Below are 143,677 nucleotides of genomic sequence, written 5' to 3'. Positions count from 1 at the left end.
TGCAGATGGAAATGAGCAAATCTTGCTAAATCTGGTATATTTACACTGCATTTTCAATGTAATGTTCATCAATATACACTGTCCCGACCAAATAAACGAATAAAGTAAAGTAAGAAGATACATTTCACATCACTTGAATACACATCGATAACCAGACACAGATGTGTTTGTATACTTACCATTAGAACGCCTTCTCTTAAACAGCAGTGCCAGCAGGAGTCCTACAATCAACAAGCCAATGAGAACCAGAACAGGAACAACTATTTTGGATACAGCATCACCCATTACTGGATCACCCATTACTGGATCACCTGAAAGTATAAATTACGTGATATTAGCCATCGACACATTGGGCAAAAATGTTCAAAACTGATTTGTACAAAGAAATCTGTAATGATTATATTCTTCTTCTTTTTTATTTACTTTTTATTGAATTTTAATCAAACATGCATGAAAACAAAAAGACTAAGACAATACAAAAAAACAAACAATGATGATCATTATACATAAGTACCTCGAACAAGTGCAACAAGTCCACTTCTACAGGTTAAACAGATTAAAAGTCTTATGGTAGTCTAGAGACATGAGTAATCCATCTAAACCAGTTGTCTGTGAAGACTTCAACTTGACCTCTAAAGCTGAATGTAATTCTCTCCATAGTAAATATACTATAGATTAAATCAATCCATTAATTTATAGTTGATATGACATTTGTAATCCACTTTTTTGTTAGGACTTTTTTGGATGCCACCAGAGTAATGACTGTATTCTAACAAACATGCTCTCTAGTCTGAGGAGACAACAACATTCATCATCAAAAGGTGTTCAAGAAGAAAAAACACATTCTCTTGCCACCTGGTACTGTATAGGCATTAGGGGTTTATCTAAGAAGGTTAAACTGGCAAACTGATGGGTTGGAACAGCTATTTCAGTTGAATTATCTTTGTCTCTAAAACAAAGGTCATAGTTTTAGTCTACAAAATTAACATTGGTCCTGGGATATAGACGAATTCAGAAACGGGTCTCATGGTCGCAGCTAAGCATTTAAAGTATGAGGTATAAAGTACAGCAGCCTTGTGTTCATAAAACTGAAAGATTGGGTATTTGGTAAGACTGTCGTTATGTATCTTTCAGGACCTTTCACTGCTTAGTCTCAACCGTTACTCAATGGCTCTGGTCTCAGACACCGCGGTGGATATTTTGACATTCAGTTTTTTTTTTTTTTTAATGTTGCCACTACTGTTGGAGCAGCCATAAACTAAACAGGTTCATCTCGATGTTCTGGGCATCTTTGTAATGTTAGTGTTAGTAAAAAGCAGGTAAAAGATTAACGTTTGAGGCAGACTAACATCAGTCACTCTACCGTTCACTGTAGTAGAAGAGGTGCGCCTGGTGAGGGTTTAAACCCTGCAGCTATGTCGAGTCCGCCTAAAGGAAATACGTAAGCTGCGACCATGAGACCCGTTTCTGAATTCGTCTATACTGTAACTGTACTGTATAAAGATGGTTGAAAAACATACTTGTGTCTTTGAAGGGAAGATCAAATTGCATCTGCCAATCCTCGCCTCTACTGGCGTTCTCCACTGAACATACATAGTGGGGGGAAACAGAGCTCTTCAACAAACTCAGTTTACTGGTGAGGTTAAAGCGCCCATCATCCATCGTTGTAACATTCAGTTTAGAGCTGCTGGTCCATTCATTTTTCTCCTGATCGAACCAGCGAATTCTACCCGTTGGGTAACCACCCTCAGAGTTACAAACAAGGGTCACATCTGTATTGTATGGAATATCCCTCTCGGGGATGGAGCTTACGATTGGTTTACTGTATTTGGCTGCAAATAGAAAGACATGGTGATGTTAACAAGAAGAAAACCAGAGTCAAGGATGTGCAGTAAACATGGTCATAAAGTATAGCGTAGTTGGACCTTAATCCAACTATGGTTGGTCATACATACTGCTTCACATGAGTTCAAAGTCTGAGTATTCAGACCCAAATATAAATTATAACACATTTTCAGATTGTCAGGCAAAGTTGAATGAAGGAGAAGCATTCCATCGTGAAACAGAAAGTTAACACTGCTAGCTAGCTACTACAGATGGCAGAGGCAGGCTACTCCTAAGAAAGGGGAGTTCTTGCATTCTATGCCTGTCCGACCAGAAGATATTTTCTAATCCCCAGGACCCCAGACTATGGTCTATTGTCCTATGGAGGAGTGCAGCTGCAGTTTACAATTTAGACATGTAGCAGATGATCGGGAGAAATTCCCTCCCACCAGTACAGCAAAATGAATGAAAGAATATATGGTCAATAGAGAACTCTCACCTGTGACAGTGAGGTTGATTTTGATGGTGTCTTTTGAACCACTGTCTGTCTTCACCGTGCATTCATACTCTCCACTGTCATTAATCTGAGTGTTGCTGAACAACAGGGACACATCGCTGCTTGTGCCAGTCAAGTTTCCCGCAGAAAACCGAAAACGTGATTCATTTGTGGGTGGACGATCTTTGCCAAAAACAACTAATGTTTTTTTATTCCCTGTTTTCGTCCATTTCACATATGTGATCATTGCATCTGATGCTTCTTCTGTAGGATTGATGTCACATTTAAGGACAGAATCCTGGCCATATTGACCAAGGTTTTCAGATGTACAGTCTACCTTTACAAAGGCTGTAGAGTGAGATATAAAAAAAAGAAAGAAAGAAGAAAATTACAGTAAAGTAACAGCAGCATGCAAACCAAAACAAACATTAAAATGTCAGATCTGAATTCTGGAGGTCGACAGGACAAGTCTTACTTCCTGCACTGATATGGATGATGATGGCCAGAAACAGCATGCATGTTCCAACAGAGGCCATGATCTGATCTGAGACCTGTAGTAAAATAAAGAGAGATATTTAGAACACACACTTCCCTTGACATCACAGGTAGTCTATTGGCATTGGTGCTCACTCAATTTTGAAGCTCATATTTAGCCGAACGAGTGCCCACCCACTATCTATACATACTGTATTCTCTCAGGTCTCCATGCACTCTTCAGTCCTCCTCAGTCAGTGAACGTATATTGTGTGTTTTAACCAAGAATTGTGTCGTCATTCCGTGTTCAGGAAAAGATCTAATGGTCATTGCTGTGTATACTGTGTCTACTAAAAGGTGGTTTTCTCTGGTTAAAATAAGTGTTAAAAAGCTTTTTTTGGTGATAATAATCATTGCTAGTAGGCTATATAGATAGAGTGTTTGTTCAATAGCAGGAGTCTCTCCAGTTTTTTATTAAACAGAAAATGCATTTTCAGGTCGGGATACCAATTTTATCCAATCAGGTTAAAGACACAGTCAGGATACAGAAGGTCGCAATTTTTCAAAATTGCAAAGTGTGTTTGCCACAGTCGCTTACATAGGCCCCTCCCACTAATATTGCCAGCCAATTACAATGTCACGTCACCCCTGTGATCATGTGTATCTCACAAAAATCACCCAGGTTTTATGGTTTTTCAATCCCCACACGTGTGCGTGCGTGTATGTATTTTAAGTGTTGCAACAAAAATGTAGAATATGAAATGTTAATGGTAATATCGTATATACGTACACGCGTGTGGGTATATGGATAGGTTGGCCTGGCTGGGTGTATGACTTGACTACCGCAGCCTGAATTATTCAGCCCTGCAGCCCTGGTGTGAGATATGATCGGATAGGTCCGGAGAATATGTGAGCCGATTTTTGTGAGATTTGGACAAAATCTGTAGGAGGAGGCCAAAAGTGTGTTTAGGAGAAAATTCAAATTTGCAGGAATTGTTTTCCCAATGAAAATGGGCGTGGCCTATACAGTATGTGGATGCATCGTGACCCAAGGAATCCATGGAAAAAGAAAAGTTGATTTTACGACTTACGGTTCAAGAGTTATAGGGAAAAACTAGGGATAAATCTGAAGATCGGATAAAGCCAGGTTCAAAATTATCATTTCATTTTGTTGACACATTTTTTTGGTATAAAATGTGATGTAAATCAGGCTGTGAATGATATATCAACAAATCCATGTGTAAATGTCTGCGGAATATAGTTATGAATAAAACTGGAACGTTTGGTGTATGTGAGTTCAACTGAAGTGGAGATTCTTCGTCCCAAGTATGAGCAAAACTCATTTTGAGAAAACGGCCTTTAAAGATTTGTATTGTAAAATTCCAAAACGTTTTATTTGAAGCCACTATTTTGAGACAAAATATCTCATCCAAACCTTGGCAACAACATATAATGGCATATATCATTGGAAAGGCCTGGACCTCGAGCTGACTGTGGTCTGATCCAAATATGGTCACTTCCTTTTTACCAACAACCAATCATGAAAATAGAGATGGTGGCTTTTCACCCAGAAAAACGAGCTGTCATTGGCTAAAATAAACTATCCAACTAAACATCTAAATCTGTATTTTTAACGTGTATTTTGCTTTAGTTTGAAAGAAAACATGTTTAGGAAGCAAAATAGCAAAAAAAAAAAAAAAATCATGATTTCACCTGGGGTGTCTCACCTTAAACTATACAACGGATCTCTTAGCAAAATACAAGCACACGATTCCCAATGAAGCCGGTCAATTTTACATATGGCTCGAGTGTGGGAGGAGTAGTGCGGCAAAGTATCCTCATTTACAATAACAATAGTCTGGTTGCCCTGTTATTAGGGCAACCACACTAACAAGTGAAATTGGAAGTGATGGACAGAAAATGGGCAGTAAATAAAGAAATGGGCAGATAAAATTGGAACTGGAATACTATAAAAATTAAGCTGATAAATGGCTACTCTCTCCTGATTGGCTGAAATTGTGTCACCTTACTCACCTACCTGAAAAATGCATTTTCTGTTTATTAATGAGCTGGAGAGACAAACCCTTGTTACTGAACAAACACTCTATATAGTAGGTCATGATTTACTCAAATTGATAACCAAAACATCACTTACCCGTATACCTTTAAACTTTCACTTCTGCGTCTTAAACTTTCACTTCAGCTTTGAAGAAAACCATTACCCAAACATTATGGGGAGCTGAAACAACAACAAACAGAAATTTCAGTTTTCTCAATTTCACACTTATGGTTTATAACTAGCGCTTTGTCCAGTGCGTTAGAGAAATCTCAAATTAAAGGACAACTTCACCACTTTTCAACCTATCTGCATATAATTGGTCCTCATTAATGTTCATGATAAAATATCACAATTTTTGAGTGGTAGGCCTACTCCCTTATGGCGCTATGTGTGTGGGTGCCTGGGTGGGTGATTCTGAGCATGAAAACAGCATGGTTGTTTTTTCTACTCAGTCTGCCCTCCCATGAGACACAGACAGAGTAGAAAACAATTGTAGTATTTTATTATTATCATAGTGAGGACCAATTGAGATAGGTTGAAAAGTCTGATAGAAGTAATCCGTTACAAGTAAAAGTCCGGAATTAAAAATGTACTTAAGTAAAAATACAAAAGTATTGATATAAAAATGTACTTAACTTAAAGTATGATCTATAAACTCAATCCTGTTACACATTGTGATCACCGATTGGCTATTTTCAAATGGCCGAAGTGGCTGAAGTGGTTAATGCATATTTTTAAATAATAATACAAAAGTAACTAGTAACTAAAGGTTTCACTTTCAAATAATATAGTGGGGTAAAAGTAGGCTACAATAGCTTGCCTAGTGAAATGTAGTGAGAGCAGATTTAGAAGTAAAGTATTGGAAATTAATTGGAAATACTCAAGTAGCCTAAAGAACGAATACCTCAAAATGGTACTACAGTACAGTAAATGTACACTACTTAGTTACTTTACACACTGTATATTAGTAGGTTACTGAAAAAAATATCGGAGCCTGGGGGTCACTGTCTGCATGAACTTGCGTGAAGTCAACTATATTGCGCTGCGCGTGCACAAAACATGAGAAAACATGCAGCTCATGCTTCTGAGGGTATCCGACGCAGCGACGGCTCCAGACATTTGTGCATGGAGGAGCTATGGGGGGGCTGGGTTTTTTTTAGCAGGGGCTACTGGATTTTGTCAAAAAATATGAATATATATACTACGACAAATGACATTCCAATTATTCAGTGGTCCTTGTTTATAGGCCACATAACGTAAATACACATAATAAGTGTGACACAACAATGCAAATCATTATTGTGACACCGTCACCGGCTAATTTCCAAATAGAATGATTCAGGTCGAGACAGAAAAGAAGGTTGAGTTCAACTTTATTCCCTATTAATGTTACAGGCTGACGGAGGCAAAAAGGTGTGCACTTTAATTGTCCTTAAATAAACAATTAAGCAGCCATAGTTTCTCTTCTCTTCCGAGAACTCTAAACTATTCTGCAACACCTTCATCCAATTAATCAATTATAATGAACTTTGCCTAATTTTACATTTACTTTCGATATATTTGGAAAAGTATTGATATTTCGATAGTCGATACCACTCAACCACGGCGATTTCTGAGGGTTTAACATTGTAAGCTGTCGTTGTTTTTAAAATGTTTATTATTTTTATTATTATGCCTATAATTATTATTATTATTTTAGGTTTATAATCCATAGTTACTATGTATAATAATATTATTATGCCTATAATTATTTTAATAACTATTATTATTATAGGTTTATAATCCATAGTTACTATGTATAATATTATTATTATTATACATAGTAACTATGGACGATGTCAACCACATTATCTTGGTTTCTATTCCTTATTTATAACTCTAGTTAATGTTCTATTCAGATATTCAATGCATCATGGCCAGCATACTCAAACTACTATTATTATTTAAAAATCCGGAATCCCCCCGCGCATGCACGCACGCACGCACGCACACACACACACACACACACACACACACACCGCAACGATCCTGTTGCAACGTTAGCTTGCTAGCCTAGCAAGGTTGTGTTTACTGTTGAAGTGTTGATAGCTTTAGCAGCTATCGCTAACATGAGGAACAGCAACAACAAGTCCTCTTTGGCTCTCCGTGTTCATCGGATTATTTATCTTACATAAAGAAATACGAGCGACCTGTTAAAGAAGTTAAGAACACAGCGTGGGGACAGAAGTCACAGTGACAGACTTGTACTGAGCGTGCCGTATGTGACTGTGAGCATTGCGGGCTGAGAGGACTCCCCCCTCCGCTTCCAAGGCTCAGGAGGGAGGGGGCTGTTTGACTGTACTGTGCGCTGGGCAGGAGCATGTCTTAACGTTAGAACGGAGCGGCACTAAAAGTCAGCATTCCAAAAATAAAAAGTATGATTTTATAGTAATGATTTATATAAAAGTAAGTCAATTCTGTCTTTCATATATTTTATTTATTCCATGAATATTTTTCTTCACAGTTAGGTTTGTGGGCAGGGGGGGCTTAGGGGGGGCTGAGCCTCCAGCAAGGGGTGCTAAAGCCCCCCCTGGCGCCGTCGCTGATCCGACGGTGTGCACGGTTGCACAGTGTTCAATAACTACTTGAGTCCTATAATAAAAGAGGCAATGGCACAAATCGTGCATGACTTACGATCAAGCGGCAGCCAATCCACTGCGATCCGTCCCGGGTCTCAGGGTCTGTCTTCTCCTCTCCTCTGGTCTTCTGAGCTGAAACTGTCTGAGATCCCTGTCTGTTTTACATGGATTATTTACCGTCCGCAGCTGAATACTTTCGCTTTCATTTTCGAGTAGTCCCGTAGGCATACGCGTTCCCCCCAGAGCACTAAATACCATGTGCACACTGCACAGACATACACACGCATGCACATGGACACAAATGCCTGGTTTGGCTGGTTAAATCAGTAACTGGGGTCATCGTTAGGGGTTGAGAGCCAAGGCGGTGGTCAGATCGTGATAGGTCGAGAGCCAAATGCCAGACAAAGAAAGATCTGGGCCGGTTTTCCCCCCACTCTCTACCATGTAACTGGGTCATTCTCCGGAACATCATCTCGTCGTCTGTCTGCCGTGCACATTTACTCTCCTGTATGGTATTTTAATATACAACAGAGGTCTGGATTCTGGAATCTAGAGAGACCATGTTTGTTTTGTTTGGCGCTTTGGGCTTTGGCGCAGCTCTTGCGCGCACACGCACACGCACTAACCTGCATTTGTAACTTGAGAAGTATATAGGGCCTATATACTTCTCAAGTTACAAATGCAGGTCGTTTTTACTCTGCTAGGCCAGAGTAAAAACGACCGAAAAAAATACCATCAATAATGAATAGTAGCCTATGTACAAAGCCTGCCCTGCCCGTCAGGGTCAGGGATGTGTGACAGTATAACAATCTTGACATAGGCCTAGCCTAGCCTACTGCAGTGGTGGTAGATTCTGTACTGTAAGTGTAGGTAGGGCAGGCTATGAATGTAGGTTAAGTGTAGCAATTTCGTTCCCACGCCAACAGGAGGCCAATAGAGCGCCCAAAACGGGCTATGATTACGAAATGAGTGTGCAAAATTGTTTATAGGGCCAATAAATCAATTAATGTATGATTGATATACAGTATAACCATTCCACAGGAGTACCTTTTCATATTTATCACACATTTTTTTATTTTCAACTACATGATAGGTGAATAGGATGAAACATTTTAAGAAATATATATAGTTATCACCAAACTTCCCCATGCAGTTGATTACTTATAGCCCAAATGAAGACAATGATTTATTGTATTACAATTTTTCTGAAATTGTACATTTATATATGCAAATGAGGCATTAATATAGGAAGATATGCCCAGATTTGCATAACTTCCAGAATCAAAATCAGAAAATTGGATAAAGCCAAGTATAAAGTATAAAGTCAACCTTATTTCAATTTGTTTGCATGTTAAGAGTCAAATATTTTATAAGGGGATATTCAATATCCATGTATCACTCCATCTCCACTCCGTCTGCCTTCTGGGTCACCACTTCCCATATGCATTTCCACATAACAAACTCATCTTACTTAATAAACTGATCATTTGGTCCTTTTTTGTCATATGAAACAAACTCATTAGGTATAATCTTCAATAAATGTAAGCCAATTCTATAGACAGCAAGCCTCTTTCAGTTGATGTGGGAGGGGGACTGGAAAGGTATTCTGCATAAAAAGATGGTCATCTGAATGTTTTACCCAAACCAAAGCAAGAAAAAGGAACTATATTGTTATATACAAATCGTTATTTTAATGTCAACACAGTAAGAACTGTATCGTGAGTTATACTTTTTATAGCATTTTCATGGAATACAATATAATGTACCGTGTTACCTATAAAAACAGTAAACAAAAACAGTATGAATTGCATTATAAATTTAAATGTAATTCACAGTACAAAATACTAAGACAAAAGAAACAGATTCTAAAAAGACAATAACATATACACTTGAGCACTGTCTTCATTAAAAGGTTAATCATTTATTTTTTTCACCTCTTATCAGATTGATCATAAACCTTTGCTCAGTGTTGATATAAAATATTTACCAAAACTCACTCTCTATTATTACACTGGCTCTGTGAAGGCGTTGGATGTTTACAGTCATACTTCTTCATGACGATAAGGAAGTGAGAAGGCCTCAACAGGTTTCTATTGGCTATACTATACTACAATAATACAATACAAGTATATACAGATACATTCATACACAGATAGCTTGCTCATCCTCTCCCACCCACCCCAACAACCTGCATGAGCAATTGAGCATAGGCCTTAAGGCGTATATATATAGATTTATCATTTGGTGCCAAAAATGATTAACAGTGTTACACAATGGCTGATGAAATGTATCCGTTAGTGCCTAGGCTACTTAACTTCCACATTTCCAAATAATCACATCCACATTTCCTAGTAAGTGAAATGACCGTGACGTATAGTGTAGCCTGTAGTGGTGCTATAATTGAACTTGTGCAATGGTATACCCAGAAAATGTTGCAAATAAAGTAAAATATTTCAAACCCAGAACACGTTAAAAATAAAGTAAAATATTTCAAAAGATGTGAAATGTGAAATAAAGAAATAGTGGTGCTACTTCTGTGGTCTATTGGTAGAATGGGGGTGACCCTAGAATAGGCTGTGTTATTACATTTTAATATATTACTGTACATATACACATGCTATAGATCACACCCATGCCCTCCTGAGTCAGGGAGTCGTCGCAGCAGCAGTTGTAGCACAGGGTACGTACAGTATCAACAGCCTCAGTGATAGTGTAATGCTTCTAGCCAGCTAGAAGCAAGATTGCACAATATCTACTATCTAAAAAGCTTGACAGACCTTTACACAGTCTTGCTTCTAGCCAGCTAGAAGCAAGAGTGTGTAAAGGTGTGTAAGGCATTATCTCTTACAGCTAGAGACTCTTATGTACGTACCTGTGTATTTCTCTTCCGTGTCTGTCGCTTTGATTTTTGCTGATTTATGACGCTGTTACATAGTCCTAAATCAATAGCAGATGTAAAAGCTTGTGGATCAGCTAATTTCATCATTTCATCCAGAGGACCGTTAAAACAGCAGCTAAAATCATCGGCAGCACAGAATTACCCAGTCTCCATAACATCTACACCACTCGTTGTATGAAAAAAGCCCACATCGTGGAAGACACCAGCCATCCCGCAAATACCCTGTTCAAACCACTCCCTTCCAAAAAACACTACCAGAGTATCAAATCTCGCACCACCCGTCTCAGTAACAGTTTCTACCCCCAGGCAGTCAGGCTCAAGCTGCTGAACTGACCTTGAACTGTATTGCACTGTTTTGTCACTTCACTTGCACTTCTTTTCTGTTTTTTTTTTTGTCTTTTCTTGCACTATAGATGTTTGTTTATGATTTTGTTCATTCATAACGTTTGTATACGTTTCTCTTTAGAGTCTCAAGCTCAAAAGGTTCAGTAACACTTACAGTAAGGTTCAAACCGGTTTCCCAGTGATTTCTCCGGTAAATCAATGTAAGTGTTTTGGTTGCACACATCTTGGTGAGAGGTGGTGTGAGAAACTCTACCCATATTGATCAACATACGTATGGGTTAATGTCATACCATGTGTTCATTTGTTGGAGCTGCCGAAAAGGGAATCATCGCTTGATGTTGTTCTTTCTCCTGTGTGTTCGTTTCTTCACTACGTTCACATTTCTTGCCTATAGAGAAAGATGTATCACATACAATTATATAGAATTGAAAACAAAGGTGAAAATTGACATTTGTTCTTGTAACTGTAAGCTACTCATGGCTGACACAGTTCCCATGTCTATATTATAGACATGGGAACTGTGTCAGCCATGAGCATTGATAAATATGCCTGGCCTGTTATATCATGCATCTGCTCGGCTGAAACTATAGACTAAAGAAACTTTATCAATGATAAAGCTGAGGAAAACAAAAACAATCCTCGGGAGCTCTGGAAGCTACTAAACAACCAACTAGGCTGTGGTCAGAAACTAAAAACCAGGTTAACAAACATAAACATCAAATCGAATGACACCCTCATCACTGACAAGCTTGATGTAGCCAACCACTTAAACATCTTCTTTACAAACATTGCAACAATGCTGGTTAACAAACTGCCCTCCCACTCTGGGTGTTTTGGTGTAGAGCACATCAAAGCCTTCTACTTCTAGGTGTTTGTATCCTTTATGATGAATTCCTGTTCTGTTCTTTAACTATATAGAAGTGTCTATTTGTACGTCTCTAAATGTTTTGATGATTTGAACATGGTGGACCCTGTTGTAAACAAGTGTAATGCTTAATTGGGTCGTCCACTCACAGTTAACAGTCTTTGAATTGAGTTTGTGCTTGAAATGTACTGTAATTCTGCAAACTGTTAATACATATTTCAATCAATCAAAACCCCTGCTACTAGCAAAATGCTAAGGGTCCATATAAGAGTTATCCCATAATAACATTTATGGACCTGTGAGTTAAACAAACACTGATGAATTTACGGTTTATATGAGGACTCAACTGTACTTCTTTACTACACCTGATCACCAGTGTGATATCTTTTACATAGCAGTTGAATATGTTACTCAATACTGTATGGTCAGTATACAGTACCACAAATATCAGTCTCATGCAAAGGTTAAAATGACCTGGCCTCCTACGGTTTGTATAGTAATATAGGCCTACAGATTATTACTTTTTGTATTATACTGTTTAGACTGATGATAGGTTTATCTATGATCGTATTATTACTGAGCCACTAAAATGTATACTGTCTCTTTGCATTGGATGGATGTATTTCAAGTAAGTCTTGCAAGTCTTGTAAGTATGGTAATTGTAAATTGCTCTGGATTAAGAGCGTCTACTAAATGCCTTTGTGAATAGTACAGTAACAGTATAGTACAGAAACAGTTTTAATAGTGAATTTCAAATCGTCTGCCAATATATTTGAATGGTGTATACCACTGCAAGTCAATGCTGTACACTGAAAAGTACAGTATATACTATATATTATATTAGTAGTAACAAACTGAGGCTGCGTCATAAATTACATGGAGGGGCATTGAAGATACGTTTGAATGAACTCACGAGAAAAGGCATAATTATGGTAATATAGCGCTGGGCGGGAGGCGAATCCGAGACCTATAAATCCATTGGCGTGTAAGTTACTATGGTGTTTGTCACTTCCCGATAGTCTGTTGAGAGCATGCAAAGTGCATGCACCAAAAAACAGTTCAACTGGTTTGGCCAACAATCACCTGATACTAGGTAATAGGTTTCAAGATATTGTATGCATCTTCTAATGTAACCTACTTATTATGCCTCAGCGTAAACTCAGGGACTTTATAGAAAACATGCGCATGTACAGTAAGCTGCAAATCCCCTGCCACAGGTGCACATTCAAAATAGAGATATACTGTAAATTGCTCTTTGGTTGACATGTTAATGTTATGTGCATTTCTCTAACCTAAATGACACACTGGATAAAATCTATTGTAGATTACCACCAGATTCACTACAGATTATTCACCCTAACCCTAACCCATACAAAGTTTGTATGGTCCTGTTAATATTAACCTTCCAGCTAAATTTTAAAAAGCATGCATCATTATCAGTCCTCATGAGAGGATTATTAAGGCTAGGCAATTTTCAATCTGATGGCGTTTATTTGCTGAATACATTATTTTCCCTCTATAGGCATAAATTCCTGTTGGACAAGCTGGTTTGCTTCAGCTTTCCCAACTCAGGGCTAACATATCACCGCGAGGCGAAGGTGAGGGTTGATTCTGGGCTCCTTTGTGCCCACAATCCCAGAAAACCTGCCTCCTCAGGCGTGAAGAGATTAACATTACTATCAATGAGAAACTTCCCACTGGTGAACAGCAACATGTTGCCATCCAAGTCTGCCATCCAAGTCTGTCAAGGACCCTCAAAATTATATGTTTTAGGCTACGGACCCCCATCTCAAAACATTTTGTTCCAGGGACCCCCAGAAGAAAATATTTGATTTAGAAATGTTCGCTTTAAAAATATAAAGATTCAAAGATTTGCACGAAGTAGCGCCCTATGAGCTTGTATATCTGCCATTTTTGAATAGCCAAAGTAAATAAAGTAAAAATAATGGTTAAACTGGTTTCACAGATTATTTCCCGGTTATAATGGGTAAATATAATCTTGCTGATCGATCCTGATTTTGATTGATCCAAAGCTGAAGCTAGAAGTATCTCACTGTTTAAATTTTGACCACCTTTTTTTTCTCACTGATTTATTGTTATTCTGTCAAGTTGAACCCAGTGCTAAGATATACTAAAAGCAGTTAAGACAAGTTCAAGTTAAGAAACATTTACCATTACGCTTAAATGTAGTATTTTATGTACTTCCGTAAGCTTGATATTTTCTTTAAGGACACATACTGTATCACATCACTTCAGCACACATACCACCAATAACCAGACAGAGATGTGTTTGTGTGCTTACCATTAGACTGCCTTTTCCTCCACAGCAATACTATCAGGAGTCCTACAATCAATGAACCAATGACCACGACAGGAGCTACTATATTGGACGCAGTAACCTTTCCATCCTGGACCATCTCGTGGACTCCCTCATGACCTGAAAATGTTTAAAAGCCGTTTTAGGTTTTTAACGAAAAGGTGCAACTCCCCTCTCTCTCTCTCTCTCTCTCTCGTTCTCTCTCATTAGCAGGCAACAGTGCAGCACTGTCTCTCACTCCGTTTCTGGCACAACAGCGCCCCTACTGGTACTCATACTGGTGCTCATTAACGTCACATACACATAGGTGAACCAACACATAAGGTGAACACGGACATTGCTGTTCCTTGGAGTGGTTGCGCCACTCAAAAAGATAAACCTGAGTAGGATACAGGCATTTACATTCCAATGGGTGATTGAGGGTTGCGCTCTACCGCAACCGCAGGTCTTCGAGGACAGGCAGAAGCCCTCTGGCAGGGATTATACTTTGTTTTTCTGTTTTGTTTTGTAGAAGACAGACATCTCTCTCTCTCTCTGAGGAGTGAGGACACAGCAATGTCCAATTGTCCATTTGAAATGCATACAAGCACTGGTGGATAGTAACTTGTGACCATTTCAAATTTCCAATACTTAGTATTCAGTACTTCTACTCCACAACACCTCAGAGGATTTTTTTTTACTTTTTACTCCACTACAAGTATTTGAAAACTTATTTAGTTGATTTTGATTATTATTACAAAACATGAATTAACCACTTCAGCCCTATAAATGTAGGGCTTATCTGAAAATAGGCTCGCAACATGAATGCAACGTGTTGTGAGCTGGTAGATCTGCTATGTTCTAAAGGTTTTTTTTAAATCTTGTGAAATGGGACATTCTGCATATAGAGTACCTTAAGTATTTTGATGCCAATACTTTTGTATGTTACTCAATCTTGAACACTGGACTTCCACTTTCACTATTTCTACATTTCAGTATTGGTACTTCTTTTTTTTAAGTACTTGTGGTGAATTTGTAAGACACAGACCTAATGACGCCTGGACATCACTAAATACCATGTGCACATACACACGCATGCACATGGACACAAAGGCCGGGTTAATCAGTAACTGGGGTCATTGTGAGGGTTTGAGAGCCAAGGCGGTGGTCAGATCGTGGGACATCCTGATAAGCCGAGAGCCATATGAACACATGAACACACGATAGATATAATGCCAGACAAAGAAAGATCTGGGCCGGTTTTTCCCCCACTCTCTACCATGTAACTGGTCATTCTCCCCGACGGCATAAGGCCGTCGGACCTATGCTGAAGTGAAGTGCCATCACACCTATTTCAGTTGAATTATATTAAATTTAACCTTTGTGTCCAAAATAAATGAATCTACCTCCTGTCCTATGCCACTGTACTATTGCATAAAGACAGTGTCAAGCTATCAAACCCAGAAAAATCCAATAAAAACATACTTTTGGAGGATAGATTAAATGTAGTCTCCCCTTCTTTGTCTCCATTGGCGTTGTACACTTGACATGTGTACTGGGAGGAAGCTGAGTTCTTCAAAGTCAGTTTACTGGTGAGGTTAAAGGGCTTATCATCCTGTTGAGAGATGCTGGTGTGGTTTTTCCCCTCCCGATCGAACCATTGAATTGTACCATTTGGGTAACCACCCTCAGAGTTACAAATCAGAGAAGTGTCTGTGTCCTGATTGATTACTGGTGCACTATATTTGGCTGCAAAGAGAAAGGCATGAGGATATTAAAGACAACAGTGACAATTTATAACCAACCCTCCAGCCCCACTGTGTGAATATGGACAATATGGGGCTCTCACCTGTGACACTGAGGTTGATTGTGATGGTGTCTTTTCCACTGTCTGTCACCACTGTGCATTCATACTCGCCACGGTCATTAATCTGAGTGTCGCTGATCAACAGGGACACATCCCTGGTTGTGCCAGTCATGTTTTCCACAGAAAACCGAAAACGTGGTTCATTCGGATGATCATTGCCAAAAACAACTAATGGTTTTTTATTCCCTGTTTTCGTCCATTTCACATATGTGATCATTGCATCTGATGCTTCTTCTGTAGGATTGATGTCACATTTAAGGACAGAATCCTGGCCATATTGACCAAGGTTTTTAGATGTACAGACTACCTTTACAAAGGCTGTAGAGTGAGATATAACAAAGAAAGAAAGGAAAAAAATATCGTCAAGTAAACTAACAGCAACATGTCAAACAGTAAAATGTCACATTGGAATTCTGGAGTTCAGGATAAAAAGCAATCATTACCTGCACTGACAGGTACGATGGCCAAAAGCAGCACACATGTTCCAACCACGGAGGCCATGATCTGTAGTGAAAGAAAGATAAACTTGTTTATGTACACTGAAATAAGAGATGCATGTTGTAAATACCTCTGCCAGACTGTTGCCCCACAAGAATGGTTGTCAGTGTCGCCAGATTTTGCAAGAGAAATAAGCATTTTCAAATCATTTTGAAAAAAAGCAAAACATTTTGTATATATTTTTTAACGTTTTAACAACATAAATCTGGTATGGGTGTGCTGGGCACAAAATAAAAAATTTGATAGGGGGTCTGTGGTCTAATACAATAAGTTGGGGGTCCTTGAACATTTACATGAAAATGAGAGTTTGAGAACCACTGTTTTAAACAACATTAAGACAAAAGCCTAAATAAGCAACAATTAAGCGACCCACAACTACCCAAATAGCCTACCAACCACCTACCAAATTATTTTCGCTCCTATGCCACCAAAATGTGGAACGCCCTACCAACAGTCATTAAGACATGCGAATCCCTTGACTCCTTCAAAACCACTCTCAAAGGGCACCTATGGGCGGCTGCAATTCGAAACTGGCCCCCGTAAAACCTGAATCCCCCATTCACCCTTTTTTCACCTCATTGTATATGTTTGTTTTTTTCCCTTTTATTATATTTGTACGTCTCAGAACAAAAATACATCGCATGGATGCAACTGGGACGTATCCTCAGTGATGTATCCCAAGGTCATCGGGGTTTTGGGTCTTGCGAACATCATACCCCTCACTCTGGTGACCCAGCCGGGGTGATCAAGTCCCGACTTACCTCCCAGTAGCTATACCCTCGATCAGACCCTCAGGGCTGTATTTTGCGTGTATTCGTCTTAAGTACCAGGTCTTATTACTTAACTTAAGACCTGGAGGCGTGGTCAATGCTCTTTGGCCACTCAGAATAGCCAAATGAGTAAATTACATTGATCACGCCTCCAGGCATCCAAGTTAAGTAATAAGACCTGGTACTTAAGACATGCAAAATACAGCCCTCAGTCTCTAATGTTATGATGAATTGAACATGGTGGGCCCTATTGTAAACAAGTGTAATACTTTAGGTGTCGTCCACAGTTAACAGTTTTGTATTGAGTAGTGCTTGAAATGTAGCCTATACTGTAATTCTCCAATTTGTTAATAAATTCGTCAATCAATCAATCAAACCAATATTTACAAGAAACTTTACAGAAAAACAAGCCCAAAAGTCGCTTATTATAAGCAGACATGGCAACTGGTAGTTGTGTGGTTACCAGAACCCGCCTCGTTTCTCATAAATGCAGTTATGCAGCATTTCACTTCAGCGTCTACTTTCACTTAAATGTGTTTTATGACAAACAATATGCAAACAATCCATGAGGGTCCTGATCAGGACGTAATGCGGGAACCGAATCATATGCTTCAAGAATAAACTAAACGTCACTAACATTCATAATTTTCACAACAATATAATATGTTATAGGCTATAGCCGGTGAACATGTATGTTAGCGCAACCTATAGGCTTAAATCGTTCATTTTGTAGCATACATTCTGGCTTGCCAGGCAGTTTATAATACGTACGCTGATACTTCATTTTGCTGTCATGACTCATGAGTGACATATGTTTACTTAGGCTGCTATAGGCTATACACTACATATATGTGATTGTGATACTGTACAGTAGGCCTACAAACATATTTAAAAATAAAAGTAAATAGGCAGGTCCAGTGAGGACAAGCCATCTTGTGTCAAAAAAGCAGACCTTGTATTGAACTGTAATTTCCTTTACTTTTTTCTGCAAATAATAATACTAATAATAAAGTATTCAACCAAAATCTGACAGCTCAATAAATGCATAGATACCTTGCAAAGAAGTGAACGTCAAGATTAAATAATTAAAGCAGCTCATGGGCGTCCAGTCTAGCCAGGCATGCAGGGTCACGTCTTTGTCTTTTCCAATCCACACGAATTCTAGCCTCGGTCCCAGGCTAAGGCTTTATCTGCACGGATTCAGGCTAACTTGTGAGACAATAGAAGACTGCGTGGTCGTTCACCATGCAACATGTGTTGCTGCCTGAACTTTCACTTTCGATTATAGCTCACTGTGCGTAGTGCGTTATAATAAGGGCTGTTAGCTAACTAGTAGGGCAGACTGGGCAGTTCTAACCTCCTGACGCTGCCAGATCCAAAAAGCTTGCTACACAAATTTGTTTCACAGCTGTTAAACAAATTTGTGTTGCAAGCTTTTTGGATCTGGCAGCGTCAGGTTAGGGCAGTTCTAGTTATTATTATAATTTTTATGTATGCATTTTTGAGGCTACAGCTTGTCCTCACACGTCTCAATATTTGCCATTGACAATGAAATCAATCAATCAAAAAATTTCGACCTGGCCTGAATGTGCTGATATATGATGGAAAGATGACTTTGCTATGCTTGTAACCTGATGTAAACTACTGGTCCTGATTCCTGATGGCTGGCACCCCACTTACGCAATGGGCTACAGGAAAATCCACCGGTTAGACGTTGTAGCCCTCTTGTGGTAGGATTAGCAACTTCTTTAGCAACTATCAATAGGCTCCAACTCTATGATTAGCTCTAGTCCAGTGTTTCCCAAACCTTTTAGCACTGTAAGCACATGACCCAAAAGAGAAATAGACATTTGCTCAGGACCCAAATTAGTGAAAATAGCACATCTACAATCACAACGCATTGCTTCGCGCCACATTGTGAGCTTGCAAATCGTCCATTTTCAGTATTTCGTAATGAAAAAAACCCCCCAAAAACATTGAATTTGTTTTTAATTCGTTTTTGGGAATGTTTTTTGGAGAAAAAAAATATTTAGCACCTGTTGGTATACCCTAAACATATGGACGTACAATACATACATAGGGATGGATGGACATATAAGGATGGACATAGGGAGGGACGGACATTGCTATTCCTTGGAGTGGCTGCACCACTCAAAAATAGCCAACCTAGTACAGGCTCACAACGTGTTGAAGTAGATTGGCAATTTTAACTATTCAAAAAGGTTTTTCAAAATATTAAAAACAAAAAAAAGGCAAAGTAGTTTAGGGATGGGGTGTAGACGAAAATAGAGCCCTAAGTCTCTACTGGGTGAGGAGGTAAAGGGGGGTCCGGTCTAGAGTTTAGTGGGCCTATAGGGCCCAGGTGGGTAGAGGTGGGGGTTTGGAGCACAGAAGAGCAAAGTTCCAAGATGACCCTCAGGCTATTCTCCTCTTTGTCCGAGGTGGCTCATACAGTACATGTCCCAATAAAGTTATGGGGCACCACTGGGACGAGTGCTCATGACATGTGCAGTTAAAGAGATTGGGGCTTGTCGGTCCCTGTGGTGGTAGTTCTAAGACGTCTATGTTGTGCATCGTAATAGCCACATTCCAATATTCAAGTATCCATCCTCACGTCCTCCACTTCAGCCTTAGCCCTGGCGTCTAGCGAGGAGTGGGGAATAGACCTGCATGGTTGCTTTAAGAAATCAGAAAGACAGTTCTGCAAAGGATACGTGAAAGATCTTTATCAGATCTCACTCCAAGTGGCTTAGACTTAGAGAGCCTCATGCACTCTCCTCGTTCTCAGCTTCTCCAAAAGCAAATTAGCATTTGGGATGCAAACAATTTCTAAGTCACAGCACGCTGGAGAACGAAGTGCAAGGAGGCAGAAATTAAGGTATTGGAGTTTAGCTTATGCGTTAGGCTGGGTGGAGTGTTCCTATGTCGCCTGTCTCACTAGTCCCACTGGTCCCATGTGGACCATGTGTGCTCTTACTCCCGAGATAGGACCTCTTGAGTTAGCATAGGTATAGTGAGGACAGTCCCAACTGATGGTGGTTGTAAGACCTCCACATGTTGCAAGACTGAGTCAGGCAGACCCAGTCCCAAATGGACCTCCTGCTGGCTCCTATATGCCTGAGATGAGATGGGTGGGCATATAGTGAGGAGGATCATTCCCCCTATAGTGGCGGTTGTAAGACCTCCACGTGGTGCATGATTGTTTGTCAGGCAGACAGGGGTGTCCCTATCTCGGACTGGCTCACAGGAGAGTCGGTGTCTAGTTGGTGGCTGCATGACCATTAATATTGCTGGGGCCCCATTGTTCATTATGGCGCAGAATGTCCTCTCCCCTCTCCAGAATAGCTACAAAAGTGTGAGGGGCGGCCACTGTATTTATATCGTATGTTGCATTTAGTACCCTAAACAACCATTAAAGTCCATAGACTTGGCTGGCAAACGATATATGTAAGTGCTCTAACATTAAAAAAGTCCATAGATTTGGCTGCCACAGTGCCACATGACGTAATCTTCAAAAGCCATGCATTGGAGGAGGGCCTAGTGCCCTTCAAAGATGTAGTCTGACTATACCGCTCCTATCCAGCAGAATAACAAACGCTCCAACTGATATCTCAAGGTTGTTTATTTCCCCAAGACAACATGAAAAACTGCAACACAAAACATAACAATATCCTTTTAAACACAATGAATGTCCTTGTTGTCAGTCAATCATGATGTCCATAAACAAACACAATGAGATGTACACAAACAATTAAACGATCGACAGAATTACAACACTGTTTACAAACAAAGAAAACACCAACATGTAACATACCGTGTGCACCTTCTGCAGATTATTTTAGGAGAGCTACGTTATCTTCTCTTACACTCTTTTTAGACGTGGGAAGAGCTGAGTTCAGCTCACACAGGTGCAATCAATGCTGCCTCACTCTAATCACAGGGCTCTGCTTCTGCTCCTGCATGCCCTTCTAGGTCATAATGAACAGCAACAAGTACCCAAATAAACATACATACAATGTTCACATATTATCCATTTTCAGAAAGGTAAGCAATAAAATAGAATATTACAAAATACCCATTGCTGGGACAGCTACACTGACCATTAGGTCTATGCCGAAAGCATTGTTTGTTGGATAGCAGCAGGGACACAGCATGGAGGGAGGTTACATTGGGATTCTATGGGGAGACCGAGACTGGAGCCCAGGCAGCAGTACCAAACACAAAGTAGGCTAAATGTGAAAATAATTTGCACTAAAACCACACACAACAACTACAGTCTCGGGAACAAAATGTCTGTGACAAGCAAATCTGAACCCTATCCTAGCCCTGCAAGTCAGAACCCAATGGTACTGAAGTTTCTGACATTTTTGAGACCCAGACCATGGGGTCCTATTCCACCTCTACCCTGCCACCGGGTACGCACACAGGAGAATTCGCAGCGGTATTTATAGGTACTTAAGTTATAGTTCACACATTCAGAATAACTCAAACGAAAAGAAGCCCTCAAACGGCGCAGACACGACGTATCCGACGATATTTATGTCCGCGTTCTATCATTTCAATACGAAAACACAGTAACGCACAGGGACCCCACGGGTAGCCCGGTTCGGCACGAATCGATTGGGATGACCCAGGGGGTCTCAGAGGGGCTAACCCTATCCGTGCCACACTCCACCATCTATATACAGTATCAACTATGTTGTGATAGCTCTATATACTGACTTGCACACCATCTCTAGGACCATTTCTCTCCACTGTATCCCCACTGGAGAGTCCATCTCTCCCATAGACCGTCAAGTGGCTGTTCCTACTGAGTGTGTTTGGTGCAAAGACACTCAGCGTTGTGAGCTTGTAGATCACCTATTTTCCAAACTACTGCCAACCACTGCCATCTTGTTTTTTTCATACCTCCAGTTCTAAGAAACACAGAATGGGGGGGACTTTTTTATTATTTCAGCTCAAAGGTATATTAATGACATGAAAATGAGTGGTTTTCCCCTTTAATATATCATTGCACGTGTATTTGCTTGACTATAATTTATATATGCTAATTTGATTCCTAGATAACCAAAACAAAAAAGTAATGGTAACTGGCGGTGGCCATCTTCAAAATAACACCTTTCGGGTGGTCAAACTTTGGTAAACTTTTAGTACCGGTATGTTATATAAGGACACCTAAAAATCAGTTGAAAAACCTTTTGTTTAAAAAATTTAGGGTCAATTTTCACCCATTGAGTTGTGCTTTCATGTGAGATGTAACCATTCTGCAAACTGTTAATAAATACTTCAATCAATCAATCAATCAATCAGGCCTAGCTTAATTGGCTTCACAAAGAGCACCGTCCATCCAAAGGCTGAAAACATTGTGTAGGCATGCAAATTATGTATTACTATTCAAGTATGCTGCGCTATAATTTGATGTGATTTAATTGTATTTTGTTAAACAGTCAGTAGCAGTGGGGATTTGACTATCGAATTTAAATGTGCCCACAACCACAAGGGGGCGCCAGTCTGTATCAGATTAAAAAAGCAACCTGTGTGACATTAGCAAAATTAACAGTAGACTTCAACACTGTTTACCCATCTCTGATAAACACAATAAAGACCCTTCCCATATTATTTCGAGTTTTTGTAGGTTACCTGGGACTGTTTAACTAGCATATGTGCTGAATTAGATAGATTCCCATGATTTCCAATAGAAAAGCACAAGAACTTGCTCTGTTTCTGTACTTGACTTATTATAGCCTACACTTCCAGACAGATTCAGGTTATGTCAATATTGGCTTGGCAGTAACATCTGATCACACATGGATATAATTGGAGGACCCACACACCTCGATACATGTCTAATGTCCTACATAAACTATACAAGTGGGGAGAGTAGTCTGCTTTAACATGTAGCTTAACATTACTGCCCTACAAAGCAAGAGCAAAAACTTTCAACTGCCAGCCAAATGAGATATCTGCATAATATGCAGATATCTCATTTGGCTGGCAGTTGAAAGTATCACTTATATATTATATAAGTGATACTTAATTGTATCTGTTCTTGAGGTAGGCTAATTGTTTATCCCCCAAATGACAATTTGACCTTTGGGATATAAGTCGATGTGTCCAAAAACTTATAGTTACTCCATTTGGCTTGGTAGGGCAGAATAAACTATGAAACTTGATGTAATGATATTGAACCGGCTCAGTGGCCTTGTGGTCAGTGTCCGCCCTAAATGATACAGAGAGACTGGGGGTTCAATCCCTGTCCGAGTCATACCGGTGACTAAAAATGGTACTCAATTCCTCCCTGCGTGACACATTGGGGATAAGCTTATTATGTCTTGATTCATTGAATACACAGGACCACAATGGAAACAAAAGTGTTTACTGTTTAGCACTGTTATGAGGTGACCCAGGGGGCCAGGGGCCAGTTCTCTCTTTCAATTGCTTTATTTTCGCAAAATGTATCAAAGTACAATGTGCATGCACACAATATGTAAATAAATAAATGTGTTACATTTTCTTGCATAAACACAAAGAGCTGTTTCCATAACTGCACAAATTATTGCACATAACACGAGTAGCTGTTATAATAACATAACATAACATGAGTAGCTCTTTGCCTGCCTGCCTGCCTGCCTGCCTGCCTGTCTGTCTGTCTGTCTGTCTGTCCATGAGTAGTTATTTGTCTGTCTGTCAATGAGTAGCTGTCTTACTGTCTGCCTGTCTATGAGTAGCTGTCTGCCTGCCTGTCTATGAGTAGCTGTCTGTCTGCCTGCCTGTCCAATTGTCCATGAGTAGCTGTCTGTCTGCCTGTCTGAGTAGCTGTCTGTCTGCCTGCCTGCCCAATTGTCTATGAGTAGCTGTCTGTCTGTCTATGAGTAGCTGTCTGCCTTCCTGCCTGTCCAATTGTCCATGAGTAGCTGTCTGTCTGTCTATGAGTAGCTGTCTGCCTTCCTGCCTGTCCAATTGTCCATGAGTATAGCTGTCTGCCTGCCTGTCCAATTCTCCATGAGTAGCTGTCTGTCTGCCTGTCTATGAGTAGCTGTCTGACTGCCTGCCTGTCCAATTCTCCATGAGTAGCTGTCTGTCTGTCTGCCTGTCTATGAGTAGCTGTCTGCCTGCCTGCCAGCCAGCAAGTTGGTTAACAGAAAATAAATTGTTATGGCTGAGTAAAATAAAATACAATAAACACAATTTGCCTGAAAATAGATTACCCAGCTATGACCTTTTTCATGAAAAAAAATGAGTAGTGATATGGCTGACTGAGTAAAATAAAACAATCTACCTGAAAATAGATAGCTATAAGTGAAGAGCAATTTCCGCAATTACCATTTCCGCAATTTCCATTTCCACCATTTCCGCAATTACCATTTCCGCAATTTCCATTTCCGCATTTCCGCAATTTCCGCAATTTCCATTTCCACCATTTCCGCAATTACAATTTCCGCAATTTCCATTTCCGCAATTTCCGCAATTTCCGCAATTTCCATTTCCAACTATTAATGGCAGCTGGGTTTCATCATTCAAATAAAATAGAATTCTGTCCGTTTAGCTATAAAATTATGTCAGGGAATAGGGATACACAGTATATGTCTTTCATTTGCATTGCATCTCTCCCCCCCCCCCCCCCCCCCCCCCCCAAGCTTTTATTTTCGTTCGAGTAATAGTACAACTCTAATAGTATTACTTATAATAATGTAATTAAAGATAACTTCATTCAGATTTATTTATTTTTATTTCATTTTCCAGATTTGTTTTTCTTCTTTTTTTTAGATTTTCATTGGTGGGCCAGTCATAATGGTCCCGCGGGCCTGATGTGGCCCGCGGGCCTGAGGTTGAGTATCACTGCCATATCAGATACTTAAGCATGCAGAAAAGTATCAACCTTTTAGCCGGACTTTACTTGTGTATAGCTACTTGCTCAATGAACATCTAGATGCTTTTATGAAAATTTTGCTTTCAATATAAAGATTCAGACACCTAAGCATAGAAAAGCTTCAAAACTATATTTCATATTTTGAACACATTTGGATTAAAAATACATTAAACTACATACAAGTCCATTTATTCAGGAAATGCTCTTATCCAGAGTGACTGCTGATAATTTAATGCTGATGCGCTTGTGAGCATGTACAGTACATTGGCTATTTTTGGCACGACTAAGTAGTAAGTATACTATCAGGCTTGAGTGGTTGAGTAAATAGTGTTATGAAAACATTTAGCATGTATTTCCAAGCTAGCATCCGACAGCAACAGTTAAAATAATAACGCAGGACCACCTGTATTTGAGTTTTTTTCTCTTTTCAGTGTATCATTTTAATGTACTCTCACAAGTAGGTGAACAGATACAATTTTTGTTGCTCACGGTACTAAAACACACATCCATTGATAGTATAAATAGCCAACCTAATAATAATACACATTTTCAAATACATAAATCATCAAGTATCCAAGTATTAAGTTACGGACATCAAATAAAAAGGCATACAAAATATCGCAGACGTTGGAAGTCCAGTTTGAAGCAAAAAAAACTAAAGAAAAAATAAACATCACATTTTGGACATGGCAGTTAATTAGTAAACAAAGGTTTGATAAGAGAAAGGAAATTAAATTACAAGTTCCCAGACTTTCAATTAACATATTGCAACAATTAAGCTTTTCATATTAAAAAATAGTCACTGAAAGGGCATAAGTGTGTAAAGACTTCCTGCACAAGACAAAGGCAACCATTTTTTGTTTTGTTTCAAGTAGAAAAATGAAACCTTTTCCAAATGCTAGTGGAGGTTTAATCCACCCCAACTGCCTTGTTCCATCTCGATTGTAAGGCATTTATGGATGAACCAATTGATTTGAAGGAAGGCATACCTCTTTCTATAGTCTGTCTTGAACGTGGTCTTAAATTTTTACGGCGATACATAATTGTTCAAGTTACAAAGAAAAAGAAGAAAACTTGTTCTTTTCTCCCCCCCACACATTCTCAGGCAATGTAAAGCCTAATTTATACTGGCAGTACGGCCGTGTTGCTCGACAACAACAAACCATCTTGCCCCCGAGTGACACAGCCGAGCAATGGAGGATAAATTAAGCTTAACCACTTTGAACCTGGCGTCCATATTTTCGTGTCTTTGGGGTGCGATCACAACGGGATAAACCAACATCTTGACACAATAATACACAACTCACTAACGCTGCTCTTACCCCCAACTCTACGGGGCACATCGAGAGAACACACTTGGATTGTGATCTAAACCTTTTTTTGACACTTGAATTTGAAGCTCAGAAAGGGGAGGTAAAACATGATTTACCAAGCAAATGGATCTCCAATGTAAATACTTTCAACACAATGACTAAGAAAAACAAGCCTGCCAGGTAATAAGCTTACAAGATTAAATAGAACTTTTTTTTCTGTTGTAACGGCTGGGTTGGCATGGAGCTGAGGTTGGCTCTACTGGATGCAGCAGTTATTGCGATGGCCATTCGAATCTTTGAAGCGCAAACGCATCTTTGGACGATATTTCTCCAGGTAGAAAAGCTGCTTGCTGTTGAAGGCTCCACGACGTTTCCTGTTTGACAATGGCAACAGCGGAATTTATTCGCGTTCAACAGATATATAATGTTCAACACATAACTAACGTAAGCATCAATACATCTCGGTTTCAGTTCCCTAATATTTGATCTGTTAAGTCTAAAGTATTTTACTTAAAAAAATGTCTTAATAAATAACATTCAGTATGGGAATACAAAGCAACAGCATGACATTATGTTGCTGTCCCAAATCATTTGCAACACTGGTATGTAGAGTAAATATATATTATTATTATCACTAAGTGTGTGTGTGTGTGTGTGTGTGTGTGTGTGTGTGTGTGTGTGTGTGTGTGTGTGTGTGTGTGTGTGTGCGCGCGCGTGTATGTGTGTGTGTGTGTGTGTGTGTGTGTGTGTAAAAATAGCAGATATACAACCTCACAACGCCTAGCAAAGATCAGCATTTTCACAAATGTTGCCTATTTCTTATATTATTTGACAATTTGGCCTATGTTTAACCAGTTTTTATAGTATAGTTTGTTTATTACTTTTGATGCAGTCTTTTTCTTTCTTTTTTCTCATTTAAAAACAAATATTGTCACTTCAGTGTTATCTGATGACCCCCCAAAAAACATGTGGGGACCCCCATGGGGGACCCGACCAAACGGTTGAGAACCACTGATCTAAAATGCCCAAAGAGTCATGCATGACAGTGTGACTGTGTGAACTTACTGTCGAATGAACTGGACAGCATCTTCATACTTCATTCCACATTCTATCATGGCAAGAGCAACCAAAACAGGAGCTCTAGAAACAGAACACAGATACAACAAATACACTTTGTCATACGAATAGCAAAGAAATGGCCTATCTACAAGCTCACTGGTATGTTGTGAGCTTAGTAGATCTGCTATTTTGGAGAAAGAAAAAGATGCACCACAAAATATTAATTTGCATCACAACGAACGAACACATTTAGTGATAAACACGCAAGTCCTCACCTCCCCAATCCTGCTACACAGTGGACACCAACGCAGCAGCCAGGCTCCTCCCTAAACTTTAGTTTGAGCAGGTTTAACCAATCATCAACAATCTGGTTGGAGGGAGGAGCACCATCGTCAAATGGCCAATCCTGCAGAGGGAAAAAGGAGAGGAAGTGATTTAATCTGCCCCCGATTCTTGGAAACCAAAACAAAAGATGTCAGTAACCTACAGAGGCTACAGGAAAATGTGCCAGAAGGGTTGGGGTTTAGCGCCTTTATCACTGTGTTCCTTCAACGTGACACGGTTAATGCTTATGAAACACACACACACACACACACACACACACACACACACACACACACACACACACACACACACACACACACAGTAGAAAGGGGTTGCCGGTTCAAAGATTGTCTTAGTCTTTAAACGTATCAGGAATATGTGAACAATGTGCTTTGTTCTTTATTACATTAACTAATACTATGTGCTGAATCCTATAACAACTAAAGTAAAGTCCAGGACATGAACAGCATACCAGACCTGACATCTGACTAATAGCGCACTAAAGAATATCTTTCCTGATATTTACTTCTTTTTTTTTTTTTACTATTTACTTGCCTGAAATATTGATGTGATATTATTACATTATATTATTGTTGTGACAGACTGCTGTCCTGGACTTTTCTCTTCATCTCTAAACTCACCAGAACTTGGATCCCCTCTTTCCCCACCAAGGTTGCATCATAAGTGGCCTCACATACTCTCACAATGGTGGTGACGCCATACTTCTTCAGCTCCTGTAAAATGAGAGAGGCTTTTCATGAAGACAATGTTTATTTATCCCAGAAGGAAGAACTTAACCACTTAAACCTTCTCGTCTACTCTAGATATTAAAATGGACCTGAGTTGGCATGGTACTTGGACCACATTTTCTCCTCTACACCAAAAAAGCAACAAGTTGCAAGGTGTTGTGGGGCTTGTAGATCTAATGTTCCCTCCAGATGGATGCTATAGGGCTCACGTGGTTAAAGTACACTGGAATACAATACTTATCTCTAAACTCAGAGGGGTTGTTCTACTTACATTATTTTCTGCTATCCAATTAAATTGTATTCTTTTCTGTGTTTCATTACCAATTTGACTGCATTTACACATTTTCACTAAATACCTTCGGCGAAAATAGCTGCTCTACAAGCTAACAACGAAACACATTATTAGCTTGTAGATCTGTTAATTTCGCTGAATGTTCCCCCAGAATAGGGACACAAAGTGTGTGTTTAAATTAATTAGCAACCATAATGAGGCTCACCTCAATGAATTTATTCAGAGTGGCATTGGTGGGATTATGAGTGATGAGGAATCTCATATTTTTGTAGGTGATTTCCACTGGAGCTGGTCTGTTCATACGAGCCATTGTGACAACGAGGGGGAGGGAGAAAAAAACCCACAGAATATCCTCCACACAAATATGAACGTAAACACTTAGTTGAACACCGAAGTTGATTCAAACCAAAATGTCAAGTGAGAGTGTCCCCCAAGAAACAAAATCCTCCGGTCTTCTTATGAGATTGGCGGTGCCAAAAAGGAAGGCTGTCAACAACAGGCAAAAAGGTAAAAGGGGGAGCAGTTGGTGAACAATCTCGAATCAAACCCCTCTCTCTCTCTCTCCTTCGGAACGAAATAAACAAAAACAAACAAGGCAGGTTCCACCTTGATTCTGGCCAGGCGGAAGCCAACAAGGGCAGTGTGCAGCAGGTGGAGTTACCCCATCCAGGCCGTGTTCTTGTGGGTTCTGGGAGGTGTTTCCCGCTCCTGCCAACGTGCGGGGGTACCCTCCTGTGGCTCAAGTGCGTTGGGGGCGATGGTGGCGAGTTCAAGTGGTTCACTCGTCTGCATAGGCGCCGGCGGCGTGCTGTGCCTGGCAGTAGTCCCCACTGCCCTTCAGAAACTCCATAAATGTGTGACCAAGAACACCACAGAACTGCTGCAGGACACAAAGGGACACACAGAGGTTTAGGCACACACACTCCACAGAAAAATCCTCAAGTGTACATTTGAGAGTGTAAACATTTACCCATAAATACAGTGGTGGAAAGTAACTGAGTAAAGGACTCAAACCTTCTATACTTCACTACATCTCAGAGACTGCAGACATATACAGGTATAGCCTACTTTGGAAATTTGAAAATAGCCAATCTACAAGTTGAAAGATGTGTATATTATACATTTTAACTTGTGAAGTGGGACCTTCTGCATAATACTTTTGCACATTTACTAGAAGTATTTTTCTACTACAGAACTTGTACTTAAGATGTAACAGACAAGAAGGTATTGCTACTGTGTACATGGGGCACATTCCAGCCAATCACTTTTGGCGTCCTCACTTTTTAAGCCCTCAGCCAATCAAATCATCACTATGGGGATTGGGGAACACATGTACTGACACACAAAGCTGGGCATAGGAGGGGCTAGCGCACCTCAAAAATGTAAGTACTTATTCCATCACTGCTCGTATACAACACGTATAAGACATTATACTTTGCTATATGTGTAAAGACATTGACACATGTAGCAAAGATAAAATAGGAGTTATATAGTCCTGCAGCTTGAACCAGTGAGGCCCATTAAGCAATTCAACAAGAAATAAATAAAGAAAGAAAGCAAGAAAGCAAGAAAGAAAGAAAGAAAGAAAGAAAGAAAGAAAGAAAGAAAGAGGTGTTGACATTGACACTAAGGGTTGCCCACATGCCCCTGCCAGCTAAATAAAACTTTCGGGCAAGTGGACGCAACCATCTATAAAGTATAAACACGACATATCTGTCTAAACACCTGAACGTGGCCAGAGCGTTCTGTCTTCTGGTCTGTGGCATGTAAAATAAGAGCACTGTTTGCCTATAATGTGCTGTATTCACTGTTGCTACACTTAAAAATATAAAATAACAATAATGTATGTAGGTATTTGTCATAAAAATTGAGGTAGGCCTATATGACCACCACATCCCCAGGCCCAGAAAGTAAACAGTGTTAAATTGAACGGTATAATTCAAATATTACCTATCATTTTTTAAATTAACAATTTACTTTTTGGAAAGTGGGCATGACATGTAGGCAAGTAACATGAGCTGCAGGTCTACTTGCCCCATGGACAAGTGCCTCTGAGACCATAATGTCAACTGTCAACCCCTGAAGAAAGAAAGAAAATAAAAATAAATTTGAAGGGGGACATTAATTTGCATCATGCAGGTTGTGCCATGGTTACCATGGTACAGTAGGAATGATGTGCCATTTCTTACATCTAGGTCACAGCTCTCTCAAGCCTGGAGTCATCATCATGAGGCCTACAGCTACAAATGCAATTTCATACATGTCCATGGATTTGCAGTTTAAGACTGGGTCGACAAAGGGCACGATTAATGTCATTTAATCGCAATTTTATCCGTTTTACCGTCATGACACGTGCAATTCCTTGCAAGATCACTAACTGACTGTAAATGGAAATGTTTCCCATCGTCTGATTTACAAATGCTGTCTATAACCTAACGGTCAAATCCTGTTTCTGAAAAATGAACACACGGGGATTTTACTGTCTAAGCTCTTGAGCTATGCATTGTTAATCTGAGATTTTCCGGATGGAAACAACAACCTTTCTTCTGAATATAACGAGCGACGACCAATGCGGGACCATCAATGAAGTGGTTAAAAACAATAATAGGCTAGGCATTATTTTTGTACCAAAACGACACAAATAAACCAAAAGCCAAACCAAAATGATGTCCCTTGTAAATCAATGTGATTAGTGTTAGCGGTTCTTTGTGTGCAGAGACACGGGCGCCATGCATCGCTGCTATAGCCTAGTAATAAAAGGCCTGCCCTGCACACACACAGACAGCCCTTAGTAATAAACTACACATTGCCGACTATACCGTTAAAGGTAACGCCTCGTTAAAGTAGACGGAAGATCGACTGGTTTCACATGCACACGGAAGCTGACAATTGCGCACGCGATATATTTCAAACAAAATTGTGTCGATTTTATCCAAGAAAAAATGTCGAATGGCAAATTACGAGGGCTGGCTGGCTGCGCATCCGCTAAAACAACTGCAATAAAACAACACTATATAAAGCCCCGCACGTCAAGCAAGACGAATCTCCCTCTAATTTAAAAAACCCTGTGCAAAACATGACAGGCTGAAGAGAAATCAATGTAAAATATAGGCGATTAAAATGTCAAAGAAGCAAAAAGGTCTAAACTGTGGCGGGGGCCGTGCTTTGGTTTCGCCGAGGAAACGACAAAAAAACGGATACAAATTACAACAAAAGAAAGAGCAGCAAAATTGCCAATAAAATGGCAACCGATGCGTGCAAATAAATACTTACTGGAATATGCTTACTCATTGAAGATTGTAGCTTAATCATACAGCCGGTCCCTAAAAAGAAAGTACAAGTATTAAATGGTTCTGCACCATACAGTCTTCTGGAGACTAGTCTGTCTGCTACGACGCAACGCAGAGAGGACGCCGACACTCCGCTGCTGAAACCCCACCCTGAAAAGAAGCGGAGTGGATGTGTTCTCGGACATCACATCACATCGCCGTTCGTGCTGCGCAAGTAGGCTGCCTGCCTACAACTTGTGGGCTGCTCCTGCGCCATGCAATGCAATAGAATCAGAACTGGAACCAGGCCCATAAGAATAGACCGTCACGAAGCGTTTTGGTCATTCTGAAGTTTTAGATTAGAAGAACCCCGCCACTGCCCCCAGTTTCTTTCAGCTGGAGTTATGTTGTTGTTGTTGTTGTTGTTGTTGTTGGCTAGCACGCTAGTTCATTACCACTATAGTAATAAGGATATTATAACTACAACGATAGGCTAATAGTAATAATATATATTAATTATTATTCTTAATATTGGTAGCTTATTATTTTATTGGTAGGCTGTTGTTGTTGTTGTTGTTGTTGTGATTAATAGTAGCCTATAATGACAATAGAGCAAATGCATAATGTATAGCCTAAGCCTATACTAGACTGATTTAAAATAGCTTAAATTTACTGTATGTTGGACAATTTAACAATGTCACTTTGGCATTAATTGGCATTAGTTCAATTAGTTCAAGAATAGTTTGTGTGTGTGTGTGTGTGTGTGTGTGTGTGTGTGTGTGTGTGTGTGTGTGTGTGTGTGTGTGTGTGTGTGTGTGTGTTTTCTCATTGTTCCAGAAGACACTGCATGGTGGTGTCTTTCTGGAATAGCATGAGAGTGGAGGCTGCAGATCCACAATCAGAACTGCTGAGGCGGGCGTTTTTCCCTTCAAACCCTGGTTTGCAGTGGAGACAAAGGCATATTGAATTGTTTGTATATTCATAGAGCCATTGGCTGAAACCAGAAGAGGTTCAGTGTCTGATCAGTGGTCATTGGGTGTACCACTTTCTAACGGGGCACCCACTCATCAGCGTGGGGCAGAGAATTTTCTACTTCGTTATACCATTGTGCTAATTGTCATATCAATTTAATGTGGTCTTCATATGTGTGGGCTATCAAATTTCAAGTCAATTGATCATTAAAGAGTGGGGGGGGAAATGCATGACTCTGAAGATTTCACCCGGAAGGTAGCAAAGGTAACAATTCCACTGCAGATTTATTTTCTTAATCATTATAATTATTTGTGTTTGTTTTGTTTGTGTTTGTTTGTTTGTTTGTGTTTGTTTGCTTGTTTGTCTGTTTGTTTGCTTGCTTTTGAACTGTATTCTATTATTCACCGGGATACAAATTCAACATACTTTTTTTTTACAATTATAATACTGTTCAAATCCAAGTTTGTTAGTATTCTATGTTGACGTGCATAATCATGTGCAATATGTTCAATGACTGTATCTTCACCAGGACAGCCATGTTAAACAAAGAGACCAAATAGATGGCACACGCATGAGCGTGGGCAAAAAGAAGGGCGTGAGGGTCACCGGTAAATACGTGGCTCCCACAGACTGGGACAGCGGAGGGCCATCCATTATTCATCCCTACGCCAGCCCTCCCAGAGCCCCATACACGCCCACCACCATCTCCATCAGCCCTCCTTCTCAGAGGCCCTACGTCTCACCGGAGAGGGACTATCCCATGGCAGAGGAACCCCCCATCAGGCAAGAAAGGACGAGACACGTGTCTGCCAAGAGCAGGGCCTCCTATGTCGACATGGACGTCTCCAAACAGACCATGGAGGAGCTCAAGACGATACTACAGGAGAGTTCCGTGCGGGGTAAAGACGAAGGGAGGCCAGGGGGTCCTTACACGTACCTGCACGGCAGCAGCACCGGTGGCCCACATGGACGACAGGAGGAAGGAAGCCAGCCGCGGACTTTCACCACTTTCAAACCCCACGCTAACAGTTCTAGAAGTGGGGGCACGCCCAGAGATGGCATGTCCATTCAGACAGCGTCCAGCATGGATGCATCCAGCTCGTTCAGGTCTGATGTGCCCACAAATAAGCAATCTAGAGTTAGGTCACCCACACACGAGAGCAGAGTGAATTGGGGACAGACTGGGACTTCTCATACAGGTTAGTGTGTACTTTTGATTCAATTAAATGATAACCGGAACAACACATTTAGTGACTGACCTACAAATATTTTTAAATGAAGTAATGAACCTATTAATTGGTTAATTGTTTGTTTTTTTTGGTTTTTGGACATTAAGCAATGCACTGGAAGATTACTCTTCATGCTTTATACATTATAAAGCATAATATTTAATAGACACTAATTGTGAAACTGTTATTTTTCTCAGACGGCGGCAAAGCGACCATTGAACTGTCTGGAGGTCAGACTTTAATTTGGGCCATGGAGCAAATCAAGCAACACATTGCCAGAGAAAGTATCAGCTTTGTCCGCTTCGAGGCCACAGATCTCCACGGGGTGTCCAGGTCTAAGACAGTGCCTGTCCGCTTTTTTCATGTAATCATCTCACATACAGTTTCCCCCAGGGGATTCATGAAAGAAGAATTATATCTGTCTATCTGTCTATCTGTCTATCTATCTATCTATCTATCTATCTATCTATCTATCTATCTATCTATCTATTACTTAGTTAGTATAAATTAGTTAGTTTCTATTACATCAATTACACATCCCACAAAGCATTAAATTAATTAAGTGTTTTGTTTGTTTTGGACACATTCCTGACCCAATATGATGTTCGACGTAAAGAGTCTTTAAGTCTCCTACCAGAGACTCTGCTGGTCATCAAATTATTGGCTTAGGAATGCGACAAAAACAAATAGATTCAAGGGGAGTGTAATTGATAACTTGATACTCCTTAAAGTGTAAAAGTAGTTTTAAAAAAAAGTTTAAAACTTCAGATCGCAAACAGCTAGTAAAGATCAGAAATAAAACACCAAGACAAACAGATGACGCAAACATCCCTCAGTCCTTATGATCACATAATGAAGAAATACTGCTAGGTAAACAAAAGAGCCCGATGAAAAAGCAAGACAAGAATCTTCAGTGGAAGTATAGTATAGAGAGGTATGGAAGCTGTAAGTGGAGGAAGTGACTTTAATGTTAAATCGATATACTGGTATGCATCCACAGGAGAAAGCAGTCTATGGCGTGCCAATGCCAAGAAGCTACTTGGAGCTGACCTTGAGCCCTAAGAGCAATGAAGTGGACAATGCCAACGCTGCCAATTTCAGCACCGACGTGCTGCTGATCCCTGACCTGTCGACCTTCAGGATCCTACCCTGGGCCGAGCAGACCGCCCGGGTCATCTGTGACCCGTGCACGGTGGGCGGGAACCCACTACGGACTTCACCCCGTCTAATCGCCAAGCAGCTCTTGGGCCAGCTTCAGAGCCTGGGCTTCTCCTTGCACTCCTCCTTCACCTACGAATGCTGTGTCCTTGGGGCGCCGGACCGCATGGGCCCCAAGACCCTCATGTTCCCCGCCACCACCCTGCTCAGCAACCACGACCAGCCTTTCTTCCAGCAGCTGGTGGATGGCATGTACTGCATGGGAGCGGATGTGGACAGTTTCTCCTCGGGCAGCGGCCCTGGTCAAATGGAGATTAACCTGAGGCCAGAGTTTGGGATTGCGGCCGCCGACAGTGCCTTCACCTTCCGCACGGGCATCAAAGAGATGGCCCGCAAACACAGCTACATCGCCAGCTTCTTCACCGATGACGGCCTGTACAACGCAGGCGTGCTGTCCCACAGCCTGTGGGACGCCAACGGGAGGCGGAGTCTGTTCCACAGTCGGGACAAGGAAGGCGAGATGTCAGACATTGGTTTTAAGTGGCTCGCTGGTCTCTTCACTCACTCTGCCGCCCTGAGCTGCCTGATGTCCCCAGGCCTCGGCTGCCGCAGTCACATGGCCAAGGCTGCCGTCAAAGACCCGAAACGCAGCATGTTGCACGCCACCTGTGGCTTCAACGAGAACAGCACCTCCTTCAACGTGAAATGTCATGGCGGGCGGGAGATGCACATCGACAACAAGCTGGGCTCGGCCATGGCAAACCCTTATGTGGTGTTGGCTGCCACCGTGGCCGCGGGCCTCGACGGTATTAAGCGTAACCTCACCGTCGAGGGTGTTTTGAACAAGGCGTCCAGTCAGCAGAGGCAGTATGCCATCCCCGCGAAGCTTGACGATGCCCTGGAGGCTCTGGGAGAGGACCACGTCATCCGCAGTGCCCTCGGAGAGCCTTTCGTGCAATACTTCATTGCGATGAAGAAATTTGAGATTGAGACACAAGAGCTGGATGATGAAAGGAACAAGTGTCTGGAGTATTTCATCTAGAAGCAGAAATGCAATCAATAGGGTGCTCCAGAAGAATGTTTTTAAAAGGGTGACAAAAGTTCCTTCTGACAAAAAATATCACTTGAAAATACAAGCTTTTACGTTTTTAATCAGCCTAGGGGATAGCTACTGATGTTACAGTAATGAGACACAAAGTAGATATGTATTCAGAGTCAATTCAAAATATACTAAATATACTAAATAAACTGACAGTGGAAAAACTGTGTGGTCTTTTGTTGATTAGTGCAGTAGCCACAGAGTGCTTGGAGGGCGAGTTTGTGGATTTCATATGGACAATTGGCAGTGGTGGACTTAAGTACAGTTGTTTAGTTTTCCTTTTCTTTGCAAATTTAAGATAATATATAAAATATTTACAAAAATTATAAAAATAAATATTGCCATGGTTTTGTTTCTACTGATGATTCTGCAAATGTTTTCTGTTTTTTATATTTTATATATATATATATATATATATATATATATATATATATATATATATATATATATATATATATATATAGCTAAGTAAGATAAGTATAAAGGGTATATAGGCACTATAAGCTACACCTTTTGTATTAGTGCTGGTAAAATATTCCATTCACACATATTCTTAAAGAGAGAGATGATGAAATATAATAATGCTATTTGGAACTTTTGCACCTCACCATAAATCAAAATCTAGGTCTGTTATATTTTTACTCCAATGTTTACAAACATACCACAGGGGAAAAAAATCATTTCTGCATTGCTAAGTTTGTATTTTATTTATTTGTTGTTGTTGTTGGGCTTTAGTATAGGCCTACAAATACAAATATACATATTATATGTATATAATATATATTATATATACATATAGGCATGTTGGCCTGCCTACAAAGACACCACCTCGTCTACTATCACATTGATCATGTTTGACCTAAATACAAAACAAATACCACTTCCATCATGTTTTAACAGTATAATGTCTTCCCTGAGGAGCTCTGAGCTGAGAATGTCAAACTCATAAAAGGACAAATTGCTGTAGCTACTGTAGCATATTACATACATGAAGGCAGTTGACTGACGTGACTTGTTTTAATGTGTGCCAGAAGTCATAGAACAAAATGTTGCTAAGGCATTTGCCCTGAACAAACTTCCATATGACTTTGAATTTCATTCACTTGCTTTTCAAGTATGTACTTTTTTCACGTACTGTAAATATTGCAAAATTGTCACCGTAAATTTGCTACGTCCCGCCCGCCAAGCGACTTTATAACGTATAGTTACTTGTTCTTGCCTATCAGATGACCAAACCGTTGCATGAATCGCCCCAGTTTGTTGTCAGCAGCTGTTTGTGTCTGATACATCGAACAGCTATTGACGGAGTCAGCAGAAAGGTCCCTTGCATGGCTGCTCACAATGGAGCTTCTGTCCCTTTCCGAGTTATACATGACTGTAGTCATTAATGGTTTGTCTGGGGGCTTCCTCTCAGTGCCGAGGAAATTCTCAAATCGACTGTACGCTTTCAGCCTTCTGGGTTCTGGGACAGATGAACCCCCTCCATCCAAAGTGACTCTTGAGCCTCGTTCCTGATCCGATACAGCATTCACCTGTCTCTTGCTTGAGCGCTGAGCAGAGGACCGGTCCATCTTCTCCATGTCTGGTAAATCACTGATTGCATTTTGTGATCTGGAGAGACTTGCCGATTTGTCTTTCGAAGGCGTTTTCTCTAAAGCAGGGGATTTTGCAACGGGAGATGCTGCTGAAATTGCCTTTTGTTTGGATCCTTTCTGTGATCTAACAGAGTTCTTCCTCTCCATTTTGTCCTCTTTCCGAGGTGATTTATTTTCATCCGATGTTGAAAGCAGTGACTGTACTTTGGACCTCAGAGAGTTCATCCTCTGGAGTGCAGGCACAGAGCTCTTGGCATCAACCCTGTGATGTGAGCTCACAGACGTGTTGGATTCTGTCAAACTGGGTTTTGAAGCAGCCATGTCCTCATTGCATGCTGCTTGCTTTCCATCATCGAGGGCAGCTGAACCTGGGCTATGAATTAAACTCCCTCGAATTAAACTGTGATCCTTTGTCCCCCCAGACACCAAATTCACAGTTGGAATAGTTCTCTCTTCTTTGGGTGTTATTTGGTTTCCCCCCTTTTGAGCATGGGGACTCAAACTGCTTATAGCTAGCTTGTTTATCGAACCGTGACTTTCTCTTAATAGGCCATCCTTCTCTTCTGGGATTTCAAATAGAGAATCCATTGCTCTTGAATGCCTCACGTTGAAGGGTTTGAGTGGAGAGTCCTTGGATTTCATATCCAGATTACCTGCTGAAGTTGTCCTGGATAAAGGCTCTTGCCAGATTTTTGCATCTGTAATGTCTTTCTGTGAAGCTGCTTTGAAAAGTGCTGGGGTGAATGGTTGCTCTCTTTCACTTCGACTCTCAATACCCTGCTTACCCTGTTGACCTATTGCTTTGACCCCTACCCTATCTCCATAGTCAGCTGGTTCCATGCTGACACCAGACTGCATTGTCTGCTCCAATTCCGCCATACTTTTACTTTGGTCCAGATCTTGTAATAATGGCTTACCCTTAGATCTTAGAGTTGCAATTGCAGAATAGAGTGACTCTTGGCTCTCCCGCGGACTGATGCACTCCTGCAGACTGAGTCTTTTCTGCCTAACGTCCTCCAACCTAGACTTGATGTCCAAAGACCGTCTAGTGATCAGCTGTAATTGATTGTCGTTCAAGCCACTTTGACTTCCGTGTGGGGAAGCCACATCGTATGGCCCGTCTGCGGGTGCATCGCTGTTAGTCATGTACGAGTTGATTTTCCACTTGTGGAGCGATGTCTCAGAGTTGAACGGAATCAGGTGCTGGTCGGACCCGTAGCGAACCAGATGCTTTTGATGGAACTGATTAACCCTGGTTGTCAACAGTGGATCCTGGCGGGGCCCACACCTCTCAGGTGCCCCGAGAGCCCTCCCTTCTCTCGTGAGCTGAGATGTGGCGTTCAGCCTCTGCAGGTCGCCGGCGTAACTGTGCCCCCTCACCATGTCAGGGTGATGAGTCATGTGCAGCCTGTCCTGCATGCTCAGGCCCCGGGTCAACGGCCCGCCATTAAACCCATTGTCTTTGGCACTCCTTAATCCATGCGTTACTCTGGATCTCATGTGGAGACGGTGGAGGGAATGCTGGCTGGAAGCAGGGCTCTGCAGGAACAGCGGCTCCCTCACGGGGTGCTCGGGTGGCCTGTTCCTTGGCAGTGGAACAGAGGAACGAGCGAACAGACGGCGAAACTCCTCGTCATAGGAGTCCACCAGCTGCCCTGTGATCACCAGCACCATGCTCATGTTGATCTTCTCAAAGGACCACATGAAGCTGGAAGGAGAAGACAGTGAAAGGAAGTTAAGCAATGCTCACAGTTTCCACTTTTACCCCATTTTGACCTTTTTCTGAAAAAATTCAAATATATATAGCAGCTGGGGTTACTTTACTAAAGGAGCATTCAGTGAAATCTAAGGTTTTTTGACCCCAGGGGTTAACTGGGGACAGGGAGGAACTCCTTACGGCGGGGCTCCACCGGGCGCGTTGCGCCTCCGTCGCGTGCGTAAAAAAACGAACCGGGGCAATTTTAAAGCAGTCACGCAACGCAACGCAACGCGGGCAGTGGAGCCACCCTTCATTGATTAAATAAGGAACATTCCCTGACGGTGACGGAGACGTGACGCTGACGCGCCCGGTGGAGCCCCGGTGTTATATGGTCAGCACACTATAGGGATTATCACAACAAAACAAAGAAATAAGTGAAATCACTGAATATACCTTTAAAGGACCATACATATACCTTGTCCATTTTTCCCCATATTGCTTTATGTTTTTGATATTACGCTTAGTTACATTATATTCTTATTCACACTCTTAAGCAATATTAGAAGCGTTTAATTCGAATAAAAAAATGCTCAAAACTTCTGGATGTCATTTTTTCAATCAGTCAATTTATGTTATGTCTTCTGGGGGCAAGCTGACGCCATACAAGAGGAGTATAAGTCTGTCTGTGTGTGTCTTTCTGCAGCTAATCTCGTAAATCACTGGACCAATAAGTACCATTGCAGCAATATTGTGGATACTATAGACTAAGGAAGTAAATCCACAAATATTAGTGAAATCATTATATCAAATCCACTGTCCTGCCAATCTTCCATATTTGGGCAAGACTAACATTATCAATATGACAGGATCGTCATGATGTCAGATCTGTAGATCAGCTATTTTCACACCAAATGTTCAGTACAGTATCTGGATAAGAACTGACTGACCTGTATGTTCCATACAGAACTGTTTTGCAGTCAACGAGCATGAACTTCTGCTCTAAAGCTCCGTGGAATTTAGCCCCAGATCGGCATTGATACTGCTGTCCTCGTACGGTTCGAACCCGGATGTTCTGGTTGAGAAACAGATGAGAATAACAGATTTAGTGATACAGTACCAAACGTCTACACACTTGCACACGCACGCTACACACTCACACACATACACACGCACAGACACACACTCTCACACACACACACACACACACACACACACACACACACACACACACACACACACACACACACACACACACACACACACACACACACACACACACACAGACACGTATCACACACCACACCCTTTGTGGTCGCAGACAAGATCTAACATGCATCCATGTGCTAGGGTAAACATGTAAGTTGGTTACAGACGATTATACACCAAAACCATTATAAGTGTAGCTAAAACTCTCCCACAACAGTTTATCTAGGTGCTGGTTTAACAGGAACATCCAGGCTTGTTGATGAATGCTTCCCAGTATAATCCTGTGCGTTATACCGTGGAGTAAATGTCAGACATAATCCATTAATGCTTCTGCCATCAGAATGAAGGTCACGCTGGTAGGCCTACAGCACAACATCCTCACATGGATCAAATCCTCAATGTTCATATAACTCTGACCCTAATGGATCTGTTAGAAAAACACTTAAACCCCAAACGTTGTTGAGCGTATCATTTCTGTTTTCGATCCACAATACATGTTTTCGCTGAAAATAGCAGATCAACCAACTCACAGTGCCACACATTGCGGCACCTTATGAGCTTGCCAATCTGCTATTTTATAGCTGCGACGGTTTCCCCAGATATGCTGGGGTAATAAAGGGATATTTAATTTCAGTTTAGGCTCATTTTAACATCTACTCTGGCTTTTGTGAGTACCGCAGACAGTTTTTGAGTATTTAGATATATGGTATTAATTTGATCAGACCTTCCTATACAAATCCACTGTAACTTCAAACTCTATTGATATCGCATTCTAATATGTGAGGGGGGTGTGTTTTTTTCAATTACTGTTTCATTTCATTTTGGAGGGAAAAATACAATAAGAAATTAAATAAAATTAACACTTCCCCTCCCTAACATGACTTACACAAGTTAATTTACTGTAGAATAGCTTCCCTCCCAATAACACAAGTTATGTTTTTTATTGTTTAATTTGCGTTAGAATAAGTTTTAAGACATACAGGGTTTCCATCGGACAGAGTGGGATAGGTGACGCGTTTTGATGACATCGCAACATTGAGTGTTTTTCATGAATGTATCATGGATGGTTAAAATGGAGTCAGATAAAAATGAATATCAAATATCTAAATACTGAACCGAGCAACTCCAAAAACTCTGAGTAGACGTTAAAATGACTGAACTTGAAAGTGAAATATCCCTTTAAGTGGGAGAATTTAACTCAATATTTATTTGTATGACTGTGTCTTTCTGCCTGATTTGATGGAATATATACACACAAATAAAATGCAAATAAATTATTCAGCTATAATAAAGGTAGATTTGATGTGGCATTACCTTCAGGTCTTGGATCCTCACACCCAGCCTCTCTGACATGTTCAAAAAGCTGTTGAATTGGAAGTAGTCCAGAAGTATGTAGACAACCACTCCTCTGAGCGCTGCCGTTACAATCTCCTTGAATATATCCACATCAGTGAAGACGTCCATGGCTACAGCAATAAGCTGTCAATGAAATGAACATTGGCTCGTTAGAAAGGCATGAGATGGGTTTACTGATTGAGATTGGCAATGCAAAATGCATTCTGGCTAAAATAAACAAGTGTACTGTGTATAATTGTTTTTGAAAAGTCAATACACAATGTGGAGAGAATTCTGTTGGAAGAACTTAATGAGATTTTTTATTACTCCCAAAATTAAATCAAGACAACTGAAAACAGATCAGCCTTGCTGGAGACAATGTGGCCACATGGAAGCGGGCCATGCTCATATTTTCTGGTCTTGTCCTAAAATTCAGAAATACTGGCAGGATATTCACTCCACCTTGGAGACCATTCTGTGTTTTGAGATACCTCTGTCTGTTTCTTTTCTACTGTTGGGAAATATCCCTGAAGAGTTTCTAACACATGATAAATATTTAATCAAGATCCTCTTAGCATCAAGTAAAAAAGCAATCACACGACACTGGTACCAACAGGACCCACCAACGAAAGATCAATGGATGGACATTATTGAGGAACTGTAGTCTATGGAAAAACTAACATTCATACTGAGACTACAAGAGGATAAATTCTATAAAAAATGGGAAAAGTGGAATCTCTTCTCTCAGCCTAGCGATATTGCAATAGGATTTCATTGAATGTTTATTGTAATATGAAAAACGCAGCCTTTTTTTCTTTTACTTTTCTTTCCCGTATTGTCTTGTTAGTTGAGTTTTTGTTTGTGTCTGTTCTTCCTTCAATAAAAATTTAGTGAAAAAAAGAAAAGTCAATACACTTTGTGGTCAATCCAAATCACGTGGACACTTTAAGTTTTAGGGCCCTATTTTGCAATATTTTGAGTGGCCAAACAGCATTGGCCAAACCTCCAGGTCTTACGTTACGGTAATCATAAGACCTGACATGCAAAATAGGGCCCTTAAACTCTTCTGGGATCATTTTACACATACCTGTATAATAATATAAGCCCATTTAACTTCCATCTCCATTTTTGCTAGATTAATTTAAAACACACGTCCCTGCTTCTTGTGACTGATATTGACCTTATAATGCGTGAGGGCGCCGGGGGGCCCCCAACAACAATTGGAAAAAACACAGCCCCCTCATACATTTGAAGGACAATATCAGTTACCAGAAGTGACTGATATTGTGAATGCTGAGAAGACCTTAATATGACCCCAGCAGTAAATAGCCCTTTAATATTAATGTGTCAGAATAAGACTAGCTATATACCTGAGATAAACATAAACAGACAGAACAGGTTTCTTTGTCAGAAGGTCAGAAGTTATATTTTGTGTTCTCTGTGTGTGTGTTCTCATGTGTTTTTTGCACTGCAGTTTTTTGTTCCTGACCCGAACACAAATGTCTCCTACAGGAAACAAAAAAAGTGAACCTTGGCAAACAAATGTCAGGTTGTAGATACAGAACGTAAATAATAATAATACTCGTCTAATTGGCAATTAAAGGTAGTGAATACGAGACAGCAAGATGACACCAATGTGGTGTCAAACGACATGTTCTGAAGGTTATTAAACACAGAGAATATTGTTGCTGTCAGGCAGAAACCTCTTATCTTCATATTGAATCTAACCTACTTGATCATACTGAATGAATGAATGAACGAATGAATGAATCAATCAATCAATCAAAAGTAGCAGATCCACAAGATCAAAACGCACAAATCGATGCGTTTCGAGCTTGTAGATCTGCCATTTGGGACATATGAGGCTTCCACCCGACAGAGACGATTATATACCATTGCATGAGACATAATTCATGACCAGCAGATGTGTGAGTCATAATAACAGATGTCAGAAAGATGGGATAGGAACAGATATTAAACCATGGTGTTCTACAAAGCAGATGACAGTTGATTTGAACAGTGACATCCTGCATATATGGCATGCAGTATCTTGATAAAGGATGGCACATAGCTCCAGAGACACATATCTATAATGAATACACAGCTTAAGAGTAATCAAGCATATTTATAGGATTATGAACAGATACTGGAGTCTGGGATGTGGGCCAAGCCAGGGCATATTACAGTAGCACTACAATGATCTACTCTTGTTGCATTCTTGTTTTATTGTGTTTATCTTATATGGTCTTGTGGAAAAATTATATATATATATACTTTTTTTTAAACCTTAATACATTTCATGGCTGAAATGTATTAAGGGTTGTATGTCTACAAATCTACAAAGTAACTAGTAACTAAAGTTTTCAAATAGTGGAGTAGACATAAAAATACTGAAAACTGGAAATACTAGTAAAGTATAGAAATACCTCAAAATTGCACTTAAGCACAGTACTTGAGTAAATGTACTTGTTTTTATGTCATTCGGTCATTCCATGCAAGCCAAAGACAATTTTCCACTTTTTTCAAATTGTGTTTAGATTTAAATTATTAGGTAAAGAGCGGGAAACGGGCATGTACAGTATGTCAGCAACAATGTGAATTATTTCCACTTGTTCAGCGGAAAAGCGAATAGCAGCAGCTGTAAACTGACATTCATACCCATTCAAGCTGAGACAAGTCAGGCATTTTACTTTTAGACTGGCATTAATCTTCTCCACGAAGGATTTACGTAGCATTCATTGTCTGTCTGTCTCGAGGGGGAAAATCTTATAACGTTGTTGGTGAAAAGTCCAGAACATTTATCATCCTTGATGTTTGTGATTTGGATATGGTATATAATGTATCATTTTGTTATAGGGCACATCATCTCTATAGGCCTATTGCACTGGCCTTTGGGTATACCACATTTTACCATGCAATAACGACAAACATTGTCCTCACCTGCTTTGCCTCCTGAATCTGCTTACGAGCAACCTCTTTGATGGTCGGCGTGTTTTGCCTCGGCGGGTGAAACAGCAGGCTGATGTTGGTGTCCACGTTGTCAAGCGTGACCTGTGGCCAGCCCAGGTCAAGGTCAGGCACCTCCTCATCCGACTCGGTTGGGAAGTATGTTGATGAGCTGCCCTTCTCGGCTGTGTGCTTTCCCTCCGACGAGTCGTCCTCTGAAACCGGTAGCTCTGCATTTTCCAAAATGAATAATATTTCCTCTTCTGCAAGAAAGGAGCCTATTTGCTCGGCTTTGACAAACTCCTCGTAGGCGTCCCTGCCTCCGCAGAGCAGGGCATAAATGGCCAGTCGATAAGCCTCCTTGTAGTGGGGCTGTACGTACAGTGGGGCCGCACTGTCCTGCTGCTGGGAGGACAAGCAGGACGGGTTCCTGGACTCCATTGTTACCCACAGGGGATCTCTGGGCCTCAAACTGGTTTGTTCTTTACCTTCAAAGGAGCAAGTCATGCAAATTTGATTGGGCAACGTTACATGTTCGAACATATGTTCATGCATTTAGGCTATGTTAAACGCTTAACAGATGAGTCACACACTGAACACGAAAGGAGAATTAAGGACAAATCAACAGTATCAACAATGAATTGGAATAGAAAAATTGAATACAAATCCTGTACCCTATGTGACTGTAGTTAAGTTGTTCACCTACTGATATGAAATAACCCCTGCTGGCTGTGAACTAGGTTACCTGTCCTGAACTGCCTGTAAAGAAAGAAAATAATATTTTCATTAAATAAGGTTACTTACTTCATGGTTGTTGAACGGCTGCTTGTCCCGGAGACAATCACACAAAACTCATGCTGATACAGGCATACAGAAACACAGCAAAGCATTCATTCTTGGCAGCTGTACTAGTGTATGCACAATGTAAAAGCTAGCAGTCAGTCAGTGATGGGTGCGGAAACAAACAGCCTGTTGTACCTGAACCAGACCGTACCTGCTGTGTGAGTTACACCCACTCACCTGAGGCAACTCTGTTTCGCTGCTAACATTTTCTGTTTGAGTAACCAAACGGACAAAGAGAGCTTTTTATCTCTGCTGACTGCTTTCAATTTGAATAGAGAATATGGACAGATCTGCCACAATTCATAGTAGGCTACATAATGCTACTCAATAATGGAGTATTCGAAGTACATTTACTTGAGTATTGTACTCATTGTACATCTTTTTAGTATCTGTACTTTACTTTAGAATTAATCTTTTTTGTAATACATACTGTGATACTTTTGCCCCATTTCAAATAGTGAAAATAGCAGATCTACATGCTCACATGCATGTAGATCTGTTATTTTCACTATCATTAATATACTTTTTTAAATGTCAAAATTGGAATACAGCAAATGCATTGATATTCAAAAGTAACTTTTGAAAAGTATTTTATTTTAAAGCAAGTTCTACAGTACTTTAACTCATGTACAAATTTGACAGAGCAACTTGTAGTTGAGTTATTGCCTAAGTGAGCAAGCCTCTGAACCCATAATTGCTCCTGATGGGCAGGTTGGTGCCTTGCATGGTTTCGTCTGCCATCTGTGTATGAATGTGTGTGAATGGGTGAATGTAATGCATAACCTATGTAAAGCACTTTGGATAAAAGCTTTATATAAATGCACCATTTATGTAAACTCCACTCACTGTATGTAGTTGACTATTTGACCAGGAGATACTTTGACTCAAGTACTGGGTTTCAGTACTTTGTCCATCACTGGGTAATGTCACGGTGAGACATGTGATGGACCAAATGCAGAACCAAGAGCAGGCAGGCAGGCAGATAAAGTAGAATGATGATTTATTCACAACTAGACAGGACATACAAGGGCAGGACACTGTGACAACAAACTATAATCTGACAAGGGAACACTGAACACTGGGAGGTATAAATAGACACAAAGACTAACTAGACACAGGTGCAACATAACTACAATCAATACCTGATTGGCTGACACTAAACAGGTTACAGGACACAGGTGAATTACAATGCAGACTGGTGAGACAAGGCAGGTATCAACAAATGGAGCAGACAAGAAACACTAGGAACACAACTACACAATAAGAGTACACCACAGACAGATATCGTGACAGGTAATGTATAGTTGCTGGCATGCGCAGTGCCAACTCAGAGATGAACACAATTTCTATTATTCCATTAGTGTGCTAATTATATTATAGGGTTTACAGTCCAATCAAGCAAGAGAGGGAAACATAAAGTTCCAAGACAACAGGAAGAGGGTGATAAGTAAGGTTTATTGTCAACACAAAGCATGGATAAATACATTCAAACTGGACAGACCTGTTATAGTAACAAGGGCAAGAACTAATAAGAGCCCCACAGTGGCCGGTACATTCTCAAATTAAACAGCCACCTTTTCACTATATGACCTGCCACTTATTGTTTTAGAACAGAACCTCCAAAATAATGGTTGACAAACGTTGCTGGTATACTCGACAAACATACGAGCCGTAACACAAAATCATTGCATTTGGCTGATGTTTGGTGCTAAATTCCGACCGTGGAGAACACTGGTCCTGTACCAGACCCTACATGGTTTCAACTCTCATTAGACATTCACAATAAAATGTATACAGGCATTCCACTATGTTAAATAGAGGAAGGTGCAGCTTTTGAAACACTGAACATCGACGGTCTAACCTGGCCATTTTGTTTATTACACGTTTTCTCACCTGCAGTGACCATCTGAATGACAAACAGTACGGTATCTGAAACTGACATCTACATACACACTGAAGTAACAGCTTTTGTTTTCACACTCATGCCACGAATCAGTAACCTCGAATGCCCTCCTGCTTACTTCCTAGGGGGGGTTGGGGACTTGAGGCGGGACGAGGGGCGAGAAGATGGTGGGGACTTGGGTGGGACAGGGGTGGAGGCCGGGGTGGAGGCCGGAGTGGGGCTCTTCATGGACGAAGCTGGGGTTGCGGACTTGGGTGGGGTAGGAGTGGGGGTCTTGGAGGGAGGAGCCGGGGACGGAGTCGGGGTCTTGGGAGGCGGTGCGGGCGTGGCCGGCTTGGCCTGGCCCAGCCGGGGCTCGGGGGCCTGCTCGCCGTGCCTGTAGACGCTCACGGTGATCTCCACGAACTCCCCGCCGTACTTGTTTCGCACGTTGATGCTGTACTTGCCGGAGTCCTCGGAGGTGACCTCCGTGATGACGAGGCTGGCGAACTTGCCGCCCTCGAATGTGATTTTGGTGTGCGGGTTAGACGACACCTCCTGCTCGTTCTTGAACCAGGTGACCTCAGGGGTCGGCTCGCCCCAAACCGTGCAGGTGAGACTCAGGGACTGAAGAGTTGAGAGGAAGATTTCAAAGTGAAGAGGTGAAATCTCTATAACGCCATAACCCATTCAAACCGGGAAAGCATCTGTGTCGTTTTAGATTTTAACCACTTCAACCATTATTTAATACTTTGGCTATTCAAAAATAGCTCATATTGTACCGCGCTATGAACTTGTAGATCTGCTATTTTTGAAAAAAATATAAAGAAATAATAAAAATGAAAGGGGTAATGGAAAAAGCACAGCCCCCTCACACATTCTAATACGTGAGGTGATTTTTCCACACATCTTTTCATTTATTTTCTTTTTTTCAAGTTTATTTTATTTGAAAGTGAAATATCCCTTAAACTCAACATTTTAGCCCACTTCTGGGGGTCCCTGGAAAAAAAATATTTGGATGGGGGTCCATGGCCAATTACATACAATAGTTTGAGAAGCACTGATATAGCATACATTTTCCAGAAAAGGAAGACATCAGGTTGCAATGCGTTTATGTGCACAAGAGATCTAGAATATCAAGAATATACATACCTACATTACAATACATAGATTAAAACAATAAGTACATTGAATACTGCCCTACAAAAGCCAAAGTGCAGTAACTATGGGGAAAAATGTGGCTGATGAACTGGTCAGCCAAATGAGATATCAGCAAATAAGTGATATTACACTAATTGTAAATATGTTCTTGAGATAATTGTTTATCCTCTAAAATCACGAAGTATAAATTGACCTTTGGGATACAGAAATAATTCTGTGTTAAAAAACTTTGGCTTTGTAGGGCAGAATAGAAAAGGATAAAAGCAGAATAATACATGTGATGTGATTTTACCTTATTCTCCATAATAGTGACCACATCAGGCAGGCCACCGACCACTCTACCACGGTCTGAGAAATTAATGGAGATAAATTATTTTCTGAAACCACTGCATGATACAGTATATAAATATAAAATAAAAAAAAGTTATTCTCCTTTAGAGTTCCAGGCTTCATTGAAAATCATAGGCCTACATTGCAAAAAGATTACGGCCAGAGTATGGCCATGAGTCAATATTTCATTTTAAATTAGGTTCAGCTGTATCAGGGTTTGGTTTTTACAGTTGTTACCTCTATGCTATGTTGCCTTGCAAGCACTGCTTAACATTATATAACACCAATATTCTATAGTATATTATATAACAATAATTACATTTTATTCGATACGTTTATAGTTACAATCTGGGGCAAATTTAGTTTAGTGAAATGTCACCATGGGTGAAAATAATTGAAACTAGAACTGCACTCTGCCGAGTGCATACTTGCTTGTTGCACACTAGTAGGCCATAAATGGCCTACTAGTGCGCAAGCAGAGCGCCCAAGTACTTTCGAGAGAGAAAGTAGTCTGCGTAGTCAGTTCTGTAGAAAAATTCTCTTCTCTGAAATGGTATGGATTTCTGTCCTTTATCCTATATGTATGACTAGCTCTCAGTGATGACGTAAGAGATATGGTCATCTGTGTAGTCTGGTCCCAGCAGACCAGGCACAGATTTACAAATTACAAATCACATTACAACTACATACAGAGTATGTAGTCATACAGAGTATGTAGTTGTAATTTGATTAGCAGTATATTGTGGTTACTTGGTTCCAAAAAGTGAAGCCAAGTTTTTTTCAACCGTAAGTCTGTGCCTGGTTTGCTGGGACCAGTTACAACATTACGTCATCGTGACCAGAGTACATGGTGTGTATATGACGTAATGTTGTAACTTGTAACTTGTAACTTGTAACATTACGTCATATACACACCATGTACTCTCTCAAGGATGACGTAATGTTGTAACTAGTCCCAGCAAACCAGGCACAGATTCACCGTTGAAGAAAACTTCACTTCACTTCGAAGAGACCAAGCGAAACGATTACTTGCGCGCTCTGCTTGCGCAAGTAACTACATACAGAGTATGTAGTTGTAATTTGATTAGCAGTATACTGTGGTTACTTGGTTCCAAAAAGTGAAGACAAGTTTTCTTCAACGGTAAATCTGTGCCTGGTTTGCTGGGACTAGTTACAACATTACGTCATCCTTGAGAGAGTACATGGTGTGTATATGACGTAATGTTGTAACTTGTAACTTGTAACATTACGTCATATACACACCATGTACTCTCTCAAGGATGACGTAATGTTGTAACTAGTCCCAGCAAACCAGGCACAGATTTACCGTTGAAGAAAACTTGGCTTCACTTCGAAGAGACCAAGCGAAACGATTACTTGCGCGCTCTGCTTGCGCAAGTAATGTGTGTGTGTGTGTGTGTGTGTGGGGGGGGGGGCATATAATATAGTAATACAGTATGCCTTCTAGCGATAATAATATACTCACTCTTCTCAGCAAATGCGGCAGCTCTGTAACATAAGATAACGAGATTGTTAATCATTACAATGTTTAAATAACTTGAATTTACACGTTATATTAAATTGTTTCAAATTACTCACTTGAGTCTAAGGTACTCTTCATAAGCATCAGTGTATGCTGAAATAGCAAACAGAGGGGAAAAGAAAGTTAGGACATTTCTAAAGCAGTATATTACACTGTAAAATCAACTGTGTTAATTTGACTCTCAGTGTACAAATGGAACCAAATGGTTCCATTCATGCACTCAGAGTGTGTTTAGAACTCAATGTTTCCATTGCCCACCTTGTCCAGAGAGGTCGAAGCTGCGGGCGTATGTCTTGACCCCGTCTGAGATCTCAATGGTGTATTGTCCCTTCTCTCTGTCTGTGGGATCACAGATCTGCATCCAGGCCATCTCCGCTGTACCACCAATCCTCATCTTCTCAGAGGAGGAAATCTTGCTGTCCCTGCAAGGATCACGTCAGATATGTTAGAGTCCAGGCTTACACATAAAGCATTGCGTGCATATTCGGGTATTTTTATTTATTATTACTGTGTATCCCAGTGATTCTCAAACTTTTCCATGGCATACAAATCTTGTATGGCATACAATATGTTTGTTGTTCAAATGTTCCAAATCTGTCACATGCTTTGAAAATAGCAGATCTACTGTACAAGCTCACAGGCTTGTGCGCTTCTACATAAGATATTTTCAAATAGCCGATGTATGTACTGTATGGTTGAACTGATTTAGATGCTATATTCATTTTAACTCATTTTTCTGGGGACCCCCTTCAAGGACCCCTGGGACCCCAAGGACTCTGAGAACCACTGAGAAAAGGAGGAGTTTGTCTGTACTTGTGCTTCCAGCTGGTCTTCATCTCCTCTGTGTAGTAGGTCATGTAGCACTGCAGTCTGATGCCTTCAGGAGTACACTGGAGAACCAGCTCTGAGGCAGACGCACCTGTGAAACACCAAACACAATCATGTTTATCGTTGCCGTCGGGCAGAAACCTCTTATCTCCATATTTTAACTTTTTGTGTTTTTTTGGTAAATTAATGCCTTATTTGTTTATACTAAGAGTGTCACACAAAATAATCTAAATAGCAGCTGGTCCACATGCTCAAAACACGCCGCGAAGTAACGCATTTTGAGACTTTTGATTGCGTGCTTGTGTCTGTATGACATACAGACAAAACAAAAACATATAATCATATTCATTCCCCAGGTTGTAGATGGCTCTTTAAGAGAGTTTGCTAGTGGTTAAAAAAAAGGATATTTCACCATATTGGAGAAGTGACAATAACACAATATTGTGGAATACACTTACAGCAAATAAAAATGCCTGGTAGTATTTGCTCAATTTGTGGTGTAAAAGGGCACAAAAAGAGGTTAAGTTCAGTAGTTCAAAACAACTTATTATAACTTAGTGTGTATACTGTGTATGCCATTAGACAAAAAACTAAGGTCTGTAAAAGGTTGCTAAGCACATCTTGTACTGTATGTAAATAAGCTAGTGGTGGCAGTAACAGGAAAGAGAGTGATAAGATGATGCAATCTGATTCCTACCAGCGATGTGGGCAAGGCCATTGATGATGTCATCAAACACTGCAAGGCAGAAAAAGATCAAATCAGACCGTAGAAGGAAGCTCAATAAGCTTTACAACAGTAATAATAAACGTCCCAGAGGTTGACCATTCACTGGTATTATTGATCTTAAGGTTGTACCTTGGCCAGAAATGTCAATCACAGATGTGTCCTTTCCTCTGTCGTCGCTGACAGTTGCTTTGTAAATGCCCTGGTCCTTTCTGGAGAACTGAGAAAATAAACACCATACTTAAGAGGAATATTTAAACAAGCAATATTGGAAACACAGAATGTACGATCGATCAATACATCGCTAGATCAATAGATTGAACCAGTGGTTCTCAACCTGTGGGCTGGGCCTCCACAGGATTTGGCTTATACAAAATACTATACTGTACTAGGCCTATAATAACTGGTCAAACTTTGGCCAATTTGTCAAATATTGTACATACATTTTGAAAATAGATCTGCTAATTTCACAATATTTATCTGTGGACTCGAGTCAAACTAAATGCAATGCCTCAACTCCTACAATTCCAAGTGCTTCTCAGGGTTATGGGGTCCCCAATTAAAACATGATTATTTGTGGGGGGGGGGGGGGGGGGTCGCAGCCTGAAAAGGTTGAGAACCACTGGGTTGAGCAATAGGGGTGCAGTGCTTAGTTTAGACAGTACTTGGTTTAGACTAGTCATTGTTTAGACCAGTCATTAGTCCTAGTACAACTACAACCTAACCTCCCACGGGGAAGCACACCTAAACCTAACCTTAACCCATGTCTAACCAATGACTAGTCTAAACTATACTGTATGTATGCACTCCGAGCAATAGATCATGGCTCAAAAGTCTTATGGTTAATCAATTCAGAAGTTCAGTGGTGCAGAGTGTGTGCCAGTGCCATGAATATTTTACCAGCGGGATGGGCAGAGCAACGGTGCCAGACAAGACATTAGGGGGAGTATCAAGAACAATCTCATCGTCATCCTTGTACCAATGGAAAGCAGACTCTTTCTTCACGTTCGCCACCTGAGACATACAGAGCACACAGAGAAAGATTTAGCGGCAAGCCTGGAAAACAATTACATCATTTATGCAGAGAAAAATGCTTGAAGGTAAAAATAATAATTAAAAAAAAAGTAAATCTGGTTTTTTTTGTCAAGGGTTTTTCTCAAGATTCACCTTGAGGAAATATTATTAATCTGTTTTAATATTATGGTAAAAAAAAAGAATGCATGCCAAAAGTTTGGTTGGCTGTATTACCTGGCAAACAAGCAGAACGGTACACTCCTGATCCACTGTGAAATTCAGATACTCTGAGAAATGTGGGCCTGGAAAAGAAATCACATTCATGATATTGCCAGTTCTATGTCAAGAGACTGCCAGCAACATGTACAGTACAGTGATACATGGTCTAATACTATTTACACATAGTCTAGGCTAGAACTATAGTTGGAATATTTAGAATGGCATTGCACTTCAAACAGGATCAGTTCCTTCAAATATGTAGGTATAGAAAGGTGGATAAGCCCCATCAGAGATGGCAACTACAAGCACAAGCGCCTGTTACTACAAGCGTGAGATGTTTTATATTCATTACCTCGTGGTTTGAATGAGTAATGTGATATCAAACCGTTACCTGTCCTGTACTTGTTTTTAATCACGCACATACAGTCTTGGGTGGGTCTTTTTTCTACCTTTATTTATTGTATTATGTTTCCAGACCGTGTGTATTTGGGACATGTGAATGGGACACTGATTTTAGAGTGGTGAGAGCAATAATAGCATTTTGATTACTGACTTGACATGATGACGGCTGATCATTGTTAATTGTGTAGTTCATGTATCCCAGGTGTCTCTAACCATGTGATGGACGTGAGCATTCAAACGTTTAACAAGGGCCTGGTTATTGGACAAGGTTCCAGAGTTGGTTCAGGCTTTTAGTAAGGATAGAAAGGGTAGTGGGTTTTAGAATAGCGGTAGTGTAAATGAAATTCGTTGTGTCTGAAATATAATTTGTTTATTTATTGTAGATTGTTCTATTAACCTCTAAGCTTAACACCAGAAATGACCCCACCCCACCCCCAACGGTTTACTGTACAAATATTTAATACCGTACTAGTGTTGATGACGTCTGGTATATTATTGTATATCTTTAAATGTCTATGAATTGAATACACAAAATCACAATGGAAATAAGCCCTCTTGGCTTATCCTTCTAGCACCACCGTATAATTTTACCAGTTACCACTGTACTTAATTGTGCCACAATCTCTACCCACTTGATTCTACTCACCACCGCACACATGCTCTCTGTATTATGTACCCGATGAAGACCATAGCAGGTGCCTTTCATAAATATTTGGCAGCATTTAAGATGGTGTGCAGATTTCTCTCTCCTCAACATTTTAGAATAGTAACATACTGCCAGTTAAATCACTTAAATATACAGGCAATTCAAGCATGTATTGTGTTGTTTAGCACCTACACAGTATGTTACTGTAGCCTAAAATAACCTCTAGTTTCATGCGGTAATATAAACAACAACACAGCTGCCCTAAAACATAGGAAACACCTGCTACAGTTGTTAGTAAGTCAAGGAACCAGAATGCAAAATATAAATGCAAATGTAAACACCTGCTAGGATGTTGACCATGGGTTTGTCACATGTCTCCTTGCAACAACACAATGTTTGAATGTCTAAAAAAATATCTGTCAATGCTGACACTCGTCTGTCATTAGTGTCATTGTTCAGTTACCTTGCTTCCTGATGTGCTCTTTCCTCTGGAACTCTGCCTCCTTCAGAGCAGCCTTAAACACTGAAAGAGAACATTTGCACACACAACAATGTAAATATATGGCCTCTAATACATGCATGTGTCCATACTGTTTAAACTAGTGTAATATACTGTACTAACTCAACTTGAACTCATACTGGAATCTCTTTTATCCCAACTCTGGTAATCTTCCAGGACATAACCGTAATATAAATAATTTCCTAATTTGAACATTAAAAGTAGTGTATTTAAAAATACACTTTTTGTTAATACAGAATGTTGAGATAAGTGATTGATTGCATGCACACAGTAAAATCCTCTGTGTAAACACACAATTCATTCATTCTGAGATACGTTATCTTGATCTCGAGAGTTAAATTAATACTCAGGTTTTCACATTGCCTAAAATACATTAATATATAGTCTCTGCCGGGTGGAAACCTCATATGTCCAAAACCGTTACTTTTGAGGATTCAAATTCAAAAATAGCAAAAGTAGCAGATCTACAAGCTCAAGACAAACCAATATCGAGCCTCGTGTTTTGAGCTTGTAGATCTGCTACTTTTGAGTGACGCTGTAGTATGATCAAGTAGGGCATTCATTTACGGGGAAAAAACACCACAAGTTAAAATATGGAGATAGAGGTTTCTGCCCGACAACAACAATATATTCAACGATATATATAAGCGACTTTGAGTACTATATAAGCACTATATAAATTCCAGCTATTATTATTATTCACGTGTATTCAGTCAGTCAGTCAGTCAGTGAAGCCCTACACACACACACCGGGTGCGCAGCGACGCGGCACAGGCGTTGCCATGCGGCAACACCTGGCGTCAGGCGAGGCGTGAACGCGTGTCGGACGGAGCCGGTGTGGGATAGGTTCATTGAAAATAACGGAGTTTTGACACACGGCGTTCGCAGACGGTGTGTGTAGCCCTTCAGTCAGTCTCTCCTCCAACAGTGTGACATGATGTGAAACAGAGTCTTACCGTCTCCCACCAGCACCAGTGAGCTCTGGTTCTTGGCCTTGCCGTCAGTGATCTGAACGGTGTAGGTTCCCTCGCTGTTCTTGGTGAAAGTCTCCACTGTCATCTGGATGATTCCAGTAGCCACGTCATGGCTGATCTTATTACCCTGGGAACGAACACACCACAAATATCCTGTTTTTATTAAACGTTATTAGTTGATTTAAGTTTATGTAAGTTATGTTATGTAAGATAAGTTAAGATAATATTGCCGTTATATAACCCTTTGCTATTTCTCGCTCGATGGACATTCCATTTAGATTACGTCATTCCGTGGACAAGTATTGCTACCGTTACACGCATTCCTAGAGTTTAGTTAAAACTGCAAGCTGAAACATATTTGAATGAATAAAATGATATTTTAATCTGCATGGTATGTTATTACAATAAAACTGCTGTGGTTGGAGGTGACTTTTAGGTATTATGATTCTAAACCTACCAGTAGAAGAAATCACAGACTGAGGCTTTAACTTTTGCTTTGTCTGAAAATGCATTCTATTGTCAGGCCCCACTTCAAATACTCCACAAGCACAGCGTGACGCGTTGTGCTATTTCCGGCACGGCACACGCTTTCAAATGACTATATGGTGACAGAGAACTTTAATCCATGACAATGAAGAGGTGGCACTATACCTCTCCACTTGTGACCTCTTGGTTGTTGAAGATGAACCTGTAGGACACGGCGGGGGTCAGTTTCAAAGCCTGCAGCCAGAAACGAACATGGCCCTTCTCCAGGATCTCATAATTCAGACCAAGTTTCAGGGGAACAACTGGGCAAAAACAAAAAACATGGATTAACACTCAAGTAACACCTAATCGTCCACAAGTGATAGATTGCACCAAATAAAAAAAATACAAAAGCAAGAGCGGGCCGGTACACATACAACCTTATACTCATAATATAATTAATATAGTATATACAATTTGTTGTAGCTGTCCAATAGAGTGGATAGGTTTGTCTAAAACAGCCTTCTTCAACACTGTCACTGACACACTCAAACCGAGCCACCATCAGGCTATTTATTAAACATACCGGTACATATATTACCAGTAATAATAGGAAGCAATTATGATACTGTGACGTTTACCTGATATCCTGTTCTCTTTGCACTGTACATATATTTACCCTATTGTTTGTTGACTAGGGTTCATGCCATTTACTCTGATTCTGTACTGTACAGTAAGTCACCCTGGAGTGTCTGCTAAATGCCTACATTGTAAATCGATAGGTCTTCTGCATTAAAGCTGTTTGGAGCCTCTGTTCTCAAAATAAAAAAATACAAAACCCCTCCCTCTGAGGTGATTTGCCAACTCAATCCCTTGGAAGTGTAAAGCCCACCACACACCGTCTGCGACCGTGTGCGGCGCGGCGCGTTGCTGCGCGGCGCGGCGGCGCCTGGAAAATAGAACTGTGTTCTATCGGCGCGCCGGGTGGCGCGGCGCGGCGCCGCGCGGCGGACGGAGCCGGTGTGCGTTAGGTTCATTGAAAATAATGGAGGCGGCTGTGCGCGCCGCGCGGCGCGGGGGACGCAGCCGGTGTGTGTCGGGCTTTAGTAAGCTACTACTAGTGTCATGTCCTACTCCCTTCACATTAAACTGTACAGCCACCCGTGATTTTACACATGCTTCTAATCTCAATTAAAATATTTAGTTCTCTATTGTTCTTTAACATAATTTTAATTCATATAAAGTATAACATATTTACTGAATGTAATTCTAACCATGACCTTGATTTTCTTACCCCTATGAGGGTGGGAAAATGTGTCACATCTGCAATTAACATATTATTATAATTGTTATTTTTATGAGAATATGTCACCCTTAATCATGCCATTACATGATTATGGTGACCTTTAACCATGCCAACCGCACTGTTACAATAGCATGATTTCATGACAAGTTCATACATGGATAATTATCCCAAGGTTCAAAAGAAAGAAAATGCTGAGGTGTTGAATACAGTCTGATTTCACAACCCGCTCCCAAATGTCACCCACTCTTTTATGCACAAATGTTAGCCTCTTTACAAATACTAGGATCATCACTGGATAATACACACCAAAGACTGTTGACATTGTTTCCAGACAACTTAGGGTAGAACATACTAGCTGTCTGACTCAGACTTAAATAAAAAGTGAATCAATCATTTAATTAATTTTCCTTTCTAACGGCTAGTAGATACAGTAACATAAAGGAACATACTGTCATGGAATATTGGTTTTCAAATCTAATTAAAAAAGTAATTGATGTAGAAAAAGAGTTGCCAACTTAAACATGATACTTACTTGGATGCCTGATGGCATGGCTGAGTTCCAGCATGGTATTCAGGGCTGTAGAATAGGAAAAAAAAAGATTACGCGGTCACTTAAAAGCCAACACAGCTACAATGCAATTACTCTTACATGAGTATGTTATGTAATGTAGTAATGTTATGGACAATACATCTTTTTGAATCACAATTGACTATACTGAATTCTGTACTGTACTTGTCATGTGGGTTGTACGGTCCCTTCACCTACACTGTATGTGAGGTCTATGCTATGTGTGTTAACATAGCCTGTTACGCATTGCTGTGAATGTCGTTTCAATATGACTCTCTAACTGTGTCTCAAAGAGAAATTAAATTCCTATTCTTAAAAATTAAAGCTTAAAAGCTGCAATCCATAACTTCCAAGTCCTACCTCCCGGATGTCCCGAAAGGAAATGTTAACTGCTCTGCCAATATGCTTGGTCAGGGGCGATATTGCATTATGGGCAGTACTAGTTGTCAAACTACAGTAGTTTGTCGCATTCCTGAGCCTCTGATGTCCATCAGTTCAAGGCTTCATGGGGTGTGTCACCTTTTGGTGATGATTTCATGGATATTCTAATCAATCCCACCTACCATCTTCAGTCAGAGTGTGGCTGGCAGAGACACCATCCGTGTCGGTGACAACAGCAGAGTATTTTCCCAGATCGTCTTTATCTGGGTTGGTGAAGGTCAGCTTGGTGCTGATAAAAGTAAATACAGCAAGAATAAGAATGGGTATACTGTAGCAACACACAGTGGTACTTAACCCATTCTGACCTGAGATCAGATTCATACGAGGTTTCCACTGGACACACACTGGTCTGATTAACCCATTCTGACCTGAGATCAGATTCTAAAAAATGTCAGTCGTTCTTCGATTTTTCAAAAAATAGCAGACCTACAAGCTCGTAGCGCGCCACTCGGTGGCGCGCTATGAGCTTGTAGATCTGCTATTTTTCAATAGCTAAAGCATGACATGATGCTAACACCAAAATGGGTTCCCGGTCAGAATGGGTTAAGTACAGTACTTGAGTAAATGTACTTACTAACAGACAATGCATGCAGGCAACTTAATTTCCAAATACACAAGCTCACAATGCGTCGCTGGAACTGGAAATCTTCTGAAAGGGAACACTTTTGGACATGCAAGGTGTTCACCCAACAGCAAAAATCTTGTCTCTTTATTCCACAGTCACACACAGTGTAAATCTGCAGTTCTGACTGAGACTTCAGATTAATGTTTGCGTTAGCCGTAGCTTAATTTGAGGGGACAGGTTCGCTTACGTTCTTCCTTTAGTTGAAACAGAGATCCTGTCGCTGTCACCAACTGCTTTATAGTTCTTAGACCACATAAACTTAGAGGTATCAGCCATCTCACAGGCCTCATAGGACAGGAAGATGTCTCCGGTCTCCTCGTCCACACCACAGTTGATCTCTTGGGAGCCTTGGAATTGGAAGAGACATGTCATGATGCTGACTTTGACATATACTACCATTGGCGAGTATAGTTGTCAAAAAAGGGTTTTTATTGATTCAGTTAGATCGCGCTCGTATGCAATGTATGAATGCCTTGCGGTTTCTAGGCGATCGATTAAACCGGAAATTAACCGGAAAAAGTCTGCCTCCAGGCTCCATCCGCTTCAATGTAAACAGATTTCTTTAAATGATTATTTCTCATATTGCGTTTTTTTCCCCAAAACAAAATGTATTCACAGCCCATTCCTAAAGCATCGCAGAACACGTTTACAAAAGTTATGTTTCCCCCGCAATACATCATTTGTGTATATCTAAGGTTCCCAAACTTTTCAGGCCCCCCCAAAATAGTTTTTTTTACTGTTGACAGTGTTGAGTGAGAAAACATTTGGTTACCCCCTTGGGGCTCCTGCCCCCCAGTTTGGGAACCACTAGTGTACATCATCCTAGAGCTTTAATTACCTGCAATAGCTTTGGCACACACAGCCTCAGACGGCGGGGAACCTCTTCCGACAGCATCAGCATTGACTGCACGCACTTTGAACACATACGATTCACCTTCCACCAGACCAGTCACCTGCAAAAACAAATCACACCCGTGTGAACTGAGCGGTGCAGGCTGCTCAACAACACTGCTGGCTGGCTGCAGTTATAGTTATACTGCTCAGTGTGAATGGCCCTTTAGGCTGCTCAACAGTGTGTGACCCGAATGCGACCCCAATCAGCCGCAGGGGTCAATGGGTCGTACCCCAAACAGAGAGACAGACATACGTACATACTATACACACACGGCCAGTCATTGGAGCGGTTAGGCACCGCTCAAAAGGACAAACATCGATAACATCTTCATCTCATTGTCACTGGAGACCTGAGAGTTAAAGCTCAGTTCAGAACAATGATTCACGATAGACAACATCATCATCATACCCGGGCCGGAAGTTATGCAGAAACGCCTACGGAGTGGCAAAAAACTACTTTCTGGCCTCGACAGCCCATACATTTAAACAGAAAAGTCCTATATCTGATTGTATTAAATGATGTTAAACAACGTTAAACTCACTTTGCCACTCGATTTGCCATTCACGTTATGCATGCGCATACCCTCTATTGGAGGAAATGGTTTTTAGAACGTTGCAGAGGAAAATTCGCATCTGATGCCGGCTGAGCAAGAGATTCAATTCAGATCACACAAACACTTTGCTCACACAAATCTGCCATTGATGTGTGGGCCTGTGATTTTCACTGTTTTAGCGACAGGGCTGTGACAATACCACTGCTACTGAAAATCAATAAAAAAAAGTTTTTTCCCCCCCTCAAAACATCAGATCTACCTGTACAAGCTCACAACATGTTACAGCATAATTACACGCTGTATGCATTTGAATGATAGCGGGAATCTTACCGGCAGGTAACGATGGACAGCAGCCTCAGCATTCAGGGTGACAAAGTCCTTAGAGCCCTTTTTGGCCATTTCCACATGGTACCCAATGATGGCACTGGCCCCAGTGAAGATCGGAGCCTTCCAGAAGATGACCAGAGAATGACCTCTCACTTCACTGAAGCTCAGGTCATAGGGTGGACCTAAGAGTAAAAACATACCACCCATGACTGACTATGCTGTACAAAAGTAGTTCACATTAATTATAAACCATAGGATGACTTGCATGAGTTTCACCATGTATTTTTTGATTACATTTTATAATTTTGACCATGCATTTAATGGTTTATAATGATTATTGTTTGTTGTGATGTCTGACTTGGGAGGAGTACCAATCTTGAAGGTCCAACATTAGTTGTGGTTAGACATAGCAGGTTCACCACATTGGTTTACCAAATTGGTTAACCAACCTTTAGCTCTTGTGTTGAAGGTCCACCATTATTATAATTACACTTCATCTGAGCAGGTTCACCACAGAGCTCAAATCTATAAGTGACTTGAAAACGAATGCTTCTCAGCAAAGTACTGTACAGCAAAGCTGTCGTGCGGTTTGCATACCACAACCTTAATGACACCTCATTTGTTAGTTGAACCGCAAAACAATTATGAAACAATTTTAATGAGGCTGTCCGGCTGTGTGTGTACAGTACAGTACAATACTGTACAGTATGTCTGCAATGACTCCATACACTATCATCGTCTAGTCACACACAACGCAATATCTTGACATTTCATACAAGTATTAGATGTCTATAAACTGTAGGGCTGACCTTAGTCGACTACCAATCTCTTAGTCAATAGTCAATGTATTTTTTATTTGCATGATTCGACTTAGAGATTGGCCTAATTTGTTATATTAATTAAGCATGTCATCATTTATCGGGAGAAACCAAGCAAGTATATGTTAAATCAGACAGCCTCACAGCCCAAATGGAATGATTCTCTGTTGCAGGGTCCCCCAATTAGTTTTCCCCAAGAGCCAAATTATGTCTAGGGTGACATGCTGAGTGCGACGAAAATGTTATTTTATTAGTTAGAATACATGTAGAAGACCTACAGTATTTGAAAAAACATTCAAAAACAAAACACGAAAAGTATGGAAATAAGAGGTTTCTGCCCGACAGCAACGATATAGGACTTAATGGTAAAGCCTAAAGAGACAATTATACAGCGAGTGACATGCAATTAAGCGTCTCCAACCTGGTTTTGCATGTGTCCAGGCCTCACACTTCAGAGGGGTACTGGGATTGGAGGGCACTCCCACACCCGCAAGGTTCCCAGCTTGAACCTTGAACTCATAGAAGGTTCCCTCCGTCAGACCGTCAACCTGGAGTGAAGAAGGAATAAGAGACATGTGAAGTCACATCATCTTCAAAGACGTACAAACACAAAGTGAACCCTCAGGGTTCCCACAACACCTTCAGGGTTCCCACACTAAATGCAAGGTGAAATACCCTGATTTGTTTCAGTGACCAGATTCCCAAACAAAATAAGTCTAACTTATGTAAGTAATGTACACAATAGGTAATTGTGTTTTTGTTTGTGTCAACATGGCCTGTTGAGTTTTCTTTTCTTTATTATTATTTTTGTGTGGATACTGTACCACAACAGGATCAGCTATTTTACCACTTACTGTTGTGAAATATGCCTAAACCAGATTTACTACATAAAACGTATTATTCCATGACCAAAGAAAATTTTATATGACATGACTTTCCATGTCTGGAGTTGAATTTTCTAAATTCCATGACAGTCCAGAAAATCCATGCCTGATGGGATCCCTCTCTGTGTCTTTTAGTTCATTTTGCCAAATGATTTAGAGAAACAGAACTCTAGCCACAAGCCTCATTACCTTCAAGCTATTGACAACCTGTTGGGCAGTAATATATTACTTAGTAATATAGTTTTTACATAGCAATAAATTACAATATATTACTGTAATATTAATATATTAGTAAAACCAATAATATTATTATTACATATTACTGATCCAAGTAACAGCATTACTGCATTACAATCAAGAGCTAAGCACTCCGAGCCGATAGTGCCATAGTACAGTAGGTTGTCACAAGCTACACATTGATCTACACCTTGCGATAAGCTGGTGAAGCAAGTAATTTGTAACAATATAAAATATAACTTATTATTCCTGATACCATAATTGATATATTATTGCCTTTTAGCCCATTTAGACCAACAAAAGCATCCATGTCATGATTTTATTTAAAAATAACTATTAGGATTTAGGCATTTCGTTGCTGTCGGGCAGAAACCTCTCATCTTCATCCTTTTTTTTCTATTAGGAGCATCAATGATAGAAAAACAACAGTTCATGCTTAGTACAATCCCACTCTCAGACCACTTACAGTGACTGTCCTCTCTTTGAGGGCAGATAAATTAACTTCCTTCCAGGCCAGAGTGTCGGCATTACGCTTGTCCACGTAGTAGGCGTTGACCTTTGAACCGCCGCAGTGCTTAGGGGTCTTCCAGGCAATGGTCATGGATGAGCCGTCACAGCTGAGCACGGTGATGCCGAAGGGGGCACTGGGGGTTGCTGTTGGGGGTTTGTTGTTATTTTAGTTGACATGTAATGCATACTGAAGGCTTTTAGCTGTATCATTATCCAAAGCTACTTATCAGGAAATTAAAGGGCAACGTCACATTTTTTTTAATATTAATCGTTAAACATAAAAAAGGTAAATCTAAAACGGTGTATCATGTATTCTGGCCGAGGTTTGCCAGCACAGAGAGAACAAGCTTTTGACACACAGAATTGGGGATGTTGATCTGTGATGTTGCCCTTTACCGTCACATTACATTTACATTACATTTTGACACTCCAAATGAAAGACTGTCTCATTTCAATTTTAAGTATATTTTTGTGGTCCAGACTCAAACTCATGCAGGTGGAGTATTTCCGTGTTGAATAAAGCAATACAGTGGCATAGACGGTACTGTGATTGATAAATACAATATGAATACAGTGATAAGTGGAGGAAGTGACAACAGTGGATAAGTACAGTGAGAGAACATCATGAAAGTACATACCGTACTCCACACCCTTCCCTAAACACAACAAATGAAATGATCCACACAGTGATGAATGAATGGAAAACTGAAAAAAAAACTTTCATTTTGATAGTGGGCAAATACTATATAATTATTTTAAACCATTTGGACCTGTTACACATATACGTTGTTATACCTTTCAAGTCGGGGTTGTGTCATTTTAGTTGTTGCTATATACGTATAGCATATTTCAATCAAGATTAGGACATTTTCCCAGCAAACAGTTTATGTTTCAGGTCTAAATGGGTTTCAACACACTTTAGGTAAATAGTGCAAGTAACGCCTTTAATCCAAAGCACTTTACACCGGGTTGGGGATCGAACTGGGAAGTGGGAACCTTCAGTTTCCCAAGCGGCCACTATACCTCCTGAGCCACTGCTAGCCTGTGCTACGCTTTATTAGTTTTTGTATATTTACAAACATATTATTCTTAATGTAATAAGATAATATCATCTCTGTTGGTTTGAAACCTCATATGTCCAAAACCTTTACTTTTCAGGATTAAAATTCTAAAATAGAAAAAGTAGAAGCTCTACAAGCTCAAATCGAGCTTGCAGATCTGCTACTTTCGACGCTTTTGTGTGACGCGGTAGTATGATCAAGAAGTGCGTTAATTAAAATAAATGAAAAAATAAAATAAAAAAAGTTAAAATATTGAGATAAGACAACGATATACGCGTCGGTATGCTATTTTATAAGCGCGACACCGTTGTGCGACAAAGTATGACTCAGGCTTTACTCACCAAGGGCAGGCTCCACAGCGATAGGAGAAGACTCCTCCGACTCCTCACTGAGACCGTGCACATTCACTGCCTGAACACGGAACGTGTAGGTCTCTCCTGGAACCAGGCCGTGAACAACAAACCTGACAGTAGGGATGGGACGATAATCGTTATGATCACTTATCGTAATAAAAAAAAAACTATTTTACACTAGGAATTTACACTAGGATGAATTAGCCCTTCGATAAGTCCCTCTCCAACCCGTCTTTGTCCAATAGACACGTTAGCAATGGTTACTAAGAGAGGAGACTTGGCAAGACTTCCTTCTCACCCATTGAGACACATGTTACATGACGGGATTTCTTCATATAAATAATCGATCATTTCAGTAGTAAGAGCTTCAAAATGTCTTCTAAATGTAGTTAACCAGGCCTGCAGTAGGCTATGCACTGGACAAATGTGCTTGACATTATTTCAATAAACTAGAAATGTTAGAGGGAGAAATGGTATCCAACTCAATCAACTTTAACAACCGTCTGACAGTTTTCATGTAATGCACAATAAGACTGGTGATTAGTGATTATTATTGCCATCACCTAGGTGGCTCAGTCGTGTAACTTTCCCGACGCTAAGCTGTATACTGTATGTGTTCAACAACGCAGCCATGCAAAATAACACTGACAGCTATAAGTTGACGAAAGCTTGACCAGCATAATTAACAACGGTTGCTAAACTATTTGGATTGGCATTGGACAATCGCTTTTGAGGTAGGGTTTATTGAAGGGCTAAATGGATTTTGTTGAGCTGCAAATTCAATACCACTTAGTTAAAACGGACCTGTAAAGTGTTCGCTCTTATTTCACTCTACACAAATTGATTTGCCTAAAATTTGCCTTATGCCTAAACACTGTTTAGGCATAAGGCATAAGCCTGCATAGGAATACAGTAGAGCCTTGACAACAGTAGAGCCTTTGACAACCCACACTTCAATCAACCAATAATAGTGTGGGCTAGCCTGATTATCAGACTGTAGCTTTCTTGAAGCTTTGCAGTCCACTAAGAGAGTGGGCGGGGTCTTTGGGCTGGATCCAGGCTAAGTGTGGGCAAGGCTCAAGGTCAGAATGCCCACCCAGCACCCACATAGATGTGGTGACACACATTCTAATATACTATGTATTAATTTCATATAATAGAAATGTAAAGAAATAAGAGCCAGGAGCCCCCATGCCAACATGAGAATGAATACATGTATTTTGTATACTTTGTTTTACCTCTATTGTTGATCTGCATCTTGGTCAGTTTTAAACTGGACTTTTGCAACAAAAACTGCCTCTCGGTTTTTTGTGAGTTAGGAAGTATTTATTGTATAGTCTACCATAGACCATAGAACATTACGTATAGTAATACTGTGAAACTAGGCTCTGTGGGTTGACTCCTGTCCGGGCCCCTCCTACGTCTCACCAGGTCCACTCCTGCTCTCACCAGGCCCAGGACCAGTGCATTGCACCAGACTCCCAGCACCAGTCACTTCATTTAGGAGTGGTGAATTATAATGAGCCTCCTAAAGGTCTCACTGAGGGTTTTTTGGGCTTCCTCCTCACGGAGGACACAGGCTGGGGCGCCGCTAATCCATACTGCTCACCCGGGTGCCGTCTACATTTCGGCTGTCACCCGTCTCTCCGGTGGTGACCAGACTATACCTGGTTGTCACATAGTCTATTCCTATGAGTCACTATAAATAGAATAGTTATATTCCACATACCGGTACATGTGTTTTTGGACAAGCTGTTCAATACATACTGTAGAATGTAGATCTATAGAAGATTGACTGATTGAATACAATCTATTGTGGTCCTCTGTATTCAATTCATCAGCATATAGAATAAAAGATTATCATTGTCATCAACAAATATAAAACACTACATGTACTACAAACATGTACTACAAACTACAAAGCAGAAACAAAAATGTCGGCAGTGAATGCCATCACCTTTCTATGGGAAAAGTGAGTTTACCTCCGCCTTTCTTTTTTTTTTTTTAAAGGGATGGTGTCAGGGGGTAACAAGACAACTCACCCCTTTTCCGTTTTCCTCCCGGAATTTTCCCCAGTGAGGGGTGGGAGAGGCTGGACGGCAGACGGCTGGACTTTGAATTTCTCTAACTATAAACGTTCATGACAGCAGTATAAATATAATTTATGAAAAGCTACTACAGTGAAATCTGTAGTTGTTGTAGGCTATGTTGTTGTAGGCTATGTGGGGATTATCTGACGAGGTACCATTTGAGTGGGCAAAACCTTACATATTGACCCTATAAAGAATTTAGTATTATTTAGTACAAGTAAAATAATATAGCCTTTCAACAGGAGTATCTTTTTATATTTTTCCAAAAAGAATACAAACAGCCAATAGCATATTACGAAGTTGTCCCCCTCACTGGGGAAAATTCCGGGAGGAAAAACGGACACGCACCGTGGTGAGTTGTCCAGTATCTGTCAGGGCATCCCACACAGATCTACATATATATGCTCACCTGTTGAGCTTGTAGGGCTTGTGAATGCATGGGGTCCACTCCTTGGCACCTGCAACACGGGAGTCAATGTAGTAGCCCATGAGGTTGTTTGGGTGTTTGGGTGCTTCCCATTGTACAAACACAGATGATTTGGTGTTCCTGGACGCAAGCACCTGACCGGGAGCAGAGGGGACACCTATGTACCAAGAGTAAAATAAACAATTAGTGCACTGTATTTGACATTATGTACAATATACAATTATACATACATGTAAATACATAATATACTGTATAACCCATATATCATTGCCATGATTTCCAACTGCTCTTTTTAACAGATGATACGACAGCATATACATATACTTTACACACTGCTCACACATAGCAAGTCAAATTCTGTGTACGTGGAAAATACCGGTCAATAAACAGATTGATTATGATTGGTGTCTCCTTTAAAGTGATACTCACCGTGTACATGCATGCAGGAAGCTTACCGGTAAATAAATATTTCATAAAATAAAAGTGCACATTTATAATATGTCACTGTTTATGCAAAAAGCTATGATTATAAGAGACCATAATGAAACCAGTGCATGATTAATAATCAAATACATTTGATAGACCTGAGAATTCAACAAGATACACGTGGTAGGTGATCATCATTCTGTAAGCAAGTGAACATACAGTGCATACATTTGGCTCAAGACATACTGAATACATACCACACCTTTGATAAGAGATAACCTGTTATCCTGCAGTTTTGTGGTGACATGTGCAGTAATGTCTGATTGTGATAGGATGAGTGAAAAGGGATGAACTTCATGAAGTTAGATTGAATGTGGAGAAAACTTTTGGCAAACCTCTAACCAGACTCCAGTCTCCAGTTTTGCAAATAGTTCATGTTTGATAAAAAGAGAGAAAAAAAAGCTACAGTACAGTAAGGGCACCTGATGGACGCAAACAATACACCGACACATCGTTGGTGTCAGTATAATTTGCAAAGCCGCTATCGCCCGATGCGGCAAAACCATTTGTTTATGTTGAAGATCATTCATTTACATTTACTTTAGATTTATTTGCAGTGCCATTGGACTGAGGTCTGCTTGTAGTGACCATTAGTCATGGTTAGTGTCCTGAACAGAAGAGTATGTTGAATGGTGCGTGCACCGTTTTGACGTTGTGACATTTCTCAGACAGTGACGCTGTGACCATCACCATAGGTTGTGACATTACTCAGACAGTGACGTTGTGACCATAGGTTGTGACATTACTCAGACAGTGACGTTGTGACCATAGGTTGTGACATTACTCAGTGACAGTGATGTTGCAAAAACTACAGTGTTGTGATGATGTGAGAAACATTTAAATCAACATACAGTACCAGTAGGCTGCTCACTCCCTGAAACATACATTCACATCATTTATCTTTACCAAAAGGACAATTTGATTCGCTCATACTCGCTTATATGTGGAGATTATAATTTGCATTATAGCTTATTACAGTTTTAATACTTAATAGACATGTAATACTGTACATGACGGCTATGTATATATAATTTATTTATATATTTACGGTATTTATCTATTGAAAGTACATATTAAAGCCCACCCTTACCATCCTTATCAACCTTTTGTATGGGCTCCGTAGCCACAGAGGGCCCGCTGGAGCCATACATGTTGACTGAATACACGCGGAACTGGTACTTTATCCCATCTTGCATATCAAAAACAGGATAGCGAGGGGATTGCAGTTTGACTGCCGTGTTGATCTTCTCCCAGGATCCACTGAACCCCAAGTCCTTGGGAGAGTCGACAAGATAGAGCCATCTATACTGCATAACAACTTCATCAATTTACTGAAGCATGAAACACAAAATGTAATTACAATCTAAAACACAACGCGCATATAATATGTTTGTAGGAGTTGGGGTGGGGTTCATTTCATTTTAATCCTGATTCAAAAGGTTAAAGATTGGCGTTCATTCATTCTCACTTAGAAATTATTAAGGGTAGACTACTGCATGAACGCTGTCAAGAGGTTACCTTCTGAAAGTTTGGATTTGGAATGAAAATCCATTTCACTATAAGTGAAATGAGCCCCAACAAAATGCATGTGTTGTCTAACATTCTGTCTAATATTACATATTACCAAAATCCTCAGTGTCAATTTAATTGCGGAAAATTGACCCACTCTGAGGATTTTGTGTTGTGATAACTATTGCCCAATACATAGTAGTGTACGTGTCTTTTTTTATCAACTGCTTTAATTTTCGTTACGTTTAGTTTTTACAGTCACTAGCTGACAATCCCTACTTGTTGGTCTATCTAGGGAAAGGTGTAGATGACTGCATGTCTCCTCCAATAAATATGGGAGTGGCCAGCCTTGCACTTGTGTATAACACTTAAAGTATGCATCTGGTTCGTCCAATGTGATATCAAAAGATAAACTAAAATAATTTCCACCCTGTATTGACAGAAAGTAGTTTATAACATGTCTACATTGGAATTTTATGAAACAAAATACTTTGCAGATAGAAAGAGGATAAGTCAAGCTTTTTGTATAGCTGCAATGTTGGTGAGTTTAAGGTTGTTTAACACAATCAGATATAGGACTTTTCTGTTTGGATTTATGGGCTGTCAATTGCTAAATTGAGGCTACTGCCATTAAGTTAATGGCAAGATGGCCACGGCCTTTGTGCCCGGCCAAGCCTGGTGGCACCATGGAGGAATCTAACCTCAGTCTCCATGGTGGTGGGCAGGTACTTTGCCCCTGCGCCACCCGGACGCAACAGTGTGCTACACTGCTAGGAATTATTGAAAAGATTCAAGAGATTTTATTTGCCACTTGAATGTGTGTGCATTGAAATGTTGAAGCACAGTCTAACCGGAGTGGCCACCGGAGCTTCCACTGGAGCCGCCCCAGCGGCTTGTGGACGCAGTCGCGACATCCTGGGACTTTGTGCCTGTGCCGGTGGCTTCACTGGCTTGGTTTGGGGGACGGGTGAGAGGCACATCTTCTCAACGACGTACCAAAGTGGAGCCCTCCCGCGAGGTTTGGGAGGCGTCCAACTCAGCGCAACGTATGATTTGGTAATCTCAGAAGCATGCACTTCTGTAGGCTCCCCGGGAATTTTTAAATAACCTATATTGAGAGTGAATGGTGTTGAGGCATACATAAGAACTACATAATTTGTATCAGGAACTAGATATGTTGAAATATGGCAAGTGAGATGATGAGTTTAGTTTTTGCCTTGCAGAAAGTGTTAAATTGAGGGTTACGGGGAAAGCTAGTACAGCTTTCAGAAAGCAAAACTGTTTGAGTGAATTCAGCTTTAAAGTGTATAGCATTAAAGTGAGTTAGCATGAGATTAAGAAATGGCATCACAAAAGTTAGAATGGGGGAAATGGTTAGGCTTAAATATGTAGAGGATTAAATTGATTACATTAAAGAGAATGCCTTAGTTGTAATGTTTTTGTCTTGTTGACTGTCCTCTGTTACGCAAGAGTTGTATTTATGTCAGCAAACAGAATTAATTGCTTTGATTCTGTAGGCAATTTACGATTGTACAGCAATACATTGTCTGTATTATGCATTGCAAGGTAATTTGCAGACGATAGGGTTTTATATTGATGCGATTGTCGTCATGCTCGTGTTCCTTTAATCTCATTTTAATCCCATTCCTATTTTAAACATATTGAACATTGTAAGGGGTATTTCACCCTTACAAATTCTGCAACATTTATATATGTGAATGATGAATGCCGACAGCTAGCCAGCTGTGATGGCAATGGTGATGATGAAATGACGTGGATGAAATGACGTGGATGAAATGACGTGGATGAAATGACGTGGATGAAATGACATTGATGAAATGACGTTGAATACATTCTACATTTACAATGTAATGCAACTCTTTTTAGTTACATTCTAAAATGTAAATGCAAATGTTATTTACAGTAGCTGGTGCTCATGAGGCAGGGGAGGAAAAACGTGATATTAGTGCTCAACGTAGGACTGTTATCCAGAGCATTGAGCCAGTCTATAAAGAACACGGGTGATCCATCCTCTGAAGGGGTTCAACCCAGTCACATATACTACCTTCCAGGTCATCGTCCTTGATCACTATGTCGTACTTTCCGTCAATCTTAATCACTGTCACGGACAGAACAACAACAGATTAATAACGGGACACACACGGTTTCGGCTGTGACTGGCACGTTTCCAATTACCTTCTGTACCTTCCAGCCTCGCGCTCTCGGCGGGATCCAGGGCGGTCACTTTGTCCGACTTACGGGAGGGCCTGCCGATGCCGGAGCTGTTGACGGCCCTGACGCGGAAGTGATAGCTGCTGCCCTCGCTCAGGCCATGTGCTGGGTATTTACACACCTTCACAGGGGAGTCGTTGCACTGGACCCATTTATCGCTGCCAGCCTCACGCCTGTGACAGAAGGTGACATCATCAGCCTAATGGCATCGTCATCATCCCTCATAGGCAACACAATGATGGAGTTTGGGTGAGTGATTGCACAGCACACTGATCTCATATCCTCACCTTGAAGCAATGTTCTGATATTCTGAATGTCATCACGTTGCTTTCCCCCCACCCTTTTTATTCACTTTATTTTATTCCATTTAGGACTGGGGTCGATTCTAAAAACGCCTAAATAAATGTTTTCTGAAAAACTTCAAAAATGTATTCCAAAATGACAATAATGTTATGCTGCTATATACTGTACATACCAACAAGAACCCCAAAAGGGGTTTCCGTCTTGAAGGGTAAAACCCCCCAAAGGGTTCCCGTCCTAAATAAACATGGCAGCCATTTGGCCAGATGGGTGGGCTGCCTGCATTTTCAGAGTATGTTTATTTTAATGATCAATCAATCGATTATGTCCTAGCTGTGATCAATGGAACTAACGTATCGCAAAGAAAACACATTTTTCAAGGTCACTTTTTTACTTAATTATAGGCCTATATTATCAATATTGTTTTGAATGTTTTGTTAATTATTTGGGGGCCCACTCCGCAGCCAAATACAATGTTTGAGAACCACTGATCTAAATAAAACAAAAACGGCTCCCACACAGAAAAGAGAGAGAGTATATACCTTTTATCCCTCACACAACCAACGTTCCAGCATTGTAGTGTAAAAAGTACAATATTCGCCTCTGGGATGTGTTTCAGTATAGAAGACATACAAAGTACTGGAAAAATGGAGATACTCAAGGAAAGTAAAAGTACCTCAGAATTGTACAGTACTTGAGTTTATGTACTGTACTCAGTTACTTTCCACCACTGCTCAAGTACAACTGACCTGTCTACAAAGTATCCAGTGATGGCCGCCTCATTGGTGGTGTTGGGGGGTTTCCAGGCAACCAGGACATAGTCCTTGTTGACGTCATAAGCCTTGGCGCTTATTGGTGCACCAGGTGCACCGGCCGCAGGGGGAGCAGCGTCTAGGAGGTGAGCAAACAAGGACGTAGGGAAGGAAAGGAGAGAAGGTAACAGTCAGAAAGATAGACAGACAAACAGACAGAGCAGACTAGGTCAAAGCAAAACGTTAACATAAACTTACGGTACTGTAGTAAAGAAACAGGCTAGGCAGGGAAAAAAGGTAACAAATGCCAAAAAAAGGTTATCCTCAGATTTCCATTTGGGGATGTGATGGGAATCTAACTGCCCTACAGTCATGACATTTTACATGTGAGGTAATCATTCATGCTCAGACACATCTTCAGGTTCAGTGGGGTGTCAAAGTCGACTTGGTTCATGGGCAATCAACTCAACGATTAACCTGTCATACCACGGCCAAGACATCTTTGCACGCTCTCATAATTACGACGAACTTTACAGTATGTGTTTTTTTCTCTCAGTAAAAGTAAGAGGTTATCTTTTCACCTTTATGTGTAGGTTACGCCATTCTCTGTGCATCCACCTCAAACTCAAACCATAAAAAGAGTTGGGCCCACTTCTGAATGACTGAACCGAAAGAAAATACTGGAACATACTATTCACTCCTTTAATCCTTTAATGATAAGGTGCCAACTCTTTAGAGTCAAACCAGTTGCTTTGATTCTGAAAAAGGATCAACAAATGAACCCTACTGGCCTTATTCTGAGGTGGAAAAGATTTGGCGTAGAACAGGGGTATTCAACTGGCGGGCCTTCTTTTTTTGAGAGCGCTAATGAAAGTTACAGGTATTGTGTGTGCGATGTGAAGTGTGAGATTATCATAATGACAGTAATCCATATTCTATCATATTCAAGGGCTTTTGGAGAGAAATGAGACAGAAATGAGACTATTAAATGTGTGTGTGTGTGTGTGTGTGTGTGTGTGTGTGTGTGTGTGTGTGTGTGTGTGTGTGTGTGTGTGCGTTTCCAGCTGGTGCTCGTTATGTTTATGCACTGTCAAATAGGTCTACATCTATTCTAAGGTGTGTCTGCTGTCAGGACGAAACCACCTAACTCCAAAATGATCATTTTTCAGGAAATTAAAAATATACATTTTTCAGGAAATTAAGAAAACAAAGCAATACTGCCTCATCAAAGTTGGTGGTGGGACTTTATATAATGTCAATTACTAGCATGAGAGGGGGAGAGGTGGTGGAGTTAGTTGCTAGCAGACATTTTGAAGGTCCAATGGAGTTAAGAGGTTTTGTCTTAAGTGTTCTTTACTACTTTCCATTGGTTCAATATTCAGTGTTCAAAAGCACTGATTTGTGAGAAAAAATATCCAAAAGCTCAAAAATGGAGTTAGGTGGTTTCCTCCCGACAGCAACGCTATACTTGTATAGACATATCACCCTGTGCTCATACTGTGCACAAATGTAGTACATAAATCTTCGTGGTTGAACACGCTTTGCGTGTCATTATCCCGTCATTTAACATGCATCTCAATGAGATGACTGAGGTGACTGAGGACAGCTTGCCATCGCAGAGTGTTTGGGCCTTAGTGAAGGGATAACTGCTGTAAATGTACTGTAAATCGACCAGTTGGGGACATGGATTCAACATTTCCCATATTTCTTTAATAGGGAAAGGCGAGATCTGTAAATTGCTGTCATACACGGTCTAATTGGACATGAAAAGAACAAAATACATTGAAAACAGCAGTAGTACCTGAAACAAACATGTAGGCGCTGTGCTCTGTGGTTCCGTCCTTGGTGAAAATGCGGAGGGTGTACAGGCCCTCGTCGTCCTTAGCCAGGTCGCTCAGGGTGAGGGAGGCCACACCTCCACCCACTGACATCGCCACCAGTTTACCTGGCTGTAGCAGCTTATCTGGCAGCAGATGACATGGAGACAGTTACAAACACAAATATACTACACACTTTGAAAACAAAAGAACTACGTTTAAATCACTTTCGACCTGGTGTCTGATGTGATTATAGACGGAAATGTTCAAAAGAATTTCAGAAAATAATAACCATACTACATTGCCCAATGCAATCTTACATTGCATTGTGAGCTTGCAAGTGTGATATTTTTGCTATTTTTAAAACATTTATAAATTAGTGCTTAACTGGTTTAACACACTTTAACTGATTTTTTTAGTCCGTGTGTAAAATTTGGGTAAATTTGTTCAAACTTAGAGTGGAATGACTTTGCAGCAGAATTATGCCAAGTACTCCAGAAGGGTCCATTAATGGACACTTTTAACATAGAGCTACCACTTTGACAGGTAAATGCAAGTTACGGTAATGACACTAATTATAGGGTTTTTTCACATAGGCGTTTCTGTCTACCAGCCTCAAATTAACTGTACAGGAGTATAGTACATGCTTGTACACAGTAACAAAATCAAACACACCCACAATGTTGTTACATTCGGCTGTGTTTAACCAGAAAAAGGGTCCATTAGGTTTAAAGTGTTGCTTATCAGAACGTTGTAGTTTAATAAATGGAATAGTGTCATTTTTATCAAAGTGGTTAACTTATGACTGTGTGGCTTCTATTCCCAGACAGACAGACAGACAGACAGACAGACAGACAGACAGACAGACAGACAGACTCATAGTTAATGGTATCATATGGTGGGCATTGTCTGTGTTCCATGTCCTTACCATCTCTGTACCACTGGGCCAGTGGTGGCAAGTTGGGCAAGTCGGGCACCACAACCATGGTGCAAACCAGACTAATGGCTCCTCCCTCTACGGCGAAGGTTACCCCGAAACACTCCAGCAGGCTGACTTCCAACTTACTGGGGTGGATCCCGGACAGATGTGGCACTGGGAAAGAGAGAATAGCAGGTTGTTATCCTCATGAATGAACCCATACAGTCCCTATTCTGGACATGTCAGAATGGGCATAATAGGCTTGGCCACTTGCCCTGCAGGCTTATGCAAAGGCTAAAATGTCATTTAGATAGCATGTTATGAAGATACAGTAATGCCAGGTTATACTGTTTTAGAGTTAGACTGATGATAGGTTCTTGGTTTACTTATGATCCTAGAACACTATTTCTATGCATTTGATGTATTGCCTCGTGTTTTCCTTGCTTCATGCAAATCGATCGAGCATCTGCTAAATGCCTACATTTTAAATTGTAGGCAACATTTGGCGAAAATCTCATGGGTTGCAAAGTATTGTTTGTAGATCATCTATTTGATGGGGGCCAAGTACAGACGCTTGGGGGACCATGGTAATGAAGTATATACAGGGTTTAAGTGGTTAACCTGATGATTCATACAGTATGCCATAGAAAACAGAACATGTTCAGCGATTCATTGTTTGTGTCTTCAGAAGCAAGTCCTTCTGATGCTACGCACAGTCCTTGTGCCGGCAGAATAATCTAAATAGTAGTCTTCAAGAGACAAGAACGTGGCCGCAAACATTGGTAGCTAAAGTGCCAAAAAGAAACCAACGTTTCGGCAGGTCGTATTCAGGGTACCTTCATATCCTGGAGAAGGCAATTACCTGGTTTCTTTTTTACTCTGCTTCCGAAACAAAGTATAGTGTGTGCGGCCGCCTTCTTGTCCTTTGAAGACCAATTTGTATAGCTTATGGAAAGGATAACTTCCCGCATGTAAAAGATAAAACGTCAGCATGGCTTGTAAACAAGGTCTTATATTTTCATGTAGGGGTGCGGAGACGTTTTGTTTCCCCGAACAGATAGAGCTTCCCCTAGTTTCCATTGGCTCAAGACTGGACCACCACCGCCACCCCCTTACAATAGTTTCCACTAGTTATCAGTCTTACACCTACTACAATGTTATTTGCAGCCAGTGATCTCAAGTGGAAGTAGTTGTGTTGTCCGGGCCGGGTTCCAACACTTCCAACACTAAACTGAATAAGATCCCACTCACCCAGTCCAGTGAGTTGGCAGGACACTGCACTCCCTGCTGCTCCTAGAAAGAAATAAAGATGAATAATATGGCGATATTTTTCAATAATGTTGTGTGTCATTTCCATACAAAGTTAAAGAAAGGGGAATTCAAGAGAAGGGAAAAGTGTAAAAGAAATTGAGGTCAAGTGGGGTTGCAGGAACTAAGAGAGGTGGTATATGAGCTGTAATGAAGAGAGAGAAAGTTTGAGAGCCTTACTCTTGACAGTAACTGTAGCTGTGCAGGTCGTCGTGCCATGCTGGTTGGTTGCCACCGCCCTGTAATCAGCAGTATCGCTCACCACACACCTGAAACAAGGCCAATGTGTCGCTTTTTCAGTGACAGAAACTATGTGGATATTATGTACGCAATCAATGATGCCCTATTCTTCAAAAATTCTAATCATACAAGTTGGGGGGCGGTGAGAGAACCTGCCTGGGGAACCAGTTGTCCCAGGCTTTTGTAAAACCAATTTTATTTAAATATTACTCCTCCAGATTCTGACCAAATTTTTTACAAAACACACTTTTGGTACAAAATGCCTCAAATCATCTCACCTCAATTGCCATCCAAGGCGTAAGAAGAAACATTGGCCTATTATAGCGCCACCAGGTGGCCACAACCTGACCTGGCCTGGTGGAGACCTTTATCTAGTTGGAATTAAACTTGAGCGGTGGAAGCATGCACTCAAAATAGAAGCCATTGTGTGTGTTGCGTATGACCTCTGGCCTCAGCCATGTGTTCTCATGTCATGTGTTCTCATGGTGTGAACAATGTCCTTGCCTCCACCTTTGCAAGGCTGGCCACACCCTCCTGAGAGAACAAATGTGTTTCATGACACAAGGCACTGACTGGGCTGAGCCTTGATCTGGTGCCGTAGGAAAGCAGGTGAGGGAGGCCATACCGAGGCGTAGTGCACTATTAATGACCAGGATGCAAGAGGAGCCTCTTGGGTGAGAATAGAAAGGAGAAATGTGACCTCCTCCCCTCTGGAAGGAACTATTTTAAAGGCAATGCATTTCCTCGGCTGGGATAGAATAAACTGTACCTGCTATCTGGGCTAATCTTTTTTCCAAATGGACTCTAGTTGTATTTCCATTGGCAAATGGAAACAACTTCAATTTGTAGGAGGATAGGCTTTTGAAAAGAATAGTGAGGTTTCCATATTGATCCTGTAACATAGCCTACTGTTATAATATAGGACAGATTCAATGTGGTTGAGAGAGAGAGAGAGAGAGAGAGTAGGAGAGAGACAGAAAGAGAAAGATACAGCGAAAAGGAGAGAGCAAGCGAGAGGAAGGAAGAGAGAGGCCGGGAGAGCAGGGGGGAGGAATCCACGGCTCGAATGACGCAAAGGTCAGCATTTCGGCATGAACAGCTGAGGTGTCTCGAAGACGAAGAGAGGAGCCAGCATGCTGGGCTGTCTTTGGAACCGGGGTCTAAATAGGGGATACAACCTCTCTCACTCACACCGCTTTCCCTCTCTGGCTGGGTGGCTCTCTCTGATAATATTTTCTATGACATACTACAAGGGAAGAGGAATTTATGTTCCAATATGACATAATCAACATGTGATTACAACAATGTTTGTGTCCCCTGAACTCTGCTGGTTTAAGGTCATGCAGTCTCAGCTGCCAACACCTCTCCGAGATCCTTACCCTGACCATAATCGCATTAAACTATTTCGTAAAAAAAACGTAATTCCAACGTTAAGCAAATCCATTGCTCTACCTAAACTCAAAGCGGGTGTAAGTGATATACAGTATATATCTTTTTATAAGTGTAATCGCAAAAGTAATAATAATTGCTATAGTGTCAGTAACAGGGGTCTCCCTGTCTCTCAATATCTTCAGTAAACAGAAACACATTTTCAAGATATCAGGATAGTGAGGATACCAATTTCATCCAAACACAAGAAGGAACTCATAAAGGCTACAGAATAAACAAGCTAAATTGGAAGTGCCGAAACAGAACAGAACAGTGCCGAAACAAATGTTTTATTGGGACACTCTACATTAAACTGAATGGGTTCTCTCTCCCAATTGGATAAAATTGGTGACCTAACTGAAAAGGGTTCGTGTTAGATATATAAAAATATGAATAATACATAAATAAAAGATATGGGTATGGGAACTGTACTGCCCGAGAAAAGATCAGCCTACAAAGCGCAGTGCGATCGGCAGAGCGCATCATGGGAGGTGAGCTCCACGCACTCCAGGAACTGTACAAAAAGCGGTGTGAAGTCAAAGCCCAGCGCATCATCAAGGACAAGCACCACCCAAGTCATTTTTAGGTCTTCCTGGACCTCTGTGGATTATACGTATGTGACTTGACTATTTTTCTTTGCTCTTCCTCATGGACCTACTTGCGGATTACACCAGTGTCAGTCTACTCTATGTGGAATTATGCAGTCGTCACGCACTGCCATTTGTACAACTAACTGATGTGTTTTTGTTTCTTTCTAGCACCGTAATGATATAAAACCGGATAGCTAAAATCAATCAATCATCTAGATTGGAATATAAAACGCTTCTAGAGAGAGATCAGATGTGACAGCACAAGGTAGTAATGGAACGTTATACCTCCCAGTTTGGGCGGGAAATGGAAGGCGGTAGCTTTAAAAGTAAAATCTGCCTCATCTGCTGGGCCTTTATTTTGAAAACTTCTGGCACACTGGAAATGTTAAGCAGTCACTACTCTCGTACTCTGTGTTCACAGTGGTTGTTCAGATGTCAGTGTTCAAATTCCCTCCACCTTCCCGGCCTCCTCCCTTTGGCATTTAGTTCTGTTATGGGTGATTCTGACTCTCCGGGGAGAGTTAATTAGAAGTAACCTCCTGCCTTCCATGTCCTAATGAATTATCGCTGGAAGTATGGATGCACTGGATTAAGTATATCATGCACAGTATACTGTACATCTGCTGCTATGCTCCCGCACCTTTTATATCTAATCTCAGGTACCATGTAAATATGTCAATATTTTGCTTGCTCAGGTGATAAATTGAATCTTGACCATCAGGTCAAACTTCATGTCAGATCCTGTGTCTAAGTGAGACATGACATGATCTAAATATCTCTATAGAAGAGCAGGGAGACAAAATACAACCACCCCAATTGTATTAGTTATATTGAATTAAAATACTCTACCATACAGATTAAACATTTTATTCATAAATTAATGTACATAGTGCCGCTTTAAGTGCAGTGCATCTTTAAGTATGGTCTTGCTAGTTCAGAAGCAACCACATCAGAGTTGAATCAGAGTTGAATGAGTCACATACCTGCTAATGATCAAACCGTGTACTCCATACTTGTTCTCAACCTTGTACTTTCCTGGTATGCTCAGTGTGTCAATGGGGACCCCATTCTTGCACCTGAAAACCAAAACAAAGAAAATTGCCTCAGTGCATGTATTGGTTGATGCTTCTCTCAAAGGTACTTGTGACATTGTGTGAATTGTTGGTCCGAAACTAAACAGAAGCAGCATTGATATGCAGAAAGCAATGGCATGGTGATGCCGTTAGAATGCCATGTGGTCACCTAGATTTATTCCTGTTGGGATCGAGAATGTGCACGGCAAATTTCACGACAATCTGGCCATGATTTGGCGCTATTCGTAGGTCACAAACGGACAACATGTCAATTATTTGTAGTCATATTTTAGTCATCTGAAATGTTTTAGCTTTAGTCGACTAAATATGATGAGAAATCTAGTGTTTAATTTGTCAACAAAAATGTTACTTTATACTTGGTTGCATGCTGAAAATAGCAGATCTACCGTCTTGTACATCTGCTATTTTCAGAGCGCAACACCGGAGCGCAACCAATCATAAAATAACTTGTATATTAGCTCTACTAGATGGACCTCTTCTCCACTCGTCCCTATCAAACATTTTAGTCTCTATTCGTCAACGAAATTCAGTCAATACATTTGGTCTTAGGTCCAAACCGCACCAATGATTCTCCATGCAACTCCTTGCAACCAAACGAGAACTACTTGCTAGTAGTTGCATGAAACCATTCACCAGTTTTTACTCGGTTTGAGTCAGTGAAAAAAGGTAGTCGACGAACATTTTCTGTTAGACAACAAAATGAACACTGGTTCAAAAGCCACACCCCAGCATAAGGATCATTCTAACCATTTGACGATAGGGGCCGGGTAACCCTGCACGGTGCAGAACAGCTTCACAGCGGTCTTCTCCCACACAGTGTGAGGCCTCAGTGGTACCAGGAAGTCGGGCATCCTATGTACATGCTCATGCAACTCCACCTTCTTGGTCATCATGTCCTTAACCTGCAGGAGAGCAAGTTGTACCAGTTGAAGGTCAGAACAGAGTAGAAGTGAAATGTACACATATTTTACATGATAAATCTGTATATCACTGTTCATGTGAACTGTATGGGACGTCCCGTTGTCCTCCTAACATACAGTAAACAGTGAAGTATGGTGATTTTTCTACTTAAGTAAAAGTAGCAATACCCGCAGCTTGCCTATACCCTGTGCGAGACTATTTCAAATAGCTACAGCTGTCGAAACCATATTCATAGTCACCGATTTCAATGTAACACAACACAGGAACCCCAGCTAGTGTTTTTGGTCGTCCAACAGTTTCTTAACCACTTGAGACTCAAAAATAGCAGATACAGTGTCGGGGAGCAGCCTTATAACTCTATGTGATAGTGCTGAACGCACGTTCATTCACTGGGCATGTTTTTGTTTTTTATCCCACGATTTTGTAACCCATTTGTTTCAATTATTTAATATGATCCTGGGCTCGACACACCTTCCGCCAACCTGGGGAGAGCAACGGACCTGAACTAATGCTTCCTTCATGCATGAGTGTCCATGTCGCTCCTTTACACCTGACGGGGGGGGGGGGGGGGGGAGTTTCCCATGGTTGGACGTAGCACGTGGAAGGAACACGTTATTCCAACCAGTTCCTTTCCCCTCCATCAGGCGCCCCGGCTGGCCAGGGGGAGGCAGTTTAAAATGTTGTTCTTGATGGTGTTACGCGCACATTAATCACATGCATGGGGCCTTTTGATTTGGTGTAGCGCGAGGGCCCTCGGAGGGGTTGATTCGGAACTAAAGGTTTACTCAACTACTGTAGTTCAGTTACGTACTTAATACTTTTCCACCCACAAAACATACGTGTCATTGTCAATATGTAATATATTTCACTGAGACGAATACATAACATGCTTATTTTACATACTGTATACATCATATACAGTATGTAATATATCATATACTGTTGATGTGAACTCAAGTTTAAATGAGTGATGAGATACATTAACCAGCTAGAACAGTGGTTCTACGTAACCCAACCTTTTCTGGACCAGGGCCCACTTGAAAATCTCCAAAGAGTATATTCACAGACCAGCAGACCCATCTGACCACTTAACATGCCGTGTTAAGCAGTCACATGGGTGGGCATGCAGTGGGCCTTTTCAGAGCATGTTTATCTTAATGATCAATCCATCCAGTGGTGGTCTCGCAGGCTGAGAATCACTGAGTTAGAGAGCACTTTTACTTCGATTCAAGAAGACACGTGGACACACGATAGCATCATCTTTATCTACAACTCAGCAGCCATACACATCATCACAGCTCCAATCTGCTTAGAGCAGACAGAGATTTGAGAGATTATATCACTAAGCCTGGAAGTAGGGGATGATGTCATCCTATCGAGTCCACCTTTAATCTCAGCATTCATCTTTCATTACAGAATATCAGCGATGGCAGCACTCAACAACACAGCCTGCTGCATTGACTAGTTGTGCTTTTAATGTTGTCTTTGCCAACCACTTTGGCAGATCTTATATTAAAAAGAAATCTATTTGTGTGCTGGCTAAGTTTTTTGACTATCTCTATAGGAGTTGCAAAACATTCTATATAACTTGTGTTTTACTATTTGGTGATTGAAATGCAGTGCTCAATGTTTAAATACTATAAAAGAAGATTTAAATATGAGGTCTTAAGTCCATATCAGGCATATCTCGGTTAAACATAGATAAAATAGCAATATTGCATTATCAATTTGACATCTGTATATACCAGCGATAATTTTGAAAGAGAAATGTCATCATTTCTAGAACAGAATAAGGTATATTTAACTATTAATCTAAACTCCTCAGTTACTGCATGTGAAATTGCCAACATCATACTAAGATCTTCTGTTGAAGTGTTAAGCCTAATTTCATAGTGCGACAGTGAGACTATATAGCCATGACTCATGGCTAATGGATCATGGCTTATTGTTGCTCATTGCTCATAGCTCATAGCTCTGTACAGCCAAAAAGTAGCTGATCTACAAGCTCACATGAAGGCATTGCATTGCGTTTTCGCCACGCAACACTGGCCAAGTATAAAGCCCAGCATAATGCCTAGTTATGAGCCGTGAGCAATGGCTTGTCTCACAGCATATTAAGCTTTAACTTGTCACTCTTGGCTTCAGTGCTTACCTCTCTCTTTATAGCAATATTATCTACTTGGGTCTTGGTAGCCACCCTCATGCGGTGTAGTTCCTCTTGGATAGCTTGCAAACCTTTTCCAACATGGGTGGATACCCGCTGGTACTCTTCCACCGTCTCAGAACTCCTAAACCAACAGAATTATAATGATGAACTGTACACAATAAAAGGGACATTCATTCATACATTCTCACCGTTTTATTTTTAATTGTGTTGTTCTCTATGTTGTCAACAAACACGGTCATGGGATGGGAGACTTTACAAAACAAAATAAAATACCCTACAGCTGGTTTACAGCAAATATTATATAATTCCCTACACTATGACATCATATTTGCCAGAGTCAAGTGTGCATAATGCGATATGTGGTCTCCATGGTATCCCCAGGAAGTTATCTTGCCTAAGGTCATCTACAGACTGTAGTTTCGTTTTACCTCACAACTAAAATAAGCTCACAGATGATCGCTAGGGGCGATGGCCACCAGGCCAAGTGGGAACTCACCTCTGCCGGAATGGCGGTATCGTATAAGCTGAATCCGCCATGATAGCCTCTGTGGCCTGAGGCTTCACTTGGGTCACCGATTTAGAGCTTGATTTCCTGTGGAGATTGCCAATAACTGTGAACAACTAGCTATTAAAACGCCAAAACTCACATTTAAGTTGTAGGTACAAATAATATCCCAAATATTTCTGACATTTGCACTCATATTAAAGGACAATTCAGCCCAATGCAGATACTGTTTGTATATGTTACAGATGAAAAAGGAGTACTAATTTTCTTCGAGTACACCTCATTGTGTGTGTGTGTGTGTGTGTGTGTGTGTGTGTGTGTGTGTGTGTGTGTGTGTGTGTGTGTGTGTGTGTGTGTGTGTGTGTGTCAACAATACCAACTTTGATGGGGCAGTATTGCATTGCTCTATAAGATAAATATAAAAAGGTTTTCTTAATTTCCTGAAACGTTATTGGTTGTTTCAGTTAGAGTGCCTGTGTCCACCATAAAACTCTATGGTGTTCACAGGTATGCTGATTGGCCTTGGATCTGGGTCATGTTCAGGGAGGCGGTGTTCTGTTCAACCTACTATACAGTATGACGATGCAAGTCAGACACTAGTACTACATCATGGCAGCCTGCTGTAGCCTGCTGAAGTATCAGCTCACAGGGACAGAAAGGCCCTCAGCTGGGCCTAACTCGGCTACAGCCATATGAACTAGTATACTACAGGGCATACCAAGCTAACCAAATCTCAGGTCTATAGGTTCAAGCATAGCACAAGGCATCATGTAAGCCGGCAGAGCTATTCTACAGGCCAGGAAGCAATGCTTCTAAAGCAGACTAAAGCAATGGCGGTGAAATATGTATGCTGGCCCAGTATGAACCCTCAAACAAGGTCAAAGTACTACATTTATGTTCCATTAGGTCTAATTACAGTTACACACCACATTTGTACCAGTTAAGGGGGTGTAAGTGATGTTTTGCTTGAAAGAAAAAGCTCTATAGAGAACATGACATCACGCCATTGAAGGAAATAGCTGAAAACCTCCCAAGATGGCTTCCACCTGTCCATTATACTCAATGGACGGGGGCCAGGCAGTGGCTCGCTCTAAATAATCAAATAGTAATCGTCTCCCTGTCTCTCCAGCAACAGATAATTTATCAGTTTCAAAGTTTAAAGTGTTCTAGTTCCAATTCTATCTAACCCTACTTTTTGTTTTTGTTTCATGGCAATCATACGTCCTGTAGTTAGGGTATACAATATGAGGATTCTTTCATAATTGTGTAAAATTGGTCAAATTGGTAATTGTATTTTCTGTTTAATAAAGAGCTGGACAGACTGGGAGACCCCTGTTACTGAACAATTGCATGTTTTCCCTTTAAGAGATTCTAGCCTTTTGACAGCTAATGGCCCCTACATCACTAAAACGGAATACAGTGGATGAATGAATGGCCTGTTAGTTCAATTCAAAAATGGACAGAGTAATCAATAGGCAGATGGATTGATCGACAAGCAGATTGATGGATTGATCGACAAGCAGATTGATCGACAGGCAGATGGATGGATTGATGTAGAACTCAGACACACGATAAAATCCTGTTTGTTTGTCCATTTGTAACTCAATGTGTACAAATGGAACCAAATTGACCTGTACACTCTAAATTAAATAACATTTAGGTTTGTACTGTGTAAACAGGCTGTAGATAGAATAAGGAAGATAAAGACTACATCTACTTCCTGCTTGCTTACCATCAGGCAAACACACACCACCTGTGATACTAGCGTTTATATGCGTATCAATGGCTCTAGCATACGGCCACACAAGGAGCTGCAGCCAGACAGTGTAACATATGTCACTCATAACACCATACCTTACAGTGTGCTGCTTGAAATTAGTGTGAAGGGTACGAAAATCAGTGCTGATTTGTAGTTTGGCAGCCATGTCTGCAACACTTCAAGGAAATCTGGTTAAGAGCACCAGGAGGAGGTAGAGATGATGGTTTACCATCGCCTGTCATTCATCGCTGTCTATTATTGATGAATATAGTCCAGAGGGAAGCACACACATGCCCCCAAAAATGTAACAGCAGGTGATGAATTAAACTGGTACATTTAGAAGGGAAGTCTATTTTCTACTGGGAGCTACCAGTATACAGTGTGCAGACTTCCTTGCATATTATATTATTGAGAAATACCAGGCCTAATAACACTGACTCCTAAATCAATGCTGTGATAGCAATGCTCTGACTGACATCACTGTTGACGATTTTCTTTATAACAACAATACACACACACACAATACACACACACACACACACACACACACACACACACACACAAGCCAGGCATACAAGAAGAGGTACTCGGCCACAAGAGATTTGCAGGATAATATTACACCCCACAAAGCTCAAGCTCAAGTCTGGCATTGAAGAGGGACCCATGATAGCCTCCTCTCATTCCATATTGCAAGGGCTCAGGTCTTCAAATGTTTCACCTTGCAACGCTCATATACAGCTAATCTATGAATAGCTTTAACACAGTCTATTATATTAGAGGGAGTAGTTAATGTTACAGCACCTTTGTCTATAGTAAGGACAAAATGTAATACTGTACCCTCACCCCACCCCCAAGACTCAGGCTATAGAATAATGAATTTAAAACCAAAAGTCAGGTTCCCACAACATTAGTTATATCTCAATTCAGACTGAGAGTAGGACTATCTCAATACAATCATTTGCATTAGGCCTATTGCCAAGCTAGATTAGCCTACTGACAGACAAACATTTAAGAAAATGGGGTCAGTGACCTCTTAATTCAGTAACAACCGCTCAGGGAAGGTACAGCAGCCTTCTGCTAACAAACATTCACACACTCCCTTCACCACAGTGGCGAAAAAGTCATCCTTCAACTAATCACGATTTGACCCCCAGCCATTTAAAACACTATAGCTTTCAATGAACCTACATCAACCTACAGCGATTAAATTAACATCCCACGTTTGTTTTCTTACAAATATGTTTCAGGAAGAAAAAGACAACACAAATAAACCCTCTAAATTAAGTGAAAATATTAAGTAAAGCTACTTACCCCAAGAGATCAAAACGGCGCAAGCGGTGGCAGACCAGCGATGGCACTTGGGAAGCACTTGCTGATGGGAACAAAAATATTACCCTCTGACTCAAGGAATGCCTGTTCCCCTTCCACCCATGTATGGACGCACTTAAGACTATATATAGCATTTAACCCCATTTTTCGGGCTCATTCGCCGCTTTGCGCACCGGAGTGAACAGCTGTGCAAACGAAATCGTTATTTTCGAAGGAATGCTCAAGTGTGCGTAAATTGCGTAAATGTATCCGATTGTGTGAGTTTAAAATGGAAACGAAGAGGGGAAACTTAATTGAAGCTTTGCAAAAAAATATGTAAACTTGTGAATATGGGGGGGGATTATCATCTAGCCTAGCCATTTACCTTAGATAAGTCATTTTGCACACCACATGCCAAACATTCAATTGATTAGCCTAATTGTAATTTAAATGTCCATTATTGTCCACTCATCATTTAACAGTAGTTTGACACAGGCTGACTGCCATTTTAGACATCGAAAAGCTTCTTTAATCTGTATGTTTCTGCTTTCTCGTATCATCCAAATCTTTATGAGACCTTTTTAGGGTTCTCAAGACAACCACCCATGGGTTCTTCTGAACACTTGACAGCAGCAGCTGAGCTATTTTTAACCACAGAGATAAAGTCTAGAGGGTCAGTGATACCCTAAGCACTTACTGTAGGCCTACTAGAGCCCGCCCCTGGCTGCAGCTATTTTAATACACTCTATTTTAAATAAGCTCATATTAATTAAGACACGTACGGCAAGCTTGGTGAAATGTGGAGGCAATTTGTTAAAACTACTTTTCTTTTGAAAAGGCTGCCTATATAGTCACAGGTGCTGTTTTTCTAAGGTAATACAATGACACATAACATAATCACAGCAGACGTGTTAAAACGTAGGATTGCCTTTACCTTATTTCAATACCCTGGCCAGCTGATTCAAATCAACTAGGGCTGTGTTCCATTGGCGTATGCTGCCCCCTGGTGTTCGCATGTTTCGTTTTCAAGTGGGCAGATCATGATGTAGCCTGCAAGCAAAATTCATGTTTATAGGACTAATTTGTTCATATAACAAAACATAATACAGCTTGGGTTTTAATTTATGAGTCAAATGTTGGTGTATCGTTTTTATTTTCTTGACTAACTCAGCTTCTGTGTGCATAGACAATGGTACAATGATACAACAGGTCGCTCATTGCGACCGTATGCCGCAGATTAGAGATTACTATTAAAAGACTGTAAAACCTGCCAGTCCGTCGATCCGTCCGTCACGCCTCCATATATGGTTGTCAGGCCATCACGCTTCACATACTTCCCCAACTCGGTCTTAACAGGCCCGAAAATTATCATCATCAAACCCTGTACACTCAAGAACACTGCCCCCGCTCCCACCCTTCGATCTCCATATATGGAGCTGACCTGTTCTGACATTCCATATGTTGATCTGACCTCATCAAACGCTGTACACTCAAGACACGCTCCATATATGGCCAGTACAGAATTCATTCCATATGTTGATCTGACGCCCCCATGCCAAAGCGCCAGCGCTCGCCCAGCAGTCTGCCGTGACCCAGGCGGATTCTTGCACACGACCTCGCCCTCTCACCCTCAGGGCGTCTTACTGGTTATTCTATCATTTGTTTCAAAAAAGTGCTAAAAATCTACACGGTCATTTTTTGTATGCTTCACTTTTACTTAGTATGCCGTCTTGTAGGGCCAGGGTAGTTCTTGCCTTTGCCATTTTTATGCCAATGTTTTTAAACTCTGTAGGACTTTAATATTTGTGAAAATGTAAAGTGCATTAAACATCAAATGTAATCATTATATTTAGTGTTTAATTGTAGTACCAGAGTGCTTTACAGTCGAGCAGAACCTATGAAATGCAAGTTAGATCTCTTGTGTGAGAGATGTGAGAGAGCGAGCGAGCGAGTCAGTGAGTGAGTGAGTGAGTGAGTGAGTCAGTGAGTGAGCGAGCGAGCGAGCGAGTCAGTCAGTGAGTCAGTGAGTGAGTGAGTGAGTGAGTGAGTGAGTGAGCGAGTGCATGCATGCAAACGTGTTTGCATGCAGCACCCAGTGTGTTTGTACAAGGCCTAAAGGAGTTTATTGGAGCATAATAATGTGATGATGAGCAGGGAAGTTCACAGCAGAAGTTTGAGGGGCCTCTTCACTGGAATGTTACAGGGCCCGTGGGTCTGTCTACACAGAGAATCTTTTACACATATAGTTATCTACAAGTTCACTGTGAGCAATTTTTTACTTGACATTTTGGCCAATGTTTGTTGTGTAACCAGTTATGTAATGTAAAGATACATTTTATGTTTGTTTTGAGGACTAAAACAAACAAATTGATGTTGTAATTGATGTTGTAAGATGATAAGAGCGCCCCTCACTTCACACAGGTGTGATTTTTTTAATACAGTGCAAATGTTTTAATTCAGCTCGGGGCTTATATAGAAGAGCGCCCCTCACTTCACACGGGTGTGATTTTAGGTATTAAAAATATCTTTAGTTAAAAAAGCCCCCCGTAAATTGCCCCCTCGATTTGTGCACCAATGTTCCCCCTGCAGTGAAGAGATCATTGAAGATTTTTAACATTTTCATTATGCAATGAATCAAAACAAAATCCTTTAATGTACTAAAAGCATTTTTGTGGTTTATGGTTGTTTTGATAATTAAAAAAACCCCTCAGTTACCCTACTTACATATTTTACAGAATTAATAGATACAAATTAATATACAATTTGTGTTCAAAAGAACAGGCTTGTATCGATTGTGGCTCCCTCTAGTGGACAAAGGGGTATATAACATCTTAAAAGTTGGATGATAGAGAGAGATTGATTGATTGATTTTTTTGCAGAATTACAGTACATTTCAAGCGCAATTCAATACAAACAATCTGGACGACCAATAAAGCACTTGACTTGTTTACAAGAGGGTCCACCTTGTTCAATTCATCATAACATTTAGAGACATACAAATATACACTTCTATATAGCTAAAAAACAGGAAATCATCATCATAAAGGAGGTAAAAAAAGGAAAAGAAAACATATAAAAAAGGGGTTGGTGGGGGATTCAGATTTTACAGCCATCCTTGTAGGTGTCCTTTCCCTTTGAGAGCGGTTTTGAAGGAGTCAAGGGAGAGAGGAAGAGAGAGAGATGAGGGGATCAGAATGAACAGTATCGCAGGTTTTATAATTTAAATTGCAGCGGATTATGACCAGACCAGTGTACACCTGACGTAGGAGCGGCGGTACAGACCTTGTCACACTGGAACCTAAACATTCCAAGTGAATTTTCTCTTGCAGTGTTCGTGAAGATCAGCAGCAGGAAATTAAAAAAAACATGAATTCAAGCAAAATAAAATCTCACGACTGAAAATATTTCGTATGACCAAGTTCTACATACAGCCAAAAAGGAAAATAACTCACAGACTGAAGCTTTAACCTTTGCTTTTTATGAAATATCCGTGACCATTAGGATTTTATGGTACATGCTTCTACAAATAATGCTAGTTTCACCACTTCAAATGCTCTAATCTTTACAAAGAATTACCGAAAATAGCCGATTTATGCTCCATAGAAGACATGCTGGCTTCCATGTAATCCACTGAAATCAGTCATGGCGACTGAGAACCATGAGATAATAAATACAATTTAATTTCACTTCATACTGTGTTACTGCGTGGATAGAACAATAATTGTTATGGACAAACTAACGCACATCTAATCTGCGTTGTAATCCTGCACCTGCTCACACATGCTGCACATGAACGTGGGAGTGTGTGTGTGTGTGTGTGTGTGTGTGTGTGTGTGTGTGTGTGTGTGTGTGTGTGTGTGTGTCCTTTCTATTCTACACATCTAGAGAGTCTAGAGTCTAGACCCTATTTAATCAAATTTGGGGGTAAAAAGCATTATTAAAAACATAATAATAATACTTATAATAAAAACGTTTATTAAAGGTATATTCAGTGATTTCACTCAAAAAACCTTAGGTTTCGTTTTTGGCTGTGGGACCTAAGCCTTCGTCCAATCAGGATAGAGAGTCAAAAACGAAACCTAATGTTTTTTGACCCCCAGGGGTTAACTGGGGACAGGGAGGAACTGCTTATATGGTCAGCGTACTCTATAGTAGAGAGGATTATCACAACAAAACAAAAAAATAAGTGATATTTGAATTAAGTGAAATCACTGAATATACCTTTAATTACATAAATGGAATTATGCAGGCTCAAAATGGAACTCCCCAGCACTCCATGTTGCTCTTTGTCAACAGTGAGCCGTGTCCTTTTCTGATGTCCTGACAGAAGACCATAAGGAAAAGGTCACCTTGGACCAGCCATGACACTCGCCGGACTATTCAGAGGACACAGAGTGTGTGTGTGAGAGAGAGAGAGAGAGAGAGAGAGAGCGTGAGTCAGGGGCCATCTCTTTCTCTTTTCCACTCACACACACTCTGATCTTCTCTTTTGGAACAGAGAGAGAGAGACAGAGAGAGAGAGAGGGACAAAGAGACTCCTTTACATGAATGCTCTCACCGGCTCCCCAGCAGTTGGTGGGACCTGTGAAAGCTGGGGTAGAGGGACAAGTGGAGGAGGAGGAGGAGGGGGGGGGGGGAAGCAAAGGGAAGTCCTGAAGCACAACGCTTGAGGGAATTAAGGGCACGTGAAGTTAACGTCACTTCACGCATGTGCTGCACGTCACATATATAGTCAGCCGGCTTGGGTTGCTTCTATACGGATTCTGTGGTTACGTAGCGAGGCTGCGGGGGTGGTAACTCCCTTAATGACTATATATGGCAATACTGCAGTTATAGGGATGGATGCAACACATGACGACTCATCTCTTGGCCCAAGACACCTTGCAGTATTGACATAATTCATTCGTTTTTTGAAAGTTTATAAAAATGACGCAGGCTGTGCCAATGGCAGACAGTAATCGATTCAAACATTCTTGAGGATATTTAAACGCACAAAAAAAGCCAGCCGCCATTATGGTCGTTTAACATTGAACATAGATGATGGACATGTCAAGATAATGCTGAATTAGAGTGATCGTCCGTTTCCTTCTGAAACTCCCTTCCTGTTATTAATGAAGAGGCTGGGATACATCTGGATAATAAGATCAGCATTCAGTCAGTGGCTGGTTTCTATAACCGCTCTTAACCAATTAAAACCGGGAAAGCATCCGTGTTATTTTATATACTTTGGCTATTCAAAAATAGCAGATATACAAGCTTCATGCCACTCTATGAGCTTGTAGATCTGCTATTTTCAAAAACTCATGAAATCTTTGAAGATATACTTGTTTTAAACCGAACATTTTAACTCAAATCCCAGGGTCCCTGGAACTAAATATTTTGAGATGGAGGTCCGCGGCCAAATACCGGTACATAATAATTTCGGAGGGGTCCTTGACAATATGAAAAAGTGAGAGAACCGTATCAATATACGTTCTTCAGAAAACTGTTGACATTTGTAGAATCGGCCTCAAGGTCTTAATCGGTTAAGGGCAGGCCATGTGGAACACATGAGTTATGACCTCTCCACATCCACTCTGAATACTTATGTACCGGAAAATCTTACACACAATAAATATATATTCTAAATGCGTTCATATTATGTTTGTTGCAGTGTAGCTGACCGGAAGTAAACTTAAAGTTTAAATATAAAGTTGTAATGACATCATTCCCACAGAACGCTGCAGGGATTTTTGAGAATGTTTTTCAGGCCAGCAATGAATTCAATTTACAAACTAATTCATTCATTTTTTACAGTGAGTGAGTATGTCCCCGAAAATCATTTCAGCAAAAATAAATAAATAGTTGCACAATGCATTGCGGTGCGACAGTGAGCTTGTAGCATAGCATGGCTCTTTTTCGGTGTTAGAAAATCTATTAATCCGATTAACTTTTGCAGGGCACACCGAATTCTATGCACATCACAGCGGCTTTTATCTTATTAGGCAGTGGTCATTAAAGTGGGGTCCAGGGACCCTCTGGGTTCCTTGTGAGGGTTCCAAATGGACCTTTGCAGGTCTGCACCTCTGACAGTTACGGGGGAGCTTCAACAACAAAAAAAAGAACAGAGAACCACAGCTCAAGGAGACCAAAACAGGCATCACTTAATCCAAGTGAAATCATGACACCTGTGCTGAACAGCAGCTGGAAGTCCTGTTGTAACATTAGAGCCAATTAGCCAAACCACTAGAGACTGCCTTTTTATTTTTTATCATCCAGTCTAGACCACACAGCGATTTAGTACCACAGACCAGGCTTTCCTCCTGGTACATCACAGCCATTTTACTTTTAGCATCTCTACACTGGCTCCCAATCCCATTTTAAAATCATGCTCACGACATATACAAGGCTAGGTCGGGTCTTGCTCTGCCTTACATATCTGATGTGCTCTCCCCCTTTGTGCCAACACGCTGTCTGAGATCCCCAGGAAAGCCCTTATTCTAGAAAGCTAGGAGATCTGGCTTTCAGCTCCAACACTTCGGAATGCACTTCCCTTGGAGATCAGGCTTGCTGTCTCCTCCTTTAAATCCCGTCTGAAAACGCACTTTTATAGATTAGGTTTCAGTGCTAATTTATTAATTTCAGCAACATCATGTTGAAGGTTGAAATGTCACTTGTTGCTTCTTGTTTTTGTGTACCATGCATGCCTCGTGTGTAAAGCACTTTGTAACACAAAAGGTGCTTTATAAATAAAGTTGTATTTATATTATCACACTGTTCCTGGACCTACAATCTTTTTTGTACAGTCTCTCAGTTAAACATAACACTCATTTTGCTGTGTGCACTCTATGTGAGGTCTGACTGTCCCTCTAGCATTATGTCAGACTCTGCAGCGCGTAGCACGGAACACTGCGACTCATCAATAAACGTCTGCATCACAATTTCCTCTATATACTTGACAGCTAACGTAATTAGGGAGACGTTTTCTTTTTCTTTCTTTTTGCCTCCCTATCAGATTGTCCCCTCGGTCACTACTCTGTCTCCAGCTGAGCAGGAGGATGCTGCTGACCTCCGTGATGCAGTGGGGTCGGGAGGGTTCATTACATCACCATGTGACTGGGCCAAGCTCTCGGTGCCATGGCAACGTGTGCGACGTGTTGGCTGGCCGGCCGGCCGGCCGGCGGGCTGGGCGGGAGGGGTGGGGTTGATCACTGTCCGGCTCCCTCTCTGCTGCTCAGAAGGGGTGGGCTATCTGCAGATCCTACTTCCGTCTTTCTTAGCCCTCTCTCTGTCTCAATCCCCTCCCCCTCCCCCTCCTCTCTGCCCTTTCCTCTCCCACTGAAGGAGAAGCTAGTCTGGTCCCGCTCCCTTCCTCTGCCTCACATCCCCTCCCTCCCTGACAGCCACACAAGCTCAACAACCAATCAGGGCATGTGATGTGGGCAGGACAGAGTGAACCACCATTCCAGTGCAGGACTGGTGCATCTCCCGAGAACTAGCAGGGAGCTAGCGGCATTGAGAAGGATACACACGACAGACCCAGCCTCTCTGCGTGAGTGTGAGAGAGTGTGTGTGTGTGTGTGTGTGTGTGTGTGTGTGTGTGTGTGTGTGTGTGTGTGTGTGTGTGTGTAAGAGAGAGAGAGAGAGAGAGAGAGAGAGAGAGAGAGAGACAGAGAGAGAGAGAGAGACAGAGAGAGAGAGAGAGACAGAGAGAGAGAGCCTGTGTGCATGCGCAGCCACAGACTAGCAAGGCACAGTCCACAACCTCTCCTGCTTTTTACGTTCGTCTTGCTTCAGGACTGTGCAGCTTAGGCCTAATATTTTCCTGTGCTTTAGGATAAAAAGGGATCAGCTGGCGTGGACACAAGCAAGCTGGCTTCCGTTGCCTCGTTTCCCCCTCCCACTGTCTTAATTACCCGTGGTCGCTGACAGCTCTTGGCGGACGTGCAGGGCAGGCAGGATGATAGCGGCTCAGCTTCTGGCCTACTACTTCACAGAGTTGAAGGATGATCAACTCAAAAAGGTGAGTCAACAGTCCTCTGCTGTGTTGAGTTTGAGCTGTTGTGTAACAGCCAGGGTCATCTGACAGAGCCACTGGTTGATGGTGACTGCTCATTCAATCAATAGAAAGCCATGCCTGTGGGGCGTAGTGAGGCTGAGCACGGCTGAGCGGGGCGGATGGAGCAGTTGGGTAACAAAATAGAAGGACATAATGACGACTGTCTGTTGAAACTGTGGATGCTTTTGTCTGGCCGAGGGCTTAGTGACCGTTTGCTTTTATGGCGTTCAGTATTGGATGTCCTTGAGAAGAAAAGGGCTGTGGCAGTTGAGTTACCGGCGGTGGTGGTGGAGATGCAGTGGAGACAGACATTAAGGAGTGTTTCTGGGGAGGCTGAAGCAGACAGGTGGCAGCGAGGCGGCTGCCGGCTGGAGTCGTGAGCGCCACATCTTCTCATCACGCTCATCCTCTTTGAAGAGAGAACAAGGCTGTTTGTTCTCTCTTTAATTTATTGTACAAATGGTTTAACAGCTCCCTCTTCATCCACTCTTGGTGTTAGTGCAAGACAAAAATGAGTCCCCCACATTACCACTGGCTAAAGGACGGCATATAAACTCGTTAGTAAGATGCAGATGTGGGCCGCCAAGGAAATAGGCCCAGGTCCCCCAGTACATTCGTGACTGATATATAGGTATTGGATGAGAAACCTGAGGAATGCCCCCTTGGGGACTCGGGAGTCGGTACATACATGGACTACGTGATGAGATGTGTGATGTCACGTGACATTGCAGTGCAGTGTGCGGTGTGCGGTACAGCACGCACACTTTTCCCGCTGGGAAAAGTGTGGGAGTGGAACCAACTAATAGGAAACACTACCATTCAAAGATGGTTCTTGTGTGGTGTATATTTTATATATTTAATTATTAAGAAAAACATGAATTATTAAGAAGGCCTATTTCTAACAAACACTAATTTTAATTGTATATTTAAACAATATATATATTTAATAAGGAAAACGGATTAATTGAACCCAATTAATTTGAATACTCCAGAAGTATTATTTCTGTAAGTAAAGGCATCACAAACAGTTGGTACACGGCCTATTTGTGTAATTAAGTTCTGGAAATGTGACAATACAGAGACAAAATATATCAAGCTCTGTGCCGTTCTCTTTTTCTGCTGTAGCTCAAAGAAAAGACAACCTGTAGGCCTATGGCTATGCCTATCACATCCATACAGTACTGTGATAAAGGATATGCCGTATACATAGCTAAGGATAACAGAAATCTAATAGGCTCTATGCAGTTTGCATACATGCCATTTTGGAAAGAAATTGGGCTCCTTCCCTACTTCCTTCACAGGTGGTACCGATGATATTACTAATGAAGGCTCAGTTCCAAACAGAGTCAGGGTGCATGTTGGCTCACTGGAAACACTCTGCTACGCTACACCAGTGGGTCTCAAAGTGTCCTTGATTCGGTTCCAAATGACCTCGTACTTGTGTGCAAATTGAACCAAATTTGACCCGCAAGGGTTCATTTAAGTTTGAGAACCACTGTACACTAAATGGAACAGAGCCTATAATTAGTATAATCAGTAACAGCTAGTAGTAGGAAGTAGGGAAGGGGCCCGGAAGTAGGATGAATTATTCTGTGTGCATAGAGCCTATTGTTCCGTCATTGAAGCCGCACTCTTTTAACTTTCATGTCCTACGTGGGATTGGAACCCGTCCAAGTGCTGAAATGTCTACCAATATGTGCCCTGCTTGCAGGGGAGAATTTTTATTTTGATCTTCAGGCATATCCGTTTGTCAACCAAATGTGGACCGGCCTATACCAGACCATATGATCAAAATTTCTCAACAGAAGAGCAGGGAGATCAACTGCAACCACCACATGTGTTAGTAATATTGTATACTATACTATACATACTATTAACATTTCAGTCACTAAAAAAGTTACATAGTGTAGCTTTAAAGCGGCACTATGTAATCTAAATGTACTAAATGCAACATACAAAGAATACATACGTCAAATATAACTTAACTTTGTATTTTGTCTCCCTGACATTTAGATCGTGTCACCTAGACACATGATCTGACAGAATCTTTTACCAAGATTCAATTTATCCTCTGAGCAAGCTGAGCGAGCAAGCAAGCAGGCCAGCTCCATTGGATCAACAAAAAAAGAATGTTCAGCACGGGTTCAAATCCAGGGTAGTTTAGTTTGGTGCAGCTTTAAGTAGTGCTCATCATCTGATATACCCATTTCAATGGAAACAGAAATATGAGAGCATAATCTGCTCACCATGTTTTCATAGTGCTGTACAATGAAATGTTACTATAAATATCACAACAAGAATGTTTGGGCTAAAGACTTGGCACCGGCAGTGTATACACTATGTTATTCTGTTGGCACTCTGGCAGGCGATTTATTTGGTAGGAATTTGGGAAAATAAAAGATGCCACAATTTATTATGGATCCGCAATACTGGAAATTTGGCTGATATGACATCCATGGTCATATCACCAATACATACTATTGCAATACCAGTTTCCACCAGTAGGGTTTACTGTACATCTATGTGATTCTGCAGATGCAGATATCTTTAAAAAAGAAATCACACCCATTTGAAGTGAGGGGCGCTCTTATTATCATACATCATCATATATCATCATACATCACATTCCGTGCTCAGCCAATCAAATCACCACAAAAGTCATTCCGGCCAATCACTTTTGGTGTCTTCACTTTTCTGCCCTCACTTTAATCTTCAATATGTACTTTGCTCAGCCAATCAAATCATCGCTATGGGGTGATCAGCTAATCAGCCAATGTTTGTGTTCACACAAACCCGGATAGCTGGTCACAGGAAGGGTTATCGCCCCTCTAAAAAGCTTCAATATAGAAGTGCACACAGATATGATCACACATTCTCTCCAAAATGTCCTTTGTGCCACAGAAGTGCAGAGGAGTGCGATCTCGCTAGCGAGACTTTAAAATAATTCCACACCACACGCATTGTCTCCTATGTAGTATGTAGTATGTAGGTAGGTTAATACAAACGCATCAACATGGTGGGCACATACTGCATGTAACATAACATATCAGGAACAATTTCGATATCTGTCCAATACCGATACACGACACACACTAGTTATATATGAACTCTACCACACACACACACACACACACACACACACACACACACACACGCACACACACACACTTACTTTTGAAAAATGTATGAAAATGTATGTACTTTTTTCAACATGGAAACGATTGACGATTATGCAAAAAATATTATCTCACATTGCGATTAGGCGATTATTATTGTGACAGGCCTACACACAATGCAACAACGGAGATGATCTTAATTAATTGCAACTCTTAAATCTCAACAATCAGCAACTGTAATGCGCTCTGTAACTGTCTATCTTCCAACTATGTTTATAATGAGTTATGGAATTGAAACCAATTTACTACCAATGTACTTTTTTGCCAGTCACTGTGTGAACTCAAATGTCTAACTACATGTATCCTATATATTGTGCCTCAGATTGACAAGTACCTCTACTCCATGCGCTACTCGGACGAGACGCTGAGAGACATCATGGGCCGGTTCCGCAGGGACTTGGACTCTGGACTGGGTCGGGACACGAACCCCACCGCCACGGTCAAGATGCTGCCAACCTTCGTCAGGTCCATCCCTGATGGATCAGGTACAGTGCCATATTAATAACAATCACACAGAGCCACTGAATCTACTGGTCACTTTCACAATACTGCACAGAATATATAGGTTACCTTGCTTAGACATTATGGCTGCCTGTCCCATTTCAAAGTGGGGTGACCGATGACAAATGTACATGTTTTTGAGCATCAGCTTAAAGTAATTGACATGCTGACATTCAGACATTGGGCTCTATCTTGCGCCACCCCTTATCCCTAAACTTATTTGCCATTTTTTACTATTTAAAAAAACATTTTAAAATAGTTCAACTAGCCACATTGTGAGACACGTTGTAAGCTTGATCGGCTATTTGAAGTCTTTGTTAAAAGGTTTTTCAAAATAGTAAAAAATGGCAAATAAGTATAGGAATAAGGGGTAGCGCAAGATATAGCCCATTGTGTCTGGTCCTTTTACTTAAAGCATATAATTCAAGGCCTCGATCATGCATTGGCATTTTAGAATCTGTAAATGGAAAAATGCCTCATTAGCATTCCTAAAAATAAACAGGGGCGGAGAGGCCGGAAAAGTGCATCGTTTGATCACAATGTCTTCCTGGTTTAGTGTGTCGAAGTGTCCTTGAGCAAAGACACTGAGTGGCCATATCTTGTGCCCCCCTTACCCCTTATCCCTAAACTTATTTGCCATTTTTTACTATTTTGAAAAACATTTGAAAATAGTATATCGACACGTTGTGAGCTTGTAGATCGGCTATTTTAACTATTTTAAAAGGTTTTTCAAAATAGTAAAGAAATGGCAAATACGTTTAGGCACAAGGGGTAAGGGGAGATATAGGTCTGAATAGCATGTGTTAAATACAGAGGACAAATTCAGAGGGCAAATCAATCCCCCAACAACAACTAAAAGGGACACATTGGAAAATGCAGGGAAAAGGTTTTTCCATACTGATCTGTGTACAACAAAGTCGTACACAGATCAGATCAGATTCGGTTATAGATAAAGACAGGAATTGGCCTGTTATAGCACCACCGTGAGGCTGATTTGAAAAATAATTAAGTGGCATTTCGTCCTCAGCGTAGTGGAAATGTGTGTGTATAATTTCACAGAAATTGCAGGCGCTGCGTTCATGATTGGCGGCATTTCGTTCGAAACGGACCAATATTGCGAGATGTGGAAGCCAATCGTAGCCAAACAGGATGGAATATGGGAAATGGGACCAAATCCGTTTGAATCACATGACTATAGATATACTGTATACCGATTTGCATGATGTATGGATAAAATATGTAAGAGTAATGTAATGAAATGTTTTGCAAAAATCGGCCTCATGGTGGCACTATAACAGTCCGTTCTGAAGAATTTGGGGCAGAGGTTAGTCATTGGCATCCAGGGAGTGTGTGCACACAGTTTGGCATCGGCCAGGCCAACGGTGGCGGAGATTAGCTGTCAATGGACGGACGCACGCACGCAAGCACAGACGCACGCACAGACACACGCATGCGCACACTAGTGCTGTCAGAACGAATTTCATAATATGAAAGAAATTCGAATATTAAAAAATATATATATATTCGAAAGCTAAAATTGCCATTCGAATGGAGCTTTTATCATTTATTAATTCTATTTAATATTTTTTATTTTGTTTTATGTTATTTTATCCGCTCACTAAATGTATTGAGTAACGCATCTACCGCTGTGAAATCTCCCCGGCCGCTTCCACTGCATGTGAAAAGGTGCACGTCCGGTCACGTCGCAGAAGAGGTCATTGATTGGCTAACGTAGGGCCAGATTTCAGGGTAAGCCAATCAGAGACAGTCTACAGGGTGGGCGGGCTTACTGGCTCTTGTAAACAGTAACTATTTTAATCGCAGACACACAAACCCTTGTAACACATACATAGATACGTCTAGTATACTACACAGACAGAAATCGCCGGTAGAACGAAAATCATAATACAGTCTCACGACACAACTTTATTGCACATCTGTGCTTGCCTTTCATCCACGCTTCTATAGCCTTTTAAATCTCATTTCCCATCCACGGGCACAAGCAAAGTGATATCAGCATCTTCCACCCGATCTGTACGTGGTGTTGTTTCTGACGAGGGTAGCAACTAGTTAGCATGGGAGCTAACATTAGCTCCATGACCAACTCTGGTCCATATCGTTAGAAGCCAAGGAGTCCTCCTTAATAACACTATGGTACACGGGAGGCGGCCTTTTTTCCGACAGCATTCTAGCCGACGGGGCAACGGTCCGCTCCGCAGCGGCGGGACAATGCTGCGTTTACACGGGCAGACACAGACGAATGCTAATATCATTTGGAGCAGCTACTGTACACGTCTGTTTGCATCAACATGTTGCTGGCTTCACAATGAATGATAGACTTTATCGTTGCGTCTGCCCGTGTGTAATGGTCAGGGTTTCAATGTCCACAGCAGGCAGACCTGTCAAAAACCTTGCACTTCCCAAAACTCACAAGACATGCCAGCCACGTGTATTATTATAGGCTAAATATGAGCTAAAATAAACAATGTAAATATTCGAATATTTTCGAAAATTACAAATAATGAAGCAATGAAATTCGAATTGGATTATAGAGGTGAACTGACAGCCCTAGCGCACACACACGCAAAACATACTCTCTCCCTATGCCTTCGGCCTGGTGGAGACAATGATGATGATTATTATTATCATCATCATAATTTATTCCTTACCCTGAGACTAGCAAATTGTATGTGTGTATGTTGCGGATAGCATTTTCGCTGTAACCAACCATGTAGCAAAACTGCTTTGTATTTATTTTATTTATTTATGTAAATTAAGGTTTGCCTTCAAGTGCTTTAAACAGATTATTAATGAGCAGTATGATATATTGCAAAAATGCCATTGTTATGTTGTACATTCCATCGGCCCTATCCTGTCTATCTGTCCAACAAAAATGTGCTGAGGTGTTCAAATCGTCAGAGCCATTATGTGATGTGAACCTTTTGGTGTGTGGCCTCCGTATGTGAACTTGAACCACTGTTTGGAGGAAGGGAACAGTTCAACATATGACCATATGTTCTGTTCATTTCCTACCATGATAACAGATGGACTGACAGACATTACAATAGTATTCTATTAATTTATGTTGCAGACGATGCACTGGAGACACAATTGGATTTTGTCTCACAACATAGGATACAATGTTAGTTTGAATGAGTTGAATCAAGGACATGGAGAATGTGATGGGTTAGTTATAGTTACAGATCACACCATATTTCACCTTCAATTAAAATTATATTTTTTACAGTGGGAACTTTGTATCAATACAGATCATACTTGCTGACCCACATTAAGTTAATATGAAATATGCTAATATTGAAAGAGAAAAGACTCAAGATGATAATAATATAAGATAGTAGGCTACTTTCATTCTTATTTTACTATAATAGGAAACATCCTTGGTTAATTTTAATAAGAGCTATATATATTATAAAGAAATAACCTTCAAAACATCTTCAACAATGTTACCAGGTCAAAATACAAATCTAGAGTCATTATCAAGATATATGTGATGTGAAAGATTTACTAGAAACTGAACAGGTCTCACATTCATTGCTTGGCATCGCCTGTACTTGTTGGTAAAGTGTTTGTATATACAGTAGAAATAACATCAAGTGATTGTCAGACATGAAGAGGCTCAACGGGGCCAACAGAAAGGGCTTCTGACCAACCACAGGCTTCTTCCACATTATAAATAGCCACCACTAGACATGAGGTACATGAGTAAAGTGGGCAAATATCAAATAAAGGTCAGAGTTAAGGCTTTGGCCCGAGCTAGCACCGCATAGGGGGATCATGGAAGAACTAGGTCTGGTATGATAAACACCACAGGGAGCATTGAACCTAACAAAAGCCAAATACGTATGTGTTTACCTGAAAACATAAAATATAGTGTCGCAATTTACAATTTAGGCATTTAGCAGACAGACTTCTCTAATAATTCCAGGCAGGTCAAAGGGCGTGTTTATATAGCATAGCAGACACCACAGCTTATTATATAGTGTAGCATAGCAAACACTAAGCAGAAATATTATGTTACCAAATGAACCACATTGTTTCCCCAGGGTAGCGTCACTGGTTGGATAGCTCTTCCTGTACCAATAGGTCACATGTGGTCACATGTTTGAAAGCCATGTGGTCCAGTGTCCTTGAGCATGACACTGGACAATTCCCTCAATACGAGTGTCAACTGAATGCCTAAACCATGAGCAAGGAGCTATACAGTGGCCTCATGGTTTCTCTAAGCTTTGACCATAGGATATAATTATCTACACTAATGGTCTCATGAGCTATAAACACAATACATACACTATATTGTACACATGTTTACAAAATAGTCTTAAAAATGGAAAACTGAATAAAATAAATAACTGGAGAGAACTGGAGGGAATGATGAGGGAATACAGTAGGCTGTCACAAAGAGCTTAACTTTTGGGTTAAGAGGGTTGAAAATTACATAATCGGTCATATCAGGAAAGCAAAGAGATTTAGAAAGATGTCGTTTGATGCGTTTGATATCTCGTGATAATCTCTTGGCATCTGTGATGTCACATTGTGCTATGAAATGACATAATGTACAAAGTCTGTCTGCGAACAAAATAAGACAAGAACAGAAGGCCAGATTTTTTTTTTAACCTAATTTTATCCTGATTTTGTAACCCATTTTTTCCACCCAGTGTCAATTATCTAATGTACCTCTGCCAACCTTGGGAGAGCAATAACAGACTGACCCCATGCTTCCTCTTATGCATGAGGAGTCCAAGCCGCTTCATTTCACCTGACAGGGGGGAGTTCACCGTTTGGTTCCCCGGTTGGACGTAGCACGTGGAAGGAACATTCCAACCAGTTCCTTTCCCCTCCATCAGGTGCATCGTGAGGGTACCTACCCTAGGGGACACGGGGAGAACATGCAAACTCCACACAGAAAGGCCCTTTCGCCAACCCCACCTTGGGTATGGGCACTGTGCACGCAAAGGAGAGAACACGCCCCCCAGTGAGAATCGAACCGAGGTCCTTCTAGCTGTGAGGCGACAGGACTACTGACTGCGCCACCGTGCCCCGCTTGGCAGATTTTCTGAAAATAGCTAATGAACAGTAATCTAACTTAAAGAGAAAATGGGTTGAAAAGGCCATGGTCATTATCAGTAGGCTGCCCTGAAGAGATGATTAAAATGTGGAACAAAAAAGGTCAAAGCGACATGGTCGAAATCGAGGGCAAAATTACATAATCACGACGGAAATGGTCTAGACTCTATATTGACAGCTGCCTGTTGGTTCATGTATGCACTCATTGGAATACAGTTTGCAATCTCTGTAGTTTGGTTTTCGCTTTATTTAGATAAAGTTTAGACAGGCAAGTGCACGCAGACATCAAAGGGGGCCTGAGGCCCTTTTACCCGTAAAACTTGAATGCAGCATTTAATGTAGTGAGAGAAATGCAAATGCCCCCCTTTCCATGCCATCCGTCACATCTTTACGAAAATAGTCAAATAGCTGATCTACAAGCTCTAAACGCATCGTGAGCTTGTCTATTTTTGGCCAAAGGTAGTTTTTTTAGGGCATTTCAGCCCCTGCCTCTCTAACATTCTCTGCACGTCCCTGCACGTTTCAGAGTTTAGCGATGGAACATACAAAGGTTACAGTATACAGTATAGGGGGAAAGAGATGCAACACAGGTCTCCAGCTGGACTCAAACTGGGGGTCATTGTCCAGCTAGTGGTGCACCCCGTCACTCAGGGATTCATTCATTAATACATTCTTGAATTTAAGTATTGAATGTCAAGTAACATTTTATTGAATGAAAAGCTTTTCTGAAACCTCCTCCCTATCTGATAACGTCTGCCCATGGGAGGATCCGTTTACATTTGAGCTCCTTGCCTTGAGTGACATTCTACCTTAGAGCCGGGCATGTATACTAGGCTACAGTAAATAACTTTATTAGGTGATACTGAGATTATATCTCTCTCTTGTTTTAACATGTAATATTACGTGTTCTCAAGTTTCCAGCACAAGTTTCTAATTTAGTTGCGTGTCGCCGTACATAAAGAACAGAACCCACTTTTACCTTTACTAGACCTGCTTTATATATGACATTATGACCAGTATTTACCATTTATCCACACAATTTATGTGCTGAAGTTTTTACAAATAATTAATATCTCTCCATATAATAGGTGTCAATTAGGGTAGTCTTCTTAGCTTTGTAAAAGGGGAAACAAGCCGGTGGAGTTGCATTCCATATTTTTCCAAACGTTATAATCGGATTTCCATTAAACTTTGTGAACAGTTTGGTGATGTGGCAAGTAAGAACTGATCAACCTTCTGCACTGATTGGTCACGTAAAAAGGCATGTAATTTCCAAACACATTCAGGAAACATCATGAAACTCTGTGAGAAAGTTGGTGATCAACATTAAGAACTGACAAACCTTCAAATCAATTGACCAAAGTGGCCCAACTAATAAAAGTACTGAACTATCTGATACAGTACTACTGTATGTGTGATACTGGGGTGCAATCTGCGGTAATTTGCTAAAAAACCTTTGAAGTATGCAAATTAAGCTTCAAAACCTAATTAAGGGTCATCATATTTTCCACTTTACAGAAAAGGGCGACTTCATAGCTCTGGACCTGGGAGGCTCCAACTTCCGGATCCTGCGTGTGAAGGTGACGGATGATAAAAAGCAGCCAGTTCAAATGGAGAGCCAGGTCTATGAGACCCCTGATGACATCATCCATGGGAGCGGGACACAGGTAAACACGTGCACTATCATTTGCTTTTAGCCTATTCAGCTTACGATCAGTTGTAATATCAAGGAGAAAGTATTTAAAAACTGGGTATATCATGTGGAATAATCTTATTTTCCCCTGATTTATCAATAGCATTGTCCATTTCAAATCATGTGTTTGTATTCTATACACACATCCCAATGGCTCTAAGTTAGTGGTTCTCAATGTGGGGTCCAGGGACACCCAGGGGTCCTTGAGGGGGTTCCAGGGGGTCCCCAACTAAATTAACAATAGTAAGAAAGTAGGAACCAAATGGGTCCTTACAATTCTGTAACCCTGAGAGTGCACAAAAAGAACCAAATGGACCTTTAGGGGTGCATTTGGTTCCATTTGTACACTCAAGAGTTATTGGGGTCTGTGGCCCTAATTATGATGGAATACCAAGCTGTGGGGTCGTTGTAAATTCAAAAGTTTGAGAACCACTGCTAGGATACAGTGACGTCATGATGACACTACTGACCTACACTGAGCTCCAAAACAGCAGCTGGCAGTCCTACTGTAACATGAGAGCCAAAAACACCATGCAGAGACTGTCGGTTAAGACTAAGAGTGCCACATAGAATAACAACATTTAGAGTGCCGCTGAAAATTGGAACATTTTGGGACAGCTGGCCACAAAAGTAAGGTGATATTTTAAAGAATTGCTAACGGTTTATTCTTATTCTACAACTGAATGCAGTACCAAGCCTCCCAGAAAAAAGGGAAAAAAAGATCACACAAGTAGCTGAATTACAGTCTACTCGGCCGTGGAACAGTATCAATTGAATCGATTATTAAATCAATATTGATTTACCGTAAATAAATAAAAAAAAAAGACAATCTACAATCTCAATGGTCAATACGATGTAACGATGTTGTGTGCTTGTTTGTAAATCATCTATTATCACTATTTTAGTATAATATGGGGCTAATCTGTTAATCGATTATAGAGAAGAAAAAAGTACATAGTCTCTAAGAAAATATCAGAGTTTCAGCATACTGAATTTGTGACAGATTTTGTTCCCTTTTTAAACAATCAAAATCAGTTTGTGTATGGTACAAATGTTAAATATAGTTAATCAGTATGTGGCCTTTGCCTTCCTTTTATGTCTCCAGCTCTTTGACCATGTGGCAGACTGTCTCGCAGACTTCTTGGAGAAACAGAACATCAAGGGACAAAAGATACCTGTAGGATTTACGTTCTCCTTCCCCTGCATCCAGTCCAAACTGGACGAGGTACAGTAAGACCCCTCAAGTAGAAATTCTAAGTGTCCCTTTTCCATATATTTATTAAAACATATTTAATATGATTATTTATGAAAGCAGCAATAATAATATCTAACAATTTCTACCGGCATAATCTATCTTTAAATGCATCAAGTCTCTGTACGTACGTCTGTAATGCACGTAACTCGAGAACCGTTCGCCCCACCGACTTCAAATTCGACACACGCGTTCCACACCACCACAAGGAGTGCAGTGCCCAGTGTCGAGTCGGTCGGACCCACAGTTGTCCAGAACCGCCAAAAAGGCCTTTGCCCGGGATCTGGACAGGGCCCCAGCCCAGGCTCCATATATGGAGTTGGCCTGTTCTGACATCACAACACTTCCATATTTGGGAACAGAACTCCATATATAGAAATAAAGGGACACAGAGAGACAGATACAGAAATCTCCATATATGGGCATAAAAAGGACACAGGAAGATGGGTGGAACGGGTACTCTGACACGGGTACAGCGGGTATTGCATAGCCGGGTGGGGCATGGATGGAACTTCCATCGTTACTGACTCGGTGCTCTACAGCCGGGCACCGGTCTAGTAAATCTAAAGGAGAGAAAAGAGTGGCTACAAACTCCACGTGTACAGTACACGTTTATTGGACAGCATTTTCATCCTGAAATGTTGCCCAAGTACTGTACATATGAAGTTATATTATGCACAACTTTCTTCACCAATAAATATAAAGAACCATGCATTTTCTTGCAGTGCAATTTGCTGGTGTCATACAAAAGCATTTCCCTGCCTCTAAAGAGCCCATGATTTAAAAATTAATAATAGTAAACCAGTCGTTCAAAGGAAAGTTGATTTCCCTGTAAATAAACCTTTTAGTGATCGTGTACTAAATGTGTATTCTGGTGGGTGGTGCCGAGGATAGAATACCAATTGACACAAAAATATCAGAGTTGCCAAGTTTGGCTAATTGTAACCAAGAGACTGGCCCTATAAAAGTATTTGTTTTATAGGCTGTCTTAGTGACATGGACAAAGAAGTTTAAAGTCAGCGGTGTGGAGGGCATGGATGTTGTCAAGCTATTGAACAAGGCAATCAAGAAACGAGGGGTGAGTTGTGTTGCTTGTTAATTTGTTAACTAGTTCACAGCCCTGTTTGAATAGCTTTCTTGCTAAATGACGTCAAACATTCAAATACATCCAATTGATTGACTGAATTACGGTTACCTTTCAACAAAAATAGGTAATTGAAATCCCTTGCCGTGTGTGCGTGTGTGTGTGTGTGTGTGTGTGTGTGTGTGTGTGTGTGTGTGTGCGTGCGTGCACAGGACTATGAGGCAGACATCATGGCAGTCGTTAATGACACAGTTGGTACCATGATGACCTGTGGCTTTGATGATCAGCGCTGTGAAGTGGGCATCATCATAGGTAATTAAATACAGCAAAGACCACATTTATCTCATCAACCCGTGGCAGATAAATAGTTTAGTATAAATGGTCAAATAAATAGATAGATGTGTAAAGCAAATGGTGCAGGCATAGCTGAAAGGGTTTAGAGTCCTTTTGGAAAATTAAATTGTAAAATTGTTCAACCTGGGCCTATGTATTGAAGTGTCCCCGAGCAAGACACTTAACCCTAACCCCTGTTCTCTCCCCTCTCGTTGTTATGCGAGATCTTCTGGGAACTCAGATTACTTAACCATTAACTGCTCCCCGGGCTCTGAATGGCAACCACATGCTCCCAATAGTTAGGATGGGTTAAATGCAGACTTGCAGAGGACACATTTCATGTATCTGCAAATGTATACTGTGACACAGTGCTGTAGTCTAGGTTTTTTCAGACGGTATACCATAATTATTCCCTGCGCAACATGCACACGTATAGGCTATACGCTGCCGCGTGGTCAATGGGTGAAATGATTAGAAGAAAGTATACGCTTTTTTCAAAAGGTTTGGCACAGCATACTACGTATATAGGATACAACACCAAAATGAATTGGGACATACTAATAAAGTTGACCTTGACCAAAAAGTTCTTGTGAAATTCAGTTGTCATAGCAGCACCGGAATATGAAATTAAGGGACATACAGATCAAAGTTTGTGTTAAAGATTTTTAACGGTAACTATTCCCCCTCTCTCGCATGCGCATGCACGCACGCCGCACGCACTTGACACACACTTGACAAACGCACAAGATGATTAAACCCTAACCCCGGCAGTCAAAGTGCCCTGTTCGGGTATGCACGTGACATCATCATACCCGGAAGTTATGCGGGAACGCCTACTGAGTGGCAAAAAACTACTTTTCTGGCCTTGATAGCCAATACATCCAATCAGAAAAGTCACTTTGCCATTCGATTTCCCATTCACTTTATGCATGCGCATACCTCAATGCCATATATAAGGTAATTATAAGCGAACATATAAAATGCTGCTAATGAAGATTTGCCATCTTGTAGCTCAGAGGTCATGTGGTTGTTATGACTCCTTTCCAGTGTTGATTTCATCAACTAAAACTATGACAAAACATTTTCGTGGACTACCTTTTTGCCATGACGGAAACAAAATAATTAAAAACTATTCGTTTTTAATTATTAATTATTTAAACTAGACTAGAGCGTTAAGGAGGGACTAGTGTCAAAATATATTTGTCGTCAAAATCAACTATACATTTAGTAGACTAAAATCTTATATTTTGACAACTAAAATTAGACCAAAACTACTTTCAGATGACTAAAATATGAATGAAACTAAAATTACATTTTATACTATGATTAAAACTAAATCGAAATTCTAAATCAACACTGCTCCTTCCAGGTACAGGAACCAACGCCTGCTACATGGAGGAACTGCGTCACATCGACCTGGTGGAAGGAGACGAGGGCCGGATGTGCATCAACACCGAGTGGGGCGCCTTCGGGGACGACGGCTCCCTGGAGGACATCCGCACAGAGTTTGACCGGGAGATTGACAGGGGCTCCCTCAACCCAGGGAAACAGCTGTAAGACCACACACGCTTGCACAAAACATTGGGAATGATGGGTTTGTGGTTGTTGTCGACCCATTCTTGGGCGGGAACCCCTTTTGGTGTTTATAGCATTATGTTATACTTTAGCTATTGAAACATATCAGATCTACAAGCTCATAGCGCGGCACCGAATGCTGCGCTACGTAGCAATGGGTATGTGGCTTCCAATGGTAGAGAATACGTTCTAAAATTTGATGACATGCAATTTGATGACAAATTATGACCACTAGATGGCCATACAAGATGCATAATTTTATATAGATGGAAGAAAAACAAAAATAAAATGGTATAATTTACAGTAGTTTTCATTTTTCATCTGAAAAATCTTTGTTCACCAAGTGCTGAAATTTTGTGACTATGGCATGACTTGACGTAAAGGTTGTGCTTGACTGCTTGTAGCCAAAAGGACACAGATTTGAATCCCTGAACCAGCCGAAACAATCTGGGTGGGGAAGTGAATGACCAACAATCACACCTTAACACCACTGAAGTGCTCTTGAGCAGAGCACTGAACTCCAGACTGCTCCAGCTGCACAGTGGCCAACCATAAGACTGTGGTTGTACGGGGCAGTTCCCAAGTGTTAATGTGTGTGTCTGTGCGTTTATGAAACAATACTTTGAATTTTGTTAAATGTCTACTGCAGCAAACTTTGCCTTTCTCAAAACCTTCTTTTGCTGTGGCATCAGGTTCGAGAAGATGGCCAGCGGTATGTACATCGGAGAACTTGTTCGACTCATCCTGGTCAAGATGGCTAAAGAGGGACTGCTGTTTGAGGGACGAATAACCCCTGAACTCCTGACAAAAGGAAAGATTGAAACAAAGCATGTTTCAGCAATTGAAAAGTAAGAACTCCAGCCTATGAAGTCGAAATAAAGTATGCGTTAGTTAAGTATATAATTTATATATATATAAAAAATAAAAATAAAACCAATACTACATTTTAGAGCTGGAGACACCACTTGTACTTTGTACTACTGTATGTACTAAGATTTGACTTGTCTCAAGACTCCAAAGCAAAAACTAATCAGATTTGATGTGGTAAAAATCCCAGAGCAGTCGCCTATTAAAGGACACACCTTTTTTGTATTGTTTTGTACAAAGTTCTGCCTTCCTATAGCATATTGTTTGAGCAACCGTGTTAACTGGCTTGGCACTGCCAAACCGGCATGGATATTATATCAATTATGAGGATGCTGAGCAGAGCTGTACACTTAAGACTTAAACTTAGACTTAACTCAGAGTCTCAGATAAGAACAAGACTTGACTTGTACATGCACTGAAAACTTAAAAGAGTTAATTATTTCCATTTTAGGAGCAAGGAGGGCTTAAAAAAGTGTATGGAGATCCTGACCAGGCTAGGAGTGGAGCCTTCGGATGAGGACTGCCAGGCTGTGCAGCATGTGTGCACCATTGTATCTTTCCGCTCAGCAAATCTCATTGCTTCAACACTTGGTGGAATCCTCACCCGACTAAAAGACCACAAGGGAGTTGCACGCCTCCGCACTACTGTGGGAATTGACGGATCTCTCTACAAGATGCACCCTCAGTAAGTATTTCCACACCAGTGGCATCCTGAATTCATCTTACTTGATTTTAAAGGACAATCTGAAATCTTTAGCTTTAATATTGACTGCCACACACATCTTTCTTGACATTACTGCCAACCATTTTCCAAAACATTCCAGTGTGTTAGATTTTTTGACTTTTTTTTGCAAGTTATTCACTTCCATTCATTTCAGTAAGAAAACATATCCAAAGGTTTCGATAGCTCCGCCTAAGAATGTAGGCGCAGATTTATGAATGTCTGGCTATGCGAGACTAAAGTTGCAGAGACTTTAAAAATCCTTGAGACTATGGTCGCCTTCACACCAGAAAGCTTTACTGCGATTAAAACGAATCCTGCTGCACAAGTGCACATTGTCGGAAAGTGTGCTTCGTTTGGCAGTGAAGCCTCATTCGAATCCTAATGCCCATCAAAGAACCGCATTCTACTCCGCCAAAAAAAAGGGGTTTCGCTTCGCTTCCAATCGCATTTGATTTAGATTCGGTGCAGGTGGGAATGCAATCCGCAGCAAATAAAGGAAATTAAGCTAAACACAGTTGGAGACGGAGAAGGGATATTAATTTTACACAGCGCAAAGATGTCCCGTTTAACCATGGATATATGTGGGCAAATAAGGAGACTGAAGCCCTCATTGAAATGAGGTACATTAATCAATTGCTTAAGGAAACACATAAAAATCATTGTAGTGTACAGAATATTCAGTCCGTCTGTGTGTAAACATGCAAGTGTTGTCACTGCTGTCACTGTGTGGGGAGGGAGTGGGGACTTTCTTCATATCGATATACTTGTAAACGAAGGTCGGATTCATTTTGTGCTGCCGTCTGCTCTGTGCCTCCACATGCCCAAAAGAACAGTGCATGCACACAGACACACACACGCACGCACGCACGTGTGCACACAAGAGTGAGAGAGAGAGAGACGTCTAGTCGCCGACACGTTACCCTAATTTTACGTCCTAACTATTACTCGAAGTATTATTTTAACACCATAGATTTCACTGTGTAGTTTATGAATGGAACAGGCGAGTCGTCTGATATTCCTGCGGATGACAGCGCATTGTGAAGGCAAACCGCAGCAACTGTGTATAGACTACAATCCATCCACACGTCCTTAATCAATATCCGATGATTCGGACTCAAAACCAACCAAATCTGCATCCTCAACAGATATGCCCGGCGTCTCCACAAGACCGTGAGGCGCTTGGTGCCAGAATCTGATGTACGCTTCCTGCTGTCAGAGAGTGGGAGCGCCAAAGGGGCTGCCATGGTAACAGCAGTGGCATACCGTCTGAACGACCAGGCTCGCCAGATCCAACAGACGCTGGACAAGTTCCGACTGACCAAGGATCAGTTGTTAGAGGTGAAGAAAAGGATGAAGACGGAGATCGAGAGGGGGCTGGGGAAGGATACGCACGCGGAAGCCACGGTCAAAATGTTGCCTACCTACGTCCGAAGTACACCCGATGGATCAGGTGACGAAAAGGGGTTTCCTGTCTTTTCCACAGTGAAGGTCCCTGAGCAAACTTTGAACAAATGATTCATAAAGTTTATATTGCTGACAAAAACAACGAAACAAGCAATCCAGATATGAATGTGAATATGGTCACTGCCACGCGAAAGAAATCTTGTATGTTCGAAACAGTTACTTTTCATTGGTTGAATATTTATAAAATCCACACACAGCTTAAGGCATATTCAATCATAGTCCAGTTTTCGGTGAAGAGGTGACCACCGAAACTGTGGTTAGTAAAAACAGCGAGATGTGTTGTGTGAGCTGTGACCACCGTGGCGTGATGTCATCTTGTAGTTTTCGGTGGTCACCTCTTCACCGAATACTGGACGGAGTTACAAGGTTTCTTCCGACCAGCAACAATATACTCCCTACAGTATGTACAATTTATTTGACCAACAAAACTTTCCGTGTTTCACAGAGAATGGTGATTTCCTTGCTCTGGATCTGGGAGGGACAAACTTCCGTGTTCTTCTGGTAAAGATCCGCAGTGGAAAGAAGCGAACGGTAGAGATGCATAACAAAATCTACGCCATTCCCATTGAAGTCATGCAGGGAACAGGAGAGGAGGTAATTAAGGATGTCACTCTCTTAAGTTTGGACCTACTTGTAGAGTACTCCCTTTTATAGATAACATGACGGTATGTTTCTGATTATTGTTGCAAAACATACCGTGCACTGTCTTTCAGCTGTGCTATATTATTAAAGATTAGATCGGGGTTACAGTTCTATTCCTACATTTTTCGCGAATAGCGTTAATGTATCATGAACGTGTTGCTTCTAATAATGCATGCAGCCTGCTCAGAATGCATGCAGTATGCACATTTAGAATGGGTAGCAACAATTGGAACGGAAGACGTGACATGCACTATACCCTTAGTAGCAACAATTGGAACGGAAGAGGTGACATGCACTACCCTTAGTTTGAACTATACATTATCCATAATCAATGTAACTACTCCATTTGATTCCTCCAGCACAGCTGATGACGGTTACAGCACACGTGATGTAATACTTTTGTTCTCTTGTTACTGAAATAACTTAAGAAAGCCGTCGCTTTGTCTCTCAGCTCTTTGACCACATAGTGTTCTGCATCTCTGACTTCCTGGACTACATGGGCATGAAGAGTGCACGTCTGCCCCTGGGATTCACCTTCTCTTTCCCCTGTCACCAGAAAAGCCTTGATGCAGTAAGATTTACGTTTCTATACGTTTCTAAACTGTTCCCAAACATTCTCGAAGCAGACAAGCAGTGGTACCTCAGGTTTGGTCAGGGCGCACCAACTACCGTTGCTGGCACCAGTTAATCGAACTAGACAATTTAACCAAATACAAAAAGTAATCGTGCGATTGTGATGCCTTGTTATTCATCAAAAGCGTTATTCAAATTACTTATGAGTAAGTAACATCATTAGCGTTATTGATATGATTGATATAATTATCATAAATAGTGTTTTACAATCTACAGGGTATTCTTGTAAACTGGACCAAAGGTTTCAAAGCCACTGACTGTGAGGGTGAGGATGTGGTGGATCTTCTACGAGAGGGAATCAAGAGGAAAGAGGTAACAACAGGGTGTTTATTCAACACTCAACTGCATCATTAGCAACAGCATAACTAACAGTTGTTATCATCCTCTAATCATTACCGACACGATACATTGCATTTCATTACACCCTGACCCTGTAAACTGACGAAGCACTTGATTTACGGTAAAGTGCAGTAATGCACCTCTTGAAGTATTGGGCTTCACATATTATTCTAGTAGCATATGATTATAAATGCAGGCTATAGGTGTAGATGTATACAGGGAAAGCTATTTCCAAGGTTAGCCCTGGCCAGACTTCAACGACTTGGCCCCAATACTAGGTTGCTTGTCAAAAGTAAAATAGCAAAAATAGTCTTGTAGGCTTGTTGAATGTTTGCCAGTTTTGTTAGCCTATTATGACATGCCCAGAATAGTGGCGCTGTTCTCTTGTTTCTTGTTCTACCCGAGGGGTTCACCCAATTCATAATCAAGCCATCATTATTCCGTTTCAATATTTGATTTTACCCTTTTAGATCGACGATCCTGTAAGTATTAAGTTAATTTCTGTTTAAGCTAAAGGTAAAGCAAAGTCGAAATGCGATGTGTGGATCATTATAATAATAGCATGGGATAACTTCAGGAAAATTGCCTATGTCGAGTGTGATTGGTGTGTTGCATTAGTACAAGTATTTGAGTTAGTGAAATGATTACTTTGTAGCCTATTGTGAAAAAGGTTTGCGTGAATTGCAATTTGCTTGCTGTAAAAGGTTACCATATCTGACTAACCATTCTCCAACTAAACAAGTCATCTAATTCCATTTTTGTCCACCATTCTTTCATTCATTAATCAATAACTATTTCAATTAATAATCAATGTGTAACATTTGTGTTCAAATATTGGAGTGGACAACTGCGGCAAAAAAATATTTTTTTAGGTGAAAACCTTTCAAAGAATAAAACAAAATAATAATAAAAACGTAATAGTAGAATTAACCGTTAAGATCTGACATTTTGTGTATACTGCACAATTCAACTAACTAACTTCATCATCAATTCTAACCATATAATTAAGATAAACTTCTGATAACTCAAACACCCACAAAACTAAAATGACATATTCACTGCATTGAGATTTAACCTATTATATCATAATTCACGATTGGAAGGTGAGAGACGATCAAACACCAACCTGGGTTTACACTTTAGCCTAGAACTAAGCCACCTCAAGTGCCGTTTCTGTCAACAGGAGTTTGAGCTGGACGTGGTGGCCATAGTGAATGACACAGTGGGGACAATGATGACCTGTGCCTATGAGGAACCCACTTGTGAGGTGGGGCTTATCGCAGGTATACTCGGCACTGCTTCTGGACAGTATTCATTATTTTCAATGTGGCATCCCTATACTGGGCATGTCACTGTGGGAAAATAATCTACATTTTGTTTAAAAGTAATGTGAAAATAGCAAATCTACGAGTCTCTAGATCGGCTATTTTCACTATTTGTCATACAGTACATGAATGTGCTGTAAAGTAAGTAGCCTTGCAGAGCCATATGGCCCATAGGGCACGAGCCCATCTCCTGTTTCTGTAGCGTGAGACAGCATGATGTACAAGTACACTCCCCTGGACATGATGTACAAGTACATCCCCTGGACATGATGTACAATCAAACATGACAAAAACGAGTTTGATTGTTGCCGTGGTGTGTAGACTACAACAGCAACATTTATAACACCAATGTAAACTATGTAGTTTCTGATACCATGTGTTGTAACGTACTCTCAGGGACTGGCAGCAATGCGTGTTACATGGAGGAGTTGAGAAACATAGAGACAGTGGAAGGAAACGAGGGCCGCATGTGTGTCAACATGGAGTGGGGGGCGTTCGGCGATAACGGCTGCCTGGATGACATCAGGACCGAGTATGACCGTTCGGTGGATGAAAACTCGCTCAACGAAGGCAAACAACGGTAAAGGGAAATCTCGCTGCCGTTTGAAATTGTATTGTTCTCTAATTGCCATATCGTAGCAGTCCAGTAGTTCTGCATGAGGGCGTACATTTACAAAAAACTAAATTAAATTTGGAGAGGAAAGTTTCTCCCCGACAGTGATATGTTGTCTTTGCAGACACAAACCCATGAAGCTAAGCAATCAAATGTTAAAATTAGAGCCAATTATTAGTCACAAATATTAATTCCATTACAACTTTTATAACAACTACGGATTATGAAATCTTGCAAAATATACCTCGCTTTTTCCGTGAATCAGACTTTTCTCGTTCCTATGTTTAGGTATGAGAAGATGTGCAGTGGTATGTACCTGGGAGAGATCGTCAGGAATGTTCTGATTGACTTCACCAAGCGTGGTTTCCTGTTCCGCGGCCAGATATCTGAGACACTTAAGACCAGGGGCATTTTTGAGACCAAGTTCTTGTCTCAGATAGAAAGGTGAGAGATACAATTCACACCATGGCATCGCACCATCACCATGGACATTCAAAAATACGCTGCTATTGCAAAACGGTAGTAAATCAACCAGTTTAATCACTTCCAACCTAGCATCCCTAATTTGGACATCTCGTCAAAAAAATATTTTATGCTTCATAAAATTTGTACATTACACAAATAAATGGGCAAAAATAAATTTGCGCAACATCATTGATCATGTGATGAACTATAAACTAGGGCAGCCGAGTTGGTAGAGATTCTATTGAATTGTTCATGAGCGGGGCATGAAATGCTAGGCTGCGTTTGTAGTTTGACAGGCTAGGCAGCTGCAGCTAAACACATTTATAATGGGTGTTTTGGATTTAGGTGTGCCCACCCAGAGCCAAGGGTATGCCACTGTTGCTGCATGTGCATGTACATTCACACACCTGAATGTAAACATGCACATTATTGTATTAACTGCAGCTGTGTTGCTTACATCACGGTGTACTATACGCAGTATAAGGTCAGTTTTATGCAGCCTGCCAAGTAGAGTAAGACAGATATCAGTTTGGCCATTATTTGACTTTTTTGACAGATCTGGCATCGGTCGGGTTCTAGTTAAACAAGAATGTGAAATGTCTACCTTAGCCTCTTGGACAGCTGTGGGGTTTGCGGTGATCCTCATACTGTCGTTATCTGAACTTTGGACACGCTCTCTCTCTATCCTCCACAGCGACCGTCTGGCCTTGCTTCAGGTCAGGGCTATCTTGCAGCAGCTTGGCTTAGACAGCACATGTGACGACAGTATCATCGTCAAGGAGGTGTGTGGTACTGTATCCCACCGTGCAGCACAGATCTGTGGAGCCGGAATGGCTGCAGTAGTGGACAAGATCCGTGAGAACAGAGGACTGGACCATCTGGACATCACCGTGGGTGTAGACGGCACTCTCTACAAACTCCACCCGCAGTAAGTGACTGAAAGAGGAAAACAGAAGAGCTTCATAAGAGTGACATGACATGATGACACAGGCCTACACACCATTGTTAGATTTCAAGCTATGCAGAGGTTAGGGGATCACATTTAAAATTTGATTAAACACAATACAACCTTTTTTTCAACCTTATCGTTGTGTCTTTATCGGTAGTAGTAATAATAAATGCATCAACTAAATCCTTCAGTTACACAGAGTCAGACATAACATTTTTACAGCCATTCTTCCCTCTGCCATTAGGGGCAATAGAGAAATGATCAAGCCTTCCTATGTAAAAACGGTGTCATGTTCAGAAAGAATTGCATCTTCGGGACAAAACAGTGGCCTTGTGGTTAGAGTGTCTGCCCTGAAACTGGGAGGTCGGGGTTCGACCCAATGCCTCCCTGCTTGGCACTCAGCATCAATGGGTTGGATAGGGGGGTCAAATCAACTACCGTAATCAAATGATTCCCGAGCACGGCAAGGCTGCGGCTCACCGCTCCAAGAGATCGGTCAAATGCGGAGAACAGATTTCACTGCGGTAACGTGTGACAAATCGTACAACTTTGACTTTCTGAGCTGGCATTTTATAATCAAAACATTCCTGTGTCAGTCGACACGTAATGTCGCAAATTGACTAAACACTCAGTGGGGTATTACTTGTAGAGCATGAGTAGAGAAACAATGATTATAGTAATAAATCTACACTGCCCAAAATAATCTAGGGAACAATTTTTGAACCTTGAATTTTGTGCAGTTTTTGTTGCACTGTGCACTGCTCACAAAAAACAAACAAATAAATAGTTAAGGGATGAAAGGGTTCAACTGCATTTATCGTTGCCGGAGGTTATATAGCACAGGGCCAAGCTGTAGTGTTAATATCAGTAGCAAATCTGTCTCTGTGTTTTATAACTCTCCAATTAAGGCTTACATATAAGATAAAAATATAAGAGACTAAAAGTCTGGCCCGACCATCTGCACTTGGACTGACTAGGTTAGCATAACATTAACTATTAATAGATACAGTCATAAGCCTGTCTCCAGTAATTTATCACTGTAACTAACTACAATGCTACATTGTCAGAGGAGCCGAACAAAAATATCCTTTTTGTAACAGTACACAAGACTTAAAGAATCTTGAAATATGTAATCAATCTACAGAGAATCGACACTCGTGAAACAGCAAGACTATATTATTAATATAGTTAAGTATTATACATAAGTATCTAATATAAAGTGTATTGATTATATATCCGTCTGTGTTTGATAAGTTCAGTTGGGAACTGTAGCAGTAGTGGCTGAAAGCCTCTGCCTGATGACAAAAAGCCTAATATTCCCCTTTAGGCTAGTGGTCAAAATGTTGACTTTTCACGTGGGACAACTCAAGTTCGAATCCTGAAGTTACACCATCCCAATCACATTTTTTTGTTCCCTATACTTCCTCACAGCTTCTCTGGGATATTCCACCAGACAGTGAAGGACCTGGCCCCCAAATGTGACGTGACGTTCCTACTATCGGAGGACGGCAGTGGCAAGGGGGCCGCCCTCATCACTGCCGTCGGCTGTCGCCAGAGAGAGCAGGAGGCCCAGCTGGCCCAGCAGCAACACTGAGGCAACACACTCCACCCAAAATGAGCTGCTTGCTCCACACCTCGCCACCTTTAACACCACCTCTCTCCATGTCCCATTGGCAGCCGTGACTCCATCTCTGCTCCACCTGCTGGCCCCCTTCCTCCACCACGCCAGAGAGAGAGAGACTATACGCATAGGGAATTCAATTTAAATGTCTAAATATTTATTTATACCGCAGCGGAAGGTTTATTATTTCCACGTTTGTACATTTTCCTCGGTAGCCTGTTGTCAGTAATCTGATATGAATCTCAACTCCTTACAGTAGGTGTGCAATATTTGTGTTGCTAATTTTATTTTTATATGGAGGCAAATATAGAAATTTGTATTTATATAGGCCACACTTTAAATCCCAGACGTCATTACAGTATTTGCACCGCAAACAAAATCCCTCTACTTTTTATATGTGGGCTAGAATACCAGTTTAAGTGAAACTGCTGAATGAACTTGCTTTTTTGCCGTTACTGTAACAGCTTTTTTGCCGCTCCAGAAGGGCTCCCTGCATAGGGTTGAATGCAAGAGTCACGGCTGTTAAAACAAACCCTCATTTTATGTACCAAACAAACACTCGTTATAACTAGGCTACTAATCCTTTTGTCCACGTTACTCATATATTAAAGTGTTTCACCTGCACCATACCGTTTTCATGAAGAGTTGAAAGGGTTTGAATGAGCCACAGTAGAAGTGTTATAGCTTATCTTGTTACAATTTTGTGAACTATTATAGGTGTTGTGTTGAAGATCACCTCTGAGCATTGTGAGCCACAAAGAATAAAATGTTCATTGGGCTCCAAGAAAAGTGGATACCAAGAACGCTTGTGTGTGTATTTGTGTGGCTGAGTGACATGTTTGTCCTATTGTCTTTTGACCTGTAGCTTTCAATGTCCCAAGTTGTATGGAGACTGACTGCATGCCTTATTACATTGACACAAATTGGGAGTTCTGGATCATCTCTCTCTCTCTCTCTCTCTCTCTCTCTCTCTCTCTCTCTCTCTCTCTCTCTCTCTCTCTCGCTCTCTCTCATTTATTTTGTACATCAATACAGATCTGTGCTAAAACAGTGAAAAGTGAATTCATTAAATTATATTTTGTTGTGCAGTATAAAATCCTGTGGTCTTTTTTCTTGGACTCAAGAACCAGGGACAGTTCTAACAATAGGGGCGGGGGGGGGGGGTAACCTTACAGACAACATATTGATTGATTACATTGGGTGAAATGTAAACAGCACGTGGTTCAAGACATGAAGGCTAAAAGGATAAACACAAAAAAGTCCTGGTGACTTGTTTCCATTGTGGCCCTATGGATGCATTCAATTCATGATATGACAATTAACTGCAAGCTGCTACACATTGTATTTTTAGGTGCATTTGGGATTGGGAAAAAGGGAATAACATAATTACCTCTTGTTTCTTTTTACATTGCAATCCAATGCAGTTGCAGACTTAAAATACAGAGCACAACATCAAAGCCTTTAGAAAAATGCAATGCTTGCAAGAATGCAAGACCACGAACAGCTGTAACTAACATCATGGTGTTAATGGCGTTGTATGTGGACTACACACACATAGATCTGACATTCTGCAAGTCTGCAAGCCACCACTGCTCTGTCTGTCTGCACACACTCACACACTGACTGCAGCAGCACAAATTGGAGGGATACGCCTGAACGTTATACGCTACTTGCTCATGTCATTTCTTTGTTTACAATGCATGCACACCAATGTCTGGAGGTAAAAAGCACCGCATTGTCGCTGCACGTTGCAGGTATGTATTCTGGCTTTACACGGATGCAATGACAATGTTAACTGTACGATAGTTGTGGGTCGAAGGCGCTGTGCAAAAAAGGGTGTTAGCTCGTTAGCTGACAGGCTAACTTCGCTAGTTCTTGCCTTTGGCTACGTGCTAGCATTGCATTGGAGCGTGGAGGATAGCTTTAGATACCAGGCAGCGTGTATATTTTGCAAGTTAGGTTAGCAGACTCTGAAGTTGATGTCATTGTGATTTGCAATCAAAGTTCATGTTCATGTCCCCCACATTGCTGTGTATGCATGACATGGTTCCTTTTTGTGTGGCATTACGTGGACAATGTGTGCGGGAGTGGAAGTGGCTAATGTCAACATCTAAGCTAACGTTAGCTAGTCAGTGTTTTTTTTAACCTGTTGGGTTGGTTAGCTACGACTACGAGAGCTAACGTTACGTTAGCCAGTTAGCAGTCCATATATCGAACTGCCATTTGCATTTGTAACAGAAAAATAACGTTGTAGTACAGTTTGTGTTGTCAGTGCTGCTCACCGTACGTCCCTTTTGCTGTACTCACAGCGCGACCGGACACTTAAGGTTACTCTGTCCACAAATAAACAATAAACCCTGACACCTGGACCTAATGATATGCCCGGCACGTGCTGTCATTTGGTCAGGGCGGGTGTTCCACAGGAGTGATTGATTGATTGATTTATTGGTTTGATTTGATTGAGAGACAGTTGGTTCTGTAACTACCCACTTGCTATTTCTAAAACTGCACAATTCAGGAAAATATTTGTGCAAAAATAATTAAATTACACATTAATTAAGTTATATATTTTGCACTTTAATGTGGTTTATCTTGTAATTTTTCAGCCGGGTTGTGCTAAGCGTGTGAAGCCCGGTGGTGAAGGAGAGCCGTGGAAGAGCAACCGCCTCTTGCAGCTCAACAAAAGGAAGGAAGTTACTTGGACCTCTCCATCCCCCATAGATAGTCTTTGAAAACTTCACAAACACACAGATGACTGCTTGAGCAGCACAGGCGGCCCCACCGTGGCCCATGAGCTATTCCCGTTCCTCTCCCTATCCTCCTCATCCCTCAAGCTGACGCAGAACCCCAGGCACCTCCTCCCCCACCCCCACCCCCACTCCCACTCCCACCCCCACCCCCACTCCATCCCCGGCGGCGCCCCGCCGCATGCCATGGCCACCGGCGGCACGGAGACCATGCATTACATTCACCTGCACAACTCCAGCCAGTCGGTGTTGGAGGCACTGCGCACCCAGCGGCGCGAGGGCCTCTTCTGCGACGTGACGGTGCGCATCCACGACGCCTCGCTGCGAGCGCACGCGTGCGTGCTGGCGGCCGGCAGCCCGTTCTTCCAGGACAAGCTCCTGCTGGGACACTCTGAGATCTCGGTGCCGCCGCTGGTGCCCGCCGAGACGGTGAAGCAGCTGGTGGACTTCATGTACAGCGGCTCCCTGGTGGTTCTGCAGTCGCAGGCCCTGTGCATCCTCACCGCCGCCAGCATCCTGCAGATCAAGACGGTCATCGACGAGTGCACCCAGATCATCTCTCAGAGGAAGGCGGCGGGCGGGGCGGCGGCGGCAGCGGCGGCCGCCGCCGCCGCTGCCGCCGGGGGGGCGATGCTGGGCGGAGTGCTCCCCAAGCAGGAGGAGCGTGGAGGGGTCAAAGGGCGGGAAGGCGGCGGCGGAGGAAGCTGTGCCGGCGGCGGTTACCCTAACTTCTCCAACTTCATAGCGGACTGCGGGGCTAGCAACAACATGGGCGGCGGGCTGGGGGGCGCCGGCGTCAGCGAGAGCGGCCCCGGACACCTGGATCAGGCTAACCCCGTGGGCCTGATGGCGCTCGGGGACATGGGGCCCGGCACCATGTGCAGCGGTGTCGGGCTGGCCACCGGGGCCGGCTCGGTCCTCATGAAGCAGAACGCCAGCTGCACGCAGGACGTCAGGTACAAGCTGCGGGACCTGCTGGCACAGACGGCCAACGGCGCCAGTACCAGCAGCACGGGGAACCTCTCCACAGGGTGCAGCTCTGGGGTGGGCAGTGTTGACAGCATCGGCAGGGACAGCCTTCGCGGCAACGCCACCGACCTCTCGGATGACCTGGTGGGGATGGAGCGGTACGGTAGCGAGGAGGAGGACATGGATGGAAGAGAGCGGGGAAGAGACGGAGACCGAGACAGGGGGGCGGGACATAGCCGCAAGCAGAGGCAGCCACTCAGGCTCCAGGTAGGGGGATAAGGGGAAGAGTTGCCATGGTTACAGCTTTCAGGCATGCAGAGCTGCAACGGTTTGCTTTTCTTTCTTTTTCTGCTTTCCCTTTTCCCTCACTGCATTGGCGTATATCACTGAAATGTTTCTGCACTTTATCACAGCTGAAGAGAGGCTGTCGTGTAAACTACTTCTCCTCTAGTTGACATGCTATGGCCTTCCGCGTACCTGCTGTGGGTGATTAAGCTAATTAACATCCGGGTGAAGAACTCGTGGCTCTCTTCTTTGCTAAATCACTCTTCTGAAATTTGTAGTCGCGTTAACATGTGCACTTTTCTTTTCTCCTTTTGTACTTTTTAGTATTAATTTTGTCGTTTCTTCTTAGGTCCTAGGAGGAGAGGGAGTGGTGGTAAAAGATGAAGGGGTGCAGGACGGAGATGGGACCGTCTACGCTTTGGAGGACGGGAGACGGGATGGAGAGCAGGAAGGCTCCCAGGAATCCATGGCAAGCTTTGGACAGGTGGGCCAAATCAGAGCTGCAGTTTTGTGTTGCAGGTGCACTGCAGCTATGAGTGCCTGTGTGAGAAAGGGGGGGGTGGGGGGGCTCACTGGAAAATGTGTTAGATAATCATAGAATTAAGTTGTGTCGATTTAACCACTTAAGCCCTGTGTACTTTGTTGTACTACGAATAGCGAAAATAGCTGATGTACTGTCAAGCTTGCGTGTTGCAACTTATGCAAATCGTTTTAATTATTCGTGAACAATAATTAATTACATGCTCAAAATAGGGATGCCACGCCAGATTGAAAGTGGTTAAATAATTGAAGGGTTTGTTTAGATTTCTAAATAATTATTATTATTTAGATTTTTGTCAGTTTGTCTGTTTTTGAAACATTTAAGCATTGGGTGTCAATTGATATGTAGTCTTTTGGGAGTAAATCTTTAAAATTAATGATCAATTTAAACAGAATTGCAGTAGCTCAAAAGTTGGCAGGGAGGAGGAATTGTCAAGCAAGCATATATGCTGCAGCGTTTTGTGTCTGAAGTGAAGACTGTACAAGGAATATCTCCCTGGAATATCTAAAAAAAGGATTCTGCCTTGTCTACCAATTCTCTCCAAGGCACTGCATAGCATGTCACAACTGCAAAGGGAGTCATCCACTAAGTATAAATGTAGAATTGTCATTGTTTTCATGCATGGCACTTTATTGTCAGGCAAGGCAAACCACTTTATTGTCAATTAGACTATATTGCAAGATTTGAACTAGGGGCTTTGTTCTGTTTGCACATTTCACAGAAGCAATTCAGGGCAGGCAATTGGGTAAAGTTCTCATAGACATATGTAAACTTTATTTTCCAGTTGCTGCAGTTTAGTTAAAGAGCTTTTTATACTGGTTGGGAGATTTCTTTGCAGTGCACATTGGCAGGTGGGGTGTTAACGTATTGTCAGTCAAATGCTGTTAAATTTAGACTGTAGCTGTTTTTCCTGCTCTCGCAGTCACTTGTGAAGATAACAAGCCGTCATTCAGAGTCCGTTGCTATTTGAATAGTCCTAGCTGACTTGTTAGTAGTTAAGGAAAATGAATTTGCAAATCCAGCATTCTCTATGATGGATTTTAAAAAGTGTTTGTTCCTGATTGCAAAAATGTTTCTTGTTTCCATATGAGAGCAAAGATTTACACAGCGGAATCCTGCATTTATTTCCACTGTGAGAGTGTTACAAATTGAGCTACGGTATAGATATATTCCTGCAGACAGTTCTCGACTGTCTGCACAGAAATCCTGTCAGATAATGTACAGTTGGTGTGTGCCCTTGACAGCAATGTAGCTGGACTGGTTGGACCACACTACCAATAAATCTTTCTCTCTCGTAGAGTATACACTGCTATTACGGCAGCAGTTGATTTTAAAGGTGCATTCTTGTGAAATGTGAGGGATATGAAATATTTACCCAGGATCCAGCTGAAGGCATCACCTGCATTTGCTTGTTACCCGAGACCGCCTGAATTCTGAGATTCCTTTCCTGAATGAATGTCAAACAGTACTAGTGGTTCTTCTGTCTCATGTTTGACTAGTTGCAGTGCTTAGGTGTTAATATATTTGAATTTACCTAATGTAACGACAGACTAATGGCATCCACCCCAGTAACAACAAGACGAGAGGCATCCACCTTTACAACAGACTAATGGCATCCACCCCAGCAACAACAGATGAATGGCATCCACACATAGTAAGAATAGACTAATAGCATCCACCCCAGTAACAACAGACAAATGGCATCCACAATAGTAGCAACAGACTAATAGCATCCACCCCAGTAACAAAGTAGTAATGGCATCCAACCCCACAAATTATCCCTGCTTCACATGAGAGTACACTTGAGAGTTCCTCAGACTAAAACGCCACCACCAGTCGCTTGAATTGTGAAATTCAAACCAATAAGGGTTTTCTTTTCTCCATTGTGTGTATTGTAGGATTTCTATGATGAGCAGGGGGTGTTTTCTGAGAGCTTCTGGCCGCAGAGTGAGCCTACTCAGACCATGTCGTTCAACCCCAGAGGGAGAGTCAACAAGCCCCTGACTCCTCCTCCCTCCACGCAGTCCATCAACAACCAGGTAGGCGCTCCAATTCACTGTCAAATCTTGAGTGTCAATTTAACTCTCAAGAGTTTACAAATGGAACCACATGGACCTGTACGTGTCTTATTTGGTTCCATCCTTATATACATGATACTGTACTACGATATCACATTTTTACTTTGATCCACCAGTGATATGTTTTCATTAAGAAAAAAAAAAAGAGTTGGCAACAAACTACATTTTATACATGCATGCATTCAACATGAATACATTAAGTAATGCAAGCAATGCTTGCATCGCAGCGCAATGCGTCTGCAACTTAATGAGGTGTAAGTAATGGATTCTTTCATTTGTGGCCTGCCCCTACTGTTTAACTCCAGAAATAGCTTAGAAAAACTTTGTGCATGTGTGTGTGTGTGTGTGTGTGTGTGTGTGTGTGTGTGTGTGTGTGTGTGTGTGTGTGTGTGTGTGTGTGTGTGTGTGGTACAACCAAGTACTCAAGAATTTCAAGTACTCTATACAATTTTACCCCCAAAAGTACGCAGAAAGCTGGTGATGCCTTCAGAGTTTGATGACGCTTAGTCTACAGTAACTCCAAGATTTCCGCCAGGATGCATGTTCTAATAATACTGTCTAACAACATAACTTCAAACTGTTTCTTTCTCTATGTATAACTCTGTCTCTCTGTCCCTCTCTCTCGCCGTATCTCGCTCTGTCACTCTCCTTCTCTCTGTGTATGTGGGGGGGGGGATTGTGAATTGAATTGCATTGATGTTAGCCTGACTGATGATCATTGACATCACTCATAAAGATCAGCAGCAGGTAATAAATGGAACATCAAATGATATGCATTTTCAGAGAAGTGTCTTATTGGCAAGTGAAATAACCGGGACAAGATTACAACAGTAATGTCAATACTACAGTATATCCCCAGAGTCACTTAAGTGCTCATGTAGTTGAGATGCTGTGTAGGTGGTAGCCTACTATGGTGCTCATAACCTCAGACCCCAAACATAAGTAATAAGAAGTTCCACCAAAGCCACAAGGCTGTATGATAAAATGAAGCCATACCAATTAATTGGCACAGAAGACCTATCAGCATGGTATTACTTTAATTATACTATTATAGCAGGCCACAACAGTAGTGAATTAAATAATATTACCAAGCCCCATATCTCATAAGCTCAGATAATGAGTGTGTGCATGCATGACTGCCTTTGACTATGTGGTTTTTGACTAGTGTAAATGTGAAATCTGTGAATGAGCACAGGTGAGATATCTGACTTATCTTGTACATAGATCTAGGCAATAGGCAGGCATCCATCCATGGGCAGAAGGTTCCTATAACGACAGTGGGTGCCCACCTTAGAGTAGCCTATATAGTTTAAGGTGCCCACCCGGCCCGCAACTTATTATTATTGGCTTATTATTTTGCCAGTGGGTGCCTAAGCTCTCAGGCACTCCCGGAGTTGACGCCCTTGCATCCATGATCCATGTGCATTAGGGCTGCATCATGATGAGACAACATTTATATTGTGATGATGAATCAATATAACAATAAATCAATATGATATTGTGATTGATTATGGCGATCAGCGACCAGAGATAGATTTGCAAGCAAGCAGCTTTGGAAAGCACCTAATTAAAGAGAGCAGAACTTCATAAAACAATTAAAGAAATATTGCAGAAAAAATGTAATTCATCTATAGAGTTCATCTCATCTATTCTGCATACCCCCCAAGTTCATATACTGTCTAATAGGGAAATTGGAGTTCAAAAGTCTGATTTCCTGGGAGAAGAAACTGTTTCGCATCCTTTCCATGTCATTGTGCGTGTCATTTTCCCAATGGCAGTAGGGGAACTGACAACAGGCTGTGAGAGGGGTGGGTGGGTGGTATCCTTGATGATGTGTCCTTGCTCCCTCGTGCATATTTCACGACAATAGACAATTTATAAATTGAATAATTTGATTATATGGAAGCAAGTGGGGAAATAACGGTGCAGGGTCCAACGTTAAGTTTCTTTTCCTACTTGCCCTGCAAGTAGTACTTCCAAACTTGCATTGTTGCATTGTTAGACGGTTACAAGTTAGCTAGATAACTTATGTGTGTGAGTGAGAGACAGCCACTAATAGTGGCAGCGTGCAATTCATGGGAGAAATTTAGAATGAAAACAAAATGAAACATGATAACATCACTTGTGGTCAACATCAACAGTGGTACGCGCCTGACCGCCGACCGGGCAGGTCTAGACAGGTTTTAATTGCCCACATTTTACTTTTTTTTTTACTTGCCCCAGGGCATTCGGGCACCAGTAAACGTCCGACCCAGCCGTGTTCTAAGCAAAGCTGAGTGAAACCTATTTTTCAACTCTCTGCGACCAGATAAAAGGCTGATACAATACCTCGTCACGCTGTTGGCATTTCTAGCATATCGTAAAATACACTGGGCTTGCATTGAAAAAATCACACCCGTGTGAAGTGTGTGTGTGTGTGTGTGTGTGTGTGTGTGTGTTAGGTTGCGCAGGTGGTGAAAAACAACCATGCTGTTTTCGTGCTCAGACGTAACCAACCACCCACCCACAGTCCACACACACAGCTCCGTAAGGGAATGGTTGCACCACTCAAAAAAAGATGAGAAATATGAGAATTTAGGCGTCTCTTCTGTTTTCTCCCAGCTGCTTTTCCAATACCCGGTGAGCCAGTCGCAGCCAGCTCCATTCTTCGTGGGTGGGCCCATGGGAGGAATGGACAGCATGGCCGGTGCGGAGCCCAGTCAACAACAACAACAGCAGCAGGCTCCTCCCCCTGCACCTATGACACCTGCCCCGGCCCCCTCCACTTCTTCCTGTTCCGCAGGCCCCTCTCCTTCATCCCAGGGATCTGAGACCTCATTTGACTGCACACACTGTGGCAAATCATTACGTTCCAGGAAGAACTACAGCAAGCACATGTTCATCCACTCCGGTAAGTTGTCTTGGCTTACTACTGTATGTTTTGTTAACCTATGTCTTAGCATTTTCAGCATCCTCTGGTGTACGAGTGACGGGAGTGACATGCATACATGCATCATGGCAGTAGATGCATCACACGGCCCAACGAGGCAAGCATTGAGGGTGTTTTCTGCCTTTGGTTTGTGTGTGCGCGTGCTCACTTGTGTCTGTGTCTTTCCTCCAGGCCAAAAACCTCACCAATGCTCCATCTGTTGGCGCTCCTTTTCCCTGCGTGACTACCTCCTGAAGCACATGGTGGTGCACACTGGCGTCAGGGCCTTCCAGTGCTCCGTGTGCGGCAAGCGCTTCACCCAGAAAAGCTCGCTCAACGTGCACATGCGCACACACCGTGCCGAGCGCACGTTCCAGTGCACTGTGTGCCACCGGGCCTTCACCCACCGCACCCTGCTGGAGCGCCATGCCCTGCAACATGCCCATCACACGCCCCAGGCTCAGGGGCCGGGGCGAGGCTCTGGTATGACCTCGCCTCCCAAGCACAGCCCCCCAGCTCTGGGAGGGCCCTCAGGTATGGCTGGCACGGGTGGCATGGGCAATATGGCCAACATGCCCAACCATGGGGCTTCCTCCACCTAGAAAGAGATTAGTGTTCCTGAATCCTTAGCTTCACTCCCCCTCCTGACCCCTGTCCCCCTTTCGATGATCCTTTGTGTTGATGTTAAACATTTGACCAGCCCCTACATTATGGTGGGAATGAAATGCGCATTTCCTGCTACTTTTGCCCCTTTCAAAGAGGGTTCCCAGTCCCACACAGGTCTGGAATAGTATAAAGGTATTAATGAGAATTTCGAGGTCTTCAAAATGCTACACATGTAATGTTGTGGTTGTAAACCTAGTGTCATTTCTCATATTGTGATATTGTTTTTGTCAACAATAATTTCCAGTAACGCAGTGATTTGGTGCTGCTTGGTTAGTTGACGATGCTCCGCCACTATAGGCTCGCATCATGCTGATCACTGATCCAAAGTTATTTTAGTAAATCAAGAAATTTACGTCCTTAAAATCCAGATATTTTTTTAATTTAAGCATTCAAATGCACCACAAAGAGTCAAGAAGTTTCGGAAAGAGGGTCAGATTGGTATTGATTCAGAGTTTGTCGGTGGAAGTTTTATTTTATTTAAAACTTTTTTTAAAGGGGGGGAGGTGGCTCATTTATGCTCAACGTTAAGTACGGACATGGACGGCGCCTTCCATACGCAATCATTTCAGCTGTATTTGTCATGTTTTCTGAAAGCTTACGGAATACAGTATGTACAAAACGGAGCACGCCGTAAATGGCTTGAATCTAGTTGAAGCGAGACGTGACATACTTTTAATTAAATGGCAGCACCTTTTGAGAAGAGGTTGCACGAGTTAGTAAGAACTTTTAAACATATATATATCTATGATGTCAGTTTGCCTGCATGGGCACAGGGAAAACATTTATTACAGAACAGCTCTTTCTTTAGGTACTGTACATTATTAGGACCTCCTTGATGTCGTCGTTTTTTTCGTCAAACCTTTGACTCTGCCCTCTAGTATTGCTTAACATCCATGACAACGTAAAGGATTCATTGAAGGCATGGTAACATTGTTTGGAACTGACATTTATTTTCATACAGTATGTAAACGGAGCATAAATGAGCCTTTTTAGGTGAAAGAAATCAGAAGGGGGTTGGGATCATTTCAGTTGTAGTTCAGTTCTATTTCATTCAAAATATATACTACAGTTTACTTACGCATCTCCATTTTCAATCATCTCCATATAGATTGAATATAAGAACATTTTTCATCAAAAGATTTGCAGCTTTTGAGAAATGAAGAAAACAAAATAACCCATTTCATTTGAATTGAATGTGAATTGCCTCAACAGTGAATCTGGGAATGAACAAGGATTACAGAAGTTTGTTGATAGTTGAGATGATGACTTAAAAGCAATCTAGCAAAGCTAGAATACTTGACCACAAGTGAGTGAGGGTGAGGACAGTAGGAATCCAGATGCACAAGAGAGTGAATGAAATTCACCATCGAGTGTCAGACAGCTTTGTAAGGTTTTCGATAGGCACCACCGCACAGCCTAGGATCATATACCTCGAACCAGAATGAGCCCACAATGGCTCTAAGGACACTATAGTTTGAAATGTTTTGGGCATTTCAGCATGTTTTACACAACACACACACACCTACAATTACCTCGGTGGTCCAAAGACAGGCATTATGCTTTACATAAGCTACATCAAGAAGAAACAGTGAAATCTAAAGATATTATAGATCAGTTTACTTTTTAAAAATCCTTTCTAAAGAACATAAATGTAAAATTTCCTGTACATCGTTACGCTAGCTTTGTTAAATCTGTTGCTCGTCTGTGATTCTTCGATGCAAAAATAAGAAAAAGGAAGAAGGAAAAAAAAAAAAACGTTTGAAAGAACTTTAAAACTTAAAGAGCCATTAAAACTATGTTCAACTAGATTGAATAATGATGACAAATCAATGATTTCTATCAGGATTTTAGAGTGTATGCGTTTGGTTGTATTTTATCTTGCAGGGCTCTTGTCGCTGAATGGGAATGATATGTTGCAAAGGGAGATAAGCCTTTCTGGCAACAGTGAAAACGGTGAAAAGTCTAATAAAGTTTTTTTATGATTTTAGTCAAACTAAATAAAAAAGTACAATCACCCCTCAAAGTTTTGACTTAAAGTCAAAACTGTGATAATGTTGGTTATCACATTAATATTTATTACAATTTGATCGCTATGCACAATTACGTTTGCACATCATGTTGACTTAGACCTAGATGTTGTTTGCCCCAATGATATTTGGCCTAAAATGTTTGTTTTGTCTTATTTCACACCTAAAAGGTGATCCTAGAAACTTTACTGCTTTTTGCTTTATCTTTATGTTCAGGAAACCACAATGTAAAATTTGAAAAAGAGCCTTCCATTTGGAATTAATACATGAATAAATAAATTCATAAATTGGCACTGTATTAAAGGCAACCTTAATAGTTTTAGTAATATATCCCTTTGGTAAATATTTATAAAATTAGTGGATTCAACAGAATAAGTTTCTGTCTGGTCCTCACTATAAATAATTACATGAAATTCCCCTATTGAAATTAGGAAAAACTGCTTGTTTACAATGACCAGCCTAAGCAATGTGTTGCGTTGCCTTGGTTTGTAAGATTGTAACCTATTTTGCATACTGTATATGATGTGCTTGGCAGCATTACAGATGCAAGTGAATAATAAATAAATAAATGTAAGAACCGTTACGATTTTTAATAGATTACTGCTAAGTTATAAACACACATGTTTTTGTGAAACCCACAAGGTTTTTTAAGCTTTTTGGAAGTTATATTTACCTCATTTGCTAAATGCCAACACCATGCTATGGCCTACCTTTGTAAATGGGCAGTATTGTACTGTTTCAGAGATTTTATCTATCCTCAGCTATTGAAATGGTTTTGATGCATTTTGTCTGAGGCGGACCCTTGTACAGTACTGTAATATGTGTGCTTAAGCCATGTCAGCGCATTGTAATGTACTGTGTTATGCCTTTTTTTAAAGGAGGGAATATGATAATTCCCTCTTTTTCTGTTTCTTTTCTACATTAATATTTGTTTAACAGAGGTGAACTATGTCATAAGAAAGTCATTTTATAAAAGCACTTGTCATCATATACCACATCATTTATGTATAAAAAACTGAAGGCATGATTTAACTTTTTATGAAAACTTAGATGTCGTACTTCATTGATTTAATTGAATTTTAAAACAAGTGATTTTAAAAAATGTTTCAAAGATTTTTCCTCCAAATAAAGTCTCCTACGGCTTAAAGCCAGTTTGTTATCGATTTTTTTCCCACTCTAACACATACAAAAAATACATTTGTGTTTCTTCAGTAGTTCTTTTGGGTGGTTGAGGTCTTAAACATTGCTGTTGTACAAACATCATCTCAAAGCCCCTGTGTTTAAAGAACCAAGAACGTTCTACTGTTTCTTCAGTTTAATTTATAGGCACCTCTAATAGTGCTACAGTACAGGTACAGGTGGTTTTGCACAATTTGTGTGCAGTGAATTGGATAGTTTCGATAAAATGGCCTCACTTTTTACAAGACAAAAATAATAATTGAAAAGTGTCCCATTTTTTAAATAATTTGTCCAAGTACTCAAAAATAGGAATGCAATGGTTAATGTGGTTACATTAACGAGGCTTTTTTCCTCAAAATGTACCATAAAGTTTACTTAAGTTCACAAAGCAATAGAATAGTTTTCTATGAACATTTATACACACCAACAATATCTTTATTTGGTTGGTTCTCTTAACTGTAAAGTCCCCATTACTAAAATAAGGGGGGGGGGGGGAGAAAGATCGAAAGGAAAAGAAAAAGTATTATATAGACAATATAAAAGCTTCCTTTCCTGAAAGAACCCATAGAAAATCTTTTTTCTCTCCTGTTTCAGACTTTGAAGGTCTGGCTGGTAGTGGCTGAACTCTGGCCAGAAGGCATCTGTTACTCAGCAACATCTGTTCCTGTTAAGCCCAATTTATACTTTGTCGTGCGGCGGTGTAACGTGCTCGGAAATTGCAAGACCTACAAGCTCAAATCAGGTTGCGGATGTGACACGTTGTGAGCTTGTAGATCTGCAATTTTCCAGCGCGTGACACCGTCGTGCGACAGAGCATAAATTAGGCTTCACTCTCTCTCCCAGCATGCCGGGGGACACATAGCTTCTCCCAAGGGTGGCCCTTTGTGTGTCCCATTGTCAATTCCATCATTGTCTGCCGAGGTCTGTTCCCATGATGCTGTGGGGTTATAAAAGCTCTATAGAGGCCAACTCATACTGCTGATGATTTACAGTAATTTATCTCTGCCTATGCCATAATTGTGTTTTAAATTTTAACCGTAAATTAAAATAAAATTGTCACAAAACTTGTTTTATAAGATGGCTATTGAGCAGTAAAACTGGCCTATATAATAGTGAACGGACAGAAAAGCCGCAGCCACTGGGTTACATTATAAGAACAACTTCTCTTGGGATTTGTCAACTAGGTACTGTATATGTACCAAACTCTGGGGATGTTATATTCAAGCATGGCTGTACATTTCTTGAGTTTTCAGGCACAAATTAACTGTCTCTTTTCTTTTAACCACTCAAATTAAAACCTATCCTACATACTTCTTTGAATACCCCCCCATGCTGAAAATAGCCGATTTACAATGGTATGTATATCAGATATTTTCTACAAATGTTCACCCCAGAATATAGGGACGCATGTGGTTAAAGAGAAAGAAATAGGAGTGGTAAATCTAGCATGAGCACATTGTTTTTTATGAATAGCCCCTCCCGTCTGTCTCCTGGGAGACACTTTAAACTTCTGTCAGTAGCCAACAGTGTCTGTATAGAATAGCCCACTATGGGGTCGCCAGGGAAAGATAACAGATGTTACTGATTAACTTTGCTCACAGACCCCAAAATAAGTAGTGTTGAGAATGTTTACGGCCTAAAAAGAACAAAAACAAAGTTGCACACTGTTAAATTTCACGTTTAATAATATTTATTTGGAAAAATAGTCTTAGCTAAATCCTTCGTTCAAAAACGGTAAAGGAGGCAGTAACATAAGAATTTGTACAATCCCTCTTAAATAGCATTTCTTTAAAAAACAAAGTCCCATTGACCTGAAGTGCCTTTGCAAATAACATTGTTACAAAAAACAACTTAAATAATAACAAACATCACAAATATACAATATTACAAAATAGAAATAATGTAAAAAATCATTAAATTAACTTAAATTAAATCATAGCTTAAATCATAACTTTTTTCTTTCTATTTTTCTTCTTTTTTTTTTACAAAAAGGACGATCTGTATCAAAAAGAGCAAAAGGTTTTTTTCATTTTTTTTTCAATAAAGACAAAATGTTCATGTCCAAAAAAACAATACTATGTCATAAATGGTTTTGGAGGGCTTTTTAGGAGAAAGAAAACGCACTTCAATGAACACAGTGATCAAGTATACATTACAGTCTTCACAGGTCTAAGCGATATGGGAGCATAGCCCATGTGAACAGCCTCGTGAAGAACCAGGCCATTATGGCCAAACATCCACCATTTGATGCAGTTCCTGCACCCAGCAACGGCATGTGGGTTAGAGAAAAGACCTGAGTGCAAATGTTGCAAAAAAACTAAAAGACTAAAACCTTGGCTGAAATTGTAACAAGAAGACATTGCCACAAAGTGACAGTGTCCAAATTTGTCTCTCAATCTCGAGACAAAATCAATTTGTCAGCCCAATCAAAGCCAGTGGAAACACAAGCAATAGTTTGCTTTGAAAGGGAAACCGTTAAAAAAAAGTTTTTATTTGTATTATTTTGCCCCCCCCCCGCCCATTTCTCTTCCCACAGGCCGCCACTGCCTGCACTTAATTTCCAGTAGAGAACCAGCTCACTCTGAATATCAGTTAAACGTCTCCGTATCAGCAGCAGTCTTAAGGTGGGACAATCCCCCCAGGGTTTAGAGCAGCATTTCAAGGAGTATAAAAAGTCTCCTATAGAGCAAATGAGCAACTGGGCTGGTCGCTCGTTACACCTACAGAGACAACAAAAGAAAACTGAGATTAGTGTTTATTTCCCAAATATCTCCACCGAAAGAACTGGTGTTTACACAACAATTGGTGACATGAGGACGTTAGGGGGTTCAAAACTCACCTCAGTTGCAATTATACATTCATCCTTCTCCTCTGACATCACAAACACAGATTTGTACTTGGTGTCCGCACATGCAGACATTTCTGGGCCTTTCTTTTCTGATGCATCGCTGTGGAAGAGAGGAGAAAAACACAAAAATGTTGTTAGCCAGGCGGTACTTAGACAAACAAATCGCAGCTGAATTTGTACGTTTCAAGACAACATCAACTTTTCAGCATAAAGTGCTTACCTTTTTAAACGTTTGCTGCGTTTCTCCTCAAACTCAAATGAGTCGAGAGATTGGCACTTGTCCTCACAGGCTGCTTCCAACATGGCTTCTTTAGCAGCATGCTCATAGTTTACCTCGTGTACGAGGTTATAGTCTGCGGGCGGATGGCGGCTCTTGTAACCGCTCCTCCCCGGTGAAGATCCTTCATCGGGGTCACTGCAGAAGTCCATCTTCTTGTTGATGATCTTGACGCCTGTTGTTGCCACGACACTGACTGCCAGGTCCTTGTCACTGCGGTGACAGTTGTTGGTCAGGTTGTTTATGGTCTCGCCCTCAGTGAAAGTGTCTTGACCCTCACGCTGGGCCTTTGAGCGGAAACATCCGACCAGCACCGCACATCCGGCGAGAAGCAGCAGCACCAAAGCCACCCCGGAGCCGACGGCCATCCAGGGAACGTCCACGCCGCGGATTGCGGCGTGCTCCGGAAGTAGGAACTGGCAGTTGCGGCCTCCATAGCCCGACACACACGCGCAGACATATCGGTTGTTCCTTTCATGGCACGTCGCTCCATTGTGGCAAGGATTGTGTTCACATCGGCTAATGGGGGAACTGCAGTTGCGGCCGGTGTATCCCGGGGGACACGAGCAGACGTAGCCGTCTACACCCTCTTGGCATGTCGCACCATTCTCACAGGGGTACGCCGAGCACTCGTCGCCGGTGTGGTCACAGTTTTGGCCAGTGAATCCGTCAGGACACTGACACAAGTAGGAGTTGACGAGATCCACACAGTGTGCTCCTGTGACAGAGTATGGATAAGCAATTAGTCTGGGATCGATAAGGCAGGGTGTTCATGCTGCCTGACTCAAATGTATTAATCCCTTTCAAGCTGGTGTCCATATTTTGGGCATATCATAAGAAAACATTTAGCTAAATTTCAAACACATCTAAATAACATTCAAAGCAATAGTAGCATATAAGCTGAAATGCATTGCAGAGTTACGTGCTGTGAGCTTGTAGATCTGTTATTTATTTTGCTATTTTTAAAATAAGTTGTTAAATAAGTTGTTAAACAAGACTTGAAGACATGCCTGTCCTTCATACCATTTGAACAGGGACTGGAGGTGCAGTGGTCAATCTTCTTCTCACAGTTGAAGCCGGCATACCCCGTGGGACATTGGCAGTAGTAACCTCCGTCAGGGTTATCGGCACAGCGGCCATCGTTGAAGCAGGGACCGTCGGCACACGTCATGGCACTCAGTTCACAGGTGTTGCCGTAGAAACCAGGAGGGCATACGCAGGAATATGTGTTGTCCATGTCCTGTTTGAAGAGAGGGCACATGTTTACAACTCTATCTTAAGTCAATGTTATCTTTGCAATGCTGTAATCAAGTATTACGATCTTTAATTCTCTAACTGTGTTTGTACTAACGGCGATAAAAATGAGTCGTCGACGTGTGTAAACACTGTGACTTACAGTGCAGCTCCCACCGTTGCGGCAGGGGCTTCCCGCACATTCGTTGACCTCAGCATCACAGCTGGACCCAGTGAATCCTGGTTTGCAGGAACAGGTGTAGCTGCCCTGGCCAGTGTTGCTACAAGTGGCTCCATTCATGCAGGGCTTGTGGTGAGTGCAGTAGTTGAGGTCTGGAAAGACACAGCAGCACATGTGGATTAGCCTCAGAGGAACACATGGCAGAACAACAGCAGCATGCAGGAGAATGTCTTTTTTCACTCAACTCGTACTGTATATCTTCTAAAACGCCCGCTGTCCTACTATTGTCTCTGTTTCCTCGACACTTAATCTATCATTATTTTTTTGTTTTTATCGCTTTATTTTTTACACGCAAGCGTTTGCATCTCTCTCACACGCGCGCGCACACACACACACACACACACACACACACACACACACACACACACACACACTCTCTCTCTCTCCCCATCTGGCACCTCTCTAACTTGTCTCTTTTCGACTTCAGATAAGATTGTCAGAACCTAACCCTGTTCAGGAGGTTAGTAGTCCTACAAAAATAGTTTGGTAGATTGGCTATTTGTGTCTATTATTTTCTTTTTTTTTGAGGGGCGCTAGGCCGCTAGCCCCTCCTATATAGGCTACAGGTTTAATGTTTGTTTTTAGTTCAATGTTTGTTTTAAAAACGCCATTGACAATGAACAAATATGAAATGCCATTAACCATAAAGAGAATTTAATGTTTGTGTTGGCACTGTTTGTTTTACATCACCTAATCAACATGAGTTAGACTTTAATATATTAGCGCCCCTCACTTCACACAGGTGTGATTTTTGAGGGGCGCACAATAAAGAGAGAACTTAAACAAACATTAGCACCCGTTGCTTAAACAAACATTATGTTGTAATTGATGTTGTAAGATGATAAGAGCGAACCTCACTTCACACAGGTGTGATTTTTGTAATGACATATAGCCTACCTCCCCCTTCAGGGGTGGTAATGGAAACAATAAACCAAATACAACCACAGAACTGAAAAGTTTGAGGTTATGGCAGGTTCTGGGTTATCCATCCTAAAGTTTAAAAGAGACATCTGTCTGCCGCTCTGCCTGTCTGCCCCTCAGTCAGTCAGTCAGTCAATCAATATGTCGGTCGGTCTGTCTGTCTGTCTGTCTGTTACTCACCTTGGTTGCAGAAGAGCCCCCCCCATCCCTCCTGACAGTTACACTGCCATGGTTGCTGACACGTCCCGTGGAGGCAGCCCGGGTAACGAATGCAGTCATCGCAGTAACGGCCTTTGAATCCCACTCTGCACCTGTTGTCCAATTAGAAGAACACCGGTCAGTCAGTCCACTCAAATTACCTCATGTGTCGTCGTCCCCCGCCCCCTCCCCCCACTAATTAATTAATGCTTTTCTGTTGGTAGCAAGAGGTCAGCATCACATAAACTTACTTGCACTCCCCGGGTTTCTCGCAAAAGCCGTGATCTGCATCACATCCTGCCAGGCAGATCGCTGTATGAAGAAGAAAAAAGTATATATTTTATGTTTACAACAGCAAAACATGGTTTATTTGAACAAAATAAAAACAGCTATCAGCCTGGTTTTACTCTTATATAGGCTACTAATTAATTAATTAATTAATTAAAAAACAAGTCCTGAAACCAATTACTGTTATTTAAAACAAAAGTATCCTTTATTAGAACCATATAAGAATGTTCTGCTCAATGTAAGTAAATTGAAGGGAGGCGCGCACGCACGCGCACGCACACACTTTTTCTTCGCTGTGGGTCAAAACTCTTTTATTCATTCAGTGCACACAACTCCCCTTAATGTCTCGGATTGGGCAGATAAGAGTGGACAGCTGGCGAGTATGTTGCCAGTGCGCGACAGCTGCCCCATTGTCTACTCTCTCCCAGCAGCTGCCCACTTCAAACAATACCTCACCCGCCTCAGCCAATCAGCGTCCAGCCCACTCCGAGAGTAACGAATCGGACGTAGCATGTAAATTTATGGCACGCGTGAGATTATTCCGAAAACTTTCCTCAGCCTCATTTGAATAAATCAAGTGGTCGTGTGTGTGGGAGCGTGTGGGAGCGTGGTGTCTTCTTGTATGAGCGCACAAGTTGCTAATAATAACGGCTTCCGCGAGTATAGGCTATAGGCCTACTAAATCCATAACATAACAAATCGCTGATAGCACTTAAATAGACTGCAATTGTACTTTAGTCATGATCATCCTATAGGCCTACCTACTGTAAAATCCTCAACCCCAAATGTAGGCCTACCATCACATTCTCATCTCACGTAGCCCGTATGGGCCTACAGTTAAATGAACAGTAGTGGTCTATCAGTATTACTCACGTTCTGTGCAGTACTGTCCCTTCCATCCCGAGTCGCACACTATTTCGCCTCTGTCTCCACAGGTGAAGTGGCCGAAGGCGTCGTCTCGTGGGCGGCAGAACACCGAGCATCCATCGCCGTAGTAGTGCTCGTCGCACACGAAACGGTACGAGTATTTCAGCTCGGTTCTGCCGCCGGTGTGCAGATCCTGGGACCACTCCTCTCCCACGGTCAGATGTCTCTGTGTGGTTATGGTGCTGATGACGCGATCTGGATTCTCTGAAGCATAGGGGGGGATTATGTATTTGGTTACATGATACTATACTATTAGGTTCTCAGACTCTCGCTATCTTTCTCTTAAATACTCAGCAGGGTATTTATTGCAGTACCTGTAGAGAGGTCGTCTTTGGAGTCGGTGTGTAATGCCTCGATAATCAGCGAGAACGTGCCCTGGAGAACACAAATGGCTTGGTGAGACAGGTGGCCAGCGAAGATGTGGAGATAAGATCAAGCATAGCATGCCTGAGGCAATTGTTCTCTTCGGTGCCTGTGCACAATGCTATTACAAACGCTTAACCTGATACGAGCACTTTCTGAGCAGCTGTATTCCGAGCCTACTTTCAGCCCGCATGCAGTGCTGTGTTTTACGCACGATTACGCGCGGTTTGCGGTTTGTTCTTATTCATGCATCACTGGTTCAGGAACAAACACAAGCCAATTTACTACTCACCGGCCAAGTAAATCCGAAGTTGATTTTGATGGGACTGGAGAACGAACTCTCCGGTATAACATCGGGGACTTGGAAAGAGTTTGAGCCGAGCACCGGCGTCACCGCGCCGCCATAAGTGCACGGCGGCTCCGGGGACGCGTTTGGCTGATAATGTTTCAGACAGATTCTGAAAAAGGTTTTACATTCGCACTGCTGTTGGAATGATGAAGTGATTCCCCCCTTGCAGCAGTTTTTGTTGCCTTGTACTCCTTTCTTGTTTAAAAACTCCTGCAACTTCACTTCAAAAACTCCCGAGCAAAATCCCTGTTGAGAAAAGAAGTGGGTTTTGTTTTAACTCGAGTTGAACTTATAGCTACTGGTGTTGTTTCATTGTTCTTAAATTATGAAATAATTACAAGATATTGCTTACCTGACACACCAAGATGGACATAACGGCGACAGTTAGAATGATGACACGCCCCATATTAAATAAATAAATAATAAATAAATAAATAGTAAAACAGTCTGGGGCTCAGGCAGTCCACTCAAATCCGTCCACAGCTCTGAGAAAGATGCATTGAGCACGTTTCCTCCTTTCTTCACATTAGCTGATGGTTTAAGCCACGCCGTTTTCATTCATGTCCAAGAAACAAAAGGATAAATCCAAACTGTAAAAAAGTGAATGATTTGATCTGTATTTCAAAGGTAAAAAAGAATGAAAGGAAGAAAAAAAAAAGCTTTAAAATTCCCTTGGTGCGATAATCCAGTGCTAAAAGTGTAGAGAATTGTTTGATTCGGTTCCTTTCTTCGTTCAAAAGAAGAAGGCGACAAATTTAGGAAGTAGCTTTTGTTGTGTCTTGGTCTATCCCAAGGACAGATTTGTCACTGATCCAACATTCTTCCTCTCCACCTTCTCTCCCAACGTCTTTCCCTCAACATGAACTGTTCATCTGTTTACAGCAAAGGACGCCTGCCGCCAGTTTTATACGGCTTGGCGCATGCTATGGTAATAACATGCAAATGAACTGCTCCCACCCCAACCCCCCAATCTGGCCCGAATGTTCACAATGGGGACCCAATACCCATGCCCTCGTAGCACAAGAGTAAAACTGGCTAGTTGTGTGAAACTATTTGATCTTATAAGAAAAGACCTTTTAAACAAAGATTGGAGATGATCGACACCCATACAACACAATATCATATAATTTAGAAGTTGTGTTGCAGCACAAAGCAGGAATCCAATGATGTGTGGTGGTGGTAGTGGTGGTGGTGGTGGTGATGATGTGGTTGTGTTTAAGTCAGACTTTCCAGTAACCCAGGTGTTGTGATAGGCCTACCGTATAGCAGCTATATGTTGTTCTGCATGTGTTATAGCAAAACTTCTTTCAACTGAAGGCATGTGGAAAAGTAGCTGCAAAAATAATGAATTGTTAGGTTAATTCTGTATTATTTATATCGGCCAATTGGGCTATATATTCGTCAAACCCTGACTCAGTTAAGTGTGTATAGCTTTGTGGCTTACTCCACCCTCGTTTTGCAATTTCTGGTGATGGTGTGGGAAGAATTTAATGCTTTGAATCAATTCAAAGGCTTAAATAAAGGAAACATTCCTTGGCAGAGCTGTGTGACTAGTGAGGTAAACGAGTGAGGGGGGAAAAACGGTTTTCAATTTGCTTCAAGTAAAAAAAGGGAAAAAAGTGGTGTGTGTGTGTGTGTGTGTGTGTGTGTGTGTGTGTGTGTGTGTGCGCGCGCGCGTGTGTGCGTGCGTGCGCGCACGTGCTTACTGCTTTGAGTGAGTATAGTGTACACGTGTGTGCGCGCGCGCGCGCTGGTGTGTCTGAGAGTCCATGCACATATCCGCGCGCGCCAGAGAGAGAGAGAGTCTCTCGCATGCATGGCCGTCCTGAGAGCACTTTGTTATTGTGTGCTGGAGGAATAAGTTGTGTGCGCTCAGCTGTATGGTAATTCGGGCAGCACCTGCTCTCCCCTCAATAACAGAGCGCGAGCTTCCCTCGGCGCGCGCCGCCATCCTTGCACAATGCCCCCCGCCCCCCAACACACACACACACACACACACACACACACACACAACTTTGAAGGAGTCCCTTCAGAGTAAAACATGACCAGCGCGGTCAGAGGTATAGTGTAGGCAGCTATATTTGATGTTTACTTCTGAAAATGTCTTTTGCAGCATCTCCATGGAGATGGCTTATATACGGAGGCAATTCTGAGCAAACGTCAGACTGTGGGGGACTATTAATTCGAAGTCCTATACTTTTGTGTTGAGGCAATGTGGAGGTGGGGGGTGCGTTTTTCTTATGGTCGTTATAACTTTAGTGTGATTTTCTTTTGGATAATGGGCATGCCCGTCCATAGTTACCATGATGAACCAAACACACACACACACACACACACACACACACACACACACACACACACACACACACACACACACACACACACACACACACACAAACACACACACACACACACACACACACACACACACACACACATTGCGTCACTCTGTTAAGATATGCACCTCGGGTTTTTAAGCCTGGCCTTCTTTTGATGCAGTTGTAATTAGGCTATCTATACCTGTTGTCTGATCATACAAATATGGGATGACAGTAAACTAAGCCTGTCAAATTCAATGTTCAGTCAGTGTATCTTTAGCCTACTATTCAGTCTTTAGTCTTCTTGACAAAAGTGCTGCCATGGGCCCCTGCATGCAGGCTTGGTATTATAAGAATAAGAAAAATGGCAAAATCCTTTTAGTATAGACCTAGCTATTGAGGTCATGCATAAAGGTAGCATGTGCGCCAAAGCAAGAGGTCTTCCGAGTCAGGCTTGTAAAGTGTATGATTATTGGCGTTTGGTGTGACGCTGAATGCTTGAATGCCATCAATAAAATCAACACGTTGGGTTGGGAGGAAACATCCCTATATTAACCTGCCACTCCTTCCTTCCCCTCACTGACTCTTAGGTCTATTGCTGCCAACCGTATAGTTTAGATATTCTCCCTTTTTTCTTCTCTCTCTATAGCCTACTTTTGTGTACCTTCCCAAAATGACGACGGAGGGGTGACTGTTTAACTAAAGTGGTGCTACTGTAGGGGGCTGTGTAGTTTAACTCCTGCCCACCAGTAGCTGCGCCGAACAAAAAGGGTGACTCGAGGCACGACAATCCATCCATTCTGTGCGCTTTAATTTTCATTGATTGTG

The 143,677-nt window shown here is 41.4% G+C and overlaps 10 protein-coding genes and 1 long non-coding RNA gene across 15 annotated transcripts in view; 3 read left to right on the top strand and 8 right to left on the bottom strand.

Moving 5' to 3' along the window:
- Positions 1-7,719, bottom strand: part of LOC308313012 (CD276 antigen-like) — a 10,984-nt gene extending 3,265 nt beyond the window's left edge. The window contains exons 1-7 of one of the 2 annotated variants that reach the window (XM_080759855.1): positions 7,649-7,719; positions 7,527-7,613; positions 4,950-5,033; positions 2,796-2,871; positions 2,324-2,668; positions 1,521-1,832; positions 180-311 (exon numbers count right to left, since the gene is read on the bottom strand). In XM_080759855.1, coding sequence (XP_080615981.1) covers positions 180-311; positions 1,521-1,832; positions 2,324-2,668; positions 2,796-2,856 — 850 coding nt within the window. In that variant the 5' untranslated portion in view covers positions 2,857-2,871; positions 4,950-5,033; positions 7,527-7,613; positions 7,649-7,719. Of the gene's footprint in view, positions 1-179; positions 312-1,520; positions 1,833-2,323; positions 2,669-2,795; positions 2,872-4,949; positions 5,034-7,526 lie in introns of both variants that reach the window. The other variant, XM_080759854.1, reaches the window with a different exon arrangement.
- A 933-nt stretch (positions 7,720-8,652) lies between these two features.
- On the bottom strand, positions 8,653-18,348 carry LOC308310549 (V-set domain-containing T-cell activation inhibitor 1-like). The gene is made up of 6 exons (XM_080756932.1): positions 18,065-18,348; positions 16,187-16,247; positions 15,726-16,061; positions 15,362-15,625; positions 13,883-14,017; positions 8,653-11,103 (listed from the first exon to the last, which is right to left on the bottom strand). The coding sequence occupies exons 2-6, from the start codon at positions 16,242-16,244 to the stop codon at positions 11,000-11,002; spliced, it is 897 nt and encodes a 298-aa protein (XP_080613058.1). The 5' UTR covers positions 16,245-16,247; positions 18,065-18,348; the 3' UTR covers positions 8,653-10,999.
- A 6,941-nt stretch (positions 18,349-25,289) lies between these two features.
- ptp4a1 (protein tyrosine phosphatase 4A1) lies at positions 25,290-28,957 on the bottom strand. The gene is made up of 5 exons (XM_080760434.1): positions 28,824-28,957; positions 28,219-28,311; positions 27,529-27,659; positions 27,260-27,334; positions 25,290-26,568 (listed from the first exon to the last, which is right to left on the bottom strand). Exons 1-5 carry the CDS (start codon positions 28,926-28,928, stop codon positions 26,451-26,453), a joined length of 522 nt encoding a protein of 173 aa, XP_080616560.1. The 5' UTR covers positions 28,929-28,957; the 3' UTR covers positions 25,290-26,450.
- Positions 28,958-29,357: 400 nt separating this feature from the next.
- LOC308313344 (uncharacterized protein) lies at positions 29,358-32,058 on the bottom strand. Its single transcript, XM_080760435.1, has 2 exons — positions 31,892-32,058; positions 29,358-29,498 (listed from the first exon to the last, which is right to left on the bottom strand). Exons 1-2 carry the CDS (start codon positions 31,928-31,930, stop codon positions 29,397-29,399), a joined length of 141 nt encoding a protein of 46 aa, XP_080616561.1. The 5' UTR covers positions 31,931-32,058; the 3' UTR covers positions 29,358-29,396.
- Positions 32,059-33,084: 1,026 nt separating this feature from the next.
- On the top strand, positions 33,085-36,288 carry lgsn (lengsin, lens protein with glutamine synthetase domain; the record flags this gene model as incomplete). Its single annotated transcript, XM_080758894.1, has 4 exons — positions 33,085-33,123; positions 33,389-33,917; positions 34,286-34,452; positions 35,089-36,288. The coding sequence occupies 4 exons, from the start codon at positions 33,085-33,087 to the stop codon at positions 36,286-36,288; spliced, it is 1,935 nt and encodes a 644-aa protein (XP_080615020.1).
- A 763-nt stretch (positions 36,289-37,051) lies between these two features.
- Positions 37,052-46,052, bottom strand: LOC308312782 (uncharacterized protein). Its single transcript, XM_080759496.1, has 5 exons — positions 45,931-46,052; positions 45,121-45,614; positions 42,160-42,324; positions 40,587-40,711; positions 37,052-39,648 (listed from the first exon to the last, which is right to left on the bottom strand). Exons 2-5 carry the CDS (start codon positions 45,565-45,567, stop codon positions 37,551-37,553), a joined length of 2,835 nt encoding a protein of 944 aa, XP_080615622.1. The 5' UTR covers positions 45,568-45,614; positions 45,931-46,052; the 3' UTR covers positions 37,052-37,550.
- Positions 46,053-47,405: 1,353 nt separating this feature from the next.
- On the bottom strand, positions 47,406-87,264 carry myom2a (myomesin 2a). Of its 2 annotated transcripts, XM_080759710.1 has the most exons (34): positions 87,111-87,129; positions 85,895-85,987; positions 84,032-84,127; positions 83,521-83,656; positions 81,195-81,349; positions 80,337-80,429; positions 77,276-77,364; positions 77,039-77,080; positions 75,797-75,961; positions 74,853-75,014; positions 73,049-73,190; positions 71,964-72,172; positions 67,755-67,929; positions 65,244-65,365; positions 63,798-63,985; positions 62,632-62,758; positions 61,396-61,574; positions 60,456-60,570; positions 59,805-59,964; positions 59,115-59,221; positions 58,516-58,560; positions 56,864-57,000; positions 56,195-56,339; positions 55,182-55,241; positions 53,686-53,753; positions 53,338-53,451; positions 52,570-52,657; positions 52,411-52,449; positions 51,699-51,804; positions 51,144-51,307; positions 50,942-50,978; positions 50,829-50,851; positions 49,305-49,360; positions 47,406-48,478 (listed from the first exon to the last, which is right to left on the bottom strand). In XM_080759710.1, the coding sequence occupies exons 2-34, from the start codon at positions 85,963-85,965 to the stop codon at positions 47,987-47,989; spliced, it is 4,107 nt and encodes a 1,368-aa protein (XP_080615836.1). In that variant the 5' UTR covers positions 85,966-85,987; positions 87,111-87,129; the 3' UTR covers positions 47,406-47,986. The 2 variants fall into 2 exon arrangements, with proteins under 2 accessions (XP_080615836.1, XP_080615835.1); XM_080759709.1 differs by lacking the exon at positions 85,895-85,987 and having other exon boundaries at positions 87,111-87,264.
- LOC308312921 lies at positions 67,924-71,888 on the bottom strand. Its single transcript, XR_013963825.1, has 4 exons — positions 71,833-71,888; positions 70,619-70,875; positions 68,057-69,532; positions 67,924-68,020 (listed from the first exon to the last, which is right to left on the bottom strand). It is a non-coding gene; the product is annotated as an uncharacterized lncRNA (long non-coding RNA).
- A 7,272-nt stretch (positions 87,265-94,536) lies between the features above and the next one.
- Positions 94,537-120,582, top strand: LOC308312951 (hexokinase-1-like). 3 transcript variants are annotated; one of them, XM_080759760.1, is made up of 20 exons: positions 94,537-94,638; positions 94,923-95,109; positions 98,644-98,806; positions 105,426-105,574; positions 106,706-106,825; positions 107,835-107,930; positions 108,149-108,248; positions 109,639-109,822; positions 110,537-110,692; positions 111,163-111,396; positions 112,581-112,885; positions 113,345-113,493; positions 113,993-114,112; positions 114,391-114,486; positions 114,984-114,995; positions 115,697-115,796; positions 116,235-116,418; positions 116,740-116,895; positions 117,611-117,844; positions 119,297-120,582. In XM_080759760.1, the coding sequence occupies exons 2-20, from the start codon at positions 95,047-95,049 to the stop codon at positions 119,457-119,459; spliced, it is 2,784 nt and encodes a 927-aa protein (XP_080615886.1). In that variant the 5' UTR covers positions 94,537-94,638; positions 94,923-95,046; the 3' UTR covers positions 119,460-120,582. The 3 variants fall into 3 exon arrangements, with proteins under 3 accessions (XP_080615886.1, XP_080615888.1, XP_080615887.1); XM_080759762.1 differs by lacking the exon at positions 114,984-114,995; XM_080759761.1 differs by lacking the exon at positions 94,537-94,638 and having other exon boundaries at positions 94,769-95,109.
- A 1,716-nt stretch (positions 120,583-122,298) lies between these two features.
- On the top strand, positions 122,299-132,848 carry zbtb45 (zinc finger and BTB domain containing 45). Its single transcript, XM_080760382.1, has 5 exons — positions 122,299-123,469; positions 123,837-123,971; positions 125,927-126,067; positions 128,708-128,996; positions 129,207-132,848. The coding sequence occupies exons 1-5, from the start codon at positions 122,420-122,422 to the stop codon at positions 129,614-129,616; spliced, it is 2,025 nt and encodes a 674-aa protein (XP_080616508.1). The 5' UTR covers positions 122,299-122,419; the 3' UTR covers positions 129,617-132,848.
- Positions 132,849-135,486: 2,638 nt separating this feature from the next.
- dla (deltaA) lies at positions 135,487-141,020 on the bottom strand. The gene is made up of 11 exons (XM_080759249.1): positions 140,884-141,020; positions 140,475-140,777; positions 140,134-140,194; positions 139,766-140,023; positions 138,856-138,916; positions 138,587-138,717; positions 137,408-137,577; positions 137,035-137,251; positions 135,955-136,729; positions 135,726-135,834; positions 135,487-135,606 (listed from the first exon to the last, which is right to left on the bottom strand). Exons 1-11 carry the CDS (start codon positions 140,935-140,937, stop codon positions 135,601-135,603), a joined length of 2,145 nt encoding a protein of 714 aa, XP_080615375.1. The 5' UTR covers positions 140,938-141,020; the 3' UTR covers positions 135,487-135,600.
- Between the last annotated feature and the right edge of the window lie 2,657 nt (positions 141,021-143,677).

The sequence above is a fragment of the Protomyctophum bolini genome, assembly GCF_963924005.1.
Source record: "Protomyctophum bolini genome assembly, chromosome: 3".
NCBI classification, from domain to species: Eukaryota; Metazoa; Chordata; class Actinopteri; order Myctophiformes; family Myctophidae; genus Protomyctophum; species Protomyctophum bolini.
Note: the sequence above shows the minus strand (reverse complement) of the source record. Positions and strands in the feature narration are given on the sequence as shown.

Coding starts and splice junctions, on each gene's coding strand:
- dla (XM_080759249.1), bottom strand. CDS start 140,937: ATGGGGCGTGTCATCATTCTAACTGTCGCCGTTATGTCCATCTTGGTG. Junction 138,718..138,855: donor GAGAAACCCGGGGAGTGCAA/GTAAGTTTATGT, acceptor ATTGGACAACAG/GTGCAGAGTGGGATTCAAAG. Junction 135,835..135,954: donor CGCAGCAAACGTTTAAAAAG/GTAAGCACTTTA, acceptor TCTCTTCCACAG/CGATGCATCAGAAAAGAAAG.
- myom2a (XM_080759709.1), bottom strand. CDS start 87,262: ATGCTATATATAGTCTTAAGTGCGTCCATACATGGGTGGAAGGGGAAC. Junction 81,350..83,520: donor ATATTGCTATAAAGAGAGAG/GTAAGCACTGAA, acceptor GCTCTCCTGCAG/GTTAAGGACATGATGACCAA. Junction 72,173..73,048: donor ACTGGATACTTTGTAGACAG/GTCAGTTGTACT, acceptor CTTCTGTCACAG/GCGTGAGGCTGGCAGCGATA.
- zbtb45 (XM_080760382.1), top strand. CDS start 122,420: ATGGCCACCGGCGGCACGGAGACCATGCATTACATTCACCTGCACAAC. Junction 126,068..128,707: donor CGCAGTCCATCAACAACCAG/GTAGGCGCTCCA, acceptor GTTTTCTCCCAG/CTGCTTTTCCAATACCCGGT. Junction 128,997..129,206: donor GCACATGTTCATCCACTCCG/GTAAGTTGTCTT, acceptor TCTTTCCTCCAG/GCCAAAAACCTCACCAATGC.
- ptp4a1 (XM_080760434.1), bottom strand. CDS start 28,928: ATGGCTCGTATGAACAGACCAGCTCCAGTGGAAATCACCTACAAAAAT. Junction 27,660..28,218: donor AAGAGGGGATCCAAGTTCTG/GTGAGTTTAGAG, acceptor TTCCCTCTGCAG/GATTGGCCATTTGACGATGG. Junction 27,335..27,528: donor TGTGTAGCAGGATTGGGGAG/GTGAGGACTTGC, acceptor TTCTGTTTCTAG/AGCTCCTGTTTTGGTTGCTC.
- LOC308310549 (XM_080756932.1), bottom strand. CDS start 16,244: ATGGCCTCCGTGGTTGGAACATGTGTGCTGCTTTTGGCCATCGTACCT. Junction 14,018..15,361: donor ATTTAATCTATCCTCCAAAA/GTATGTTTTTAT, acceptor AAACATTTTCAG/GTCATGAGGGAGTCCACGAG. Junction 11,104..13,882: donor GAGGAAAAGGCAGTCTAATG/GTAAGCACACAA, acceptor CTTTCTCTATAG/GCAAGAAATGTGAACGTAGT.
- LOC308312951 (XM_080759760.1), top strand. CDS start 95,047: ATGATAGCGGCTCAGCTTCTGGCCTACTACTTCACAGAGTTGAAGGAT. Junction 95,110..98,643: donor AGGATGATCAACTCAAAAAG/GTGAGTCAACAG, acceptor ATTGTGCCTCAG/ATTGACAAGTACCTCTACTC. Junction 105,575..106,705: donor TCCATGGGAGCGGGACACAG/GTAAACACGTGC, acceptor TTATGTCTCCAG/CTCTTTGACCATGTGGCAGA.
- LOC308313344 (XM_080760435.1), bottom strand. CDS start 31,930: ATGATTAAGCTACAATCTTCAATGAGTAAGCATATTCCA. Junction 29,499..31,891: donor CAATGAGTAAGCATATTCCA/GTAAGTATTTAT, acceptor TGTGTCCTGCAG/CAGTTCTGTGGTGTTCTTGG.
- LOC308312782 (XM_080759496.1), bottom strand. CDS start 45,567: ATGGAGTCCAGGAACCCGTCCTGCTTGTCCTCCCAGCAGCAGGACAGT. Junction 42,325..45,120: donor AGATTCAGGAGGCAAAGCAG/GTGAGGACAATG, acceptor TTTCATTGACAG/CTTATTGCTGTAGCCATGGA. Junction 39,649..40,586: donor GTTCTGTATGGAACATACAG/GTCAGTCAGTTC, acceptor TTCTCCTTCCAG/CTTCATGTGGTCCTTTGAGA.